Raw genomic sequence first — 118068 nt, 5'->3', positions numbered from 1 at the left:
GAACATTAAAGTAGCGAGCCACATGTTCACGTTGATCATGAGACTGTGGTAATGGAGATATACTAGGGGACGTTCTGGCCCTCTTGTTTTCTCCATTGTGCTGACGGACTGATCAGACACATGGGCACTTGAAACAGTTGGACACACTGGACTTGTGGTCTGCACATTCCACTGGAGGCACACATACCAGAGAGGCGCTTAAAGGCAATTGGACACTAGACATATGGTCTGACCATTCTATTACAAACATACATGTCAGACAGAGAGGCGCTTAAAGGCAATTGGACACTAGACATATGGTCTGACCATTCTATTACAAACATACATGTCAGACAGAGAGGCGCTTAAAGGCAATTGCACACACTAGGGATAGGGGAGACTAGAACAAAGAGTGCATTGATTTGGTGGTGAAGGGAAGGGGCATGGGGTCTGTTGACACACTGGGACAGAGGGTCCGGCCACCATTATAAACTAATTGAAAGCAGATGGTGGTGAATGACTTCATAAGGGATGGACAATACTATGTGGATATAAATATAAAGGACTGGACTTCTGAGGGTGTGTTCCGCGGGGTGTGTTCCGCGGGGACATGCCAGTTGGCTGTACAGTTGTAATAAAGAGCATGTTTGAATTTACAAGTTCTGATAAGCGTTGTATTTGAAATGATTTTCCACGACATATTTGGCGAGCTTGCTAGGAGGGACAGGGACTGAGGAATGGCGTTCAGGGCTGGAGATAGTTTCTTTGGACAATCTGGCAAACAAGGGTGGCCGCCCAACTAGACAGTAAGCAAGTTCTTACAATAGTTGAAATGTTTGTGTAAGATTGCTTCAGAGATACTGTCTCAGCGAGAGGAGCGCCACGTAAGTCTCTCTTTCAAATTTCCTAAAATGAAACCAGTAAATACAAAAGAACTTTTAAATTCAATGAATTTGCATGTATGTGTAATTTGGGGAATTGTATTAAATATAAATGTATGCGCATGTATAGAGACTGAGTGAATAGGTGCTGTGAACTTTGCTTGTGTTAGATGTAGAGTGGGCATGCATGCGCTCGTTCAGATCAGACCGTTCGAATGTGTAGCTTAAATGATGCGGTTGTTTGCGCATCTGGCTGAGATGGCTGGTTATAATAAGGGACAGCTCATACGGTCAAAACAGATAATGTAGGTAGAAAATCCTGTGATACCTCTTCAATAAAATTAGTAGAAGGAATGCTTGGACAGGTTACTTATGAATAACGGCTCTAAAGATAACAGAGAACTGCATAAATAAGTAGTTAGGAAGCCACGATACCGCTCTTTAAAAAAGGAACATTTTTGAAGAGGTCCGCTTGGGTGGGATATTCACGTCACGGCAGAAGGGTCTGTTGGTGAATATTTAGTAGTTAAATAAATATTTCATGGTTACCGCCCCAGAACGGGGGACTGAACGGATGAATATTTAGAAGGCAGGAAGAACGTTAGCCCGATTGTGCGGCGTTCAAATGCAAAAGAAATCCTGCGAATAAAAAACCGCTCTGTCTAGCTAACAGGGTTTTGTAATTCAGTAGGTCACGCCACAATACTACTCTAATAATAGAAGAAAAGATCAGTATTGGGGGGGTGAATAGGATATGAAGACAAGCTGATCCGATTAGACAGTAGTCTCGTCATATTGTAGAAATCTTAGCAGTCTAGGCTTATGTAGGTGGAAGTGAATTAAGTCAATAAAGACAGACTAAGTTGTTTTGAGGTAAAAACAAAGGGATTGAATGAACCGGTGAAAAATAAAAAGGATGAATGAGAATGTTGTAAGAAATGAGTGGATCTGTGTAAAAATAGAACATTAGGAAGGAAAGACAAGTTGTGTGTGTGTAGGCAGAACGTCCAGGAGAGGGAGCGCGCAGCTCTCCTGTGACAGAGTAGAGTTGATGATGGGTGCCGTTAACTGCTATTAGGCAGAGGGAAAGACGTTAAGAAACATCGAAGTAAAATAAGTTATAAGCAAGGATAAAAACACTGATGTGATAAAATGGTAAGAGACCGCGGTAAGAATAACTAAAAGGTGTCAAAACAAATAATAAATAAAAATACTTAAAAAGGCGTTAACCGAATAGTATAATACGAATAGGAAGTGGGTAACAAAAGAGAAAACAGAATCGCCAATAAACTGAAATTGTACTATAACGTTAAAACGAATCTAAGTTGGTTAAGATAAATAGTGGAATCCAGGACACATTAAGAATTCGCGTACGGTGAAACAAAGAAAGAGGACAAAACAGGCCGTCAGACACTCTGTGTCTACAGAAGCTACGGTCTAAAAAATAGTCTGAAGGGCAGAGAGGGGTATAAAAAATACTGAGGCTTGACTCACTAGTAAATTGACCATAGGATCAAACAATAAGAATATAGAGAAGAGATAAGAAAGTATAGACAAAATAAATAAATAAAGGTAAAAGTAAGACGTTAGATAGAGATCTTAACGGAGCGGGCAGTGGACCTGTGTGGCTCAGTTGGTAGAGCATGGTGCTTGCAACGCCTGGGTTGAGTGTTCAATTCCCACGGGGGGACCAGGATGAATATGTATGAACTTTCCAATTTGTAAGTCGCTCTGGATAAGAGAGTCTGCTAAATGACTTAAATGTAATGTAAATGTAATCATAAAATTGATTAGAGCTATAAGAATAGAATAAACCAAACGGATAAAATGAATTAATAATGATATCCGTAAAGGGAAAAACACAGTGATATTTGAAGTACTGTACTAGAATAAGACATTAAGTCTTCTGTAGTATTCAGAAATAATGTCTGTACTATAAAGAGTAGGCTTTGATAAGAGAAATTAAGTGATGTGACAAATGAATTATTAATTGGAAAGGAGATTAGCTCTACCTCGGAAAAATAATAAATAAAAGGTGTATGGGAGTATTTAGGAAAAATAAATGAATAAATAGTGGCATGAAAACAAAAATGATTGTTTCTCCCTAGCATAGAGGGTTTTTAAAAAGCCATGGAGTCACTGAAAGACGCGCACATTAGTTCTACCGACTTCGGATTGAATATGAAAAAACTGGATAATGGGGGACGCCATTACCCGGTAACATTCTATCTTCAGAAAATACATTACTATAAAAGACAAATGTGGTTCCACTCGTCCTCGCAGACGTGCGGGTGATTAGTAGAACTATTGACAATATCTAAAAACAAATAAGAAAATAGCTCCCTGTTTTGAATATGGATATAGCGGGTTATGGGGAAAATTAGTGTAAGGTGACACTAGAACTTAGTGTGGTAGCAGGAAATGCCGATATACGAGAGTTTATTTCCTTGTCAAAATAACAAACAACTAATCGGTTTGAGGTTAGTGTGAATGGAATTTTTACTTGGCGGTGTATTGTCTCTGAGCGAACAATGAGTGGTTCATAGAGATTACAGTTTATATGTGGTCAAGAAGAAGTATTAGATCACGTTTGACTTGACATATAGTAGAGTACAGATGGAATTTTAATTGTTAGACATTCTATACCGTCATTCTCTGAAAAATGTTAAGATGTTTATGGAATAAAAACTATTTGCAGATTAAAAGCTGACGTTGTGAAATTAACGATATGTATACTTTCTTTTCCAGAAAAAAAAGGGTTTAATCTTCTCTGGTCAAAATATCATTGGAGTCTGCATTACTGTGGAAAGCAGTTAATTAAAGTCAGACGCTTTAAAAATAAAAATATCTGGATAAGGCTAATAAATGGAGTTCTGGATAAGTGAGTCCAGTCCCTGTGTGCTATTGGCTATGGTTTACTAGTAAGTGCACCATGTACTGGGAATGAATATACATTAGTAGATTTATTGGAAGGGCTTTTTCCACTTCAGTTTCAATTTGGGTATGCAGAATGATGGAATTATTTTTTGAAAAATGTATTTAAGTTGTTCCTAAAGAAAGGGGAGTGGAAACATTTTAATGGTGTCAAAATGCCCTGATTCCTAAGAATTTCCTGTGAAAGACTGATCACCTTTTACTAGAAATTGTTGGAACAGGTGGGATTTAATTTTTAAATGATTAAAAGACACAAGACTCTATTCAAAATGTATAATTACTTTGAAAATCTATTATGTCCCTGGGAAAATTATGAAGAGTTGTACCCTTAAATTGAATAAGTTATTCGGAATAGGTTTATTTTTGTTTTTTTTTATATAACATGTGTTCATAGGTAAAATTATCAGTTCCTTGGGGTTATGGTCTTTGGGTAAATACACAAGTGTGCTTTGTTCATTCTGCATATAAAAAGTGATGTAAGTTACTCCAAAGGGTTTATTGGAGTGTGGGTTTCTGTGAGGGTTTTGTTGATAAATACATCATCTGTAATTCATCTGAGAGGTCACCAGTAGAATAAGGGAGTTGTCATAAAAGGTGACATCAGAATGCTTTAAGGCATGGGAGAGAATATCACCACAAGTGGGTGTGGAGCTCATACCCACCCTAATCGACTGAATAGTGAGGGACAACTGTGTCTGATGACCTGTGAACTGTATCAAATAATAGACATGTTGAAATGATATGGGCCAGGGTGAATTATGAATTAAAAGAATTGGGGTATTGAACTTTTATTACCAGGCCACTCATGCGAGAAAAACTGAGACAAAAGGGCTATTGGGAAAATAGATGATACTGGTAATAAAAGTGTTTAGTATAAATGTTACTTATTAAAGGGATGATGTGTATTGAATTGATAAGGTCAAATTTGAGTTAAAGTAAACACTAAGGATTGTTATCCTGAATATTGGGTTGGAAAATGTATTAAAAAAAAATATATATAACTGTTTAGTTATTTAGATATAGCACTGTTTAAATTTAATAGGCCTAGGGCCGCTCTGGAATCTAATCCAGGGACAAGGAGGTTGACAAAACTTCCAGAATATTTGATTAAAGGTTTTTTTGTTTCTTTTGTTTTATAATGTCATTGGAATTGTAATGATAAATTGTATTGTTTGATTGAATAAAAAGGTAGTCTGTTGTGCGATGATACCCAAGAATGAAGAAGAAAGAGACCAATAATAACATGGGCATAGAATGACACGGATGGACGTTTTCTCCAGGTTTAATTACATTACAAATAGTGGTAATTTATTGCAAATGTGTAATTATTATAATTTTTATTTTTATTTTTTCTCTTTTTCTCGTTTGGTCAATTTATTTTTGTTTTGAGGAACATAAGGTTGTGTATATGTTCCTGAGGAGGGACTGATACTGATATAAATGATATATAAATTGACTTAAGGATGTTTTAAGTATGTATCAAACAATGGCAGTTATGGGTTAGGGGACTCATAAAAGAAGGTAATGGTAGTGAAGGGGTGTTATTTCTAGAAACTATGTATAAAAATAGAGATAATTCACAGAAAAGGAAAGACAGCTGGCTGTGTAAAATATAGGGACAATTCAAAAGTAAATAGAACAATTCACATATCTAAAGATATGGTAAAAAGAATAAGTGGTGGCATTTTGAACATTAGAGCAAAAGTTTAAGAAACTTATGACTTAGTTTTGTTAGGATTGGATATTAATCCAACTGGAAGATGCTTGAATGATTATATGTTATTTTACAGCAGTTGCTGTAGGGACAATCATTTGACTATCATTATGAATATTTCTGTGGCAGGAGGCCAGGTATTTGAGGCAGAATGGTTACATAGGGCTGTTATTAAAAATTAAGATTTAGTGATCTTGCTATAAGAAGGAAGTCTGTTGTCAGGGAATAACCCATGTGTTAGTGTGTATGTTCTCAGGAAAAAAAACAGCCAGAAATGGAAGGGCTTGGGCTGCATTCTGGAGACTGAGTGTACATCAAGATACACCAGGCTGGTGGTATACTTCTTACAACACTGCAGTGGTAAAGTTCTTCATGTTTCTCTTTGGTGGGTACATAAGTCTCACGAGAAGTGAGGTCCAGCTGAATAAAGGGTGAGCTTGAAAACACCATGACAGAGGACGTGGAATCAGAGAGAGAGAGAGAGAGACTAGATTCCACTATAGACATACTGGGTTGAGTTTGGGGGTTACTTGTTTCATTTTTTAATACATCATGTGAAAAAGAATAGATGATAGGATATTATACTCTAAACAAACATGTTAAAGGGATTGATATGAAAGCATAAACAGTGTTGAATTAATTCAAGAAGAGATAATGTTAATTGTAGGTTATGCACATGATTATCAGTTGAAATGGAGCAGATGGGAAACTAAGTAAAAATTGACATGATTTGGGAACACCTCTCAGAACCTGGGGCCGAAAGGGGAAGACTGGGTGGAAGCATGAGGAAGCTTTTTAGGGCTTTTATTTTTGTGGAGTCCAGCAGAAAAGTATCCTGGAGGCATAGACAGGTAAAGAGAGAGTGGGAATTGTCATGGTCTCAGATTTCAGTTTGCATGAATATATTTATGCATAACACATAACATTGTCAATGCTGTTATGTTTTGTCTGTTGTTTTCCAAGTCTTATGTTTAGGAAAACAGAAGGAGAGGGGTTCGCCAGCTTCAGCTGGAATGTCAGTTTGTTGTGTGATGAGTGATGGAAGTAAGAGGATGTATGGTGCAATCATAGAACAGAGGCCATAAGTCTCTAAGTATGAATGCCTCACAGAAAGAAGGCAGAAACCTGAACCAGGACGAGAGGTTCCGCATCTGATGATCCAAGGGGACCAGAAGGACCTCTTACAGTGATACCAGGAGATCTAGTCTACGTTCGAGTGTTCCGGAGGAAGTGGGATCAACCGAGGAGAGAAGGACCCTATGAGGTGGACAAAGCAACAAGAACGGCCGTCCAAGTGAAAGGAAGCTAGAGGTGGTACCATCTGAACCACTGCACCTGAGTCCCAACAGAAAGAAGGATACAACCACATAGAGATGAGGACACAGAGGATGCTGATTCACCAGGAGGGAGCCAGGGAGGAGCCAAGAAAACAGCAAATCACGTGAAAGCCAAAATACGACAAGTGCACCGACTAATGCACCCAGAAGAGGAGGAGAGGCCTCACAAGGCACAGAATGAGAACATCTTTTCCCTAAAAATTGAAACCTTCCAGATGGAAGTTAAGTCCGGCCTGAGGAGGGAGCCTCAGGTGAAGAAAGAGGAGGAAAAGTCCTGCAAGCTGAAGAAAATGGGGATTTCCCCACAATTGACTTTCAAACTTTTGAATGGTCTCCTTTACAGACAATTGATGTTAGAACAACAAAAGAATAATGACATTGACATAACAGAAGTAACAGTGAATGCTAGTATAGAAACAACAGACTAATGCACAATCAAGATGTATGGTGGAAGCTGGAAGAGTAGAAAGGAATCAGCCGAACAATCCAAAAAGACTGACAAGGTTTGAATCTCTGTTCCACCTCAACTTATAACAGAAGCTGGAGAACTGAAGTCTATCTCAATCATAAGGATCAAACCCTTACCGGAGATGGCACTCTGTGGATGGACACATCACCAAACAAAGGGACAAGTCGTTTGTGATCCGAAAGGATGTGACCTGACATTAATCAAAGAAAAAGACGAGAGGGTGCTCATCATGAATCAGATTGAACCAGTTGAAGGTGAAGAATTAATAGTTGAAATAACAAGAACAAAAGTGACCGAAGGGAGTAGCACCATGGTCATTAAGATTGATCCTACCCCTGCACCTGAACAGGAAGAGCCTGTGACAACAACAAGGGTGGCGGCTGCTGTGACGACCACAGTAGCTACCACTAAGATGACATCGACCTCCCTTACCAAGCAGATCACTGTACCCACAAAGCAACCTGAGACATCAGAGTCAGGAGAGTTTTTTTACTGACATTTGGAACTTTCTGATAAACTCTAATGATCTACCTCAAGATAAGAACATTGAAAAAGCGACAGAATTAGATATATTAGAACCACTCAAGGACAGCACACGAGAAGAAGTAGTGAAGAACGAGTGGTACAAATGGGCTAAGTATATGGCAAACAAACACAGAATGGACAATTGTATTTTGTGTAGAAATTCACATTTGTCTGATCTTTTAATAGTTTCTGAACTGTCATCATTTAAAAACTGTGTAAGTTGGAAAAAGGACCATTGTACCAATAGAAAGTATTCTATTCCCTTGTGTGACATAGAATATAGGATTGCTCTGGGTAAGCACTAGGGGTAAAACTATGTTGAATAAGACCATGTTGGGAGACAATGATTGTGATGCCTATAACATTAGGACTGAATTAACTGTACCTCAATTAGACAGAGGTACCGTGATTGAAGGAAAATATGAATGTTTTTACAGACACCACACCGAAGGAATTGATGTAGGAAACACCACAGTAGAAGTGATACTATTTGGGTGTTAGAGAATGTGGGAGTTCGTAAAAGTAATGATAAAGGGTTGATTATGAATAGAAAAGGGTTGTGTGGTCACATAACTCAGGTTGCACCGTCTCTCACTATGCTAAAGAATCAAGACAGAGGTATTGCGGATAATTTCTGGATGTGTGGAAAAAACAAATTGTTGAATGTATTGCCTAATGAATGGATTGGTCTTTGTGTCTTAGTAAGAGCAATTCAACAGGTTACCATTATTAAATCACCCCACGATGACTATGTTAATTCTAGAGTTAAAAGGAAGTATGAGGAAGACCCTGTGGTATACCTTGATGCAATTGGCCAGCCTAGAGGTGTACCTCGAGAGTTCAAGGCAAGAGATGAAGTTAAATCAGGATTTGAATCTATGTTTTTGTGGATGACACCAAATAAAAAATTTAGAGTGGATTAATTATATATATTATAACCAACAGATGTTCATTAACTATACTGATTCGGCTCCAACGGCGTTGGGGGAACAGGTACAGGCTACCAGTAAAATGACTTGGCGAAATAGACAGGCTCTCCATTGGCTCTTAGCGGAGAAGGGTGGAGTTTGTGTCATGTTTGGGGATGACTGTTGCACCTTTATTCCCAATATTGCTATGGGCAAACTCAAAGGATTATGAGCAGAAGTAAAGGCTAATACTGGTTTAGACTCCCTTGTATGGGATTGGTTAGTCCTAGCGTTAGGAAAGTGGGGAGCCATGTTTGCTAGGATGGCCATCGTGTTGGAAGGAGGGTTATTGACTCTGGGTATTGTAGTTTGTTGTGTTATAACCCTGGTAAAGTTAATTGTGGTTCAGACAACAGTTAAACAGATGTCTGTAATGAGAGATGACTCTCCTGTGGTGATTAATTTTGTACCGGGAAGCCCAGGCAATTATACCAATAAGTATGGAAAGCCTTGCAATGCGGTTGGAGGACCTCTTGACTGCCCCTTTGGTAACCCTAACTGTCTCTATGAAGTGATTGGGGGGTTGGTCATGCGTGTCACGATTTTCGTAAGGATGATTTCCATGTATATGTTCAATTACCCAGTTCAGATATATGTTTACTTGTACATGTCCACAAAAAGTGTCATTTGCGTCACTATTGCAAGTGGTGTACAAAAATTCATGAGGATGGTCATAACCATCACCCAGAACCTTTTTTCTGTGCCAAGTGTTAAAGAGGAGATTGTCTTATTTGTAAGGATGAGGACTGTGCTCCTAGATAATGGGGTTTTAGCATTTTTATTTGGCCTGATGCTTTGTGTTCTTTGTATGTTTCTTTGAATTTTTTGATATATATCGATGAACATATATATATTTTCTTTTCCTTTCAATTAGTTTTGCCTTCTAAAATTAGGATCATTTTACAAACACATGTTAGGTAACAGAGGGTATTCCGGTTACAAGTGTCTATGGACCATGTCTTTAATCATTTCACAAAGGTTGGTAGGTGTCTGCAAGAGAGGATATTGTTGAAATGTTTGGTCTAGTTAGGTTTTCTTTAATGTTTCTGATTGGATCTTTTACTCTTATGAATATTGGAGATGTTTGGTCTAGTTGGTTTATATGCTTCACTTTGTTTTTATTTTTTGTATTTTCTTGTTTATCATAGGTCTTTTCATTTACTATCCCATAGTCTTATTTGTATCATTTATGTGGCTTAATAGCCCCAGAGGGGGGATTGTAGTAGTAACATAAGACAGCTGAACATTAAAGTAGCGAGCCACATGTTCACGTTGATCATGAGACTGTGGTAATGGAGATATACTAGGGGACGTTCTGGCCCTCTTGTTTTCTCCATTGTGCTGACGGACTGATCAGACACATGGGCACTTGAAACAGTTGGACACACTGGACTTGTGGTCTGCACATTCCACTGGAGGCACACATACCAGAGAGGCGCTTAAAGGCAATTGGACACTAGACATATGGTCTGACCATTCTATTACAAACATACATGTCAGACAGAGAGGCGCTTAAAGGCAATTGGACACTAGACATATGGTCTGACCATTCTATTACAAACATACATGTCAGACAGAGAGGCGCTTAAAGGCAATTGCACACACTAGGGATAGGGGAGACTAGAACAAAGAGTGCATTGATTTGGTGGTGAAGGGAAGGGGCATGGGGTCTGTTGACACACTGGGACAGAGGGTCCGGCCACCATTATAAACTAATTGAAAGCAGATGGTGGTGAATGACTTCATAAGGGATGGACAATACTATGTGGATATAAATATAAAGGACTGGACTTCTGAGGGTGTGTTCCGCGGGGTGTGTTCCGCGGGGACATGCCAGTTGGCTGTACAGTTGTAATAAAGAGCATGTTTGAATTTACAAGTTCTGATAAGCGTTGTATTTGAAATGATTTTCCACGACAGTGGACAGTTTGATTTCACAGAAGTGTGATTGACTTGGAGTTACATTGTGTTGTTTAAGTGTTCCCTTTATTTTTTGAGCAGTGTATATTGTTTTTATATTGGTCCAGACAATTTATATACCAAAAATGATTTAGATCTGAAACAGTTTAAGATCTGGGAAAATTGGAAAACGCTGTAAAATTACTCACTCTCCAGTCTCCATTGACTTGCATTGGATTTGCTTATTATATTGAAAAATACAGAAATATCTAATTTACATAAGTATTCGCACCCCTTTGCTATGACACCCAAATTGAGCTCAGGTGCATCCAATTTCCTTTGATCATCCTTGAGATGTCGCTACAACTTTATTAGAATCCACTTGTGGCCAATTTGGACAAGATTTCGAAGGAAAACACCTGTCTACACGGAACAAAAAGATAAACGCAAAGATTTTACTGAGTTACAGTTCATATCAGGAAATCAGTCAATTTAAATAAATTCTTTCGGACATAATCTATGGATTTCACATGACTGGGAATACAGATATTCATCTTTTGGTCACCGATACCTTATGAAATGGTATGGGAGTGGATCAGAAAACCAGTCAGTATCTGGTGTGACCACAATTTGCCTCATACAGCTCCAATGCATAGAGTTGATCATACTGTTTATTGTGGCCTGTGGAATGTTGTCTCACTCCTCTTCAATGGCTGTGCAAAGTTGTTGGATATTGGCAGGAACTGGAACACGCTGTCGTACACGTCGATCCAGAGCATCCCAAACATCCTCAATGTGGGACATGTCTAGTGAATATGCAGGCCATGAAAAACTGGGACATTTTCAGCTTCCAGGAATTGTGTACAGATCCTTGCGACATGGGTCATGCATTATCATGTTGAAACATGAGGTGATGGCGGCGGATGAATGGCATGACAATGGGCTTTTGGATCTTGTCACGGTATCTCTGTGCATTCAAATTTCCATAGATAAAATGTAATTGTGTTTGTTGTCCATAGCTTATGCCTGCCCATACCATAACCTCACTGCAACCATGGGTCACTCTGTTCACAATGTTGACATTAGCAAACCACTCGCCCTTACAACGCCATACATGCTGTCTGCCATCTTCACAGATTCACAGATTAACTTCTCCAGTGTGCCAGTGGCCATCGAAGGTGAGCATTTGCCCACTGAAGTCGGTTATGATGCCAAACTGCAGTCAGGTCAAGACCCGGTTGAAAACGGCGAGCACGCAGATGAGCTTTCCTGAGTCAGTTTCTGACAGTATGTGCAGAAATTCTTCAGTTGCGCAAATCCACAGTTTCATCAGCTGTCCGGGTGGCTGGTCTGTCTATCCCGCAGGTGAAGAAGCCGGATGTGGAGGCCCTGGGCTGGCGTGGTTACACGTTGTCTGCAGTTGTAAGGCCGGTTGGACGTACTGACAAATTCTCTAAAACAACGTTGAAGGTGGCTTTTGGTAGAGAAATGAACATTCAGATCTCTGGCAATAGATCTGGTTGACATTCCTGCAGTCAGCATGCCAATTGCACACTCCGTCAAAACTAGAGACATCCGTGGCATTGTGTTGTGTGATAAACTGCACATTTTAGAGTGGCCATTTATAGTCCCCAGCACAAGGTGCACATGTGTAATGATCATGCCGTTTAATCAGCTTCTTGATATGCCACACCTGTCAGGTGGATGGATTATCTTGGCAAATGAGAAATGCTCACTAACAGGGATGTAAACAAATTTGTGCCAAAAAATGGAGAGAAAAAATCTTTTTGTGCATATGAAAAATGTCAGGGATCTTTTATTTCAGCTCATGAAACATGGGACCAACACTTTACATGTTGAGTTTATATTTTTGTTCAGTGTATATAGTATATACACCTGGGTGGCAGGTAGCCTAGCGGTCAAGAGCATTGGGCCAGTAACCAAAAGGTCGCTGGTTCAAATCCCTGAGCTGGCAATGTGGAAAAATCTGCAATTCCGCCCTTGAGCAAGGCTGTTAACCTCCAACAACAACTGCTCCCTCGGTGCCGATGACGTCGATTAAGGCAGCCCCCCACACGTCTCTGATTCAGAAGGTTGGGTGAAAAGCAGAAGACACATTTCGGGTGAATACATTCAGTTGTGCAACTGACTAGGTATCCGCTTTCCTTTCCCTAAAACAATTTCTAGAGTGTTGAAAGTTTCCAAGAGCACATTGAAAGAAATTGAAAAAATATGTAACTACCCAGACTCTGCCTAGAGCTGAGTAACTGGGCAAGAAGGACCTTGGTCAGGGAGGTGACCAAGAACCCAATGACCACTCTAGCTGAACTACAGAGTTCCTTATCTGAGATGGTAGAACTTCACCAATATGGGCTTTATCGGTGTGGCCAGGCGGAAGCCACTCCTGAGAAAAAGGCACAACAGCACGCCTGGGCTTTGCCAAAAGGAACATGAAAGAGCATAAGGCAAAATAATTTGTGGTTTGATGAGAATTTATTTTCACTATTTGGCCTGAATACAGAGCGCTATGTCTGGAGAAAACCCGGCACAGCTCATCACGCGTCTAACACCAACTCTACCCTTGAGCATAGTGGTGGCAGCATCAGGCGATGGGGATGCTTTTCAGTGGCAGGGACTGGGAGACTGGTAAAGATAGAGGGAACAATACATGGAGTCAAGTACAAGCAAATCCATGATAAGAACCTGCTTCAGAGTGCAAACAACCTTAGACTGGGGGTGAATATTTACGTTCCAACAAGACAATGACCCCAATCATACAGTCAAAACAATGTTGGAATGAATTCAGAACAATAATGTGAAAGTCCTTGAGTGGCCCAGCCAAAGCCCAGACTTGAATCCCATTGAAAATATGTGGAAAGACTTGAAGATTGCTGTTCCCCATGCAACTTAAAAGAGCTTGAGAGGAAGGAAGAATGGGAGAAAATCCCCAAATCCAGATGTGCAAAGCTGATACAGACATACCGAAGACGACTCAAAGCTGTTATCACAGCCAAAGGTGCTTCTACAAAGTATTGACTCGGGTGTGAATAAAATGTCTAAAAACACGTTTTCACTTTCATTATGGGGTAGTGTATAGATGGGTGCAATTTAAAAATGTAATCCATTTTGAATTCAGGCTTTAAAATGTATTCCACAAAATGTGGAATAAATCAAGGAGTATGAATACTTTCTGAAGGCACTATATACTGTATGTCCAGTAAATTTCTGTACCAAAAATTATTAAGAGCTGATCAATTGAACACGTATTTACACAACTAGATTCATGTAATAAACAGTAACCCCATGTGTCCAAAGACTAAATATAGTACAATATCAGAAACTCACATTGTAGACATGCTTTGGTCGATAAAAAATAAAAAAATATTCAGATTTGTCCATCAGTAAGCTCAGAGAACAAGTGTACAGAAGGAAATTATACATCTCAGTTATGGACATGAATGGATGAACAAGTTTCAAGTTTTATTAGTCGTATGAACGGGATACTCATGGTATACATTGTCCAATGAAATGCTTACTTGCAGGTTCCTTCCCGACAATGCAACAACAATAAGAAATAATAAAAGATAAGTATACGAACATAAAGTCAAATGGCTCAGTAGAAGCACATGAATAGAGCGCATCTTCAAAGACATTTTTTATGTCCTATCACGCTGAGAGGAAAAGATAAACATAATGAAACGAGGCAAAATGCATATTACATATCAATACCTGTTAGGATGAGTGCACATACAGTGCATTCAGAAAGTATTCAGGCCATTGACTTTTTCCACATTTTGTTAAGTTACAGCCTCATCCTTAAATGGATTAAATCGTTTCCCCCCCTTATCAATCTACACACAACCCCATACTGACCAGTGGTGGAAAAAGTACACAACTGTCATACTTGAGTAAAAGTAAAAGATACCGTAATAGAAAATGACTCAAGTAAAAGTGAAAGTCAAAAGTCTAAATGTATTTGGTTTTAAATATACTTAAGTATCAAAAGTAAATTAAATTGCTCAAATATACTTAAGTAGTTAAAGTACAAGTATAAATCCTTTCACATTCCTTATATTAAGCAAACCAGATGGCACGATTTTCTGGTTTATTTTAATTTACGGATAGCCAGGGGCACACTCAAACACTCAGAGAATTTACAAACGAAGCATTTCAGAGGCAGTAGGTATGACCAGGGATGTTCTCTTGATAAATGTGTGAATTGGACCATTTTCCTATCCTGCTAAGCATTCAAAATGTAACGAGTACTTTTGGGTGTCAGGGAAAATGTATGGAGTAAAAAGTACAATCTTTTCTTTAGTAAAAGTTGTCAAAAATATAGAAAGTACAGATACCCCAAAAAACATTAGTACTTGAAAGTATTTTAACTTAAGTACTTTATACCACTGATACTGACAAAGCAAAAACAGGTTTAGAATTTATTAAAAATTTAAAATGGAAATATCACATTTACATAAGTATTTAGACGCTTTATTCAGTACTTTGTTGAAGCACCTTTGGCAGCAATTACAGCCTTGAGTCTTCTTGCGTATGACGCTACAAGCTTGGCACACCGGTATTTGGGAGTTTCTCCCATTCTTCTCTGAGGATCCTCTCAAGCTCTGTCTGGTTGGATAGGGAGCGTCGCTGTACAGCTATTTTCAGGTCTCTCCAGAGATGTTCAAGTCCGGGCTGTGGCTGGGCCACAACGACATTCAGAGACATGTCCAGAAGCCACTCCTGCGTTATCTTGGCTGTGTGCTTAGGGTCGTTGTCCTGTTGGAAGGTGAACCTTCGAAAAAGAACAGGAGAGCCGCAAAGTCTAGGAGCTCAGATGCAATACTTTAATAACCAACGTTTCGACAGACAAGCCATCTTCATCAGGGTATAATGACAAACACTGCGGTTCACTAGTTTAGAGAGTTTCAAAGGACACACAGGTGTTTAATCATGGCTGGGTGTGGCTTGATTTCATTGGTTGATTTACAGATATAAATAGAACATATAAAAAGCATGGATGGGTAGCATACAGTCATAGGTACAATTTGGCTACATAGGCCCATAAACATTTACAATGTATAGGAAAATCACAATCACAAGAATGGCTTCAGATCAAAGTCTACATTGACACCGAAGGGAGCAAGAGAGAGGGCGTCTTTAAATTAAAGATCCAGGCGGCCTCTCGTTTTAACAATAAATTGTCGAGGTCACCCCCTCTCCTAGGGAGGGTGACATGTTCGATGGCGATTTCACGAAGGGACGAAATAGTGGTTTGCTTCCAAAAAGTGGGCCACAACTGGGTACGTCTAGTTTTTGCACCTAATGGTGCTACGATGCTCCATGATTCTTACTTTTAATTTGCGCTTTGTTTTACCCACAATTTTTACCACAAGGAAAAGTTATAACACAAATAACTGCCTTAGTGGAGCACATGATAACACCTTTGATTGGGATCCGTTTCCCTGTTTGAGGGTGTTTGAAGGATCTACATTTGTAAGTGCCATTACACTTTTAGTTTCCATCTGGTAGAGGCATAAATAATATTATGGGGTGGTAATTGTCTCAAGGCTTAAAAATCATTCTATAACCAGTATCCTCCCCTTCATCTACACTGATTGAAGTTGGAAGTAACATCAATAAGAGATCATAGTGTTCACCTGGATTCACCTGGTCAGTCTGTCATGGAAAGAGCAGGTGTTCCTAATGGTTTGTACATTGTGTATAAGTCCACCTCCGTAGCTAGCCTACTGGCATCAGTAATAGTATGTATATTGTGAGGGTGAATAATCTTCTCCCCAAAAGCTTACAGTATAGATTTGGGAGGCTGGTCCAGCTGGGCCTGATCTTGCATGAGTGTGGAATCAATGGGACGTTCATCAGTTCATCAATGTAGAATCCTCTTCACGATATCTTCCCTCCAGAATACTCTGGACCACATTGATCACCTTCCTATTTAATACTATTTCCATGTGGGGCATAGACCTGAATTCCTTGACATGGACAGGCTGTGCTTGCTTCCCTCTCCAGCGTTTACAAAGACCAAGGCTAAGACTGTCCACTGTATCATCCCCATCAGCATACACATAGTCTATGGGGTCTGCATTTGGGAACTGGTCGTCATAAATATAGGTAACCGGTGTGAGCAGCCCCACACCATAGAAGCAGTACATCTCAACACCAGGAGGGGGCAGACCAGCTGTCAAGTTTCTGGTGTCTTCCCACATGAACCAGCCATCTTCAAAGTCAATGTCTTTAAAGAAGCGCTGGTAGTCCTGTCGGGTATAGTTGAATGATGGCGTGGAGATGAAGACGTGGTCTGCAGGCCAGGCCTCTTCAAATGGAAGCATCCAGGGGTTTGTGGTGGTCATCCGCTGCTGCTCCCGGATCTTGATGTTGGACACCAGTGGGATGCCAAGATTTTCACCTGCGGAGACAATTGTTATCATTCAATATCAATAATTTTCTCTTGGTAATCTCCAGACAATGTGTGACTCGCCAATGTAATCCAGACAAAACTGACCTACCACCCTCTCAAGAAAATTAAGACATGGGCAAGGCGGTCCAGTATGGCTTCCTGGCAAAATAAATAGTGGGGGCAACAGATTTTTGGTGTAACAGATGTCTCTTTCCATTCACCAATGTTTGGAGGCTGGATATATGTTGCGAGTGGATGAACGTGTGCAGGTAACCTAGTAAAGGAGCCCTTAAGTGATTGTCAAACAATCAGATAAAAACATAACTGGTTGTGTTTATGCCACAATAAAAAGGTCCAGTAATACATTTTAAAAGTTAAATTACAAATCTTTACCACTAGGGCCAAAGAGATTCTATATGTAATTCTATGATTAGGCCCATAAATGTTTTTGGTGCAAGTGTGTGCACATATAGGAAGTCCTGTACCGGGAAATAAATAAATTATTTCACCCTGCAAGTAAAACGATTTTGCAACATGAGGTGATTACGGTCAATGTAATCTACTTCAACCCGGTTATGAGGTTCTCTCAAGTATATTATGTTTCTACTATGGGTGAGGTTGTTCAATCTGTCCACCAAATTGTGACACAGTACCTGATGCTAGTACTCGAAGGGTCTTGACAGCCCCACCCCAGGGTGCTCCAAGTGAAATGAAGCCTTTGATGTATTCCTCTTTCCAAGCCTGGGTCTGCTGATATAAGAAGTAGAGGACATAATTGCTTCCCATGCTATGGCCCAGGATGTAAAGTGGTTGTTGATCTCGCTCGTACATATCCTCAATCAGCTTCTTCAGTCGTGCAAAGTATTCCTCCTGCTCATCTGATAAGGTGAGACAAATAGGAACAGTCACATTATGTGTAAGCATGTGTGTATAAACAATGAATGAGTTGCACTTCCGTACAGAAAAGTGATTGTCAGTTGGATGGTGTGTGTGTGTGTCCATGATGACACTTACTCGGAGCTACTCTGAAGTCATATGGTGCTGCTCGGACAGCCTCATTGCGGACATATCCCATGTTGACCAAATGTGTAACCATATTATTAAAATAACCTGGAAAAGGAGACATTTCATTCAATGAAATCATAATCAAAAAGAAAACATAGGAAAAGATGGCCTCATTATGGTTGTTCTCACCTGACAGCTTGTTGTTGTCCAAGAACTCAACAGTATATGTCTGTCCAAAACCAGGCACTCTCACAGACACCCCTGCAGAATTGGATGACTTGCGAGTTGTCCTATTGTATACAATTCTGTAGCAAGAAATATGCAGTAGGTACATAATGCATAAGGAAATGAACCCAACCACTAAAATGCTGAGGACAGTGAAGAAAGATGGTGCCGGAGAAGGGAGACGTTTTACGTGCCACCAACCGATTGTGTTTTTTTGTTCGTTTATTTGCGTTGTTTGTAACTTATTTTTTTACTTATTTTGTACATAACGCTGCCACTACCGCCTCTTATGACCGAAAATAACTTCTGGACATCAGAACTGCGATTACTCACCAAGGTCTGTCAGAATCCTTTTTTTCCTTTAACGAGTCTGAGGAGGCCGACGCCAACGATATACTGCTTTCTCGGGAACAGGCCCAGATCCCCGTGATTTGCATGAAGAGGAGGCGGAGAAAAAGGGGCTGGAGGGCAGGCTGCCTTCTGAGAATTTGTAGGCGATCGAATAAACTCCCACTTACTTCCATTCTGCTAGCAAATGTGCAACCTTTGGACAATAAAATAGATGACCTACGCGGAAGATTAAACTACGAAAGGGACATTCAAAACTGTAATATCTTATGCTTCACGGAGTCATGGCTGAACGACGCACTATCAACATACAGCTGGTTGGTTATACTCTGCACCGGCAGGATAGAACAGCTGTGTCTGGTAAGACAAGGGGCGGCGGACTATGTATTTTTGTAAATAACAGCTGGTGCACAATATCTAAGGAAGTCTTGAGGTTTTGAGAGTATCTCATGATAAGCTGTAGACCACACTATCTACCTAGAGTGTTTTCATCTGTATTTTCCGCAGCTGTTTACATACCACCACAGTCAGAGGCTGGCACTAAGACAGCATTGAATGAGCTGTATTCCGCCATAAGCAAACAAGAAAACGCTCACCCAGAGGCGGCGCTCCTAGTAGCCGGGGACTTTAATGCAGGGAAACTTAAATCTGTTTTACCAAATTTGTTAATGTTAAATGTGCAACCAGAGGAAAAAAAACTCTGGACCACCTTTACTCCACACACAGAGACACATACAAAGCTCGCCCTCCATTTGGCAAATCTGACCATTATTCCATCCTCCTGATTCCTGCTTACAAGCAAAAATGAAAGCAGGAAGCACCAGTGACTAGATCAATAAAGAAGTGGTCAGATGAAGCAGATGCTAAGCTACAGGACTGTTTTGCTAGCACGGACTGGAACATGTTCAGGGATTCCTCCGATGGCATTGATGAAGCCAATGACTGATGGCACTTCATCAATAAGTGCATTGATGACGTCGTCCCCACAGTGACTGTACGTACATACCCCAACCAGAAGCCATGGATTACAGGCAACATCCACACTGAGCTAAAGGCTAGAGCTGCCGCTTTCAAGGAGCGGGACTCTAACCCGGAAGCTTTAAAGAAATCCCATTATGCCTTCCGACGAACCACCAAACAGGCATAGCGTAAATACAGGACTAAGATAGATTCGTGTGACACAAACCTTCCTCTGCAACTGGATCTTGGACTTACTGACAGGCCGCCCCTAAGTGGTAAGGGTAGGTAACAACACGTCTGCCACGCTGATCCTCAACACAGGGTTCTCTCAGGGGTGCGTGCTTAGTCCCCTCCTGTTTGCCCGGTTCACTCATGACTGCATGGCCAGGCACGACTCCAACACCATCATTAAGTTTGTCGATGAAAACAATGGTAGGCCTGATCACCGACAAAGACGAGACAGCCTATAGGGAGGAGGTTAGAGACCTGGCCGTGTGGTGCCAGGACAACAACCTCAACATGATCAAGACAAAGGAGATGATTGTGGACTACAGGAAAAAGAGGATCGAGCACGCCCCCATTCTCTTCGACGGGGCTGCAGTGGAGCTAGTTGAGAGCTTCAAGTTCCTTGGTGCACTCATCACCAACAAACTAACATGGTCCAAGCACACCAAGACAGTCGAAAAAGGCACGGCAAAACCTATTCCCCCTCAGGAGACTGAAAAGATTTGGCATGGGTCCTCAGATCCTCAAATGGTTCTACAGCTGCACCATCGAGCGCATTCTGACTGGTTGCATCACTGCCTGGTATGGCAACTGCTCGGCCCCTGACCGCAAGGCACAACAGAGGTACTGGGCCGTTCGCATTGCCATATCTGGGGCCAAGCTTCCTGCCATCCAGGACCTCTATACCAGGTGGTGTCAGAGGAAGAACCTAAAAATGGTTGAAGACTCCAGCCACCCTAATCATAGACTGTTCTCTCTGCTACCGCACGGCAAGCGGTACCGGAGCGCCAAGTCTAGGTCCAAGAGGCTTCTAAACAGCTTCTACCCCCAAGCCATAAGACTCATGAACACCTAATCAAACAGCTACCCAGACTATTTGCATTGCCCCCCACCCCTTTTTACACCGCTCCTACTCTCTGTTGTTATCATCTATGTATAGTCACTTTAATAACTCTACCTACATGTACATATTACCTTAACTAACCAGTGCCCCTGCACATTGACTCTGTACCAGTACCCCCTGTATATAGTCTCGCTATTGTTATTTTACTGCTGCTCTTTAAATACTTGTTACTTTTATTTCTTATTTGTATTTTTTTTAAACTGCTTTGTTGGTTATGGGCTCGTAGTTAAGCATTCCACTGTAAGGTCTACTACACCTGTTGTATTCGGCGCATGTGACTAATAAGATTTGATTTGACTCAAAATCAAACTAGTAGCCTCCCGGGTGGCGCAGTGGTCTAAGGCACTGCATCGCAGTGACTCTGGGTTCGAGCCAGGCTCTGTCGCAGCCGGCCGCGACCGGGAGGTCCATGGGAGGTCCATTGGCCTAGCATCCTCCGGGTTAGGCCGGTAGGGATATCCTTGTCTCATCGCGCACTAGCGACTCCTGTGGCGGGCCCGGGCGCAGTGCTCGCTGACCAGGTCGCTAGGTGTACGGTGTTTCCTCCGACACATTGGTGCTGGCTTCCGGGTTGGATGCGCGCTGTGTTAAGAAGCAGTGTGGCTTGGTTGGGTTGTGTTTGAAAAAGTGGATACATTTTTTTATTAAAAAAAAATCTAACTAGTGAAAATAGAGTTGTGGTTGTATATGCTTTGCTCTTCTATTACAGTGCATTATTTATTGATACAACAATGAACCATTAGGAAATGCTCCCTAAGTGTAGAGTTAAAATGATTGAATTAATCATAAGATCTAAACAGAATTATTATGATCATATTCATTCTCCCCCTCACCTTATATTATCAATCCAACAGTTAATTCCAATTGGCATGAACATATTCAAGTCAATCCAAAGTGTGAAAAAGTAATCTGTCTTTTTGTAGCACATCCAATGCACACGGCTTGGCTTGTCAATCTTGGCTTCAAGCTGGTTTCCTGCAGTCCCAGGCACTGATAAAAAAAAAAAAAAGATGTCAAATGTTAGAAGCCAGGGGCCTCATATATAAACATTGCGTAAATTTCATACTAAATATCTGCATGAACCATTTCTGAAATGTCTGCACATGTACAAAAATCAGACCGGTAAATAAAACTGCATGTGTAAACGAGCATTATAACTCCGGCTGAAAAACGTCCTCCTTTTAGGGTGACACAAACTAGGTTTCCATCAAACCTTTTTTAGCGAGTAAAGTACATGTCGGATAAAAAATGTAATGACTGCCTGATGGAAACAAACATTTTAGTTTAACTTTCCAAATGTCGACAAAAGAAAATATGCTAGACAAGGTGGGATCTTTTTGTGTCGGTAAATTAAATTATGTGAGGAAATGTCAGTGTAAACGCTTTAATGTGCAAATATTTATTTAACAACCATCATATCATATTTATATTTTTGTTCAGTGTATTTACTAGGCCCAATTAAATGAGTGATGCGGATGACAATTTGTTGTATGGCTCCTTCGAAAATATGAACCCATCATGCCCAGAAAAGGTGAGGAATGTATTATGCAATGGTTATGAAAATAAAATAAACAGTTATTGTGCTGACATTGCTTCCAGAGGCAGTTTGGAACTCGTTAGTGAGTGTTTCAACCCCGGTCCTATTCTGTGAGCTTGTGTGGCCTACCACTTCGCAGCTGAGACATTGTTGCCTCGCAGCTGAGACTTCACAATAGTAGCACTTACAGTTGACCAGGCAGCTCTAGCAGGGCAGAAATTTTACTTACTGACTTGTTGGAAAAGTGACATCCTATAATGGTGCCACGTTGAAAGTCACTGAGCGCCTCCATAAGGCCATTCTACTGCCAATGTTGGTCTATGGACATTGCATGTCAGGAACGGGTTGTGGCTGAAATAGCCGTATCCACTAATTTGAAGGTGTGTCCACATACTTTTGGATATATTGTGTACTAAACTTTGAACAACTTTAATACACTTCATTGTAATGACTAATCTAGAGGTTCACATACTTTTTCCGACAAAGAGATTGAATGTTGGGATCAATTTACTCAAGAAATAAATGAAAAAAGTACAATTATTGTGTTGTTTAAACCAGGTTCACTATCTATTACTAGAACTTACATGAAGATCTGATCACATTTTTGGTCAAATTTGTGCAGAAATACCAAAAATGCTAAAGGTTTCACAAACTTTCTCACCACTGTATATCTCTGACCCAGCCAGGACCATATGATTTAATTAACATTCACACCAACATCTATTACTGAGTTCAAGGACCTACAATCCTCGTGGAAACCAGAGAAAACTGCCTGGAACTTGCTTCTACTTCTAGATAGAGAATCGACCTGTCTTGTGAAATACATTTTGGACTTTCAGTATACAAGAAAGCAAATGGATAGCCTATTACAATCATATAAAACATACATTGAATTCCATGAGATATAACATGTTGTAATAAATAGGCCTAACACAGCAAACTAATCAAGAAATATAAATCTGCTCACCTATAAGAACCGGCGGAGTGCTATTGTTTGGCACTTTGTTTTGAGTTTTGAAACTTGATGGAAAGACATCGAAGAGCCAAAATCCAGCAGCTTGCTGTAGCGCAAGGAATACTATAAGGAGCACAGTACAGCAGTGCGCGTGTACCATTCTGTCAAAATCTTGCCCAAATCTTAATCGTGTCAAAGTTTACAGAGTTGTCTCTCACTAGGTCAGGAGGACGAGAGCTGGGCTGTATTCATTCTGGCTAACAGTTGCAACTAAAACGAGGGTTTCTATTGGACAAATTCAGGTATGTCCCTCCCTGATTCGCTCCGTTTGCTTCCTTTAAGAAGCGTTTTGCAACAGAATCGGCGGAATGAATACACCCCTGGCCTATTATAAAACGGGTTGTTTGGTTCCTGGATGCTGATTGGTTAATAGTGAGGATTTAGTTATTCACCACCATCCCTATTAACAGTTCCATTTGAATTCACAATGCGCATCCACTGTCTCACAGCCAATTCAGAAACTTACTTCTCCCCTGGAAAAAAGTATCTAAACAATATTTCCCCATGCTACTAGGCTAGCATTTGGTTTAAATAGTTGGGGTTTGTCTAAACCTTGTTTGCCTCTGACCTGTGCAGTTTTTTTGCGAACTCCACAATGTCATGCATAGAGAATAAATGTGACAAGACTGACAGCTTCTGAGCCATGTTAATTAATTTATCAGGATCATTATAATGGATAATTTCAAAGAACTTACAATAGAAAGAAACAAAGGTGAAACAAACGAAAATGCACATAGTTTGCTGTAATTTCCGCTGCTTGATGTGATTGTGTGTTAACTTTAGTGTGCTAGCTAGCAATGTAGAAGGCTCTTAGCTTCTATAGCCACAGTCATAAACTCTGCCCATTTCTACAATTTATCTTCTTAAAATTGGATTTTACACCTAACCTTAACCACACTGCTAACCTTATGCCTAACCCTAAATTAAGACCAAAAAGCTAATTGTGCAGCCAATTCTGACTTAGTGGCTTTAGAAGCTAGTGGAAACAATGGAGTACTAGCTCATGCATAGCTACAAAGCAACCAGCGGCCACGTTCAGGGCAGGTGGGGCAGACATTAAAATTCTATTTTCTGTCTTGCAAGTTATTTTAGCATTAATACGTGTCACATGTCCGTTTGTAAAATGTTTTTATTGAGTTAATAAAGCCGCATACAAACATAGTCAGCTCCAAATTGCAGATGTTTCAGCCTAGCTCAGTGCTGTCAATGGTGGTGGGGCAGCCAGCGGAAAATAGAGTGTAGGGGTTGGTAAACTTCTCTAGTTGAGCTGTGATTGGCTCAGTGTTCTATCACTCATGGGGACACTATTTCACCCCAAAATCTACAGGGAGAACTATAAAGTTCTGCCATAGATTTCCATTATAAGTGCCCATCCAAGAAGGCTCAATGTCATTGGCCAAAGCTAAAATCACGTTATATCTACCGTAGCTTTAATTGGACTGACGTCAACATCATACTTTGAAAATCTTAGCTAGCAAGATAGACAAGCAGTCATCATGAATCGCATTGACAATCTACTGGCAAAAGCTTTTCAATCCTTGTCAAATTATATATAAAACGTATCGGTGATCATTGGTCATTGGACATGAACATTACATAACAAGTAGAAAATTGCAAATTCCACAATGAGTGGTTTGGAAGGAATTAGTGGCTAACTGCAAGTGTTGCAAAGCAATCACTATTTTGCTTCCCCTGCCTGCTATTCGGTGGAGAGGATATGTGGTCCAAGACTGGGTTTAAGGGTCTCTTTTCCAAGCTTTAAAGGATAAACATCCACACGCTACAACATGGCCTGAAAAGGTTGAATACATTGGCCATGCTGTCAATCCAGCATGACTTCTGCCGCATTCAAAACAACTGAAACTCGGCACTGGGAAATGTCATACTTCAGTGAGTTCAAGACTACTGGGAACTCTGAATAAAACTAGCTCCGACTGGGGAAAAAAGTTTTGAACGGTCATCCAACTCGGAATTTCCTCTTTCTAGAGCTCTGACCTGAAGATAACTGACGTCATGATTCAATCAGTTTTTTTTTTCAGAGTTCCTAGTTGTCTTGAAAGCACCTTAGATCCAGAGAATGACAGACTTTGATGATAAAGTTCTTGACAAAATTTGCCCACAAGAAGGATCACTGAACCACCTTCCTGTTCAAGGGAGCAAAGCACAACGGTGAGTCCAAAAATGTGTTATATGCTGCTGCATAAATTATGTAATATGCCAGGGAGATATGTATACTGTAGCTAAGTAATATATGTTGTGTAGTAAGCTGTTAGTAGCCCATGTGCCTCACCCTAATAATTTGGTCCCTTTCCCTCATAATTTAGCATACTGTTCTGACTTGGAGGTGCACATGTAGCCTATAGCCTGTTTTAGCGAAATGTCATCATCGAATATTGTAAGAGCTTTCATTGTCTGCTTATATGCCCCCTTTATTTATCTTACGGTTCTGACTTGGTGTACAGGGAGAATACTGTGTTCTGAATTCTGTCACTGTACATTTCAAAAGAGCTGAACAAATAGTTATATGGACTATGCCTGTCTAAGCTTGCTCATTAATATCTTAATCAAAATGACGTATTGCCTCTTATCTGCACATCGTTCACTTATGCCATAGTTTGTACATCTCAATTGTCAGTAGAAACCACATTTGTTTAAGCAAGTCAGCCATATCAGCTATGTTTTTTAAAAAGTCAGTAAATGAGGTTAAATGAACTGTTTTGCTGCCAGACAAGGCTCTAGCCAGGTGAAGAGGTGGTAAGGATTCACTCCATGGTGCTGAAAAGAAAGCTCTGCTGTGGGGAGAACTTTATGTAGGCCCTAACCGTTTGTGGGCACCGTTTGTCACTGTTATGGTGCAATTAATGTATTGTTTAGTGTTGTGTTGTGGCTTTGCTGGCATGCATCAATCTTCTTTTTTTTTTTTTTTTTTTTTTTTACAGTTTGCCCCACCAAGATTTACATGCTAAAATCGCCACTGATAGCAACCATTGAAAATAGAAAACTCGGTCCTCAGGATACCAAGGGGTGCACATTTAGTTTTTTGCACTAGCACTACACAGCTGATTCAAATAATCAACTAATCATCAAGCTTTGAATCAGCTGTGTATTGTTAGGGCAAATAACAAAATGTGCGCCACTTGGTCCCAAGGACTGAGCTTGGAAAACACTGGGGTAGGACCATTACAAAAAAAGATTGCAGTCAGGTGCAGTATAACTACAGTTAAGAGTGCAGTTTAACTTCAATATGTACTGTATCCAAAATATGTTTTTTTACTGTAGTAATTTTGTAGTGTAACTGCAATTAGATTGAAGTATAACTGCAGTTATTCTGCAATTACAGCGTCCAAAATACCAGTCGACTGCAGTTACTACACTTTTAATGCAGTTTCAAAACTGCAATCTTGTAAGGGGATGTTTGGCTAGCAACTATAGAACCTCCGTCCTAATGACTGGCTTTTGCCCGGACTATATGGTCTGGTGGAAGGATGAAATAAAGATGATTTACAAATTAAAACAATGATATTAATATTTTTTTACATGTTGGCAACCATTTTATAAAAGCAAATCGTAGATAACACCCTCCAAAAGGCTTTTTATTGGCCCTTGGCTTCACCTCGAACAGCCCTTTGGGAGTCAATTCCTGGGTTCTCATGCCTTATTGCTTAATTAATGCTGTGTATGAGAGAGGTGGGTGGCAAAGTCAGGGGAAAAACCTGAGGTCAGTTAGGCTGCGTAAACACAAGCAGCCCAATTATGATTGGTCTTTTGACCAATAACACCAGAACTTTTCACATCAGAAGTTTTTCAGAGTTGATCTGATTGGTCAAAAGACAAACTAGTGAAAAAAATATCAGAATTGGGCTGCCTGTGTAAATGCAGACTAAATCATCGTTGGACTGCAATTTAAAAGCACTCCTCACAGCAGGAAATACAGCATCAACAAATGCGCATAGTGTCCTGCTATAAGCGCAGCTGTGTGCTTCTACCTTGTAGTAAAAGTAATAAGGGTTACAGTAGTTAACTGAATCTATATAAATATTTAAACAACACACATGATTTTAAGAGACCGTAAACTAGAATTCTTCCTATTTATTAGTGTATTTTTGGCACAATGATTACAACCTTACAACCGCATAAACAGTGCAATTTCCTGCCAGCGCGCTCTGATCTCATCCCAAATTCACGATTAACATTGCACCTCCTCCCCTAGCCCTTAGAGTGAACAGAGATGCAAGAGGCCAGGGGTTGTGTCCCAAATTGCACCCTTTCCTATTTAGTGCACTAATTTAGACCAGGGCCCATAGTGCTCTGGTCAAAAGTAATGCACTATATAGAGCATAGGTAGTCATTTGGGCTGCATCCCCAGTACACGCACAACACTACCATAAGTAAATTATCACATCCTGTCTTTCCTGTGTGACCTTCCTGTTCCTTTGGCTAGATTTATCAAAACACTGACCCACCCACTCTTCAGAAATGACAAGCCTGCCATTCATCATAGTGGTTACTTAAGGCCAAGTGCCTGAGTATGTTTTGAATGGCAAAGTACAGTAAGCCATTTAAATAGGAGGGTTACATTCTTAATGTTGTACAAAAACATCTGAAAAGGTTGAACACCTTATTTTAGTATACTGGGACAATGCACTGAGAGAGTAGAAAAGACAAAGGTCAATATACCAACCACAAGTATAAAATTGACAAAAGCACAATAAGTGAATTATGCATGAAAAATAAACGGCAAGCACATTCTTATAGAACTTGTCTAATTGCCTCCTGCCTCCATTGTAAATAATAATTTGTTGTTAATTGACATGCATGGTTAAAGGTTCAATAACAAAAAAATCTAAATAATAGTTGTAATCTTATGTAGGGTTGCAAAATTCTTGGAACTGTCAATAAATTCTCTGGTTTTCCATTAATCCTGGTTTGAGGATTCCGGATTTCCTGCTTGTTCCCTCCTGATTCCTGGAATCCTCCAGCCTGGATTTTGGGAAAACCAAGGAATTCATAGAAAAATTGCAAGCCTAATCTTATGACGTGATTTTGAACATTGTGTAAAAGGCAGCATAGGAAAATTGGATTCAGTCCACATTTCTTGGCTTCTCATAAAAAAAAATAATATAAGTGCTTGGCGAATTACCTTAAATCAGCCTTTCAGCGAAAATACATTTGTATGAGAAAACACATTTGTCAGACAGTCACTGAGAAATAACTACAATTGCAAGTCGATCAAATCAAGGCAGCTAGCAATCGGACATGATAAAGATATAGAAAAATAATAAAAATGTATTTCTTCTTGAGCATACACGATCAAAACACCTCTCAGTATGTTGCCATAAGGATCATAGGGACTGTGTCCAGGAATCTGTCCCAAAAAGCACACTATTCCCTATATAGTGAACAGACCCCACAGGGCTCTGGTCAAAAGTAGCACACTATTTAGGGAATGAAGATCACATCTTGTTGAAACACTCCTTTGCGTTGGTCCACACTTGTATTCCCTGAGAGAGAGAGCGAGAATGTTTCACTTTTGTTTATTATCCATTTCACTTGCTTTGGCAATGTAAACATATGTTTCCCAAGCCAATAAAGCCCTTTGAATTAAAATTGAGCGAGAGAGACAGAGAAAGAAAAAGGGCAAAACAGAGGAAGTTGTATTATGCAGCACAGTAATACAGTATTTTTACGATATATTTGGTATAGATAAAAGAACACAAAATATAAAAATGTACAGGCAGAATACTCAATACATTTTAAGTATCTGTGGGGACGTGTCACCTTTTTACACCTGCTGATCTGCATGATTGCATAGCTAATCAGGGCCTCCTTCAGGTCCCGGTTCTTTTGGTCTTTAAAGCGCTCAATGTCTACCCAGGCAGTCTTCACAAACTCACTGCGGAGAGAGAAAGACTTGCTTTATAACCTTCTCAGATCCTTAAAATTCAAATTAAAAATGGTCAGCTGGTCAACCTCCAAAGCAGCTGATTAAAGCAGCAAATAAAGTTATTAAATTATAACATGTTGGACAATCAAAGGAGCCATAGAGAGAGCGAGAGAGACAGAGGGTGAGAGACAGAACATTTTTTGGTTTCTCACTCGCTCTCGGTGTTCTTCTCTTTCACAGCCTCCTCTCCCTCCTCTATCTGCTGTTCTAACACTTGCAACTTAGCCTCCCTCTGCTCTGCAGTCTCCTGGCCAAACAGCTTACTGGTCATCCCCTTCAGTGAGAACGTCCGCACAGTCTGAACACAGGGAAGGAAAGCTCAACATTCCACCTGGTCATTCTTTAAGGTTTGGATAAGCTTCACAGCAACTTTTGACTAAATTGATTTTATTTATGCGCTTGCAATCTATTGCCTCATATTATTTGCTGAGGAGCTCCATGTGTCTCTTTAGAAACTGAGGCTATGTCCAAAATGGCACCCTATGCCCCTAAATCAAATCAAACTTTATTTGCCACATGCGCCGAATACAAGTGTAGACTTTACCGTGAAATGCTTACTTACAAGCCCTTAATCAACAGTGCAGTTCAGGGCCCTACAGGCCCTCGTTGAAAGTAGTGCACTATATAGGGAGCCATTTGGCATGCAACCTGGTTCTTCCTAGCTGTGGCGATGGATTCAACCTTGTGTGTGATGACTCACCCCTGTGACCAGCTCCTCCTTCTGCTGTTTCTTAGAGGTTAAGTCCTGTGCAGCCATCTCCAGTTCAAACTGTGTCAACTCATGCTTCCTGCACACTGCCCTGCAGAAACAGAGGCCTTTGCTGATCATCATGGTTGCTACTGGATGTACGTACTGATGCCTAGCTGCTCATCGTGGTTGCTACTGTACTATGTAGATGTATGATCATTATGCACCATACACAGTGTCATGAGGGCTGTTCAATAGATTCAATGAGGGGGCTCAGTGAGTTGGAATTCAGTATGCCATTGGCAAAAGTCAACAGTGGTCCACACAGGTCTTTGGCAAGTTGACGTGAGGATGTGAAGCTACCTCCATAACAAGCACAACCCAGAACACAATGACTAGTGATTTGGCATAATGATCTTTCTGTATCTTGGTTGACAATAGGGTTTATAAAGTGATATTTACTTGGCCTACAGCAGCAGTCCTGGTGTTCAGTAGGTGTACTGTACCTTAGTGCCTCCGTATAGAACAGGTACTCCTTCAGCTGATCAGCATAGTGCTCCTCTTCCTCCAGAATATCATCTACAGAAGCAGCATACCTGTAGACAAGAGGGGAGTTCATATGAATACATTTGCTTTACTCGATCACACCTTTACACAGAAGGATGGGGGAAACTACATCAGCTCACTAAAGTAAGACTGAAGCACAGAAGCATCATACCTGCAGGCAAGAGATGGGAGTATGAATAAATTTCCTTTAATCCATCACACCCTGTACAGTTGGACAAGGAATCAAGAATACCACGCAGCAAGGACACACCCAAAATACATCCATTCCAGTCAGTAACTAGGTTTCCATCCAATTGGCAACAGATTTTCATGCAAATAGTAAAAAAAAAAAAATCAGCATACGTTTCCATCAAATTGACTTGTTGCGGATAAAAGGCTGTGCGTGATGATGTAGTGCACATAAAATAACTTTTGCAGTTAAATTCTGTACCGAATAAAAAATATAAGTTAAATGGGTTTCTATCGCATTTTCAATTCTACTGATTGTAACTGGGGGGGTTATCTAGTTTTTAGATTTCATGGTTGGTGGTTTGTGTAGTTCCCAATTAGAGGCAGCTGGTAATCGTTGCCTCTAATTGGGGATCATATTTAGGTAGGTTTTTTCCCCACCTGCATTTGTGGGATATTGTTTGTGTTAGTGTGTGGGCACTACGACTTCACGTTCTTTGTAAGTTTTGTTTCTAGTTTCACTTTGTATTAAAAAGATGTGGAACTCAATTCATGCTGCGCCTTGATCCGTTCATTTCCAAGAACGTGACAGAATACCCCACCAACAAAGGACCAAGCAGCGTGAAAATGAGGTAAGGAAGTTTTGGACTTGGGAGGACGTGAGAGGACACGAGACCCTTCCTTGACGGGAGTTGCCAAGGAGCAGGGAAGGACAGCGATGATGCCGGGGACCACGGCCACAGAAACCCCAAGATTTATTTTGGGGGGGGAGGCACATGGAGCTGGCGTTCGAGCAGCGGAGAGTGCCAGAGCCTGTTTGGGAGTCGGAGGAGGAATTTGATGAAAGATTCCGGACAGAGATGGTAGCGATGAGAATGCTGCCGCACAGGCGCGCTTGAAGAGTGTGACACCAGTCTGGTGCCATCTGCACCAGTTTCACGCATCTGGCCTCCAGTGCGCCTTCCCAGTCCGGTACGTCCTGTGCCAGCTTCCCGCACTAGCCCTGAAGTGCGTGTCACCAGTCCGGTGCCACCTGTGCCGGCTCCACGCACCAGGTCTCTAGTGCGTCTACCCAGTCCGGTACGTCCTGGGCCTCCTCCTCGCACTCGCCCTGAAGTGCGTGTCACCTATCCGGTGCCACCTGTGCCGGTTCCACGCACCAGGCCTCCAGTGCGCCTCCCCAGTCCGGTACGTCCTGTGCCAGCTCCTCGCACTCGCCCTGAAGTGCGTGTCACCAGTCCGGTGCCACCTGTGCCGACTCCACGCACCAGGCCTCCAGTGCGCCTCCCCAGTCCGGTAAGTCCTGTACCAGCTCCTCGCACTCGCCCTGAAGTGCGTGTCACCAGTCTGGTGCCACCTGTACCGGCTCCACGCACTAGGCCTCCAGTACGAATTCACAGTACAGAGCTTCCGGCGACGGTTCCCAGTCCAGAGCTTCCGGCGACGGTTCCCAGTCCAGAGCTTCCGGCGACGGTTCCCAGTCCAGAGCTTCCGGCGACGGTTCCCAGTCCAGAGCTTCCAACGACGGTCCACGGTCCGGAACCTCCCACGACGGTCCACGGTCTGGAGCTTTCAGGCAAGGCGTCCAGTCCTGCTCCAGGGCAGGAGCCTTCCTCTGCGCCAATGCCCAGTCCATGCACGGTGTCCAGTTCCGCTCCAGGGCAGGAGCCTTCCTCTGCGCCGGTGCCTAGTCCAGGCACGGTGTCCAGTCCAGCTGCAGGGCAGGAGCCTTCCTCTGCACCGGTGCCTAGTCCGGGCACGGTATCTAATCCCGCTCCATGGCAGGATCCTTCCTCTGCGCCGGTGCCCAGTCCAGGCACGGCGGCCAACTCAGCTCCATGGCAGGAGCCTTCCTCGGCGCCGGTGCCCAGTCCGGGCACGGCGTTCTACCCGGCTCCATGGCCGGACCCGTGGTCTGGGCGGGGTAAAAGACCCGCACCGGAGCTGCCACCGACACTAGTCACCCCCCCCTACCCTCCCCATTTGGTTTCAGGGTTGCGGCCGGAGTCCGCACCTTTGGGGTGGGGTACTGTCACGCCCTGACCATAGAGAGCCCTCGGTTCTCTATGGTGTTTAAGTCAGAGCGTGACTGGGGGGGTTATCTCGTTTTTAGATTTCTAGGTTGGTGGTTTGTGTGGTTCCCAATTAGAGGCAGCTGGTAATCGTTGCCTCTAATTGGGGATCATATTTAGGTAGGTTTTTTCCCCACCTGCATGTGTGGGATATTGTTTGTGTTCGTGTGTTTGGGCACTACTTCTTTGTATGTTTTGTTTCTAGTTTCACTTTGTATTAAAAAGATGTGGAACTCAATTCACGCTGCGCCTTGGTCCATTCATTTCCAAGAACGTGACACTGATGGTTTTCTCACAACAAATGATGCGTTATAAAGTGCATGTGGAAAGTATTCAGACCCCTTGACTTTTTCCACATTTTGTTACAGCCTTATTCTAAAATGGATCCATTTTTTAAAAATCAATCTACACACAAGACCCCATAATGCCAAGTTAATAACAGGTTTTTAGAAATGTTTGTACATTTTTACAAATAAAAAACCTAAATATCACTTACATAATTATTCAGACCCTTTACTCAGTACTTTGTTGAAGCACCTTTGACAGCGATTACAGCCTCGAGTCTTCTTGGGTATGACGCTACAAGCTTGGCACACCTGTATTTGGGGAGTTTCTCCGATTCTTCTCTGCAGATCCTCTCAAGCTCTGTCAGGTTGGATGGGGACTGTTGCTGCACAGCTATTTTCAGGTCTCTCCAGAGAAGGTCGATTGGGGTTCTGGCTGGGCCACTCAAAGACATTCAGAGACTTGTCCCGAAGCCAATCCTGCGTTGTCTTGACTGTGTGCTTAAGGTCATTGTCCTGTTGGAAGGTGAACCTTCACCCCAGTCTGTGATCCTGAGCGCTCTGGAGCAGGTTTTCATCAAGGATCTCTCTGTACTTTGCCTCGATCCTGACTAGTCTCCCAGTCCCTGCCGCTGAAAACATCCCCACAGCATGATGCTGCACCACCATGCTTCACCAAAGGGATGATGGCAGGTTTCCTCCAGATGTGACGCTTGGCATTCAGGCCAAAGAGTTCAATATTGGTTTCATCAGACCAGATAATCCTTTTTCTCATAGTCTGAGTCCTTTAGGTGCCTTTTGGCAAACTCCAAGCGGGCTGTCATGTGCCTTTTACTGAGGAGTGGCTTCCGTCTGGCCACTCTACCATAAAGGCCTGATTGGTGGAGTGCTGCAATGATGGTTGTCATTCTGGAAGGTTCTCCCATTGCCACAGAAGAACTCTAGTGCTCTGTCAGTGACCATCGGGTACTTGGTCACCTCCCTGACCAAGGCCCTTCTCCCCCGATTGCTCTGTTTGGCCGGGCGGCCAGCTCTAGGAAGAGTCTTGGTGGTTACAAACGTCCTCCATTTAAGAATGGTGGAGGCCACTGTGTTCTTGGGGACCTTCAATGCTGCAGAAATGTTTTGGTACCCTTCACCAGATCTGTGCATTGACACAATCCTGTCTCTGAGCTCTACGGACAATTCCTTCGACCTCATGGCTTGGTTTTTGCTCTGACATGCACTGTCAACTGTGGGACCTTATATATGTAACCGATGTGAAATGGCTAGCTAGTTAGCGGTGGTGCGCGCAAATAGCGTTTCAATTGGTGACGTCACTCTGAGACCTGAAGTAGTTGTTCCCCTTGCCCTGCAAGGGCCGCGGCTTTTGTGGCGCGATGGGTAACGATGCTTTGAGAGTGACTGTTGTTGATGTGTGCAGAGGGTCCCTGGTTCGAGTCCAGGTAGGGGCGAGGAGAGGGACGGAAGCTATACTGTTACATATACACAGGTGTGTGCCTTTCCAAATCATGTCCAATCAATGTAATTTACCACAGGTCGACTTCAATGAAGTTGTAGAAACATCTCAAGGATGATCAACGGAAACAGGATGCACCTGAGCTCAATTTCAAGTTTCGTAGCAAAGGGCCTGAATACTTAAATAAGGTATTTCTGTTTTTTATACATTTGCTAAAATTTCTAAAAACCTGTTTTCACTTTGTCATTATGGGGTATTGTGTGTAGTTTGCTGAGGAATGTATTTAATCTATGCAGGGCTGCATGACATGTGCAAAACATCTACGCCTAGCTACTTGGTTAACTGTTGGAATCACGGAAATAGAATGATTATTGAATAGAATGATTAAATATAGTTGGCAGCACCTTGAATACATTGTTTGACATGACAAAAAATGAATAAGCCAGGGAGGAATTATTGACAGGGGAACCAAAGTGTTGGTCAGTGTTTCCAGATGACCCTAATTAGATGTTACATGACATGTTTTCCTACTTTATGTAGCTAGCTAACATATTCATGCTTTGCCTCTAGACGGATTAACTAATCGTCACAAACTATGCACACGATTCAATGAGGCAGAAGTCTGTGTGTTGTGATTCTGGATGGACAGATGGACAATTATAAGAAACTGCCATGGGGGAATCATAAGTGGCTCGTTTCATCTTATTATTGATACCATGTCTTGTTTTGAGGTGTTTTGACTGTCATGTCTATGCTAATATGGCAAAAAATTCACTAGGTATCTAACCAACCAACAACTGTAATAATGTATTTGACAGACATGTATTTTCCTGGTGCAAAGGTTTTCAATAAACATTAGACACGAAATATAGTTTACATGTTGTCAACAATCTAAGCCAACCCTGTTTATTTTGCCCCTTGATGAACAACCAACCTGTCTATTCCTCTCTGATTTAGAAGATACCGTTGCACAAACATGCTTTTCTAAGCCTACACCAGCACTGGTACCAGACTGTATTAGATAATCAATCAATCAAGTTTATTTTATATAGCCCTTCGTACATCAGCTAATATCTCGAAGTGCTGTACAAAAAACCCAGCCTAAAACCCCAAACAGCAAGCAATGCAGGTGTAGAAGCACTATGTTTGCTCTGACTCTTAGTACATTTATCAAGCTAGCTAGCCGGATTGCCAGAAGATACCGACCCTACCGTTACGCTTGTTTCCACTGAGCTGCACTGGGGTCGGAACAAAATCATGGTTACAGTAAGACACCATGGAATCGGCGCGAGATATGGGTCGGTAAACATACCTCAATGCAGGGATGGGATATGCCACTCTACTCCAAATTTTACCTTTAACCACACAAGAAGATTCAAATACTGCTAGTTCTACCAGAAAACTGCCATTTTCTTCCTCATGCTAGATAGCAGTAGCCATAGCAGCCATTATGGAATGGGACGTCACATTGAACAACAAAGGAGCAGATTGGCTGACACTATCATTCCAAAATGGCTGCGGTGGCTATTGCTAGCTAGCATGATGACGAATAGGGCAGTTTTCCTGGGAAATCTAGCAGTACTTCAATCTTCTCAATATATCAGTGTGGTTAAAAGTTACATTTGAAGTAGAGTGGCATATCCCACCGCTGCATTGAGGTATGTTTTCCGGCCCATTTCTCACCGTAATGGTAGGGTTGGTATTGTCTAGCAAGCTAGCCATATAACTAGCGATTAGCATTAGCGGCTAACAATATTTAATTTAGCCACAACTTACTAAGAAAAGACAAACTAGCAGACAGTAGTTTGCAGACAGTAAGATACAAACTAATAGTGTAATTATAAAACGCTTGTGGAAAGCAGCATGTCACCAACATTTTGTTGCATCCATCTGACCATGTATAGACTGCAAAGTGAACAGCAAGAAAGTACTTGTGACTCCGTAGTCGAGCATCTGCTCTCTCCTTGAGTGACGGGGGCAGGGCTTGGTGTGGGAAGGGGCATGCAGCAGTTCTTATTAAGTGCATGCAGTAAGAGGTGAGGGAGAAAGACGACTCAAGTAGAAAATAGAGTAAACTCTAAAAACACGTGCCAAAATTGTGTATCACATTTAACAAACCAACCATTGAAATATCTTTACAGAAGGTAAAGTAAAAACCCAAACCGGTCTGTGCATCAATACCGGTGAATATAGTAAATTAATAACTGGGTGGTTAAAATCCTGAATGCTGATTGGCTGACAGACGTAATATATCAGACCATATACCACAGGTATGACAAAACATTTATTTTTACTGCTATAATTACGTTGGTGACCAGTTTATAATAGCAATAAGGCACCTCCGGGCTTTGTGGTATATGGCCAATATACCACGGGTAAGGGCTGTATCCAGGCACTACGCTTTGTGTTGTGCATATTGGCCATATACTACAAAGACTCGTGCCTTATTGCTTAAATACGGTATACCGCCCAGCCCTACCTGCAGCAAAGACGAAGAGGAGTCTACAAGAATACATCTGCTATATTTCATTACACCCTCTCAGAAGTGAGACTCAAATATCACAGTGTTATAGCTCTGACAGACACCTGACAATGGATGAGACTGGCTGAGAAATATGATCCGTCTTCACTATGACCATTACCACGGGCTTAAAAGCTAGGTTGTATGTGTCCCAAGTGGCACCCTATTCCTTATTAAGTGCACTACCTTTGACCAGAGCCCTATAGGCCCTGGTCAAAAGTAGTGCACTAAATAGAGAATAGGGTGCCATTTGGGAATCAACCGTTGACAGAAATGCTGCCTTTCCTTGGTACGCCTCAGCTGTCCCAGCTCTGTGACCCCTGACCTCTAGAGTTGAGCCTTGCAATCTGGAACCCATCAGTGACAGGGTAGGGGCTAATCATGTTACCACACCAAGGTGTGTGTGTGTGTGTGTGTGTGTGTGTGTGGTGTGTGTGTGTGTGTCCAAGGACAGGGCCAAGACCACTTGTGATACTCAAAGAGAACTATACACAGCACCCAAGTTGAAATTAAAAGCCGCTGGCTAGGTGCCAGCCAGTTCTCAGCTGGAACCCAGAACCTTCACAACACAAGTCTCCCCATTCCCCATGGTCGACTACCTGCTACACCAGACCTTGTGCTTGAAACCTGAACTGCTTTCAAATCAAACACGGCAAATGTGTTGTATAGCTTAACTAGTGGAAACCATGTACTATGTAGAGCATTGCTGGGGTGAAGGGGGGTTGTGCAACACATCACTATATCAGCTCCTTCAATGAGCCTGTATGTAACGAGAGAGACTGGCTGCGTATGAAATGGCACCCTATTCACTATATAGTGAACTACCTTTGACCAGGGTACATAGAGAGTAGGGTGCCATTTCAGATGCATCTACTGACAGGGAGAGAAACTGATGTTGGGGCGGCAGGTAGCCTACTGGTTAGAGCGTTGGACCAGTAACCGAAACGTTGCTGGATTGAATCCCCGAGCTGACAAGGTAAAAATCTGTCGTTCTGCCCCTGAACAAGGCAGTTAACCCACTGTTCCCCGGTAGGTTGACATTGTAAATAAGAATTTGTTCTTAACTGACTTGTCTAGTTCAATAAAGGTTAAAAAAAAATTATGTCCAGGGGATAGGAGGAGGAAAATACTTGCAATACAATCCTGATGTAATCCAATAAAGTTATTCTGGATTTATTTGGGAGATTATTGTGTGGTTACATGTCATTAAAAAACAAACACTTACGCATCCATGTGATGGCCAGCACTTTGTAGTCCGTCTCCCATCTCTTTCTCTATGGCACTCCACTCACTGTCCAACAAGCACAGAGCAGATATTTCACATGAAACAAATATATATTTGACACTAATTAAGTCATTACATTGTTCATAGTGCAGCAGCAATACACTTCACCCTTTCTTCCAAACACAGCACTTGTCTTACCTGAAGACTCGTCCATAGTTTCCATGCACTTTGTACACCCCATACAGTCGATCTGCTACCCTCTGGAGAAAGATTTTGCACAGTTTCTTTGATTCCGCTGCTTCTATTTTTATGTTCTATTTTCTGTGAATTTCTGTACTGTGTAGGGAATAGGGTGTCATATTGGGAAGCATCCTAAGTTGTTTGCTACAGCTGTCAGTGTGCTAGTGTTGTCAGTCTAGTCTAGTAAGTGTGAATATGCTGAGTGTGACCAGCCTGTGTGTTACAGCCAGCTGTATGTCTAGTCCTAGTCTAGTCAGAAGCTGTGTGTTACAGCTGCAGCAAATCCACTTTTATCAGACAGACCAGCTGTGTGTTTTATCTTTCTAATGTAGGTCAACTTCCAAGCCAGCTCAGGTGTGTTAACACTCACTGTATGTCTAGTCTAGTCAGTAAAATGTATGTTACAGCTGACAGTATGGGAGTATAGTTAACAAACCTGGGTTCAAATACTATTTGAAATAATTTCAAATACTTTATCTTCGCTTGATTTAGCTTGCCTGGCTCAGTGGAACCATATAATAGTTCCAAAACTGGCAGGCTAAACCAAACACTCAAAGTTTTTGAAAGATTTCAAATAGTATTTGACCTAGGTCTGGTAGTCAGTCTAGTCAGTAAGATGTGTGAATATGCTGACAGCTCCCTGTACTCACTGCCCGTACTCTCAGCAGCTGGGAGACTACAGTCTGTAGCTCGTCGCTGTAGTGTTTCAGCTCTGTAAACCGTCTGCAGACACCAGGGCCAGAGAAGAGCAAGAATTCACCCTATCACTACTTAAATCAACACTTTCTTTCAAGCAAGACAGATAAACAAGACAAGAGTCAATGTTCGAACTTACATTGACCTGATCCAACTCTACTTCCCACACAGTCCCAGAACCAAGTATGGAAGTACATCAAATACAGAGCAAAGGGATGAATAGTAGAGACAGACTCATTAAATTAAGTTACAACACATGAAGATGGAAGTGTATGGTTGGCTTCACACAAAAGAAAACAGTGACAAGAAAACAGTGAATCTGCCCCAAATGGCACCACATTCCCTATAAAGTGTACTACTTTCAACCAGAGTCCAGTGCACTATATACAGTAGGGTTAGGGTGCTATTTGGGACATATCTTTTCTATGGCCTACTTGTCTGGATTCTTCACCCTGAATGCTGCATTCATAGCTTTCAACCTGGAATCAGCCTGTAAAAAAACAGACCAATAAATTACTAACACATTCTTTCCCCACACGTTTGTTAGATCAGAGGTTGTTATTGAGGACCTGCATCATTTTAGACAACAGTTTACCTTTGAGACCTAAAACATATCAGAATAAATATTACAATTAAAAGTTGTTTAAAAGAAATCAGAAGTCCTAAATATACACATGCACTATATGCAGTTGTTTACACAGGTTACACACTTTACAAACGTATACTTTATTGCACTGCTGTAGTTTGGAAAGTCACATGAGGATTGAGTAAGGTGCATCTTATCTAAGAGAGTTGACATGACAACGCAACCATGATGAGATCATTAAGTGCTGATGGAGAACCTTTGCTTGAAATCCTGTCTCGTACACCATTTCCTTCCATCCTTTTTCCTGTGGGACAGAGAGAGGATGCCGTGTGACTGACAAAGACCTTCAGAGATAGGAGAGCCTGATGCATGGGGGCGCTGGGGGTACACTGTCACACTATCAACTCAAAAGGGCAAAGGTGATCCTTTCAACTACAGCAACACTCACACAACTCTTGTCAGTAAAGAGTTAAGCTTTAGGCCTACTTCATAAGACATTATTTCCACAACACTTCTCAGTGCTACAAAGAAACTGAGTAAGGAAATGGTCCTTGTCTGTGATATCTCTTTTCTGTCAAAGGGTATATCCTGTCAAAACCTATGAACAGCACATCTGACTAGCTACTGGTACTGTTGTAGTCTTGAGAGGGAGGAATGTAGGTTTTGCTAACGATTGGGGATCACTATGGTCCTTGTCACACATAACAAGGGAGTTGGCAAGACAGCACAAACAGATTGGAATCACGCTCGATTCACACAGTTATGGTGTATAGTAGCTTGGCTACAAAGAGGCTAACTAACCTCAGTGAGGAAGATGTAGAAGATCTTGTCATTGCAGAGAACTGGGTGGGAGGCTATTCGGAGCAGGAAGTTCTCCAGTGCAACCCTCCTTCTCTCCACAAAGTCTGGGTCCATGTTGTCCGCTGACAGCTTGTGCCAGACAATCTCTGCCTGTGAGAAACAGACAAAGAATTACTATTATGTTGATAAGGAGATGGAACACCATTGTCTTTACTAAGTTAAAACTGGATGCTGTAGAGCATTATGGGTACTGTAGTAAGTACATCATGCTACAAATATCACTTCCTAAACTATATTGCACAAATTTATTCCAAGGCATCCTCCTTGTTCTCACGTACCCTTTTCTCGGGTAACGGGGCAACAACGACAAAGGGATAGGTGACCAACAGGTAGTTTCTGAGTAGCTCAAACTCGCTGTATCTCCTCCATAAGGAGTCTGGGGCTGGGATTATACCTTCTGTCACAGCATCAACCGGCCTGTCAGAAGAGAGGAAAGGACTGAAGTCATACAACTGCACTTAAATAAGAGTACCGAGTAAATATTTGATACATCTTTTAAAGGGACCAAGTACAGTACTATCCACTATTCTATGAACTCCAATGCTAAAACTTACAGTACCAGTCAAAAGTTTGAACACGCCTAATCATTCAAGGGTTTTTCTTTATTTTTACTATTTTCTACATTGTAGAATAATAGTGAAGACATCAACATTATGAAATAACACATATGGAATCATATAGTAACCAAAGAAAATGTAAACAAATCCAAATATATTTAATACTTGAGATTCTTCAAAGTAGCCACCCTTTGCCTTGATGATAGCTTTGCACACTCTTGGCATTCTCTCAACCAGCTTCACCTGGAATGCTTTCCAACAGTCTTGAAGGAGTTCCCACATTTGCTGAGCACTTGTTGGCTGCTTTTCCTTCACCCTGCGGTCCAACTCATCCCAAACCATCTCAATTGGGTTGAGGTCGGGTGATTGTGGAGGCCAGGTCATCTGATGCAGCACTCCATCACTCTCCTTCTTGGTCAAATAGCCCTTCCACTGCCTGGAGGTGTGTTGGGTCATTGTCCTGTTGAAAAACAAATGATAGTCTCACTAAGCGCAAACCAGGTGGGATGGCGAGTTGCTGTGGTAGCCATGCTGGTCAAGTGTGCCTTGAATTCCAAATAAGTCACAGACGGTGTCACCAGCAAAGCACCACAACACCATCACACCTCCTCCTCCATGCTTCACGGTGTGAACCACACATGCGGAGATCATCCGTTCACCTACTCTGCATCTCACAAAGATAGGGCGGTTGGAATCATCAGACCAAAGAACAGATTTCCAACGGTCTAATGTCCATTGCTCGTGTTTCTTGGCCCAAGCAAGTCTCTTCTTATTATTGGTGTCCTTTAGTAGTGGTTTCTTTGCAGCAATTTGACCATGAATGCCTGATTCATGCAGTCTCCTCTGAACAGTTGATGTTGAGATGTGTCTGTTACTTGAACTCTGTGAAGCATTTATTTGGGCTTGAATTTCTGAGACTGATAACTCTAATGAACTTATCCTCTGCAGCAAAGGTAACTCTGGGTCTTCCTTTCCTGTGGCGGTCGTCATGAGAGCCAGTTTCGTCATAGCGCTTGATGGTTTTTGCGACTGCACTTGAAGAAACCTTCAAAGTTCTTGAAATGTTCAGATTGACTGACCTTCATGCCTTAAAGTAATGATGGACTGTCATTTCTCTTTGCTTATTTGAGCTGTTCTTGCCATAATATGGACTTGGTCTTTTACCAAATATGGGCTGTCTTCTGTATACCACCCCTACCTTGTCACAACACAACTGCTTGGCTCAAACGCATTAAGAAGGAAAGAAATTCCACAAATGAACTCTTAACAAGGCACACCTATTAATTGAAATCAATTCCAGGGGACTACTACCAGAAAAACCTTGCAATGAGTTGGTGTGTCCAAACTTTTGACTGGTATTGTATATATAAAGCAAGAGGAGAGCGAGAGACTACTGACAGAGAGAACGACAGAGAAAGATAGAGAGAGACTTTATAAATATGACGTGGATCCAGCAGCAAAGATTCTTGGGAGGAAATGAGAACCCATAATGGTCTGTCTCCACTAATAATCCACACTGGGACCACAAAGCAGAGAGGAGGAGAGGATAACAAGAAATAAAGAGATGAGCAGAGAAGCAGGAAGATGAAGGAGAGGACTCCATCAGGAGAGGAAGGAGAGGACTCCATCAGTGGCTGGGGGGCATTCTCCAGTCTAACTACACTGAGGGCCCGGTTACACCACACTCCTCTCAATGGCCAACTGGTGAACAAAGGCCCAGTGTGTGTGCGCGCGGGCATGTGTGCGCATGAGGAATAGCATGCCCTGCTCCAAGCAGAATAAAAACATATGGTTCCTTTTAAAGACTTGGCCAACAAAAAAATACTACTCTCTATGGCTGAAAGAGAGTAACCGGACATGAAACCAGTTAATAGTATAGCTAGCTAAAAGTAAGTAAGAAAGCTGGTGTGATGTGCAGTTTGTGACAAACAAAACCTTTAGATCACATGTTCACAATGAAGTGAGTGTACCCAAGTCACTTTTCTAAAACAGTCAGATGTTAGAATCATTATCGTTAGGGTAAGACCATCTGTAATAACTGAATGTGTATAATTATGCGCAGGTGCAAGGAGGTGTAGGTGTGATTGTGGAAGAAGCTGTTCATGGTGGTGTCACAAAATGTGCAAGATGTAGGCTATAACAATCATCATTCACACAGATGATTCAGAGCTGATGAGACATATTTACCGTGTCTCAATTAGGTAAACAGTGTATATCTCCTGCATGTTGACTGTATTCTTCCCAGTCCTTTTCTCTGCCTCTCCAACGCTGATCTCCATCTTTCTTAGAAGACTAGTCCATTTCTCAATCTCAACCATCTGGAAGAGGATATTTCACAAGTCATAACATGGTAACAATACCATAATGAAGTATAATTTGATGTTGTTTACATGCAATATGAGGCATCAATATTGGTAGCTAAAGCTGGTCCCAGATTAAAATAAGTACTGTAACGTTAGCAAAGTCCTTTAACTTTGTATCAGAACAAAGTTGTGTGCTAGCAAGCTAGCTCCTGGTAAAATGATCAAGCCAACCATAAGAACAATCTAGCTAACTTTCCTCTGCGTCGACATTACAACGATTTAACTTTTAGCTGTCTTTTCCTGCACAGCCTGCTAGCTGTTGTTGACTCAGTGACAGTGGGGCTCTCTCGCGAAACTCCGTGGATCGATAAGGCCTGCAGTACTACTGTCAGTAGCTAGAAAACCCAACTCATTCAACAGGCTCAATAAGTATCAAAATCCAAATTCCTCACTTTTTTACAATAAGAATAGGCTTGAAGCTATACCGTGTTTTTAATGTTGTTCTCTAGTTCTGCCGATGTGAGGTCGGTGTTCCCGATCACCGCTATTTCCTCGGGTCCCGAGTCTGCCATCATCTCTTCCTGAGTTTTGCCTTGTTAGCAATGTAGCAGACAGGCAGAAACTCGCATGCGCACTTTAACCCTTTTCTTTTCCCAACCTCAACTCACCTGAGTGTCATGAGAAAGATCAGCTGCTGTCTGCCCTGCCCTGTGTACATAGTCAAATATACCGTCAGGTAAAATGGTTAGGTAAGGATGTCAATATTCGACAACAACCAAAATATAATCACACAAATATTGTGTAATAACTGTTTATTACATAATTATAAACTATTTATAAACTCAAACCCCTTTAGTGTATGCGTTACCAAAATAACAATATGTTGCATTATAACGCACAGTGAAAGTGTAAAATAGGCTGTTATTGCTAGCTCAAAGTGAATGGAATAAAATAACTTTTTCCTGGAAGAAATTTCGGTTGTGGCATTCGATAAGATAATAAATACACAATAAACCATACACAGCACAACTCACACTTGGCAGATATAAATAGGCCTACTAGGCTATAGCCTACAATTGGAGACAATTAGACCCTCCATTTTCACAAATGCTTAGGCCTATTCTGAGCTATAATAATAATATTAATAATTATAGTGTTATTAGTATTATTTAATATAACCTACTATGATCCTACTACACGTCTCGTGTCACCCTGTCACCCCAAATTCTACTGGGTTTAGGATCCGATTAATGAAGTCCAGTTCCTGGGCGGGTCCCTTAACACAGCTGGATGAAAAACATCTGGATCCGCCTACACGGAACTCCAGCCAAAAGCCCCGAGCCCAACCAGTTGTTTCACTGAATACGACTTCAATAAGCTAAATGAACGTCTATCTTACTACTCACGTTCCCAAATACATAGACAAATACAGTGCGACCACGACGTTTTAATCAGGTTATTTTTTTAATGTCAATATTATGGGGTGCTGGAGATTCTCGGCAGTGAATATTGTTCTTCTGTCTTTCTGTAAGTATTTTTTTATTCGCTTACTCACTCCGTATTCACTTTTAAGTGTTCAGTGTCCATTGTTTCTTCAATCTTGTGAAGGGGGAGGGGGATCAAATGTTTATTCAAGGGAGGTTCTGGTCGTGTAAAACAGATGCTCAAAACTTATTTTTATGAAATGCGACTTTTCGTTTTCTTGCCCTTTCTTCAGTGGAAAAGTGACTTCGGTGTAATTTTCTCAATATTATATATGTGATGGAATAGCCTAATGCAAAAATAAATAAGTAAATAGCTATAATTTATTTTTCTTTTCTTCTGTGGATTTGTTTTAATAAAACAAATGTATTCACTGTAGCTTTATTAAATCAGTAGTTTTACCTCATGTAACATATAATTTGTATGTGCTCTACCTAGGTACTGTCCAACTAAATGATGTCGTGACAGTCACCTAAACTCAGTCAATAGTAGGAAGATACCTAAGAACCTCTGAAGGCACATAATAAAATGGAAATGACTGAACGATCCAAGTCATCCAATCTGGTGAAAAACATATTTCTGACACTTAACAGTTCTTTAGCTATGCCTGTTATTTATTATCAGCAGATGTTGAATGTTTAGAATAGAATTTCACTTGAAAGCACAGATTGTTTACTCTCATGTTCAGTGGTGCCACTATTAAGGGAATCTGAAGTAAACTTAACTAACTCTAACATTTGTCTCAAACAATTTCCCACAATAATTTCTGAAATTATTTGAATATGAAGTCAATAAGCTAAAACAACAACTTACAAACATTAGGGTTATTGTATTTAATTACATAAAAAAACATATGAAACATTTTGCTCGAACAGGGCTTGATCATAACTTTGAATCAAAAGAAAATAACTAGTTAATTAGAACAAGAGTGTCAGTAGTTGTGATGATGAAACGATGTAATAGAACTTTGATGCAATGTGACCACATACATTTTTTTACTGCTGCCATCTGTAATGGAAATTTCCAAACAGGAAATCGATTCTGAGGCTCAATTATCCCTGCTGCATGCAAACAGGGGCACTTCTCCTCAGGGAATACAAGATTGAAGCATAGATTGAGGAGGAGTTCGGAGCTCATGTAGAAACTGTATACCGAGAATTTGGGAAACTTCTCACTTCACCCATTTTATCTTTATTTAACTAGGCAAGTCAGTTAAGAACAAATTCTTATTTTCAATGATGGCCTAGGAACAGTGGGTTAACTGCCTTGTTCATGGGTAGAACGACAGATTTTTAACTTGTTGGGGATTCGATCTTGCAACCTTTCGGTTACTAGTCCAACGCTCTAACCATTAGGCTACCTGCTGCCCCAGTGTGTCCTCTAGAGGACTTACAAAGTTTCACACTTGATACTTACAAGTTATTTTGAGGAAGCAAAGTGACACAATACATAGATAAACTGTAGGTTGAGGAGGAGTACAGAGGTCATGTAAGTACTATAGAGGTAATGGTGAACTTCTCACATGTTATGAAGAAAATTAATCCCGGGCTATAGCACCAATTTATAACTCATTGACATTCCCACTATAGAACTTAGTAAGAGTTGAGCAAGTCTTCTTTTGAATTGTGTATGTATTTAATTTCTCACATTACCTATGTTCAGTGTGTGCGCTCTTGGGGACATAACAAGTTGTGTACTTACTGCTTGCTGGTGATATTCAGTGATATTGAGGGAGCGAAGTAGCACAGAGCACAATGAGTGCTGTGGCATGATGAGCTTTGTGTTGTGTTCTCTAGCCTGACCTTCCATCATCCCACATCAGCCCATAATGACAAGATTGTGATGACCTAAGCAGGCAAAAATAAGATGTAGAAATCCCCTTTATTCTCCGCCCCCCCCTCCTTCTCTCTGTGCCCAGCTTGTGAAGGCCACTGGGGACACATACAGACCCCTGTGTGTTCTTTTAGCCCCTGTTTGCGTCCCAAATGTCACCCTATTCCCTACATAATGAACAACTTTTGACCAGAGCCCTATGCCAAAAGTAGTGCACACTGCACTATATAGGGAATAATGTGCCATTTGGGACAACTTTTCATTGCTGGGTATGAGATAAAGGTCCTTTTAAAAATGACAACAGTGAATACTATGACCCTTATATGACCTCCGGCTTGGGAAAACTCTCTTATAGGTTTAGCTTCTTATTCTCATCCTTTGGCTTAGAGAAAATGGTTCCAAAAGGATTATTCAGCTCTCCCCATAGGATAACCCTTTCTGGTTCCAGGTAGAACTCTTTTTGGTTCTAGGCAGAACCCTTTTGGGTTCCATGTAGAACTGTCTGTAGAAAGCGCTCTACATGGAACACAAAAGAGTTCTATCTGGAATCAAAAGGGTTTGACTTGGAACCAAAAAGTGTTCTTCAAATGGTCCTCCTATGGAGACAGCCGAAGAACCCTTTTAGATTATAGATATAATATTTTTTTCTAAGAGTGTACAATAAGATGGCTACAATAAGATGCTTCACTTGGACTTGTAGGTCAGAGAAATGTATCTAATGCAATTTTCATATCTCTCTCATGTGTTTTTATTTTGATGTTATGGATATTGACAAATGTATTGTGTTGTGCTTATTGAGGTCCAGTTTTAAGACTGGACTAAATCACATAATTGTTAGAACTACAGTACCTGGCTGCGTAAATGTTATTTATTGTTTGAGACTAGGCGGGGTCCCTCAAAAGGACGTACGTTCATTACACCTGGGTAATTTAATTGTGTTCTTGTCTATTTAATCAGGAAATACTTTCCTTTTGAGTCCTGTGGAGAGGAATTGCAGCATGCTGCGTCAATAATGGGGAGATTGGTTGGTGTAGAATGGGCCAACTAGTGGCCTGGTTTGGTTACTACGCTTGGTGGGGGTCAGCTGAGATTCTGTCACTTATAAAACTAAAGGCTGACTGTTTTGATTGATTTTGACTGATTGATTTTTCGCATGGTCAAATGAACATTGCACAAACATGGACTATAGGACGACATCAATATGTTTTCTCTGGAAAAGGGGACAAAATAAATGAGAGTGTAGAGAGTTTTGTTTTTCTTATTTACCCATAACAGGTAAACTGTTGTATGTTTTGGTGTTGTCTGGTCTTCTACAAGAGAGATCAAGACGATATTCAGAAAACATTTGACTCTATAGAGGTCACATTTTTACAGTTACCATATGTATTTGATATTTTTAAAACCATCAAACGTTCAGCTCTCCCGCTGTGTCTGTGGTTATTTGTATATGTAAACTCATAGAAATAGAGTCACAGATCCACCCATTACAGACCGATTGACTTGCATTTGGATGCCAATTCTAGTCATTCTATTTCTATGGGTAAACTGATAGGGAACCAGGGAGAGTTAGTTGAGACCTGAGGCTGAAACTGAAAAGCAAATAAATGCAGCCAACATCCCTGGGCCTCCCGGCTGTAAGCACACAGCAGAGCAGTTGGATTTCCCATAAGACACACACGCAAAAAAAAGACACAAAGGGGCTGAGCTTCAAACTTGGCTCACGCCGAAACTTCTGGCTTCAATTTATTTCTGGAGCAGTCACTGCTGATTTTAATTAGTTGAAAGTTTACGTTGAAAGTTTTTGCTTAGCCAGCCTTTTTAGTTTTTCTTTTCTTTTTTCTTCACCCTTTCTCCTTTGTCTTTTTTCTTTTGTGTGTGTGTGTGTGTGTGTGTGTGTGTGTGTGTGTGTGTGTGTGTGTGTGTGTGTGTGTGTGTGTGTGTGTGTGTATGTGTATATATATTTTGTTGGTTGGCATTGGCCAACATCTGGAAGCCTTCGTGAAATATGTGTACAGCTTCTTTTAATGTTTGCGTAGTTTTGTTAGATCACCATCCCCCTGGGAGTGAAAAAATCCCTCATCATCTGGCTTTAATCAGCCATTAATATTGTTGTGATGTGGCAACACAGCACAAGGAGGGGACGGCAGATACAAGATGCGTGGGAAGGAACGCTCACAATGCTTTCTAGAGCCTGTGTCAAACCAATGCAGCACAGCCCCCCCCACCCCCCCACCCCCATTCAAACCTGGGTCAAATACATATTCGCTGTGTTCAATTTTTCAATCAAACACTAATTTTAAAACGTTTTCAAAATATATTACAAATACAACTTGAGTATTGGCCATACAATACAATATAGAAAATATTGCAATGACTATGTTGAATAACTACTATACTGAGAAAAAATATAAACACAATATGTAAAGTGTTGGTCTCATGTTTCATGAGCTGAAACAGCACAAAAAGCTTGTTTTTCTAAAATGTTGTGCACAAATTTGTTTACATCCCTCTTAGTGAGCATTTCTCCTTTGCCAAGATAATCCATCCACCTGACAGGTGTGACATATCAAGAAACTGATTAAACAGGTGCACATTGTGCTGAGGACAAAAAAAGTTTTGAGGGAGCATGCAAATGGCATGCTGACTGCAGGAATGTCCACCAGAGCAGTTGCCAGAGAACTGAATGTTCATTTCTCTACCATAAGCCGCCTCCAACGTCGTTTTAGAGAATTTGGCAGTACATCCAACCGGCCTCACAACCGCAGACCATGTGTAACCACGCCAGCCCAGGACGTCCACATCTGGCTTCTTCACCCGCGGGATCGTCTGAGACCAGCCACCCGGAAAGTTGATGAAACTGTGGGTTTACACAAACTATCAAAAACCATCTTAGGGAAGCTCATCTGCATTTTCGTCGTCCTCACCGGGTTATTGACCTGACTGCAGTTCGTTGTTGTAACCGACTTCAGTTGGAAAATGCTCAACTTCGGTGGCCACTGGTATGCTGGAGAAGTTTCAACTGTACCGGGCAGATGGCAGATAGCGTGCATGGCATAGTGTGGGTGAGCGGTTTGCCGGTGGGGTTGTTGTATGGGCAGGAATAAGCTACAGACAACAACAAAAAATGGCATTTTATCGATGGAAATTTGAATGCACAGAGATACTGTGACGAAATCCTGTCGTGCCATTCATCCACCGCCATCACCTCATGATTCAGCATGATAATGCACGGCCCCATATTGCAAGGATCTGTACACAATTCCTGGACATTTCCTAAACATTTCCCAGTTCTATGGGCTGCATACTCAGATATGTCACCCATTGAGCATGTTTGGGATGCTCTGGATCGACATGTACGACAGCGTGTTCCAGTTCCTGCCAATATCCAGCAAATTCGCACAGGACACCTCTACGGGATCGGTGTCCCCCCGGCGGGACGGTTGAGCTAACGTAGGCTAATGTGATTAGCATGAGGTTGTAAGTAACAAAAACATTTCCCAGGACATAGACATATCTGATATGGGCAGAAAGCTTAAATTATTATTCATCTAACTGCACTCTCCAATTTACAGTAGCTATTACAGTGAAAGAATACCATGCTATTATTTGAGGAAAGTGCACAATTATGAACTTGAAAAGGTATTAATACACCAATTAGGCCCATTTTGCAGTCTTGATACAACATTTTGAACAGACATGCAATGGTTCATTGGATCAGTCTAAAACTTTGCACAAAAGAGCCATCTAGTGGCCAAAATATAAATTGTGCCTGGGCTGGAATAATAAATTATGGCCTTTTTCTTGCATTTCAAAGATGATGGTACAGTGTATTATCTTTGTATTATCTTCTACCAGATCTAATGTGTTATATTCTCCTACATTAATTTCAAATTTCCACAAACTTCTACGTGTTGCCTTTCAAATGGTATCAAGAATATGCATATCCTTGCTTCAGGTCCTGAGCTACAGGCAGTTAGATTTAGGTATGTCATTTTAGGCGAAAATTGAAAAAAGGGTTGGATTCTTAAGAGGTTTTTAAGGTATCTGTGGCCAACAGATGCATATCTGTATTCCCAGTCATGTGAAATCCGTAGGTTAGGGCCTAATGAATTTATTAAAATTGACTGATTTCCTTATATGAACTGTAACTCAGTAAAATCTTTGAAATTGTTACATGTTGCGTTTAATATTTTTGTTCAGTGTAGTAACCAGTAACTACTGAAGCTTCAGCTTCCAGCTGTTCTTGGTAGGCCTACTGCTGGTGGGGATTGAACAATGCATTGCATGTGGTTTAGAAGCTGCCTCAAAGTACAGGCATTGAGTAAAACAAACCCAATGTATATGTATGTATTATGTATTATGGATCCCCATTAGCTGGTGCCAAGGCAGCAGCTACTTTTCCTGGGGTCCAGCAAAATTAAGGCAGTGTATACAATTTTAAAAACATTACAATACATTCAGACTGTGTGCCTTCAGGCCCCTACTCCACCACTACCACATATATACAGTACAAAATCCATGTGTACGTGTGTGTATAGTGCGTATGCTATCGTGTGTGTGTGTGTGTGTGTGTATGCGCCTATGTTTGTGTTGCTTCACAGTCCCCGCTGTTCCATAAGGTGTTTTTAAATAAATCAAATTTTACTGCTTGCATGAGTTACTTGATGTGGAATAGAGTTCCATGTAGTCATGGCTATATTTAGTTCTGTGCGCCTTCCATAGTCTGTTCGGGCCTGGGAAGAGACCTCTTGTGGCATGTCTTGTGGGGTATGCATGGGTGTTCGAGCTGTAGTTCAAACAGACAGCTCGGTGCATTCAACATGTGCATTCAACACCTCTCATAAATACAAGCCGTGATGAAGTCAATCTCTCCTCCACTTTGAGCAAGGAGAGATTGACATGCATATTATTAATATTAGCTCTATGTGTACATCCAAAGGCCAGCTATGCTGCCCTGTTCTGAACCAATTTATATTTTCCTAAGTCCTTTTTTGTGGCACCTGACCACACGACTAAATAGTAGTAGTAGTTCCTTGTTGACAGTGCTGTCAAGAAGGTAGAGCAGCGCCTTATCATAGACATACTTCTCCCCATCTTAGCTACTGTTGTATCAATACATTTTGACCACAACAGTTTACAATCCAGGGTAACTCCAAGCAGTTTAGTAACCTCAACTTGCTCAATTTCCACATTATTTATTACAAGATTTAGTTGAGGTTTAGGGTTTAGTGAATGATTTGTCTCAAATACAATGCTTTTAGTTTAAGAAATATTTAGGACTAATTTATTCCTTGCCACCCACTCTGAAACTAACTGCAACTCTTTGTTAAGTGTTGCAGTCATTTCAGTCACTGTAGTAGCTGACATGTATAGTGTTGAGTCATCCGCATACATAGACACTCTGGCTTTCCTCAAAGCCAGTGGCAATTCATTAGTAAAGATTGAAAAATGTAATGGGCCTAGACAACTGCCTTGGGGAATTCCTGATTCTAACTGGATTATGTTGGAGAGGCTTCCAAGAACACCCTCTGTGTTCTGTTAGACAGGTAACTCTTTATCAACAATATAGCAGGGGGTGTAAAGCCATAAGACATAAGTTTTGCCAGCATCAGACTATGATTGATAATGTCGAAGGCCGCACTGAAGTCTAACAAAACAGCCCCCACAATCTTTTTATCATCAATTTCTCTCAGCCAATGTCTGCAGACCTTCATACATAATGGATATCCTATCCCTGTCCTTGGCTTCAAGCATTTTGGATGCACACCTCCCCTTCACTAGATGAACCCGAACTGAGTCTGCAATATTATCTAATGTAGCTTGTCACAATAAAGAGGGTGCGCTCTAAACAGCAGCACATTTGGCAGATTGGTGTCCTAAGAGCCATATATAGTACACATGTAAAGTATAGGCCTAGGGCTCGATTCAATCCGTAATGCTGAAGATCTTTGCTCCAGCGTGATAGAAATTTAAAGGCAATATTTCCGTGTCAGCAGAGACTGCATTCACGGTAAATGCTGCATTATGTCGGCTCAATCGGAAATTACCTTTAAATTTCAATCGCGCTATAATCCTGAACTTTGGCAATACGCATTGAATCAAGCCTAGTCTATGGTTCTGTTTTGTGCCAGTCATTTTATTCAAAGCCAGAAGTGATTTGTTCTGATTAGTGTTTGTGTGTGTGTATTCCACAGGTCTTCCTATCCTCTCCTTCACACACATCAAGACCAACCTGTGTAAGTGGTGTGACTACTCCAGCCCTATCTGTGAGGACAGTGTGTGTTATACCAACTGCTCCCTCTCCTCCTTCTGTGCTCTGAGTGAAGAGATCTGCATTGCAATATGGTAAGTGTGAAGTGTTTCATCAAAGGACTATCTCCCAAGTTCAAGTTTATTTGCCATATACAGTATAATAAATGAGTATTTTGCACCAGAGCTCTCACTCTCACATTAAAAACATCAAAAATATTAAAAAAATACAGTACCAGTCAAATGTTTGGACACACCTACTCATTCAAAGGTTTTTCTTTATTTTTACTATTTTCTACATTGTAGAATAATAGTGAAGATATCAAAACTCTGAAATAACACATTTGGAATCATGTAGTAACCAAAAAAGTGTTTAACAAATCCAAATATATTTTGAGATTCTTCAAAGTAGCCACCCTTTGCCTTAACGACAGCTTTGTACACTCTTGGCATTCTCTCAACCAGCTTCATGAGGAATGCTTTTCCCACATATGCTGAGCACTTGTTGGCTGCTTTTCCTTCACTCTGCGGTCCAACTCATCCCAAACCATCTCAATTGGGTTGAGGCCGGGTGATTGTGGAGGCCAGGTCATCTGATGCAGCACTCCATCACTCTCCTTCTTGGTCAAATAGCCCTTACACAGTCTGGAGGTGTGTTTTGGGTCATTGTCCTGTTGAAAAACAAATGTTAGTCTCACTAAGCGCAAACCAGATGGGATGGTGTATCACTGCAGAATGCTGTGGTAGCCAAGCTGGTTAAGTGTGCCTTGATTTCTAAATAAATCACAGACAGTGTCACCAGCAAAGCACCCCCACACCATCACACCTCCTCCTCCATCACGGTGGGAACCACACAGGCGGAAATAATCCGTTCACCTATTCTGCGTCTCACAAAGACACGGCGGTTGGAACCAAAAATCTCAAATTTGCACTCATCAGACCAAAGAACAGATTTCCACCAGTCTAATGTCCATTGCTCGTGTTTCTTGGCCCAAGCAAGTCTCTTGTTGTTATTGGTGTCATTTAGTAGTGGTTTCTTTGCAGCAATTCAACCATGAAGGCCTGATTCCTCTGAACAGTTGATGTTGAGATGTGTCTGTTACTTGAACTCGGTGAAGTATTTATTTGGGCTGCAATCTGAGGTGCAGTTAACTCTAATGAACTTATCCTCTGCAGCAGAGATAACTCTGGGTCTTCCTTTCCTGTGGCGGTCCTCGTGATAGCCAGTTTCATCATAGTGCTTGATGGTTTTTGCAACTGCACTTCAAGAAACGTTAAAAGTTCTTGAAATGTTCCTAATTGACTGACGTTCATGTCTTAAAGTAATGATGGACTGTCATTTCTCTTTGCTTATTTGAGCTGTTCTTGACAAAATACGGACATGGTCTTTTACCAAATAGGGCTATCTTCTGTATACCCCCCCTACCTTGTCACAACACAACGAAGAAATGAAATGATGATGAGTGGTGAGTGTGGTGAGTGGGATATTTGCTATGTTTGTGATGAGGAGGACAAAGTTCATTTTGGCTTTATTTGAATGTTGCTCACCGTCTGGTATGCTGGGCCCCAGTGGTCAAACCTCTACAGCAGGGAGGGCACCCTGTTAAAATATAACTTAGGGCCCCAAAAAGGCTAGGTCCGTCCTGACTGCATGTTTGGGTATGGATGTCAGAATGCAGAACCGTGACTGTGGCCCATCGTGATGAGTTTTGTGGCCCCCACCCCCATAAAAATTTCCGATCCCTGCTCTACAGTAATAAAGAGAGGGTCCTTGATCGCAGTCAAAAGTAGTGCACTTTATAGGGAATAGTGTGCCGTTTGGTACACATTCTTGATCTTAGTTCCTCCCCTCATAGGAAGTCTATCTACTGACCTCTGAATGACAGAGATAGTGTCCCAAATGGCACCCTATTCCCTATATAGTGCACTACTTTTGACCAGAGCACTATGGGCATGTAATTTGGGACATATCCGAATTGGAAGACACTGGTGTTATTAAGACTGGTGTTGTTGTTGGCAGGATACAAAGGTAGATTGGATTGACCATTTGTATAAAACTTCCAATCCACTCTAGCAAATACATACAGTACATAACCAATCCAAACAAAACCTCAAAGTAAAACGTCAACTATAGGCTTTCCCAGAGACATTTTCCTATTGTAAAATGTCTAACTAAATTCAGTTTACTAGTTTGATAAGTAACTTTATAATTGATCTGTGGAAATGTAAGTAATTCACTTTGTGTTTGAATGTGGGTGCGTGCATGTGAGTGTATGACTGCGTGTACAGCTTTAACATCTGTTAGTGTCTTCATCTGTGTCCCAGGCGGAAGGACAATGAGAGTATGAGTGTGAAGACGTTATGCCACCAGCCCCAGCAGCCACTGGAGAATATCATGTTGTCAAACTACTCCTCCAACGAGTGTGTGATGGCTCCTCAGCCCTCTGAGGATGGGGTCCTGTTCGTTTGTGGCTGCCTGGGAGAACACGAGTGCAACGATAAGCTTATATTCGACAAGGGCTACAATGGTAACATCACTTGTTTTACTCTGGAACCAGGTAGTACATGGTGCAACTAGAACATTTTAATTTGAAACAGATTAATTTACAATTGTATATTAATAAAAAATGCAACGTGAGGAAAAATAGGCATTTATAATGTAAATACAAAATGTAGTAGTAATAATGTATACTAACCTATGATCCGATTCCATGTTGTCTTCACATTGTTTTTAAATGTGTCCTCAGATTTTTCCAAGCTCAAGAGTAAAGATGTGATTCCAGTGGTGGTGATCAGCCTGGTCCCTCCCTTTTTAGTGGCTATCATCGCTACCATGGCTTTCTACCTGTACCGTACCAGACAGCCCGGCAAGCAGCCCAAAGACTGGGCTCCCAAACGCACACACTACCAGGTAGGTGGATCTACCAGGTATGGAAAAATATACTTTGAGACCCAAATGGCACCCTATTCCCTACAACATAGTGCACTACTTTTGACCAGAGCCCATAGGTCCCTGGTAAAAAGTAATGCACTATATAGGGAATAGGGTGCCATTTGGGACACCGCCATAACCAACTGGAAGCTTTTCATTTATTGTCATGTAGCTACAGTACATTACAGTTTGTGAAAAGGTGTAAAATAATCCCTTATGGGATGGGTAGCTAAAGGCCACTTGATACATAACTAAAAATATAATTCATGAATTAATTTACCAGGCCTTCGACATCCCAGAGGGACTCAGTGGGGAGGCCATCACCGGCGGTGAGGACTGCCATGGCAAGCTGTCAGCCATCAATAGCGACGCTACATCTGACATGTCTCCCGTCCGGGCCCATAACTTCAACCACAGCACGGAGCAGCTACCCATCCAGCTAGAAGCCTTGGTGGGGAAAGGGAGGTTTGCTGAGGTGTGGCGGGCCAGGCTCCACCACCAGGCAGCTGGTTCTCAGTATGAGACGGTGGCAGTGAAGGTGATGGTTTTCCCTCTGCCCCTTTTTCTCACCCCCCCATTTTTTCTGTAGTTTTTTGTGTCATTTTCATGTGATATAATACTTTGAATAAATGTTTATTTGATTTGAAGATCTTCCCGTCTGTCGAGTATGTGTCCTGGAGCAACGAGAGGGCCATCTTCTCTGACGCCAACCTGGAGCATGAAAATGTGGTTCAATTCCTGACAGCAGAGGAGCGAGGGCCCTCCGGCTCCCCTCAGAGGCAGTACTGGCTGGTCATGGCCTACCACGGCCTGGGAAACCTACAGGTTAGTTTGATTTAGCTTTTTTTTGTTTATTGCTAGGTTGATTAAGTGTATATTGTTGTTATATGGTGCAGTAGAAGACTAGAAGAGATAACTAGTAAATTTTATTGTACATACAATTTCATAAAAATGTTGTCAAATAATCCTGTGAGGGATGGGTCACTAAATGAGTCATTCATTCATTAGGACTTCCTGGCAGGCCATGTGTTGAGCTGGGCTGAGCTGTGTGCTATGGCTGGGTCGGTGGCTCGAGGATTGGCCCACCTCCACAGTGACACCACCCCTTGTGGGATCCCAAAGGTGCCGGTGGCCCACCGTGATCTGAAGAGCAGCAACATCGTGGTGAAGAGCCGGAGAGAGTGTGCCCTCTGTGACTTTGGTCTGGCTCTGAGACTGGACCTCTCCCTCACCGTGGATGACTTTGCCAACAGTGGCCAGGTAAGGTGGAACAGGTGAAATTAAAAGTAGTTAATTTAAAAAAAAGTAGTTGCTAAGGGAACCTGTATCAGTGTTCCACTCTAGCTAAAGCGACTAAGCAGTAGGCCTATGCATGCTGCCTTCTGACATAACTACTGTATCTGAGAGAATTATTATGGAAAATAACAACATATTAAATTGTAGAGTTGTGGTTGAATGCCCACTTGAATAAAAACTATGCTATATGAATGAAATTGTATTACAAAGCCGTGCTAAAACCAGAATGAATCAGAAGGCCCTTCATGTAGTGTTAATTTGTTTAACTTCTCTTGGATATGTAGGACGCTAACGTCCCACTTGGCCAAAAGCCAGTAAAAATGCAGAGCGCCAAATTCAAATAAATTACTATAAAAATCAAACTTTCATGAAATCACACATGAAAGATACCAAATTAAAGCTACACTGGTTGTGAATCCAGCCAACATGTCAGAATTCAAATAGGCCTTTCGGCGAAAGCAAACAATGCTATTATCTGAGGATAGCACCATAGTAAACAGAGAGAGAAGCATATTTCAACCCTGCAGGCGCGACACAAAACGCAGAAATAAAAATATAATTCATGCCTTACCTTTGACGAGCTTCTGTTGTTGGCACTCCAATATGTCCCATAAACATCACAAATGGTCCTTTTGTTCGATTAATTCCGTCGATATATATCCAAAATGTCAATTTATTTGGCGCGTTTGATCCAGAAAAACACCGGTTCCAACTTGTGAAACGTGACTACAAAATATCACAAAAGTTACCTGTAAACTACTTTTGTAATACAACTTTAGGTATTTTTTAACGTAAATAATCGATACAATTGAAGACGGGATGATCTGTGTTCAATACAGGATTAAAACAAACTGTAGCTAGCTTTCTGGTCACGCGCCTCTAACAAACAGTACACAACAAGTGACCCTCGTTCAAAATGGCCGTACTTCTTCATTACACAAAGGAAAAAACCTCGACCAATTTCTAAAGACTGTTGACATCGTCAATTAGAAATCTGGATTCCCAATGAAAATCCATTGAAAAGAGAGTGACCTCAAAAAAATAAAAATCTGAATGGTTTGTCCTCGGGGCTAAATACGTTCTGTTATACTCACAGACATGATTCAAACAGTTTTAGAAACTTCAGAGTGTTTTCTATCCAAATCTACTAACAATATGCATATCTTATCTTCTGGGGATGAGTAGCTGGCAGTTAAATTTGGGTATGCTTTTCATCCAAACGTGAAAATGCTGCCCCCTATCCTAGAGAAGTTAAGCTACTGTCACTGTCCTTGTTGTCCAGGTGGGTACAGCTCGCTACATGGCCCCTGAGGTGTTGGAGTCCAGAGTGAATCTGGAGGATCTGGAGGCCTTTAAACAGATGGATGTCTACTCCATGGCCCTGGTCCTCTGGGAAATGGTGTCCCGCTGTGAAGTCATAGGAGGTACAATAAGCTATTCTATTATGGGCCAAGTCAGCGGTAAATGTTCGTAACTCAGACTTTGATGAAAGTAGCATCGTCTGTAAATGTAGAATAGATGATAAATAACAAAGGATTTACAGTGTGTTTCCTGTATTTTCATAGAGGTTAAGAGTTACGAGCCGCCGTTTGGCTCTAAGGTGTGTGACCAGCCGTGTGTGGACAGCATGAGGGACCTGGTCCTGAGGGACAGAGGCAGACCTGAGATACCCACCAGCTGGACAACACATCAGGTAAACTGTGTGTTTGTGAGCGTGCGCGTGTGTGAGAGCGTGGTGAGGGAACTGGGTAGTCAGCACTTCTCAGTGAATTGAGGCCAGAATTCAACCCGATTGCTCTAGCCGACAATGCAGGTTTTAAAGGAAATGTTACCGTGTTCACTGAGATCGCATTCAAGGACAACCCTGGAGATGTCGGCTCAATTGGAAATTACCTTTAAATGTGAAGCGAGTTATAGCACGGTTTCGGATTGAATCCCAGCTTGAATGATAACCTATGACAACAGTTATCAATCACATCGATCATAAATAAAAGCTCTGGGTGTGAACAGGTTTGGGGTCAATTCCATTCCAGCAAAAAAAGGAAGTAAACCGAAAAACTATAAATACAGTTGAAGTCGGAAGTTTACATACACTTAGGTTGGAGTCATTAAAACTTGTTTTTCAACCACTCCACAAATTTCTTGTTAACAAACTATAGTTTTGGAAAGTCGGTTAGAACATCTACTTTGTGCATGACGCAAGTCATTTTTCCAACAATTGTTTACAAACAGATTATTTCACTTATAACTCACTGTATCACAAGTCCAGTGGGTCAGAAGTTTACGTATACTAAGTTGACTGTGCCTTTAAACAGCTCGGAAAATTCCAGAAAATTATGTCATGGCTTTAGAAGCTTCTCATAGACTGATTGACATCATTTGAGTCAATTGGAGGTGTACCTGTGGATGTGTTTCAAGGCCTACCTTCAAACTCAGTCCCTCTTTGCTTGACATCATGGGAAAATCAAAAGAAATCAGCCAAGACCTCAGAAAAAAAATTGTAGACCTCCACAAGTCTGGTTCATCATTGAGAGCAATTTCCAAACGTCTGAAGGTACCACGTTCATCTGTACAAACAATAGTACGCAAGTATAAACACCATGGGACCACACAGCCGTCATACCGCTCAGGAATGAGACATGTTCTGTCTCCTAGAGATGAACGTACTTTGGTGCGAGAAGTGCAAATCAATCCCAGAACAACAGCAAAGGACCTTGTGAAGATGCTGGAGGAAACAGGTACAAAAGTATCTATATTCACAGTAAAACGAGTCCTATATCGACATAACCTGAAAGGCCGCTCAGCAAGGAAGAAGCCACTGCTCCAAAACCGCCATAAAAAAGCCAGACTACGGTTTGCAACTGCACATGGGGACAAAGATCGTACTTTTTGGAGAAATGTCCTCTGGTCTGATGAAACAAAAATAGAACTGTTTGGCCATAATCACCATCTTTATGTTTGGAGGAAAAATGGGGAGATTTGCAAGCCAAAAAACATCATCCCAACCGTGAAGCACAGGGGTGGCAGCATCATGTTGTGGGGGTGCTTTACTGCAGAAGGGACTGGTGCACTTCACAAAATAGATGGCATCATGAGGCAGGAAAATTATGTGGATATATTGAAGCATCATCTCAAGACATCAGTCAGGAAGTTAAAGCTTGGTTGCAAATGGGTCTTCCAAATGGACAATGACCCCAAGCATACTTTCAAAGTTGTGGCAAAATGGCTTATGGACAACAAAGTCAAGGTATTAGAGTGGCCATCACAAAGCCCTGACCTCAATCCTATAGAAATGTTGTGGGCAGAACTAAAACAAACGTGTGCGAGCATGGAGGCCTACAAACCTGACTCAGTTATCCAGCTCTGTCAGGAGGAATGGGCCAAAATTCACCCAACTTATTGTGGGAAGCTTGTGGAAGGCTACCCGAAACGTTTGACCCAAGTTAAAGGCAATGCTTCCAAATACTAATTGAGTGTATGTAAACTTCTGACCCACTGGGCATGTGATGAAAGAAATAAAAGCTGAAAGAAATAATTCTCTCTACTATTATTCTGACATTTCACATTCTTAAAATAAATTGGTGATCTTAACTGACCCAAGACAGGGAATTTTTACTAGGAATGTCAGGAATTGTGAAAAACTGAGTTAATGTATTTGGCTAAGGTGTATGTAAACTTCTGACTTCAACTGTATACATTTTCTTTTTACTTCCTTGAACCCAACGCTGGTTGTCAATAATCAAACCTTCCTGGTATTGCTCTTCCATACTGCAGGGGATGAATCTGCTGTGTGCCACCATCACTGAGTGTTGGGACCATGACCCAGAGGCCAGGCTCACAGCCCACTGTGTGGTGGAGCGCTTTGGAAGTCTAGAAGAGGAGATGGAGCAGGGGGTGTTAGATGCTGTCAACAACAGCCAGGAGTGTCCTCCCTCTGACACCTTCCCTGACTCCACCGGCTGTGATGTGGACCCTCTGGCCCCTGAAACAGATACAGAGGGGACCCTCATCCCTGGGCAGATAAGTGAGATATTATAAGGAGGACTTAAACTCGATCACCAAAAAGAGACACATCTTTGTATGATAGATTGAAGGCACTCTACCCTATGAACAAAGAGGAAAAAAGACACATTTTTCTATGATAGATTGTATCATTTGAAGGAGCTGGTCTCCGGATTGATTTGTAATATAACCTTTATGAAGTGTCTTATGAATGCACTTATGAACTTTTGCCACTGAAGAGATATTCTTTCTGCCCCTTGGAAAGTTGTGTGTACAGGATTCAGGGAACAGAGCAAACAAGCAGACCACAAATCATTATCCCAACTTCACTATCACACTGTAACATGTCAATTTTACCAAAAACTCAAAAAGCAGAATTAGTTTCCAAATCTAAAGTACATACATCCTGTAATGAATGATCACATGGATCTGTTCTAAATGCAGGTTGACGTTTATTTTCATGAGTCTTGTCCTGGAGGCAGAACTGATCTATTTCCGCTTAGATAGGCCAGCTGCAAAGAAAAAAATGGGCTATTATTGTAAAAATTCATGAAAACAAAAATGTGATTTTGGCATTAATTTTAGGTAAGGGTTAGGCATAAGGGTTAGCAGTGTGGTTAAGGTTAGATTTAAAATCAGGTTTTATGACTTTGTGGCTGTGCCAGCTAGTGACCACTCTGCAGAGCTGCCTCCAGAACAAGATTCATGACCGAAAAATGCAAATTGCATTCAAAATGGAACCCTATTCCCTACAGATTGCACTACTTTTGACCAGATTCCTATGGCTCTGCACTATATAGGGAAATAGGATGCCATTTGGGACGTACAAATGTTTATTATTCACTACAGTATAGAGAGCACTACGTTTTGACAACCTTCATTGGTGTACCAGCTATTTAAATTGGTTCTTACTCCTATAGGAGATCATTTACTTTACAAGAATTATTACTTATAATTAATTATCATTTATTTTTTAAATGAGTTTTCCATTGCCTTCTCACAGTGTGTAGCCTCAAACAGTGGTGTGGTTCTCATCCCCCCCTTAATGTGTCCTAAATGGCTCCCTATGTCTTACATACTGTGGTGCACTACTTGTAACCAGTTAGCGCAGAGCTGAGAGGTTAGCATTTTTCTAAGGGTTTCATTCTGATTAACCACAAGCTGCTCTGACTGCAAATGGTGAATGTTGTTATATAGGCTAGAGACCACAACACACAAGCTAGCGGGGTGAAATGCCTTTTTTAAGATAAATGAGAACCAAGGAGCTTTTAATGATCATTTGAACTGATAGCTGTACACAAGGACTTTCTAAGGATACTTTTATCCGTTTGTAGCTATTGCATACAACTACATTGATTGTCAAGGCTTGTTTTTCCCCACCATGTGAAGTACTTGCTGCCTTCATCTGTTTACTAAGACACATAGTTTATTTGTTTAATTCAAATCTGATGTCTGAGCATTATTAAGAGAAGGGCATGATCTATCTTTATATACTATACATCAGAGAACTCACAGTAAGAGCGACTGCTCTCCCAGACAGCCTGGTATGACACTCAGATCTACACCAATTCAATCATTCACCGACTCTCTTGCTTCAAAGGTAATGTTAAAATATTTTATCACACTAACCGAGCGGACTAAAATAATTAACAGGAGTTGGTGTAGATTTGATTAAGCCATTAAGAAGATCAATAGCTTTTTCTCATAGAACCCAATCAATGTCTGGGAAAGAAGCGCTGTCTAATTGTGAGAGGCATGACAGTGACATCCTCTTTGAATCATGAGCTGGGTCGTGTTAGATTGGCACAAATGGAAGAAAACAAGGTGAAATGTAAAAGTACTCCCTTAGCCTTTCTTATTGGACAAGTCTATTTTTTGATTTCCGTTGCAACGGTGTGCCCTAATGAACACAACCAAGGTTAACACTCTTCCCTTGGGAATGGTCAAGTTTGAGGATGCACAGAGTAAGACCATGGCCTTAACTATATGGAGAAATATCTAAGTATGATATTAATGAACTATGCAGAATACTAAAGAATGATGTTATTGAACTTCTGATGAATGACCACAGATAAAAACCAAATTATTGTGAACTGGTTCCACAACATGTTACCTATTTTTCTTGTAAAATAGGTTTTGTATCAGGTCTCTTATTTTGTTACTATTTGTGAGTGGGGGAAAAAACCACCACAAAACTGTCATAAAAAGACACATGAAAAAGATCATCAAACATTCCAATGTCAAGCAGCTTTATTGGTTTGTTGTTTCGGAACCCTTATTTTGAGAGGTTGACATTATACGCGTCACAATATTTCAGTAAGGAGCACAGATTTAGGCCCGGATTCAATCTGATTACGCTTTGTCAGTATGTGCCATTTAAAGGTAATTTCCGATTGAGCCAACATATGCAGCATTTACTGTGAATGTGGTCTTCACAAAGGCGGGAACAATGTCGACAAAGTGTGATCGGATTGAATCCCGGCCCCAGAGCAGCAATATTATACAGTATTGTGTATCAAGAACTAATAATGACATGAACAGATGTATTGAAAGAAAAAACATTCAAGTTTGTCATAAATTATTCTGATTGTTTTAATAGTTTTGTTGATTCAAGTGACAAAACAGCCCTTTTACTGAGAAAAAAGAAACTACACCTAAAACTACAAGTAAAATACACTGAGTGTACAAACACATCCTCTTTCCATGACAGACTGACCAGGTGAATCCAGGTGAAAGGTGTGATCCCTTATTGTAGGGATGCAAACTGCTGAGGGCCCAAAAAGGTGACACTTTTTTTTTTGCACTGAAACATGCAACAAAATCCCTGCTAAGGGGAAATGCAGGTTAACTAATTAAACAACAAAGAATATGATCTACATGATCAGTCTCTGTGTGTAAAATAAAAAGTGGTTAATGTGAACCTAACTCACAGCTAAAAAATGTAAAGAAAGCAATCCAATGTGATTTGTTGCCTAGACTTCACTGCAAATGACACTCAAGTCTTGAGAAAAAACAATACACTAATATTGCTGTTAGCCATGACAGCCTTTATAACAGAACGCTTGTGACCACACACAAATATTGCACTTGGGGAAAAAACATCTTAAAGTAGAAATAGAATGAAACAAACAGGCATTCCATTTTTGCTCTATTGTAGTGGCCACTATAGACATCGACCAAGTGCACAAGGCTACATGTGTGCAAAAATAACGTTCACCGAGTCAAAAATATATATAATCCGCCTCATTCACACACATACACGTTTTACAGTTCAACACAACAAAAACAATATATTTAGGCTGCTACACTACACATTATTACATTGTACACGTTCTGCCTTTGGACGTCTATTCTACAATGTGCCAGCAAACGTGAGAAAGAGAAAGTATGTGGTGTTCCTTTCACCTCTATAGTGGCATCCAGCTTAAACCAGACCCAGCTCCAGCTACACTTGATCCCTGAATCCACTTGTTTAACAAGCAACGCCTCATTTTCACCTAATTCTCTTATAATGAAAATGTACAACATACTGTAAAAGGTAAACATTAGTTAATAAACAGATGGTTAGTTCGTCACACATATTGCCAGGGTCCAGTAAGCAACTAACGCGTTATAACTTGAGGAACGGCAAGGAGTCGTATACCAGTTAACGTTCATAGCGAATTGGTTAGGTTACTCATGTTAGGTCATCTGATGTTGTAACGTTAGTTCGCGGTCTGACTTTATTAGGAAGCCAATATTCACACCATAAACTCAATATTTTGATCAGATAAGTTGGCTAATGTTGCTCCACATTTATCTGGCTAGCTGAGAAGTAATTCCAGCTAGCAAGATACTTAACAATGCTAATACTTGTTCCATCACACTTTCTCCCTCACCCCAAAAACGTTCAAAATTACAGTAGTTGTTCGGTTACAGCTCATGAAGTACGCTTCATCACCTTCTCACCCCCGTGGTCAGGCTTCTCACCTAACGTTACCTCTTCGTTCTCGTTCAGGGGACGCGCAGTTGTAACTGGCAAGCTGCTTTCCCAGAGCGCGCACTGATGCTGTAACTAGTAAGTTGGTTGTCTCTTTCTTCAGTCGTGTGCTGCGCTGCATTCTGTTATGTGAACGATTGGCTGAGCGTTGGATACAGACAGTATTGCGTCAAACGCGCAATACTCGTTCGTATAGAGCCAGTAGTCATCCAAACCTCCCTCCCAACCTTTTCTCATCGGATCTACACGATTCACGTAGGTCACCTATTTTGGATTCAAAACGTGACTAGTTTGGTGACTAGTTTGCATCCCTGTTAATGATGTCACCTGTTAAATCCACTGCAACCAGTGTAGATGAAGGGGAGACAGGTTAAAGGATTTTTAAGCCTGGAGACAATTGAGACATGGATGTTGTCTGTGTGCCATTCAAAGGGTGACTGGGCAAGACAAAATATTTAAGTGCTTTTGAACGGGGTATGGTAGTAGGTGCCAGGCGCACCAGTTTGAGTGTGTCAAGAACTGCAACACTGCTGTTTTTTCACACCCAAGAATGGTACCAAGAATGGTCCACCACCCAATGGAAATTCCAGAAAACTTGACAACTGTGGGAAGCCTCGCAGTCAACATAGGAAGCTTTCGACACCGTGTAGTCCATACAACGAACTGAGGCTGTTGAGGGCAAAAAAGGGTGCAACTCAATATTAGGAAGGTGTTCCTAATGTTTTGTACACTCATTGTTAACAGGATTTTTTTTAATAGCAATTTTTTATTTATGTACAATAGAAAACCCTAGATTTCTGCATAAAAATATCTTTGGGCTCTGTACTTTAAGCAAATATTTTAGGTACAGTTGAAGTCAGAAGTTTACACACACTTAGGTTAGAGTCATTAAAACTTGTTTTTCAATCACTCCACAAATTTCTTGTAAACAAACTATAGTTTTGGCAAGTTGGTTAGGACATCTACTTTGTGCATGACACAAGTAATTTTTCCAACAATTGTTTACAGACAGATTATGTCACTGTATCACAATTCCAGTGGGTAAGAAGTTTACATACACTAAGTTGACTGTGCCTTTAAACAGCTTGGAAAATTCCAGAAAATTGTCATGGCTTTAGAAGCTGAAAGGCTAATTGACATCATTTGAGTCAATTGGAGGTGTACCTGTGGATGTATTTCAAGGCCTACCTTCAAACTCAGTGCCGCTTTGCTTGACATCATGGGAAAATCAAAAGAAATCAGCCAAGACCTCAGAAAATAAATTGTAGACCTCCACAAGTCTGGTTCATCCTTGTGAGCAATTTCCAAAAGCCTGAAGGTACCACGTTCATCTGTACAAACAATAGTATGCAAGTATAAACACCATGGGACCACGGGACCACCATGGGCCGTCATACCGCTCAGGAAGAAGACGCGTTCTGTCTCCTAGAGATGAACATACTTTGGTGCGAAAAGTGCAAATCAATCCCAGAACAAGAGCAAAGGACCTTGTGAAGATGCTGGAGGAAACAGGTACAAAAGTATCTATATCCACAGTAAAACGAGTCCTATATCGACATAACCTGAAAGGCCGCCCAGCAAGGAAGAAGCCACTGCTGAAAAAAACCGCCCAAAAAAGGCAGACGGTTTGCAACTGCACATGGTGACAAATATCGTACTTTTTGGAGAAATGTCCTCTGTTCTGATGAAATAAAAATAACTGTTTGGCCATAATGACCATCGTTATGTTTGGAGGAAAAAGGGGGAGGCTTGCAAGCAGAAGAAAAACATCCCAACCATGAAGCGCGGGGGTGGCAGCATCATGTTGTGGGGATACTTTGCTGCAGGAGGGACTGGTGCATTTCACAAAATAGATGGCATCATGAGGCAGGAAAATTGTGGATATTGAAGCAACATCTCAAGACATCAGTCAGGTAGTTAAAGCTTAGTCGCAAATGGGTCTTCCAAATGGACAATGACCCCAAGCATACTTCCAAAGTTGTGGCAAAATAAGGACAACAAAGTCCTATAGAAAATTTGTGGGCAGAACTGAAAAAGCGTGTGCGAGCAAGGAGGCCTACAACCCTGACTCAGTTACACCAGCTCTGTCAGAACTTATTGCAGGAAGCTTGTGGAAGGCTACCCGAAACGTTTGACTCAAGTTAAACAATTTAAAGGCAATGCTACCAAATACTAATTGAGTGTATGTAAACTTCTGACCCACTGGGAATGTGATGAAAGAAACAAAAGCTGAAATAAATTATTCTCTTATTCTGACAATTTCACATTCTTAAAATAAAGTGGTGATCCTAACTGATCCAAGACAGGGAATTTTTACAGGGATAAAATGTCAGGAATTGTGAAAAACTGAGTTTAAATGTATTTGGCTAAGGTGTATGTAAACTTCTGACTTCAACTGTATATGCATGTTCTTTATTTGTACTGTTTCAAACAAACGTCACATGTTTCTTCATGTTGAGAAAATTAACATTTGTAAATGTCATATTCTTTTCATATTCACTCACAATGACTCAGAAGATTGCCACCAGTAAGCTGTAAGAAAAAAAAACATAACATAAAACATAAAAAAAGATCACAAATGAAAGCACTGCCATCCTTCACTTGTAGCCCTGGAATGGAACTAAAAAACAAACAAGTCATTCTAACACAGACAATTGCATGGGTACAAATTACAAAAAGGTGAATAATCTAACTTGTCTTTTCCATAAAAAATATTAAACTATCCCCTTAAGCAGCATTCTGGTACAGTAATCTCAACAGATACACCAACAATCACACTCAGCCATTTTATGGTCTCAATCCACCTCATCAACACATTACAGTTTTGTTCCTTCTCATGATGAAATACAAATGTTCCCATAATTGATGTAGACCCTGTGGGCAACCATACAGAAAAGTAAACATCTAGAAGCAGCTGCAAAATGACCCACAATACAAATACAACTGGATCCATAATTAAACTTAAAAACAACAAGTTTCTTAAGATCTAGGCCTACTATATAGGAAAATAATTCATATATATTTAAACTAATGGGCAAAAATCGGTAGCTGCTCATTTGTTTATCACAGTTATTGCAATCACTTTTTCATATCTTCAGAAACAGCAGTAGCATAAAAACCATAATGCTATTATTAACCTAACAATAAAATGTAAGGTTGCCAAATTGTTTCATACCAAGTGTATATGCTCAATTAATTACTCAATATTCAGTGGAGTGCTTAGAGAAGAGGGGCAATTTGAATGCCATATTTATAAAAACCATACCATACACCATGAAACTTACAAGATTCAAGTTAAATAGCTAAATTAACTGATGTTACTTCACTAATAGAGGAACATTAAAATTTGGTAAAAGCATACCATATCAACTGAAATTAGACAACCTTACAAAATAACAAGTCACTCGAGTCAAATATGTCAACACTACATTACAGTGGGCTTATACCAGATTCACTGGAATACTAGAGGCATATAACCATCATATAGTACTTGATGCTTTTTAACCCTTTAACTTTAAATTGAATATATAGCTGTAAGTCCTACTGTATAACTGTGTGTAAGTACTATATAATTGCATTACTAAATATATGCCATTATAGGTACTATGGAATAAAGCTGAAAGAGTATCTGAAACTGGGAAGTCCCTATTCACTTCAGAAGGTGTACAATAGGGCTGTTCACAATTCATTTTCCCACATGACAGACACATAATACGTACAGGGTGAATTCCACATAATCTCTGGCTCGTCATAGGGGATTTGAAGGCATCAAACAAACAATTATTAATATAAAAAGCCTTGTTCCCTCCCTCACCAGTAAAATGTTATTTAAAAAATATATATTAGTCCATTATTTATGAAAATCATAAAAAATAAGTTTCAACTACAATCTCCATCAAGTATCATGACTACTAGCCTGCCTAACTTTACTGCACTGTGAAATAGTCTTAGTGCCATTTTACTTTCAGATATACCTTTATTTTCACGCATGCATCTACAAAATCATCAAAAGCATCTAATATCCCACCAAAATTGATATTTTAAGGGCTTAGTTAGGCCCTTAAAATATCAATTTTGGTGGGATACTAGATGCTTTTAGAGCACCTTCCGAGTTCGCCAGATATGGACCTTTCACCAGGATACAAATACACGCTAATAACAATCTGCTGTCAGAATGTTAAATACCGCATTGTTACATTGATTGGCGTTGAATCATCTGACAACTTGCTATAAAAATGCTAACTGAAAATGTATATGTTTCATGTGCGTTCTAAGAATGTAACAAACCTTACATGACAACACTAGGAAACTGAATATGCTACAGTCCCCTGAGGGGAATATAGTATGTCTTAGTGTTAGGATAGGGGGTCATACATAAAGTAGCACCGGCACCTCACCGTGATCATCTAGCTACCCTTGGGGTATGGCTTCTTCGGATTTTGCTTACAGCTTACTGGTGCCTCGTTTGTTAGTTTAACAAAAAGAAAAGTGCAATCAATGGCTTTTTTTCCCCTTTTCTGAAAGTATCTAGCAATTTCATGAACGTCATTCACAATGGGCCACGGTCTTTCTTGTCTGTTCCAAAACTGCAACATTAAAAGAAGTTCTAGGTTGTACAAATGTGTCTAAACTGGACAGATAAGGTATTGTGGTAAGATATCCTTCTTTCAGGCATTTAAACTTACAATACATATGTAAAATACATGTTTTACGAAACAACATTTGTTCAAAAGTATCACAAATTTCCCTGACTTCGATGGGGTTAATGTGATTGATTCCTAAACAACTTTCCTGACTTTTCCTTGATGATTTTCCAAGGATCAAATCCTTTCCAACTGGACTGTGGAAGCCTGGAATGGGATGCCTGAGGTTGTGGGATGGCCAAGTATGGTTGACTACAAAACGGGCTGCCAGATTGCGTCCCAGATGGCACCCTATTCCCTACATAGAGCACTTCTTTTGGCCAGGACCTATGGCCATAGGCCCATTTAAGGAATAGGGTTCCATTTGGGCCACAGTCCCAGAGAGAGAAGCTTACAGTTAGTTAGTCAGCCAGCCAATCAACCAGTCAGCCAGCCAGTCAGTTAGTTAGTTCCACACACACAGGGATGAAGTTGAACAGTAGAAGCCACAGAGTTACCACTAAGCTGGAGGAACTGGAGCAAGGGTCTGGAAGAGAGGCAAAACGCTTCCTTAGTACCAAGAGGTCTATATAATGTACATAGGTGCACACTCACATTATATAACTATGTGTGTGCATGTATGTGGAAAGGACAAGGTAGGAAAGACAGGCAGGGGAACTCACCAATAGGAATTCTCTTGGTGGTATTGAGGGACGGGAGCTGTTGTGGTATAGGGCAGGCGCTACAGAAGTCTGAGCAGGCAGGACAGACGAGAACTCCATTGTATACCCAGTCATTAACACGCACACTGACGCTCAGCAGCTGACCCGTACGCACACACTGGTACGCAGTGTCCTCCACCCACACCGTCAGACCCTGGGTAGAGCAAGAGATCTGGAAACATCAGCAATATAACATTTAAGTATTAGTTTTTGGTTGTATGGGTCACTTCAAAATGTATATATCTGCCTGTCACACATCTATAATAGGGTTACATTAACCCAAAACACAAAAATGTAATTGAACTGAATTTGTGATTTTGTAAGCTCATATGATAAAAGCATGAGACTTAACGGTGGTAAACGTTATTAAGAAGACTTGTATTAAATGGATGAAGCGACAAAACATAGATTACAGAGATATCTAAAGATTGTTACTTATTCTGCATTACCTTATAGCAGCCACTTCCCCAGTCAGGGTAGGTCATGCGTCTGGTACACTGCTCCATGACGAAGGCAGTCTTCTGGTACAAACACACTGAGTCTGGACCATACTGCTCAGCTCCGTAGTTCCTCCACCAATCTGGAAACAGTGTGTCAGGTAGCATACTAGTAAGTAGGGTTGCAACATTTTTGAAACTTTCCTGAAACAAAATTCTCAGATTTTCCAGAAATCCCAGTTGGAAGATTCCCAGGATTGGGATGGAATAAGCAGAAAGGGAACAGGGAATTCTCCAAATGGGATTTCTGGAAAACCTGGGAAAGTATCTGGGAATTTTGCAAACCTTCAAGTGAGTTAACAGCCTGAGTACATGAACCAAGGCCTGAGGAACCAAGAGGCAACAACAATGCAAGAAGGGAAGGGATATTACCGGGCTGGTTCTCCTGGACCCTGCAGTAGGAGTTGCGTTGGTACTCTCCACTCAGGTGCCAGCTAAACTCCTGGCTGAAGGGACAGTAGTCAGCTATCTCCACAGCTCCACCGTAGGAGGCCAGATCCATCACAGAGACTTCAGGGATATGGTCAAAGTACTGCCGGAGAGGAGGTGGAAGAGATTTACTGTATGGGGTGTACTTAACACTATACTGGTCACAATTGGTCAACAACATCTTAAATAAAGACCATTTCAAAAATGTTTTTGTTGCCTTTTTTGTCTAATAGGTACAAACTTTGCTTGGGTGCATGTGCTTAGTAAATCCTTGACATACACTTGTAATATTTATGTTTATCTTATCCTCTGTAGTGGTCCAATAGGTTTCTGACACAGACTCTTGCTCACGTCATGTTATCATCACTGGGTGTATTGTCATAGCCTCGATTTCTAGGCTTTGTGACTATGAAGGATGGCATTGCGGGACTTGCATTTTACCTGGTAGTCCAGGGGTAGGTCCTGAGGGTACTTCTGCAGGTTGCAGACGGCCACAGCCAGCTGGTCCTGCCTGCAGGTGAGCTGGAGGGGTGTGGCTCGCACTGTGTCACAGTAAAGGGTCACCACTTTACGACTGAAAATCAATAACTCATGAGGGTTAGGTCAGGTTGAGCCACAGTTTCTCATTTAAAATGTTTTTATTGTTGTTGCTGTTGGTTACAGTGAATTTCTAATCGAGTTTAAGTGTCAAATGGCTTGCTGTTTGTGTTCACAGAAATGTTGACATATGGGTTGTTCCATTTGATTTCAGTCACTTTTAGACTGCATGCCTTTTGATGGAACAAAACTTTCCATACACATTTGCCCATGGTAGAAATGGTCAGAAAGGGACTTTGGGGGACCCGAATGCAAAAAAAATTTAGGAGACAGAGGTGCTCAAAGTTGATCCATTTTGAATTCCCCACTCCACATCCACATCTTTATCAATGGAAAAGATAAACGGTTGAGTTTGATATCATTTAAAAGCTTATAAAAACAGGGTTGTCAAACTATTTTACATTTCTTGATAAAAAAAATTATTAAAGTAATTTATCCTTTAACGTCAATTGTCACAAAATGCGTAAACTACGCTCGGCCGTGGCTTGCTACATAAAGCAGGCAGACATGCATCCAGTTACTGTTTGATTGAATGTTAGAATTGGCCAAACGAGTGACCTAAGCAACTTTGAGCATGGTATGAACGTCGGTGCTATTTGGCAGAATTCAGTATCTAAGAAACGGCCGCCCTCCTGGACTTTTCAAGCATGACGGTGTCTAGGGTTTACCGAGAATGGTGAGACAAACAAACAAGCATCCAGTCAGCGGCAGTGCTGTGGCCAAAAACAGCTTGTTGATGAAAGATGTCGAAGGAGAATGGCAAGAATAATGCAAGGTAACAGGCGGGCCACAAACAAATAACAGCGCAGTACAACAGTGGTGTGCAGAACGGCATCTCGGAACGCAAAACTCGTTGATCTTTGTCATGAATGGGCTATTGCAGCAGATGACCACACCGGGTTATCAGCTAAAATTAAGAAGGAGCAGCTCCAGTGGGCACGCGATCACCAACACTGGACAATTGAGGAGTGGAAAAACATTCGCCTTAGCAATCTCACTGGAATAAAGACCTCCTCCATTCCTGCCATTATTGAAAGAGATTGTGATACCTCACATCTCAAAATAGGGCTACTTAATGTTAGATCCCTCACTTCCAAGGCAGTTATAGTCAATGAACTAATCACTGATCATAATCTTGATGTGATTGGCCTGACTGAAAGATGGCTTAAGCCTGATGAATTTACTGTGTTAAATGAGGCCTCACCTCCAGGTTACACTAGTGACCATATCCCCCGCGCATCTCGCAGAGGTGTTGCTAACATTTATGATAGCAAATTAAAATGGACAAAAAAAAAATGACAACTACATTTTCGTCTTTTGAGCTTCTAGTCATGAAATCTATGCAGCCTACTCAATCACTTTTTATAGCTACTGTTTACAGGCCTCCTGGGCCATATACAGCGTTCTTCACAGAGTTCCCTGAATTCCTATCGGACCTTGTAGTCATGGCAGATAATATTCACATTTTTGGTGACTTTAATATTCACATGGAAAAGTCCACAGACCCACTCCAAAATGCTTTCGGAGCCATCGTCGACTCAGTGGGTTTTGTCCAACATGTCTCCGGACCTACTCACTGCCACAGTCATACTCTGGACCTAGTTTTGTCCAGTGGAATTAATATGTTGTGGATCTTAATGTTTTTCCTCCTAATCCTGGACTATTGGACCACCATTTTATTACGTTTGCAATCGCAACAAATAATCTGCTCAGACCCCAACCAAGGATCATCAAAAGCCGTGCTATAAATTCTCGGACAACCCAAAGATTCCTAGATGCCCTTCCAGACTCCCTCTGCCTACCCAAGGACGTCAGAGTACAAAAATCAGTTAACCACCTAACTGAGGAACTCAATTTAACCTTGCGCAATACCCTAGATGCAGTCACACCCCTAAAAATGGCGCCACACCAAACTGGAAGTCTTCCGACTAGCTTGGAAAGGCAGTACCGTGCAGTATCGAAGAGCCTGCTGCTCGATCATCCTATTTTTCCAACTTAATTGAAGAAATTAAGAACAATCCAAAATGTATTTTTTATACTGTCGCAAAGCTAGCTAAAAAGCAGCATTCCCCAAGAAAGTATGGCTTTCACTTCAGCAGTGATAAATTCATGAACTTTTTTGAGGAAAAGATACTTGACCCTATTCCAACTAAACTACTGAAAGCTGCTTCCTGTGCTTGGCCCTCCTATGTTGAACATAATAAACGGCTCTCTATCCACTGGATGTGTACCAAACTCAATAAAAGTGGCAGTAATAAAGCCTCTCTTGAAAAAGCCAAACATTGACCCACAAAATATTTTAAAAAAATAAAATAAAAATCGGCCTATATCGAATCTTCCATTCCTCTCAAACATTTTAGAAAAAGCTGTTGCGCAGCAACTCACTGCCTTCCTGAAGACAAACAATGTATACGAAACGCTTCAGTCTGGTTTTAGACCCCATCATAGCACTGAGACTGCACTTGTGAAGGTGGTAAATGACCGTTTAATGGCGTCAGACCGAGGCTCTGCATCTGTCCTCGTGCTCCTAGACCTTAGTGCTGTTTTTGATACCATCGATCACCACATTCTTTTGGAGAGATTAGAAACTCAAATTGGTCTACACGGACAAGTTCTGGCCTGGTTTAGATCTTATCTGTCGGAAAGATATCAGTTTGTCTCTTTGGATGGTTTGTCCTCTGACAAATCAACTGTACATTTCGGTGTTCCTCAAGGTTCCGTTTTAGGACCACTATCGTTTTCACTATATATTTTATATCTTGGTGATGTCATTCGGAAACATAATGTTAACTTTCATTGCTATGCGGATTAGAGGTTGACCGATTATGATTTTTCAACGCCGATACCGATTATTGGAAGACCCAAAAAAGCCGATACCGATTAAATCGGACGATTTTTTAAATGTATTTGTAATAATGACAATTACAACAATACTGAATGAACACTTATTTTAACTTAATATAATACATCAATAAAATCAATTTAGCCTCAAATAAATAATAAAACATGTTCAATTTGGTTTAAATAATGCAAAAACAAAGTGTTGGAGAAGAAAGTAAAAGTGCAATATGTGCCATGTAAGAAAGCTAACGTTTAAGTTCCTTGCTCAGAACATGAGAACATATGAAAGCTGGTGGTTCCTTTTAACATGAGTCTTCAATATTCCCAGGTAAGAAGTTTTAGGTTGTAGTTATTATAGGAATTATAGGACTATTTCTCTCTATATGATTTGTATTTCATATACCTTTGACTATTGGATGTTCTTATAGGCACTTTAGTATTGCCAGTGTAACAGTATAGCTTCCATCCCTCTCCTCGCCGCTACCTGGGCTCGAACCAGGAACACATCGACAACTGCCACCCTCGAAGCAGCGTTACCCATGCAGAGCAAGGGGAACAACTACTCCAAATCTCAGAGCGAGTGACGTTTGAAACGCTATTAGCGCGCACCCCGCTAACTAGCTAGCCATTTCACATCGGTTACACCAGCCTAATCTAGGGAGTTGATAGGCTTGAATTCATAAACAGCAGAGTTGCTGGCAAAACGCACGAAAGTGCTGTTTGAATGAATGCTTACGAGCCTGCTGGTGCTCACCATCGCTCAGTCAGACTGCTCTATCAAATCATAGACTTAATTATAACATAATAAACACACAGAAATACGAGCCTTAGGTCATTAATATGGTCGAATCCGGAAACTATCATCTCGAAAACAAAACATTTCTTTCAGTGAAATAAGGAACCGTTCCGTATTTTATCTAACGGGTGGCATCCATCAGTCTAAATATTCCTGTTACATTGCACAACCTTCAATGTCATAATTACGTAAAATTCTAGCAAATTAGTTCGCAATGAGCCAGGCGGCCCAAACTGTTGCATATACCCTGACTCTGTGTGCAATGAACGCAAGAGAAGTGACACAATTTCACCTGGTTAATATTGCCTGCTAAACTGGATTTCTTTTAGCTAAATATGCAGGTTTAAAATATATACTTCGGTGTATTGATTTTAAGAAAGGCATTGATGTTTATGGTTAGGTGCACGTTGGAGGAACGACAGTCCTTTTTCACGAATGCGCACTGCATCGATTATATGCAACGCAGGACACGCTAGATAAACTAGTAATATCATCAACCATGTGTAGTTATAACTAGTGATTATGATTGATTGATTGTTTTTTTTATAAGATAAGTTTAATGCTAGCTAGCAACTTACCTTGGCTTCTTACTGCATTCGCGTAACAGGCGTGCTCCTCGTGAGGCAGGTGGTTAGTGTGTTGGACTAGTTAACCGTAAGGTTGCAAGATTGAATCCCTGAGCTGACAAGGTAAAAATCTGTCGTTCTGCCCCTGAACAAGGCAGTTAACCCACCGTTTCTAGGCCGTCATTGAAAATAAGAATGTGTTCTTACCTGACTTGCCTAGTTAAATAAAGGTTTAAAAAAATAAAAATCAGCATCCAAAATTACCGATTTCCGATTGTTATGAAAACTTGAAATCGGCCCTAATTAAATCGGCCATTCCGACATGCCACACCTCTAATGCGGATGACACACAGCTGTACATTTCGATGAAACATAGTGACGCCCCAAAATTGCCCTCCCTGGAAGCCTGTGTTTCAGACATAAGGAAGTGGATGGCTGCAAATGTTCTACTTTTAAACTCGGACAAAACAGAGATGCTTATTCTAGTTCCCAAGAAACAAAGAGATCTTCTGTTAAATCTGACAATTAATCTTGATGGTTGTACAGTCGTCTCAAATAAAACTGAAGGACCTCGGCATTACTCTGGACCCTGATCTCTCTTTTGACGAACATATCAAGACTGTTTCAAGGACAGGTTTTTCCATCTACGCAACATTGCAAAAATCAGAAACTTTCTGTCCAAAAATGATGCAGAAAAATTAATCCATGCTTTTGTCACTTCTAGGTTAGACTACTGCAATGCTCTACTTTCCGGCTACCCGGATAAAGCACTAAATAAACTTCAGTTAGTGCTAAACACGGCTGCAAGAACCTTGACTAGATCCCCAAAATTTGATCACATTACTCCAGTGCTAGCCTCTCTACACTGGCTTCCTGTTAAGGCAAGGGCTGATTTCAAGGTTTTACTGCTAACCTACAAAGCATTACATGGGCTTGCTCCTACCTATCTTTCTGAGTTGGTCCTGCCGTACATACCTACATGTACTCTACGGTCACAAGACGCAGGTCTCCTTACTGTGCCTAGAATTTCTAAGCAAACAGCCGGAGGCAGGGCTTTCTCCTATAGAGCCCCATTTTTATGGAACGGTCTGCCTACCCATGTGAGAGACGCAGACTCGGTCTCAACATTTAAATCTTTATTGAAGACTCATCTCTTCAGTAGGTCCTATGATTGAGTGTAGTCTGGCCCAGGAGTGTGAAGGTGAACGGAAAGGCACTGGAGCAGCAAACTGCCCATGCTGTCTCTGCCTGGCCGGTTCCCATTTCTCCACTTGGATTCTCTGCCTCTAACCCTATTACAGGGGTCACTGGCTTACTGGTGCTCTTCCATGCCGTCCCTAGGAGGTGTGCATCGCTTGAGTAGGTTGAGTCACTGACGTGATCTTCCTGTCCGGGTTGACGCCCCCCTTGGGTTGTGCTGTGGCAGAGATCTTTGTGGGCTATATTCGGCCTTGTCGCAGGATGTAAAGTGGGTGGGGTTATATCCTGCCTGTTTGGCCCTGTCCGGGGGTATCGTCAGATGTGTCTCCCGACCCCTCCTGTCTCAGCCTCCAGTATTTATGCTGCAGTAGTTTATGTGTCGGGGGGCTAGGGTCAGTCTGTTATATCTGGAGTATTTCTCCTGTCTTAACCGGTGTCCTGTGTGAATTTAAGTATGCTCTCTAATTCGCTCTCTCCCTTTTTCTTTCTTTCTTTCTCTGTCTCTGAGGACCTGAGCCTTAGGACCATGCCTCAGGACTACCAGGCCTGATGACTCCTTGCTGTCCCCAGTCCACCTGGCCGTGCTGCTGCTCCAATTTCAACTGTTCTGCCTGCGGCTATGGAACCCTGACCTGTTCACCGGACGTGCTACCTGTCCCAGACCTGCTGTTTTCAACTCTGTAGAGACAGCAGGAGCGGTAGAGATACTCTGAATGATCGGCTATGAAAAGCCAACTGACATTTACGCCTGAGGTGCTGACCTGTTGCACCCTCGACAACCACTGTGATTATTATTATTTGACCCTGCTGGTCATCTATGAACATCTTGGCCATGTTCTGTTATAATCTCCACCCGGCCCAGCCAGCAGAGGACTGGCCACCCATCATAGCCTGGTTCCTCTCTAGGGAGTTTTTCCTAGCCACCGTGCTTCTACACCTGCATTGCTTGCTGTTTGGGGTTTTAGGCTGGGTTTCTGTACAGCACTTTGTGACATCAGCTGATGTAAGAAGGGCTTTATAAATAAATTTGATTGATACATTTGATTGATTGCCCAGTTCCTGTTGCGTCATGCTGATGGCAAAGTCAGGATTTGGCATAGCAGCATGAGGCCATGGCCCCATCATGCCTGATGTCAATGGTACAGGCTGGTGGCGGTGGTGTAATGGTGTGGGGAATGTTTTCCTGGCACACGTTAGGTCTCTTGATACCAATTGAGCTCAGCATGAATGTACCGCCGTCCAATCTGCAGCAACTGCATTATGCCATCGCGTCAGCATGGACCAACATCCCTGTGGAATGTTTCCGACACGGTGTAAAATCCAATCCCCCTTGGTCTCCTGAGTGGCGAAGCGGTCTAAGGCACTGCATCTCAGTGCTTGAGGCGTCACTACAGACCCAGGTTCGATCCCAGGCTGTGTCACAACTGGCAATGACAGGGAGTCCCATAGGGAGGCACACAATTGGCCCAGCGTCGTCCGGGTTAGGGGAGGGTTTGGCCAGGAGGGGCTTTACTTGGCTCATTGTGATCTAGCGACTCCTTGTGGTGGGCCGGGCGCCTGCAGGCTGAATTCAGTCGTCAGTTAAACGGTCTTTCCTCTGACACATTGGTGCGGCTTGTTTCTAAGTTAAGCGGGTGGGTGTTAAACTGGGGAGAAAAAGGGGGGTACATATATAAATATATATATATATATATAAATATGATTTTAAAACAATTCCAATCCCCAAAGAATTTACGCTGTTCCGTACTAGATGGGCGTACCTAATAAACTGGTCGGTGACTGTATATTTCTATGATTTCAATAGGTTTCCTGTGGAAGATTGACAGTATAATTTAAAACTGATATTTCCATTCGAGTCAACATTCTCTGATGTGTGGGCCTCCAACCATCTTTGTGCTACCATTTGAAAGTTGAAATGTAAAGTTGTTTTCCCATTTTAGTACATTTATCAGCCAAAACATCACACCCACCCTGTACTCAAAAGCATACTGTGTCTCATCCGAACAACAAACACCTCAGATTATGTAAAATAAGGTCTAAACTACAAGATATGCTAAAATGTAAAAAGTTCATGCCTTTTTAGATAATGTTTATTAAAGGAAAATAGAGGAAAATAGAAAATGTTTATTAAAAATTATATTTTTCAAGAAATTAGCAAATAGTTTCACAACCCTGTTTATAAGCTTTTAAATAATATCAACCGTTTATCTTCTCAAGTGATGAAGAAATTGATGTCTGGTGGTAGGGTGGGGTATGCAAAAATGGGTCAACTTTGAGCACCTCTATCTCCTAAATGTTTTAGCATTCAGGTCCCACTTCTACCATGAGCAAATATGTATAGAATGTTTCGTTCAAATCAAATGGGTGCGGTCAAAAGGTGATTGAAATCAAGTGGAATGACCCATATGAGATACGGGTGTGTCGGCTAGTAATACTTTAAATTCGTTTAGGGGCATGCTATGTTCCGAGAAGTTTAGATGTTTCAGTCAGTTGTGTATAGTAAGAAACCTAAACTCAGATTAGATAGCCCCTTACCTCTGACGTTGCCTTTCAATCCAGAATTTACAGCTCTTCATCACAAAGTCACAGCCCAGGCCCTTGCCCCAGTCCAGCCTCTCTGCCATGCTGTAGTTGGCTCTGTACCAACTAGAGAAAACATAGATGATGGGTAACATTGCACATCAAGTCAGGTAAACTCTTGAACTTCAATACAAATCATATGTCAAAGTCAAGTACCTTCAATCACACCAATTCCCAATAAAAAAGAGCCTTCATGTTGTTTAATAGTCAAAGCTCTTGAAATTACATAAAAGGTCAAAGTCATTATTTTCTTGTATTCCATATAACAGTCTGCAACCCTACCCTGTGTCTTCCATGATGGCCAAGGTGAGCCTAGAAAACACTCTGTTCTGGGTGTGAGATCCAGTCATTGCTTCATTCTGTTATCAATACAAACAGGATAAGTATTTATTATTATGAATAGATTAATAATGAACCTATATGAGCGCATACACTGATTGTACAAAACATTAATAATACCTTCATAATATTGTGTTGCATCTCCTTTTGCCCTCAGAGCAGCCTCAATTCATGGACTCTACAAGGTGTCAAGCATTCCAAAGGGATGCTGGCCCATGTTTACTCTAATGCTTCCCAAAGTTGTGCCAAGTTAACTGGATGTCCTTTAGTGGTGGACTATTCCTGATACACACAGGAAACTGTTGAGCATGAAAAACCCAGCAGCGTTGCAATTCTTGACACACTCAAACTGGTGCGCCTGGCACCTACTACCATAGCCCGTTCAAAAGGTAGTTAAATATTTTGTCTTGCTCATCCACCCTCTGCATGGCACACATACACAATTCATGTATCAATTGTCTAAAGGCTTACAAATCCTTCCTTAAACTGTCTCCTCCCCTTCATCTACACTGATTTAAGTGGATTTAACAGGTAACATTGGGGTTGCAAAGGGTCGGAAACTTTCCGGTAAATTTCTGGAAATTTTCCGTGGGAATTTAAGCTCGGGAATTTGGGGAATTTTGCAAAAAATTAAGTTAGCTTACTGAACCTTTTTTGTGGGATACTCTTTTTGTACATAATGTTGCCGCTACCGTCTCTTATGACCGAAAATAACTTCTAGACATCAGGACTGCGATTACTCACCACAGACTAGCAGAACCCTTTTTCTTCTTTCACGACTATGACGAGCTCGAGGATATACGGCTCCCTCGGGAACAGGCCCCGAGCCCTGTGATTTGCGTGAAGAGAAGGTGCAGAAAGAGAGGCCGGAGAGTGGGATGCCTGCTGAGAAGTCGGAGGCGATCGAATAAACCCCCACTTCCTAAATTCTGCTAGCAAACATGCAATCTTTGGACAATAAAATGGACGAGTTATTGGGAAGATTAAACTACCAACGGGACATTAAAAACTGTAACATCTTATGCTTCACGACAACAATATCAACATACAGCTGGCTGGTTATATGATGTACTGGCAGGATAGAACAGCGGCGTCTGGTAAGACAAGGTGGTCTATGTATTTTTGTAAACAACAGCTGGTGCACGTTATATAAGGAAGTCTCGAGCTATTGCTCGCCTGAGGTAGAATTTCTCATGATAAGCTGCAGACCACATTACCTACCGAGAGAGTTTTCATCTATATTCTTTGTAGCTGTTTACATACCACCACAGTCAGAGGCTAGCACTAAGATAGCATTGAATGAGCTGTATTCCGCCATAAGCAAACAAAAATACGCTCACCCAGAGGCAGCGCTTCTAGTAGCCGGGGACATTAATGCAGGGAATCCTAAATCAGTTTTACCAAATTTCTATAAGCATGTTAAATGTGCAACCAGAGGTAAAATAACTCTGGTCCACCTATACTCCAAACACAGAGACACATACAAAGCTCTCCCTCGCCGTCCATTTGGCAAATCTGACCATAATTCCATCCTCCTGATTCCTGCTTACACACAAAAATTAAAGCAGGAAGCACCAGTAACTAGATCAATAAAAAGTGGTCAGATGAAGCAGATGCTGGAATATGTTGCGGGATTCCTCCGATGGCATTGAAGAGTACACCACATCAGTCACTGGCTTCATCAATAAGTGCACCAATGATGTCATCCCCACAGTGACCGTACGTACATACCCCAACCAGAAGTCATGGATTACAGGCAGCATCTGCACTGAGCTAAAGGCTAGACCTGCCGCTTTCAAGGAGTGGGACTCTAACCCGGAAGCTTATAAGAAATCCCGCTATGCCCTTCCGACGAACCATCAAACAGGCAATGCGTCAATACAGGACTAAGATCGAGTCGTACTACACCAGCTCTGACGCTCGTCGGATGTGGCAGGGCCTGCAAACCATTATAGACTACAAAAGGAAGCACAGCCGAGAGCTGCCCAGTGACACAATCCTACCGGACAAGCTAAACTACTTCTATGCTCGCTTCGAGGCAAATAACACTGAAACATGCATGAGAGCAACAGCTGTACCGGAAGACCGTGTGAACACGCTCTCCGCAGCCGATGTGAGTAAGATCTTAAGACAGGTCAACATTCACAAGGCCGCAGGGCCAGATGGATTACCAGGACGTGTACTGCGAGCAAGCGCTGACTAACTAGCAATTGTCTTCACTGACATTTTCAACCTCTCCCTGTCCGAGTCTGTAACACCAACATGTTTTAAGCAGACCACAATAGTGCCTGTGCCCAAGAACACTAAGGTAACCTGCCTAAATGACTACCGACCTGTAGCACTCACGTCTGTAGCCATGAAGTGCTTTGAAAGGCAAGTCATGACTCACATCAACACCATCATCCCAGAAACCCTAGACCCACTAAATTTGCATACTGCCCCAACAGATCCACAGATGATACAGACTCTAATTGCACTCCATTCATTGACTATTCATTGACTACAGCTCAGTGTTCAACACCATAGCGCCCTCAAAGCTCATCACTAAGCTAAGGACCCTGGGACTAAACACCTTCCCCTGCAACTGGATCCTGGACTTCCTGACGGGCCGCCCCCCCAGGTGATAAGGGTAGGTAACAACACATCCGCCACGCAGATCCTCAACACAGGGGCCCCTTAGGGGTGCGAGCTCAGCCTCCTCCTGTACTCCCTGTTCATTCAGGACTGCACGGCCAGGCACGACTCCAACACCGTCATTAAATTTGCCGATGACACAACAGTGGTAGGCCTGATCACCGACAACAACGAGACAGCCTATAGGGAGGAGGTCGGAGTGCCCGGAAAACAACCTCTCCCTCAACGTGATCAAGACAAAGGAGATGATTGTGGACTACAGGAAAAAGAGGACCAAGTACGCCCCCATTCTCATCGACGGGGCTGCAGTGGAGCAGGTTGAAAGCTTCAAGTTCCTTGGTGGCCACATCAACAAACTAACATGGTCCAAGCACACCATGACAATCGTGAAGCGGGCACGACAAAACCTATTCCCCCTCAGGAGACTGAAAAGATTTAGCATGGGTCCTCAGATCCTCAAAAGGTTCTACAGCTGCACCATCGAGAGCATCCTGACTGGTTGCATCACTGCCTGGTATGGCAACTGCTCGGCCTCCGACCCCAAGGCACTACAGAGGGTAGTGCAAACGGCACAGAACAACACTGGGGCCAAGCTTCCTGCCATCCAGGACCAGGCGATGTCAGAGGAAGGCCCTAACAATTGTCAAAGACTCCAGCCACCCTAGTCATAGACTGTTCTCTCTACTACCACACGGCAAGCGGTACCAGAGCACCAAGTCTAGGTCCAAAAGGCTTCTAAACAGCTTTAACTCCCAAGCCATAAGACTCCTGAACATCTAGTCAAATGGTTACCCAGACTATTTGCATTGCCCCCCCTCCACACCACTGCCACTCTCTGTTGTTATCTATGCATAGTCACTTTAATTAACTCTACCTACCACCTCAACTAACCGGTGACCCGCACAATGACTATGTACTGGCACCATCTTGTATATATTGTTATTGTTTTACTGCTGCTCTTTCTTTACTTTTATCTCTTATTCTTATCCATATTTTTTGAAACTGCACTGTTGGTTAGGGGCTCGTAAATAACTGTAAGGTCTACCTACACCTGTTGTATTCGGCGCATGTGACTAATAAAATTTGATTCAATTTGACATACGGCAATTCTAGATCTTGTGGCATATTTTGGTTAAACTATCCCCAATTCAATGGAATTGCAACACTCTGCATGCACAGTGCATTCTTCAATCACATGTACAGCTGATTCTCAAGATCTTGCATACTAATGAGATGCTATTGAACCCACACTACTACACTGTCTGAGCCAAGGACTACATGCTTTCTGGTAAGTTTTGATTACAATACTGTGTGGGTGAATATATTTTATACGACATACATCATTTTGTTAACTAGTAAATAGTAGCCTAGAGCAAAGTGTGGTTAAATAATTTCTAACTTGTTAACAATTTCTGCTAGTTTGTTTTTGCTACAATGTGGGTTTTAGCTTGCTTGTTGAGCCTGCTAACTGAGGAGTGTTAATTCACCTGTTTCCATACATGTTTCATTTAAAAACATTTAGCTTACAAAAGGAGATGTTTAATCTAACTGCTTAACTATTTATCTGTACATGGAATTGTTTTTACTCATTTTTTTCTAATCTTTACAGGAAAATGCCACGGGCACTATCTGATGTTTGGAGACATTCCACTGCAGCTAATGTAGAAGGAAAAGCTGTGTACATTTACAAATACTGTGCCAAATCATATGTGAAGAATGCAACAAAGATGCAGAATCATCTGGCCAAGTGCATAAAGTTCCCTCAGAGCTCACAACAAGCAACCTCTGACAAAAGTCCCTCTACTTCTATTCAAGGTGAAAATGATGAATCAGACACCTTATCAATAGCAACAGCTCATGGTCCTCCTGGAATCAGAAGTTTTTTTGACTCAATGAAGGAACGTAGTCAAAGAAATGCTGATGAATGTCTTGCTCGAGCTGTTTATGCAACTGGTTCCTCTCTGATGCTCACAGGCAATGTGTATTGGAAGATATTTCTGAATGTTCTTTGCCCAGCATACACCCCTCCAACCAGACATGCTTTATCTACTCATTTGCTGGAGGCAGAGTTCAACAGAGTTCAAGTGAAGGTCAAGCAAATCATAGAGAAAGCAGACTGTATTGCAATCATCTCTGATGGGTGGTTGAATGTTCGTGGGCAAGGAATAATTAACTACATCATCTCCACTCCTCAACCAGAATTCTACAAGAGCACAGACACAAGGGACAACAGACACACCGGTCTCTACATTGCAGATGAGCTGAAGGCAGTCATCAATGACCTTGGACCACAGAAGGTATTTGCACTAGTGACAGACAATGCTGCGAACATGAAGGCTGCTTGGTCTAAAGTGGAGGAGTCCTACCCTCACATCACACCCATTGGCTGTGCTGCTCATGCATTGAATCTGCTCCTCAAGGACATCATGGCTCTGAAAACAATGGATACACTCTACAAAAGAGCCAAGGAAATGGTTAGGTATGTGAAGGGTCATCAAGTTCTAGCAGCAATCTACCTCACCAAGCAAGTGAGAAGAATACGAGCACCACATTGAAGCTGCCCAGCAACAACCGTTGGGGTGGTGTTGTCATCATGTTTGACAGTCTCCTGGAGGGGAAGGTCTGTCTCCAAGAAATGGCAATATAACAGTCTGCCAATATGGACAGCCCCATCAAGAGGATCCTCCTAGATTATGTATTTTGGGAGAGAGTGGTAAGCAGCCTGAAACTCCTGAAACATATAGCAGTAGCCATTGCACTGATTGAGGGAGACAATGCCATCCTGTCTGATGTTCAGACTCTGCTTGCAGATGTACAAGAAGAAATCCGTACTGCCCTGCCCACTTCACTGTTGCTCCAAGCAGAGGAAACTGCAGTTCTGAAATACATCAAAAAGCGTGAAGACTTCTGCCTGAAACCCATACACGCAGCAGCGTACATGTTGGACCCCAAGTATGCTGGCAAGAGCATCCTGTCTGGTGCAGAGATCAACAAGGCCTATGGTGTCATCACTACCGTGTCTCGCCACCTTGGCCTGGATTAGGGCAAGGTTCTTGGCAGTCTGGCAAAGTACACTTCCAAGCAAGGAGTTTGGGATGGAGATGCAATATGGCAGTCGTGCCAACATATCTCAACAGCCACCTGGTGGAAGGGACTTTGTGGATCTGAGGCTCTTTCCCCTGCTGCCTCCATCATCCTCCAAATCCCACCAACATCAGCCACCTCAGAGTGCAACTGGTCCTTGTTTGGGAACACCCACATCAAAGCACGCAACAGGCTGACCAATACAAGGGTTAAAAAATTGGTGGTCTACGGGCAAATTTGAGGCTTTTTGAGCCTGACAACGAGCCATCCTCAACAAGGTTGGAAAGTGACAGTGAAGATGAGGCCTCAGAGTCTGATGTTCAAGAGGTGGACATTGAGGAGGGAGGCAGGGAGAAGACATGGAAGCCTGAGAGGAAGACAACCAAAGCTTTAGTCTCCAGACTATCATTTTACAGATGTATATTGAAAACAATTTTGGGAGATGCGATGGATCATTGGGGATCATTCAATATTCCCTTTATTTTGTTGTTCAGTGAAATCATCCCATGTGAAGAGTCAACTAATTTAATGAAAGTTCAATTCGTAACAAATGTTTGTTTTTTTTCAATTGGAAGATTTAATCATTTGCAATTGTCTACTTATGATCAGGTAACAGGTTTATGTTTCTGTCTCTATATGATATTGTAAATATATCCAATGCAAAAAACATCTACATTTAAATGATATTAATATTAATTTGCATATATTTCCGTTAACTCCCGTGGGAATTAACAGGAATATATGTAAAGTTTCCACCTTTAAATATTCCCCAAAATGTGCAACCCTAGGTGACATCAATAAGGGATCATAGCGTTCACGGTGATTCACCTGGTCAGTCTATGTCTTGGAAAGATCAGGTGTTCCTAATGCTTTGTACACTCAGTGTAAATGCTGATGATGAGTAATGAACTATTGCTAAGAAATACATGAAGAATTCACAATAGCTATACAGACTATGAAACTGAGTGAAAGGGTAATTACATTTACGTGCTTCTACACCTGCATTGCTTGCTGTTTGGGGTTTTAGGCTGGGTTTCTGTACAGCACTTTGAGATATCAGCTGATGTAAGAAGGGCTATATAAATAAATACATTTGATTTACATTTTAGTCATTTAGCAGATGCTCTTATCCAGAGACATACAGTAGTGAGTGCATACATTTTAATACATTTTTCATACTGGCCACCGTGGGAATTGAACCCACGACCCTGGCGCTTGCGCCATGCTCTACCAACTGAGCTATAAGGATATGGCGTGGTTAAGTCTATATCAGGAATTCCAGTTCAGACACCAGTTCTAGTAGGCTAAGTAAAGCTATAACACAAATGTAGGCTGCACATACTGTACAGAACAGTAAAAACTAAGCACAGTACAATGCAAATTGAAGCCCTTCTGTTACCTCTAGTAGCCTCTTCTCCCAGTGGTTTAGCTCAGTACCCATCCCTCCCTGGTTCTCCAGCTCCATACCCTCCAGGATGGGACAGCCAAAGTGTCTCCTCGCCTCTTCCTGCAAACACATGCAGGGGTACAGGACGCGAACATTAACCACATTACAGGACAGGGCAGGACAACACAGGGCAGTGCAGCACAACAATAATAAATTAGCATAAAACCGCACAGAACAACAGAGCACAGCCTCTACAATGGCACATATCTACCAATGACAAATACATGTAAATACATGATTCAACAGGGAGGAGCTTAAAAGCAGGATTTCTTACCACAACACGCGGTGTCACTAGAAGATGAACTTCATGTCGGACCATCACGCCACCACGGATGTCCCATAATCGAGTCACTTTACGTATCACTGCATCACTCCACTGATACAGGCCTAAACTATAATAGAAAGCAAAAGTTCTCTCAAACATCAACATGATTTTAGAAACATATAATAATTTTTCTGTTGTGCATCGTATTTTCGTCTAGGCTTGGTGCTTATAACAAAAAGCGCAATTCTAAAAACACAGCCTGACAGTGGAGGATAATGATTAAGTATACATACCTCTCGTTGAATGCTGGCAGTCCACTTGCAAACCGAGGTGTCAGAGGCTTGCCATCATCATCGTGATAAAATGCGAACAGCCCTGCAGAAAAACCCTGTTGGACACACGTTAAAGAAATTAATTAAATAACATTACTCAATCAATAATGAAATCTGCGTTGGACATGTTTAATTCATTATGGTATTTACTTAAGTCATTCATGACTAGCTTCACCCCAATAGGAATAAAAAGTAGATTGTTTCCAATGCACTCACCAGGGCGTGTATGACTTCGTGTTTGACGGTTGACAGCATACCCTCAAACTCCTGAGGTTGGGTGGATATCATATTGGGGCACAGGTTGGCATATCCAGCAATGGGTCTAAAAAGGTAAAGAAAGTGAAACTGACATAAAATATCATTGGGTTAAAAGACCTATTCATGGGCTACCATGTCACCTACCAGACCCAATCAGTAGCTACGGCAATCTGGAATAGACTAAGATCCCGTTATAATCCTGTAAAATATATTCAAAGGGTTAACCGGGTGTGTTTAAAGAGTGTTGGAGGCTTACCTGTCCAGCTCAGACTCCAGTTGACAGTATGCAGCATAGGCCACAATGTTCTCCTGTCCACAGCGTTCTGTAGTCACCCCACTGACGTAGAGGACAAAGTCAGCCCCCTCCACCCCCTTCCCGTCCGGAGTCCCTGCTGAGCCACAAGACCTCCCTGTCTCGCTGCACACCTTGCATTGCTGGAATTCATATATACATAATTGCATTTTAATTTATTTATTTAAAACAGGAAAATCGCATTGAAGCCCAGTTCTCGTTTACAGGTAAGTCCTGAAATACTTTACCTTGCATTGCTGGAAATCACACAATGGACGTAATACAGTAAAATCATCAAACTACAGTACTCAAGAACACCATCAGCCAACATTTCTATATGCCTACCAGTTGAGCTATATATATATATATATATACACACACAGTTGAAGTCAGAAGTTTACATACACTTAGGTTGGAGTCAGTAAAACTTGTTTTTCAATCACTCCACAAATTTCTTGATAACAAACTATAGTTTTGGCTAGTCGGTTAGGACATCTACTTTGTGCACGACACAAGTAATTTTTCCAACAATTGGTTACAGACAGATTATTTCACTTATAATTCAGTGTCACAATTCCAGTGAGTCAGAAGCTTACATACACTAAGTTGACTATGCCTTTAAACAGCTTGGAAAATTCCAGAAAATGATGTCATAGCTTTAGAAGCTTCTGATAGGCTAATTGACATCATTTGAGTCAATTGGAGGTGTACCTGTGGATGTATTTCAAGGCCTACCTTCAAACTCAGTGCCTCTTTGCTTGACATCAAGGGAAAATCAAAAGAAATCAGCCAAGACCTCAGAAAAAAAATTGTAGACCTCCACAAGTCTGGTTCATCCTTGGGAGCAATTTCCAAATGCCTGAAGGTACCACATTCTTCTGTACAAACAATTGCACGCAAGTATAAACACCATGGGACCACATACCCATCATACCGCTCAGGAAGGAGACGCGTTCTGTCTCCTAGAGATTAACGTACTTTGGTGCGAAAAGTGCAAATCAATCCCAGAACAACAGCAAAGAACCTTGTGAAGATGCTGGAGGAAACGGGTACAAAAGTATCTATATCCACAGTAAAACGAGTCCTATATCAACATAACCTGAAAGGCCGCTCAGCAAGGAAGAAGCCACTGCTCCAAAACCGCCATAAAAAAGCCAGACTACGGTTTGCAACTGCACATGGGGACAAAGATCGTACTTTTTGGAGAAATGTCCTCTGGTCTGATGAAACAAAAATAGAACGATTTGGCCAAAATGACCATCGTTATGTTTGGAGGAAAAGGGGAGGCTTGCAAGCAGAAGAAAACCATCCCAACCGTGAAGCACGGGGGTAGCAGCATCATGTTGTGGGGGTGCTTTGCTGCAGTTGAGACTGGTGCACTTCACAAAATAGATGGCATCATGAGGGAGGAAAATTATGTGGATATTGAAGCAACATCTCAAGACATCAGTCAGGTAGTTAAAGCTTGGTCGCAAATGGGTCTTCCAAATGGACAATAACCCCAAGCATACTTCCAAAGTTGTGGCAAAATGGCTGAAGGACAACAAAGTCAAGGTATTGGAGTGGCCATCACAAAGCCCTGACCTCAATCCTATTGAAAGTGTGTGATTTGTGGGCAGAACTGAAAAAGCGTGTGCGAGCAAGGAGGCCTACAAACCTGACTCCGTTACACCAGCTCTGTCAGGAGGAATGGGCCAAAATTCACCCAACTTATTGTGGGAAGCTTGTGGAAGGCTACCCAAAACGTTTGACCCAAGTTAAACCATTTAAAGGCAATGCTGCCAAATACTAATTGAGTGTATGTACACTTCTGACCCACTGGGAATGTGATGAAAGAAATAAAAGCTGAAATAAATCACTCTACTATTATTCTGACATTTCACATTCTTAAAATAAAGTGATGATCCTAACTGACCTAAGACAGGGAATTTTTACTAGGATAAAATGTCAGGAATTGTGAAAAACTGAGTTTAAATGTATTTGGCTAAGGTGTATGTAAACTTCTGACTTCAACTGTATATGAGGTTTTTTATGTTTTATTGCTAGGACTAAACGGAATGAGCAGGGGGACACAGAGGAAGAGTGTGAAGACCGATGTGGCTGGAATTCAAATTCCACGCAGACAGTTGGATCATGTGCGTGTTGAGGACGGTTTCAGTTTAACCTTGTTTAGTCTCATTGAGATAATCTCTTTTACAAGAGAGCCCTGTTGAAGATAGCAGCAGGAGGCAATGGTAGCAAGCCAGGTGAGTAGGTAACATATAGAGGAAACAGAGTGGAGCATGGAGGCTAACTATTATGTCTTCAGGCTAAGTCAAATAATATTGTATTTAAAGTGATTAAATAGATGTCTAAAGGAACAATAACATCGCTGGTTAAAAAGGCCAAGCTTAAAAAGGTGAGTAACAAGCAATAGAGGTAGTTTAGAAGACAAAAGCTTCTGGACTGTCTTAAACGACCCATGAACCAGAAGTGCTAATCTTGTTTGAGGCTGTCAGGTCAGTGAGGCCACCCTCAGTTCTGCACACAACAGGCACTCCAACCTAAGCCCTATCATAATTCTAATTTCACTGAGCTGCATTAGCTAATCCCATAACTACAGAATGGTCCACGGGTGCCTGGTGGTACATTGTCCCTATGCGTAGAGGAACAGTGGAAGGACTGGCACCTATAATGATGATGTACTTTCCATGTTTTATTAATAACAAATCATTACCAGAAATCACATGTTCATAACAGCGACCAATAACAGTGACCAACACTGACTAAGTAAGTTACTTGAGACCTGGTATTACTAATAACTAGTCTATCAACCAACCTACTTTGTCACTACACCTCATGTTCCAATTTCTGTGGCGTAGACTGACCTGCAGATGATGGTCAGGAACAATGACGGGTCCACACTTAGTGATGTCTGCACATGCTCCCTGGCAGTAGCGGTGAGGGTCATCTTTCTTCCTCAGATACTGATTGGTCACACATTGTCTGAACAGAAACACATTTTATAATGCAAGAGAAAGATGCATGAACTGAACCGCTTGACTGATCGAGCCTTGCATTAATGACTTGACATAGCTTAGCGTGCCCTTTAGATATTCAATATATGAGAAGCATTCAGTGTTTTTGGCCTATTCAACAATATAGATGATCTTGACACATCTTAAAATGCTACACTCACTACCTCAACTGAATTACAAACATTAAACTATTTTATTGTCTTCTTGAAATGAGAACATGTTCTTGAACCACGTTGGAGGGTGATCATGTTCCAGGACCGTGTTGGAGGGTGATCATGTTCCAGGACCGTGTTGGAGGGTGACCATGTTCCAGGACCGCGTTGGAGGGTGATCATGTTCCAGGACCGTGTTGGAGGGTGACCATGTTCCAGGACCGTGTTGGAGGGTGACCATGTTCCAGGACCGTGTTGGAGGGTGATCATGTTCCAGGACCGTGTTGGAGGGTGATCATGTTCCAGGACCGTGTTGGAGGGTGACCATGTTCCAGGACCGCGTTGGAGGGTGACCATGTTCCAGGACCGCGTTGGAGGGTGATCATGTTCCAGGACCGCGTTGGAGGGTGATCATGTTCCAGGACCGCGTTGGAGGGTGATCATGTTCCAGGACCGCGTTGGAGGGTGATCATGTTCCAGGACCGCGTTGGAGGGTGATCATGTTCCAGGACCGCGTTGTAGGGTGATCATGTTCCAGGACCGCGTTGGAGGGTGATCATGTTCCAGGACCGCGTTGGAGGGTGATCATGTTCCAGGACCGCGTTGGAGGGTGATCATGTTCCAGGACCGCGTTGGAGGGTGATCATGTTCCAGAACCGCGTTGGAGGGTGATCATGTTCCAGGACCGTGTTGGAGGGTGATCATGTTCCAGGACCGTGTTGGAGGGTGATCATGTTCCAGGACCGTGTTGGAGGGTGATCATGTTCCAGGACCGCGTTGGAGGGTGATCATGTTCCAGAACGGGGTTGGAGGGTGATCATGTTCCAGGACCGTGTTGGAGGGTGATCATGTTCCAGGACCGTGTTGGAGGGTGATCATGTTCCAGGACCGTGTTGGAGGGTGATCATGTTCCAGGATCGTGTTGGAGGGTGATCATGTTCCAGGACCGCGTTGGAGGGTGATCATGTTCCAGGACCGCGTTGGAGGGTGATCATGTTCCAGGACCGTGTTGGAGGGTGATCATGTTCCAGGACCGCGTTGGAGGGTGATCATGTCAGTGGACCGCGTTGGAGGGTGATCATGTTCCAGGACCGTGTTGGAGGGTGATCATGTTCCAGGACCGTGTTGGAGGGTGATCATGTTTCCGGACCGCGTTGGAGGGTGATCATGTCAGTGGACCGCGTTGGAGGGTGATCATGTTTCAGGACCGTGTTGGAGGGTGATCATGTTCCAGGACCGTGTTGGAGGGTGACCATGTCAGTGGACCGCGTTGGAGGGTGACCATGTCAGTGGACCGCGTTGGAGGGTGACCATGTCAGTGGACCGCGTTGGAGGGTGACCATGTCAGTGGACCGCGTTTTTGGGTGACCATGTCAGTGGACCGCGTTGGAGGGTGACCATGTCAGTGGACCGCGTTGGAGGGTGACCATGTCAGTGGACCGCGTTGGAGGGTGACCATGTCAGTGGACCGCGTTGGAGGGTGACCATGTCAGTGGACCGCGTTGGAGGGTGACCATGTCAGTGGACCGCGTTGGAGGGTGACCATGTCAGTGGACCGCGTTGGAGGCTGACCATGTCAGTGGACCGCGTTGGAGGCTGACCATGTCAGTGGACCGCGTTGGAGGGTGATCATGATCTTGGACCGTGTTGGAGGGTGATCATGATCTTGGACCGTGTTGGAGGGTGATCATGATCTTGGACCGTGTTGGAGGGTGATCATGATCTTGGACCGTGCTGGAGGGTGATCATGTTAATGGCCTGTGCTGGAGGGTGATCATGTTAATGAACTGTGCTGGATGGTGATCATGTTAATGAACTGTGCTGGAGGGTGATCATGTTAATGAACTTTGCTGGAGGGTGATCATGTTAATGAACTTTGCTGGAGGGTGATCATGTTAATGAACTGTGCTGGAGGGTGATCATGTTAATGAACTGTGCTGGAGGGTGATCATGTTAATGAACTGTGCTGGAGGGTGATCATGTTAATGAACTGTGGTGGAGGGTGATCATGTTAATGGCCTGTGCTGGAGGGTGATCATGTTAATGGCCTGTGCTGGAGGGTGATCATGTTAATGTCCTGTGCTGGAGGGTGATCATGTTAATGGACTATGCTGGAGGGTGATCATGTTAATGAACTGTGCTGGAGGGTGATGGGAGGTGAGAACATTACCTGCTGAGTAATACAGGTCCTGCTTGCCGGCGAACCTGAAATGCCTTCTGTAGATAATCAATTGCTTGTGGAAAAAGTGTATCCTGTAGAAAACAAAAAGGCAGTGTTTATTAACCAGCCTCCAGCTAAAAAGGACACACAACATAATATTAGCCAGCAGCAACAAAACTTCAAAGGTAACATTGTCATAGCCATGATAGACATGACAATATACCTATTGTCCTGTATGTCAATGGAAAATATATCTGACCTCATTCACACAAACATACCTTCACAAGTCTTCTTTTATTTGAAGTTAACCTTTGGAAGAAGACATGTATTTATAATAACCAGGTTACAGTAAAGCCTGGCACACACTTACATTACAAACTGACAACTCTGTAGTAAGAAAAAATGTACTTACTTGTCCACACTTGAATCATAAATTATCGTTATCTTCAATTGTTGATCAGAGCTTCTTTTGGTTAATCTTTCAGACTTCAGGTACACTTTATGGACAACCTACAAGAAACATTGTTGAAAGAAAAGTAGCGGTAGTAATGTATTATCATGTAGAAAGAATGAGGTCGGTGTTATACTAGCTTTAATTTGATACAGCGCTCTTCGTGTAAATAATAAATGTAATTGCATGCAATAAATTAACATTTGTATTTAAAAAAGTTAACCTTTCTGTAATGTAACATTTTCAACAGGGCCCAGCCCCCAAAATACCCATCACCCCTACTCGGTACTTTTTAACAATCTACCTAATACGCCCCTATTGCCATGGCTCAAGCGCCCCACGCAAAGTACCTCAGCTATGTATCAATTCCTTACGAGAAAATAACTGGTAAGCAAGCGATAACGACACTCACCTCCGACGGAGATGGAACTTGATGTTTACACGTATGACAATGCACAAACAGAAATAGAAGGGAGAAGGTGCAGATACGGCTCAATGACCCAAGCTTCCAAAAGCGTATCAACTCTGTCGCCATCTTATGTCCAGCGAAGCTGACACCAGTAGTGATTGAACTCCTGTTTCATAATCACAGCGCACAGAGAGAACGATGCCCCTCCACCACTATGTTATTGATAGGTATATATCTTATTAGGCCGGCGAAACCAATGCAATTTGCCCGTGTGTTGCTAGCTTTAGCCTTTAGTTTAGCTGCTAGTGCTTAGTCTTACATCATCACTTCCGGGTCGTCAGATTTCCCTGAAAAAAGCTTCACAACAAAAGTTTGCCATCTTAACAATACATGGGGAGCTGCATGCTCGACATTTACTGGGGGGCTGGACCAACTCAAGGTATTATTATAAAACCCACCTTCCCAATGTTAAAAATATTTTCACATGACCCCGCCCTTTGTACTGTAAACCAATAAACAAACCATACCGACTTCGAGCGCTTCCATATCATGGTTTGCGTTTTCAACACCACAATAAATAGACTAGGTCACTCTTGACAAACAGAAAATACATCCCTCCCTACATTATAAACCTACCCAGTATTGAAGGCTTGGCTTGACAATCTCCAAATGTCATTAAACCTTTTGATGTTTTGTTTCAGATGTCTCTTTCCAGTCATGAAATGGCTGCTACACAGTTTGGATTGATATATTTTGTTTGTCAGTAAATACATACATACACACATATATATATATATTATATATATATACACACACACACAGTACCAGTAAAAAGTTTGGACACACCTTCTCATTCAAAAGTTTTTCTTTATTTTTACTATTTTCTACATTGTAGAATAATAGTGAAGACATCAAAACTATGAAATAACACATATGGAATCATGTTAAACAAATCAAAATATATTTTATATTTCAGATTCTTCCAAGTAGCCACCCTTTGCCTTGATGACAGCTTTGCACGCTCTTGGCATTCTCTCAACCAGCTTCACCTGGAATGCTTTTCCAACCATCTTGAAGGAGTTCCCACAAACACTCAGAACTTGTTGGCTGCTTTTCCTTCACTCTGCGGTCCAACTCATCCCAAACCATCTCAATTGGATTGAGGTTGGGTGATTGTGGAGGCCAGGTCATCTGATGCAGCATTCGATCACTCTCCTTCTTGGTCAAATAGCTCTTATACGGCCTGGAGGTGTGTTGGGTCATTGTCCTGTTGAAAAACAAATGATAGTCCCACTAAGCGCAAACCAGGTGGGATGGCGTGTTGCTGCAGAATGCTGTGGTAGCCATGCTGGTTAAGTGTGCCTTGAATTCCAAATAAATCAGACAGTCACCAGCAAAGCACCCCCACACCATCACACCTCCTTCTCCATGCTTCACGGTGTAAACCACACATGCGGAGATCATCCGTTCACCTACTCTGTGTCTCACAAAGACACAGAGGTTGGAAACAAAAATCTCAAATTTGGACTAAAGAACAGATTTCCACCGGTCTAATGTCCATTGCTCATGTTTCTTGCCCAAGCAAGTCTCTTCTCATTGGTGTCCTTTAGTAGTGGTTTCTTTGCAGCTTTTCGACCATGAAGTCCTGATTCCACACAGTCTCATCTGAACAGTTGATGTTGAGATGTGTCTGTTACTTGAACTCTGTGAAGCATTTATTTGGGCTGCAATTTCTGAGGCTGGTAACTCTAATGAACTTATCCTCTGCAGCAGAGGTAACTCTGGGTCTTCCTTTCCTGTGGCAGTACTCATGAGAGCCAGTTTCATCATAGCGCTTGATGGTTTTTGCGACTGCACTTGAAGAAACGTTCAAAGTTCTTGACATTTTCCGATTGACTGCACTGCATATCTTAAAGTAATGATGGACTGTCATTTCTCTTTGCTTATTTGAGCTGTTCTTGCAATAATATGGACTTGGTCTTTTACCAAATATGGGCTATCTTCTGTATACCACCCCTACCTTGTCACAACACAAATGATTGGCTCGAACGCATTAAGAAGGAAAGAAATTCCACAAATTAACTTTTGACAAGGCACACCTGTTAATTGAAATGCATTCCAGGTAACAACTACCTCATGAAGCATATTGAGAGAATGCCAAGAGTGTGCAAAGCTGTCATCAATGTGAAGGGTGGCTACTTTGAAGAATATCAAATATATTTAGATTTGTTTAACAGTTTTTTAGTTACTACAAGATTCCATATGTGTTATTTCATAGTTTTGATGTCTTCGCTATTATTCTACAATGTAGAAAATAGTAAAAATAAAGAAAGGCCCTTGAATGAATAGTTGTGTCTAAACTTTTGACTCGTACTGTACATCTGTTGTATGCTATTCCTGCAGCTGCATCATCCGCATCTGCAATCTTCAGTTGCTGCTACATCCATTTATTGACAGTTAAATTAATGATATATAGCTATTGATTCTTTAAGAATATAACTTATTGTCTTGTGAGCTTAGTTCAACTGTCGCACCCCATCAGAACTCAAAATATAAGCTTGTTTTACTCCAATGTTTGTAAACAATGTCAATGTTAAAACTATAATTTTGATGACCTCATGGATGGTCAGTCCTTGCATCCATAGCTCTTGTCTATGAATTTGAGAATAGTAACATTTCTCCAGCTCCATCCCTCAGCTGTTTACCAAAACAAGTGGCGGGTTGTTGCTTTGTTATTGTTTGAACTGCACTTTGCCTTTTTAACCTGGGTATTTGGTCAGTCTTTGTTCAGAGGGCAGCTGATATTTGGCTCAACGCTGTAAAGTTACTTCATTTGTGTGGATGAAACAATCAATCACAGTTGTATATTGTCACAATTCCAAAAGTGGTGATGAAGGAGTCAGGCGCAGAGAGCAGGGTAGTGAGAAGCAAGTGGATTTAATATTCCAAAAGAATATAACGAGACGGCTACGCCACACCTACAAGGGCGCGTCAAGTACAGTCCAAAACAAACAGGACAAAATCCACATGGAACAGACACCACAAGAAAATACGACACCACAAACAGAAAAACAAGCCCGCACAAAAGTCGGCGGGCCAACTGGGTTTAAATAGCCCACAATAAACCTAAACACAAAACAGGTGCAACAAATCAGACAAAACTAAATGAAACAGAAAAGGGGATCGGTGGCAGCTAGTAGGCCGGAGACGACGACAGCCGAGCGCCGCCCGAACGGGAAGAGGCACCATCTTCTGCGGGATTCGTAACATATATGACATTGACCCTTATAGATTGTTACATACTTTAGTTATTATTTTCCCGTTTACCTTAGTGATTATTTGTTATATTTGAAAATGTAAAAGTGGTGGAATCATTGATAAGGAAAAGAAACTGAACAACAACACACGTAATTGAGGCAAATAAAGAAACAGTAATTCACTAGTGCTGAAATACTGCTTTATTAAATCGGTGACATAAAACTCAAGGATGAATATAGTAGTGATTCTACATCAATAGACTCAATTAAATCAAAGTGCAGGGCATAATTAGTCATGTGTTTTGCTTTCTTTGTTTCACGGTAGATGGTATCACCGTGGTACATTCACTTGATGGTTACCCTGACTACTGACAAGGTGAAATTCCAAAACTAAAACACACACAAAATATTACCTAGCAATCCTCCTAGAGGTGGCACTGCTTCTGCAGTGAAGTACTTTAATTTACTTTTGTTTTTTAATGGCCAGGTTATGTTACGTTTTAAAAAGCAAATTCAACTGTCCATTGCCAGAAACAGTGCACTTAAAAATAGCACACAAAGTGCAGGCTGCTCACATGTTGAGCATGTCATTAAAATGGTGGTTATGAGTCAGTCAGAACACAATACCTAGTTGTGCTGCTTACATGAGGGTTTATGCAAACAGCACTCAGGGTCTTATGATCCTGTTACAATTCATAGGAGTATGATAATAACACTGCAGGTAATAACATACAGTGTCTAACATCTCATCTCTCTGATTTAGTCAACTTCAACAGGGAGCCTCTCTACCTGTTGAGGCAATCTTAAGACATCAACTTTTTGTTGAGGCACAGAGTTTAGTTTCAGGTTTAACAGGGTATTCGTTTAATGTGAAACTTTCTCATGTTAAAACATTATTATTTTTTCAGTTAATGTTGTCATAAATAGCAATGCATACATTTTCCAAAACCGTTAAATTCAGCTATATACTGTACATTATGTACATGTCACAGAAAAGTGGTAAAAACAATCTGAGTCATAATTATCCAATATGGCACATTTTATAACAACTTTAGACTTAGTCAAGTTTGGTATATATAAAAATGTTTTTTACAAGAACATAAATCCAGGTCTTTATCAAGTAAAGATTACTTTTGCTAATTCAATAAATAAAAAGGTACTGGAGGGGGGAAAATGGAGGATAGAAATTATTAAAGTATTTTTTTTACATGGATCGAATATGAATGTTGACAGTTGCCATAGCAGATCCAAGCCCGTTGGACAGTTTGAGGGCGTACGCTCCGGCATCATTTTCCTTCACACAGGGGATGACAAGGGTAGTGAGGTCCACGGTGGCCTCAATGTGACACCTGCCACGCTCTTCATCACACTGTTTCCCTGAGCGGACCCACTCAATCTCAGGTGTTGGGTGTTCAGAGAAAGCACAGGACACGCTCAAAGTCTTTCTTGGCTCAATGCTGATATCCTCTGGGAGAGATTGGATTTTGGGAGCTAGAAGCAATGATAAAAAAATAAAGGAATTAATTAACATGTCATCTTCTCTACTTGTCATTTAAAGCAGAACAACAAACTCAAGACTATACTAATTCTAGATACAGTATACTATATGGGCAAGGGAAATGCATCTCACCTTTGCCGCCACCATGAATAAGGGCGCTCATTGAGGAGCCATGAGTTGAAATAGCATGACTTGATATCATTTCACTTGACATTTCCGTGATACTGCTGTAGCTCATGGATACCATTGATTCAGATGTTATGGCGGACACGCTAGCAGCAGACATGCTTTCAAATTGGCTATGGAAAGAGCCCTCTTGCGCCATTGATGCTCCAGCCATATGGACTGATGTGGCTGAGAAACTGTCACTGTGCAAGCTGGCAGCAGCAGCACTTTGCTCCTTTATAACCATTTTGGCAGGTTCTTGAACAAGAGCTGTGCGAATAACGCAAATGATGAAGTACATGGCTAAATGGTCAATTCTCAATGGAGATACTCAAGACCATCTGTATGAATATAAACAAATAACACATGGACAATACTGGTTAGGAAAATTACATCTTAGTCTTTAATTTAAGCTATTAGTAAAATTTAGCGACTCAAGTTAAAGTTTTCATAAAACTTGGGAAAGCTTTGCATTATCACAATGTACTGTAAGCTTTTAATTAAACAATGGATTGATAAAGGATTGATAACTTACTGGTGATGTTGAGAGATGATGTTCCAGAGTACTGTCCATATTTGTTTTTGGCTTTGATGGTCTATTTGCCACTGTCTGCAACTGTGGCCTCAATAATCTCCAGAGTGTATACATTTTTTGAACAGCTCAGTTTCCTGTTTAAGGTCGTAGATACCTGTAAGTAGAGAGACCGAATTAAAGTATTAGTTTGTGTTTTTTATTATTCAAGTATCTAGTGATATTTGTAACCGGACTTGCTTTTTCTGATTGCCCCTGATGGGATGAATACAGTTCTGTTGTATTGAATTGAAGAAATCAAATCAAACATTATTTACAAAACTCTTTTTAGCTTACTCACCATGATGTTGTCTTTAAGACACTCAATTTCAGGGGCAAGTTCTCCTGCAATCTCACATGTGAACTTGATGTTCTGTCCTTCGTTGACATTCTGAGAGCGTGGCTGCACAAGGAATGATGGTGCATCAGATTGTGCTTCAGTGACAGTGGTGTCAGACTGGCACTTGACCAGCACATGCTCGGTTTTGGCTTCACATGTGATGACCTCCTGCTCGTATTGGCTGACCTTCTTGATGAACATTGTATGGTTGTTTCCAGACACACCATATCTGTAGTCCTCTGAGTTGGCCAGTTCCATTCCGTTCACGATCCATCTGAAGCTCCATGGATGTTGGCTCTCAGGGTGAGAGACTGGCTTTCAGGCATGACCATTTGAGTATGGGGCGCCTTGATTTCTGTGTCAGACTCAACCTCTCCGTAGACAATTTCCTTTTTCATAACTTGCTCTGAGAATTCTGTTTTTGTTGCAAGTGCTTTAGTTTTGTTTGAAGCTAAGACAGATAAAGAGATACATTGATTACATATTATGTCATATGCAGAATTATAAGGTTTATAGATACAGGACAAGAGATACATTGATTGAATACATAATACAAAGATAATACTATCACCAGAATGGGACTTCAATTATGATAAATCAATATAAATACCTTGAATAGAGACAATGCGGCTTGTGAATGATGACCCAGACCTATCAGTAAATGTGCATTTGTAAACTCCACTATCAGAGGCCCCAGATTCATAGATTTCAAGGTGTGCCAAATCATGTTCTTCATAAATGTTATATTTTCCACCATGAATGAGTCTGCAAATGAAAAAAGAAAGAAAGTGAAAAGGTTATATTTCAACCTATATTTATTTCCTTTCAAATGTAAATTCAAAATGTAGTAAGTGTGACTAATAAATCAAATGTGACAAAATGAAATGACCTTTCCATCCTTCATCCATGAGATCTCAGGTTTAGGATCTCCAGTCATTTTCACTGTCAGCTTGATGATGGACTCTGCAGATGCAGTCATGTCCTGAAGACCAGATGAGATGGAGGGCTTTGTTTTTAGGGTGACTTTCTCAGTGGGTGATTTAGGTGTAGGGCTGGTAGGAGACATGATTCTCTATGGAGAGCTGATTGATTCAGGAGACTTCACTCTTGGTGGAGACATGACTGGACTACGAGATTTCATTGTGGGCTCTTTGTCTGAGTATGTCACTGTAGAAGAGGCCTCCTCTTTGGCTTCCAGTCAGCAGATGGTTAGACTGAAGTGCACCTCTTGGCTGTCCTCAGAGTTCTCCACCACGATTGAGTAGCTGCCTTCGTCTGACACCTCACCAGAAGTGATTTCAAAAGTAGACTTGTACTGTTCTGTAGTGACGAACAGATGATCCAATAATTTGTCCCTCGTGCATCCAGGTCACAGTTGGCACCGGTTCACCATCAACATCACAGGCAAATCTGTCAGTCTCTCCCTCGTTAAAGGTAAGGGACTGTGTTTTTTTCAGGATTGTTGAGGGTAGAGTAGTCTTCTTACTTACAAAGGTGCTGGACTCCTCCATGTGTGTTTCATGTGTTTCAACTGTCTTGTAGGAGGATATTTGGCACAGGAAGAGCTGGTGGTTCCTCATCTTCCCAAGGTGGCATATAGCTAGAATACTCTCCCATGCCTGCGACATCGAAAGTGGCGTAGTCTGAGCATTCTCCCACTGCGTTAGTGCAGACGACACGGTAAGTGCCACTGTCCTCTGTGGTGCAGTCAAGAATTTGAAGATACAGAACTCCACTCAGGTTGGACATACACTACCTCCTGCTCTCTGTTATCAATTTTCCATTATGGTACCACTTCACCTCAGCGGTTGGCTTTGATTGGACGTTCAGTGTAACTTTGGCATGCTGACCGCATGGCACACAGTGGGAACACAACCTCACAGTGACCCATGGGGTATGGTCAAGGCTGAAGGGATATTTACACCCTCCTTCCTTTCTACTGATCTCCTCTCGGATCTCACAATGGCTTTTCTTGACTCATACTTTGCCAGGTAGTCAACTTTGGCCACCTGCACAGTCTCCACCTGGAGGCTGATCTGGCCGTAGCAACAGGTCTAGGGGAACGTGGACAGGTTTTTTCAGGGGTGGGTGACCTTCTCCCCTTAGTTGCCACATTTTCTTATTTTTTATTTAACCTTTATTTAACTAGGCAAGTCAGTTAAGAACAAATTCTTATTTACAATGATGGCCTAGGAACAGTGGGTTAACTGCCTTGTTCAGTGGCAGAACGACAGATTTTTACCTTGTCAGCTCAGGGATTCGATCTAGCAACCTTTCGATTACTGGCCCAACACTCTAACCTCTAGGCTACCTGCCACATGAGAAGTTGTAGTTCTCTCTTTCCTCACGGTTCTAGTTTTTTCTTCAAACTCAATGCGTTTCAGTTCACTCTTGATAAAGTCTAATGCTTCAACAGTAGGCACCTTGAAGGTTTCGTCGTCGTAACTGTACTCAGCATTTGAGATGTTGTCAATCATCTGCTGAGGAGTCTCAGCACTAAATGGATTGAGTCCACTGAGTAGGACATAGACTAGAACACCAACTGGCCACATCTGTAACACTGCTGACCATGTCATTCTGGTGGATCTCAGGAGCAGCGTACTCAGCTGTAGTATACTGAACCTTGATCTGGTCCCCAGGAGTCAGGTGTCTGGCCTGTCCTAGCTCAATGATCTTGACTTTACTGCCCTTTCTTGTGGTGTACACAATATTCTCAGGCCTGATGTCAGTGACAATGACTCTTGTTGTGGAAAAACTCAAGAGCTTCACATACTTGTCTGATGTAGTTGCCGATTTCACGCTCATTCAGCTCGAAGTCTCCTGTGCCAAACCATTCAAAGATGTCTTGACCTGAGACGAAGTCGTAGATCATGACTAATTCCTCAGTTCTGTCGAAGGACTCATGAAGACACAAGAAGTTGTTGTGTCTTGCCAGGTTCAGTGTTGCAATTTCTTTCTTGATGAATGCTTGATCTGCACCCCTCACCTTGACGAATTTAGCCATGTATGTCCTCTCAGAGCTGGTCTCAACACAACGGTGAACAATACCAAACTGGCCACGTCCCAGTTTCTCAGCAATCATGTACTTGTTATGCACATTCTTGGCACTTGAATGGGGAGCCTTTTGCTTGGGAACATCTCTGTCACTAACCTCGCTGCCATAGCCAAGGACTCCTTTGTTGTAACGGGACCGCTTGGTTCACATGGTTGACTTTGACCAAATTTGTTTTAGGCTATGACTCTGAACTGGTACCTGGTTCCTCTGAACAGGTGACAGTGTAGCGAGTATCACGAGCCTGGGCAACACGTTTCCATCGGTCAGCTGTTGTGGGACACTTCTCCACAACGTAGCTGGTTCCTCTGCTTCCACCATCATTAGCAGGTACTTTCCAACTCAGAGATACTGAGTCTCTTGAAACATCACTTACTTTGATAACATGTGGTGGGTCAGGCACGTCTGCAACATCCAGTTCAACTGTCTGTTGGTCAATGCCAAATCTGTTCTTGGCACAAACGATGTAGAAACCAGCATCCTTCCTATCAACTCCGTTGGGGAACACGAGCAATGTGAATGACCTTGTGACGATGACTTGGTAGTATCCGTTGTTATCGATGAGATCTTGTCCCTTCTGCCAGGTGATGACAGGATCGGGTTTGCCACTGAATGGAATCTTGATATTCAAAATCTCTCCACTGAGGGCAGGGATTGCCTCTTATGATTTCACATCATAAATACCAAACAAATAAGTATTATAAATGTACTGATAATATTCTTTGTAGGTGGAACAAATACATGGAATTGTATTCATGTAAATGTACAACTCTACATGTACTGTATACTATGTAAGTATTATTGCATACACATTAGTGATCTTACCTTCAACATCCAGAGAGACAGTGGTGCAGAAGGATCCTCCCAGGTTGGTTGCTCTGATATGGTAGACAGTAGAGTCTTCCTCATCAGCAGCAGAGATAACCAGTTGGTGATAGACTCCCTTGAGTTCTTGAATCTTCAGTTTCTTTCCATCAGACTGGATCTCCTTGCCACGTCTGAACCATTTAATAACAGGCTTGGGTTGTCCTGTGATCTTGCAAATGAAGGTGGCGTTGCATTTTTATTTGACACTCAGTTCCTCTTTGAAGGCGGGAGCACGGACATCAACAGGCATTTTTGGAATGACTGGTTCAGATTCCACACTCCATTCACTCACTCCAGCAAGGTTTTCACAGTTCACGTGGAAGATGTATTCGCTTCCCTCAGTGAGGCGTTTGACAGAGAAGATGGTGGATTTGATTTCATCAGTAGTGCCAGGTGTCCATTCACCCTTCTTCTCCTTCTTGTCAAGGCAGTAGCTCTTGATCTTGGAGCCACCATCAGTGAGAGGAGGTGTCCAGGACACGGCACAGGAAAGGTTAGTCACACCAGAGACGACTGCCAGCAGTGGTGGTGAAGGTTTATCTGTAAATATAACATCATAACCTTAGTAGGGATCCAAAACTTTGTTAATCTCATATTTGTGCAAATATATGATCTTGTACTGTAACTATATTGTGAGACTCAACTTACCCATTGAACTCTTGATAAAGATGCGAGTGGGGATCTCCAGTGGCTCACTGTTTCCATAACGATTTTGAGCATACACACGGAAGAAGTACCCAGCATTTACAACAAGGTTGGCAATACGGCAATTTGTGCCTGTGATGGATGAGAAAACGAGTGTCCAGTAATCGCACTCCTTGTCTTCACGCTTCTCCACAATGTAGTTTGTGATCATTGATCCACCATCATCTTTTGGTGGTTTCCAGCTAATAATCACAGAGTTCTTCAAAAGGGCATCAAGTATGATGGGACCTTCAGGCATTGCAGGTTTACTTGAAAACAATAAGTACATTAGCCACACTTAGTTTGTAGTCAAATTGTAAAACAAATTGTAGATCATAAACAATTTGTAGATTTGTTCTAATTCAGTGTAAAAGTACCTTGGATTTCAACATTGATGAGTATGTCAACTTTGTCAAAGTGATTGTGCAGTCTTACTCTGTATTTTCCTCCATGTACCCTGTGTTGCACATTCTTGATCACCAGGTGTGTGTAATGCTCTGTGTTTTCAATGCTGATATTCTCAGAAGCCACCACCGTTGTAGCTCCATAAAGACACAGGATCTTAGGCTCAGGGCGTCCGATGTAGGCAACATGCAGACACAGAGTGGTGCCGCTTTCGGCATAGTAGATATTCTTCAATGGGAAGTCAGGATTGAACTGGGGAGCAGCTAACAAAAAAACGGAATGACACTGGTCTCTGCTTCCCCTGCATCGTTGATAGCCTTGCATGTGTATTCTCCTTCATCCTCTTGCTGGTCTGTCATAATGATCAGTGAATGGTTACGGCCATCAGAGCTCATCTCATATTTACGAGATGATCTCCTTGCCAGATTTATACGATTTGTTATCGGGAAGAGGTCTACCAATAATCTGGCATTTTATCACTCCTGGTTGGTATAATTTAGTGGTAACTTCATCCATTTCTTTCCTCAGGCTTGGTTAAGTTCCAGCTGTTGGAAAAAACAACAGTTGGAATTGTATCACCTTGCTTTCTCAAGGTATTATAAACAAGTAATAAATAAAGGCATTGTAGTGTTCATCCATACAATTGTGAAATAATTAATTGTTTCAGTTACTTACCACCCAGTTTGGTCTTGATGCATGTGGCTGTTCTGCGTAGTCTGCTGATTCCGGTCTCATTCTCAGCCATCACTCTGAACTCATACTCAGTCGCCTCGTCCAGACCTGTAATGGTGAACTGTTTCTCCTTGGTGCGCCTCTTGTTTCATTTCTTCGAGGTAGCTTCTGCAGACTTCCTGTATTCAATCCAGTAACCAAGGACCCTCTTTCCACCATCACATTCTGGCACCGCACACTTAATGGCGACAGCGTCCTTTGTGACAGTTACTGTGTCGATCTCACCTGGTTTACTTGGTTTGTCTGGAAGAATAGAGTAGGGCAAATGTAAAAACTTAGCAGTTAAATGTATATCTAAGTCATCAATAATGACACGGTTATCTAAGGCATCAATCATGACATGACATCAGACATGGTTATCTGTTTCAAACTCACCAAATGGATCTTTGTATGTGACTGGTTCAGATACAGATCCAGGTTCACTGTCTGGAATATCATTTTGATTAATAACACGGAACTAATATTCCGTGTCAGCAGTCGGTCTAGGGAGGGCAAACTGGATTGAAACTACCTTCTTCTCATGACGGACCCATGTGTCAGAGGACACTTCTTTGTACTCAATAAAATATCCAGTAATGGCAGAGCCATCGTCATCCTTAGGGGCAAGTTCTCCTGCAATCTCGACCAAGACAGAGAGGACGAGCTCTTAGTGACATCCATAACCTCTGGCGGGATGCTTGATGTCTCTGGGGGACCTGTTTTAATCAGGGAAAAAGCATGACTTAGAGTATATATTCATAATATAGGTATACACTCACCGGACAGTTTATTAGGGTTTCCTAAGAACGGTGCAACAAACAAAAAACATCCAGTCAGCGGCAGTTGTGTGGGCGAAAACAGCTTGTTGATGCGAGAGGTCGAAGGACAATGGCAAGAATCGTACTTGCTAACAGGCGGGTGACAAACAGATAAATAATGGTGCTGAACGGCATTTCGGAACGCACAACTCGTCAATCCTTGTCACAGATGGGCTATTGCTGCAGCCGACCACACCAGGTTCCACTCCTATCAGCTAAAAACAACAAGAAGCGGCACCAGTGGGCATGCGATCACCAACACTGGACATTGCCTGGTCCGACCAATCCCAGTTCCTGTTGCGTCATGGTGATGGTAGAGTCAGGGTTTGGCGGTACAGGCTGGTGGTGGTGTACCGTCATACAATCTACAGCAACTGCGTGATGCCATTACGTCAGCATGGACCAACATCCCTGTGGAATGTTTCCAACTTGTAGAATCCATGCCCACAAATAATTCAGGCTGTTTTGGAGGTAAAGGGTCTGACCCGGTACTAGATGGGTGTACCTAATAAACTGTCCAGTGAGTGTATATGTTTGCAAACTTATGTAATCACTAAGTTCAATGAGGAATCAATAAAGTAATACTTACAAAGAGGAGTCTTTGGGATGAGGGGCTCTGTTGACTTCAGAGATCCGCTGATAACGAATGTGTTTTCAGCTGTCACCTTGAAGTGATACTCTTGTCCCTCCTCCAGTCCCTTCACAACCAGAGATGTGTCCACCACCCTGGTGTCTACAGTGCACCAGGCTGTCTTGGGAAGCTGGTGTCTCTCAACAATGTATCCAAGGATTTCAGAGCCACCGTCATCTGAAGGACCCTTCCAGGTCAACGTAACAGATTGTGCCTGGACGTCTTTGAATCCAAATCAAATTGTATTGGTCACATACACGTGATTAGCAGATGTTATTGCAAGTGTAGTGAAATGCTTGTGCTTCTATCTCCGACAGTGCAGTAATATCTAACAAGTAATTTCTAAGAAATTACACAACATATACCCAATACACACAAATCTGAGTAGGAATGAATTAAGACTATATACATATGGATGAGCGATGTCAGAGCAGAACGGACTAAGATACAGCAGAATAGTATAGAAAAACAGTATATACATATGAGAGGAGTAATGCAAGATATGTAAGCATTATTAAGTGAATGAGATACCGTAGAATAGTAAAGAAAACAGTATATACACATGAGATGAGTAATGCCAGATATGTAAACATCCAAGTGGTCCCTCTGGAGCAGTTGGACGGCCGATAAACTTCACCTTGATGTGAACGTTCTTCTTGCCACACTTGTTCTCAAGCAGCAGGTCATAAGTGCCAGAGTCGGCTCTTTCTGCACCCTTGATCACCAGCTTAGTGCAATCGTCATTGGAACCGATCATTGCTTTCTCAGGCACGTCGGCACCTTCCTTTGTCCACTTGCATTCCTTTGTCCACTTGCACTCGGTACTAGTACCGAGTGTATATAGCCAAGTTAGTTTGTGTCTCAGTGCCTGCTTTTTCCAGTCTCTCTTTTCTCGCCCTCCTGGTTTTGACCCCTTGCGTGTCCTGACTCTGAGCCCGCCTGCCTGACCACTCTGCCTGCCCCTGACCTCGAGCATGCCTATCGTCTTGTACCGTTTTGACTCTGACCTGGTTTATGAACTCTCGCCTGTACCCGACCTGCCTTTTTCCTACTTCTTTTGCTATAATAAATATCAACCATCAGCCTCCTGTGTCTGCATTTGGGTCTCGCCTTGTGCCCTTATATTGTGTATTTATTCCTTGTATTATTATTTCAATATTTTTCAATTATTTCTATTTTTTTCTCTCTGCATTGTTGGGAATGGCCCATAAGTAAGCATTTCACTGTTAGTCTACACCTGTTGTTCACAAAACATGTGACAAATACAATTTGATTTGACTTTTAAAAAATGTGATAATGCCCTTTTAGTGTAAGAGCTGTTTGAAAAGACTGCTTGAAATTTCAGCCTGTTTTTGTGGGATAGAGTTTTCACCAGGTGGAATTAAATCCATTAAATGGTACTTACCAACGGGATCGGTTTCCACTGCCATTGCAGAGACAACACTTGGTTTTCCAACACCTCTGTTGATTGCTCTATGTCCACTCTCAATGCCTTCTATCAGACCTGTTGATCTGTATCTGGTCATGGTGACTGGGTTCTTATTAGCACACACCCATCTGCCAGATCTGACCTGCTTGCGCTCAATGATGTATCCAGTCACCTCGGATCCACCATCATCCTCTGGTTCCAGCCATGCGATGGTCATGCCATTACGACACACGTCGGTCTGTCTGGACGTCCAGGGATGTCTTTAAACAAAGAACAATATACATATGATATTCATTCCTGTTTCTTTATGTTTTTCAAATAAAGAACAACGACTCAATTATGATACATGATATAGTTTAAAACATGTCTTACTCGTTGCGCTCTTGCACATCACAACTTCAGTCTGCAGCCAGTTACCAACACCGTAGCGATTGACTGCTGCGGCACGGAACACGTATTCATCTCCTGTCAGTTTGACGAAGGCGAATGTTGATCTGCTGACAGAGTCAGACACTGCCAGCCATCCAGCGTGGTAGGCATCAAGCTGCTCAACAATGTAGCCGCTGACAGGGGTACCGCCATTTCTCTCTGGGGGATCCCAGCTGATGGTCACTGAGGTGGCATCAACCCCATCGAGCCTGACTGGTCCTTTAGGCCCATCATGTTTGTCTGGGAAAAAAAGAGAGGAACGTTATTGTCATTGTCTTATATTCATAACTGTACGTGACAACCTCAGTTTGTGTTATGTTAGAAGGTCCGTACCAAGTACGATCACTTTAATGATCTCGGAGTTCTCTCCTGTGATGTTCTTCACTTCGAGAGTGTAGTTACAGCTGTCATCGATGGTTGTATCAAGCACAGTTAGCTGAGAGAACTTTCCAGTGGTCTGAATCTTTGTACGCTCAGTGATCTTCAGCTTCTTACAATTGAAGTACCATGAGCAAACTGGTGGAGGTCTACCAACTATTGGCAAATACAGCTCAAGTGGTTTACCAGCCAACACATTGACAAACTTCTGTGGAACGCTAGACAGATGCTAGAACTGTAAAACAGAAAGATATGTTATGTAGACATGTGCTTGTATAACTGATGCGTTAGTTTAACTATACTGAACAAAAAAATTAACGCAACATGCAACAATTTCAACAATTTTACTGAGTTACAGTTCATATAAGGAAATCAGTCAATTGAAATAAATTCATTAGGCCTTAATCTATGAATTTCACATGATTGGGCAGGGGCACAGCCATAGGTGGGCCTGGGAGTGCATAGGCCCACCCACTTATTACAGACTGAAATACTCCTCAGTTTCATCAGCTGTCCGGGTGGCTGGTCTCAGATGATCCCACAGGTGTAGAAGCCGGATGTGGAGGTCCTGGTCAGGCGTGGTTACACGTGGTCTGCGGTTGTGAGGCTGGTTGGACGTACTATAGATAGATGTATATGAAGCACGTATAAAGTAAAAAAATGTGATACCTCTTTGTTCTTGGACTGTTACGGCTGCGACAATCTCCTTTGGTGCACCGGCTCCCCTGCTGTTAATAGCTCTGACTCTGAACATAAACTGGTCGTTCTCAGTCAGAGAAGTCATAGTGAACTCAAATCCAGTTGTCTTCACTGTTGTCAACTTCATCCATGTGTCTGTGCCAAATTTGCAAGCTTCAATGATGTAGCCTGTGAGTCTGCTTACACCGTCATGCTCTGGTTTCTCCCATCCAAGTATTACTGTGGTCTTGGTGATATCCACAACCTCCAGTGTCGCTGACGGCATAGGTACCTCGCGCACCAAAATGACATCACGAGTTTGGAATAGTGGAATATTTTACAGCATCATAGCAGTGCACTTTGTCAACAATGATTTGTGTGGAAGTTTAAGTGACTTCAATGAAGCCACGGTTGTTGAGGTTGACGCCAGGTTTGCTCCAGGTAATTGCAGGAATTGGTCGTCCAGTGACCGTGCCTAAGAGACGAAGAGAACCTCCAGCTCTCAGGCAAATGGTCTTGGTCATATCATCATGAAGCTCAATATCAGGAGTTTCTGTGGTAAAAGACAGGCAATTATTCATCTTTCAAACTAAATAAAAAACTAATGAAGGAAAAATGTGAATGTGTAGGCTACGATTTTGTTAGTTTGTGGGAGGAGTTCTAGTGGTAATGCAGAATAATTCCTATTCCATAGGCTAGGCTACTGCTCCTAACTCACCAATTTTCTCGATAACCTCAACTGCTGCGCAGGCTCTACTGAATTCACTGACTCCATTGAAGTTAACTGCAGCCACTCTAAAGCGGTACAGTGCCTTGCAAAAGTATTCAGCTTCCTTGGCGTTTTTCCTATTTTGTTGCATTACAACCTGTAATTGAAATGGATTTCTATTTGGATTTCATGTAATGGACATACACAAAATAGTCCAAATTGGTGATGTGAAATGAAAAAAATTACTTGTTTCAAAAAATTATAAAAAATTTAGAACGGAAAAGTGGTGCGTGCTTATGTATTCACCCCCTTTGCTATGAAGCCCCTAAATAAGATCTGATGCAACGAATTACCTTCAGAAGTCACATAATTAGTTATATAAAGTCCACCTGTGTGCAATCTAAGTGTCACTTGATTTGTCACATGATTTCAGTATATACAGTTGAAGTCGGAAGTTTACAAACACTTAGGTTGGTGTCATTAGAACTTGTTTTTCAACCACTCCACAAATTTCTTGTTAACAAACTACAGTTTTGGCTAGTCGGTTAGGACATCTACTTTGTGCATGACATAAGTAATTTTTCCAACAATTGTTTACAGACAGATTATTTCACTTATAATTCACTGTATCACAATTCCAGTGGGTCAGACGTTTACATACACTAAGTTGACTGTGGCTTTAAACAGCTTGGAAAATTCAAGAAAATTATGTCATGGCTTTAGAAGCTTCTGATAGGCTAATTGACATCGGTTGAGTCAATTGGAGGTGTACCTGTGGATGTATTTCAAGGCCTACCTTCAAACTCAGTGCCTCTTTGCTTGACATCATGGGAAAATCAAAAGAAATCAGTCAAGACCTCAGAAAAATATTTGTAGACCTCCACAAGTCTGGTTCATCCTTGGGAGTAATTTCCAAACGCCTGAAGGTACCACGTTCATCTGTACAAACAATAGTACGCGAGTATTAACACCATGGGACCACGCAGCCGTCATACTGCTCAGGAAGGAGACGCGTTCTGTCTTCTAGAGGTGAACGTACTTTGGTGCGAAAAGTGCAAGTCTTTCCCAGAACAACAGCAAAGGACCTTGTGAAGATGCTGGAGGAAACAGGTACAAACGTATCTATATCCACAGTAAAACAAGTCCTATATCGACATAACCTGAAAGGCCGCTCAGCAAGGAAGAAGCCACTGCTTTAGAGTATGGTTTGCAACTGCACATGGGGACAAAGATCGTACTTTTTGAAGAAATGTCCTCTGGTCTGATGAAACAAAAATAGAACTGTTTGGAAATAATGACCATCATTATGTTTGGAGGAAAAAGGGGGAGGCTTGCAAGCTGAGGAACACCATCCCAACCGTGAAGCACGGGGGTGGCAGCATCATGTTGTGGGGGTGCTTTGCTGCAGGAGGGCCTGGTGCTCTTCACAAAATAGACGGCATCACGAGGAAGGATAATTATGTGGATATATTGAAGCAACATCTCGAGACATCAGTCAGGAAGTTAAAGCTTGGTTGCAAATTGGTCTTCCAAATGGACAAACACCCCAAGCATACTTCCAAATTTATGGCAAAATGGCTTAAGGACAACAAAGTCAAGGTATTAGAGTGGCCATCACAAAGCCCTGACCTCAATCCTATTGAAAATTTGTGGGCAGAACTGAAAAAGTGTGTGTGAGCAAGGAGGCCTACAAACCTGACACAGTTACACCAGCTCTGTCAGGAGGAATGGGCCAAAATTCACCCAACTTATTGTGGGAAGCTTGTGGAAGGCTACCCGCAATGTTTGACCCAAGTTAAACAATTTAAAGGCAATGCTACCAAATACGAATTGACTGTCTGTAAACTTTTGACCGACTGGGAATGTGATGAAAGAAATAAAAGCAAAAATAAATAATTATCTCTGCTATTATTCTGACATTTCACATTTTTAAAATAAAGTGGTGATCCTAACTGACCTAAGACAGGGAATTTTTACGAGGATTAATTGTCAGGAATTGTGAAAAACCGAGTTGAAATGTATTTGGCTAAGATGTTTTTAAACTTCCGACTTCAACTATAAGGTTCCACAGCTGACAGTGCATGTCAGAGCAAACACCAAGCCATGATGTTGAAGGAATTGCCCGTAGATGTTCGACACAGTATTGTGTCGAGGCACGGATCTGGGGAAGGGTCCCCGAGAACACAGTGGCCTCCATCATTCTTAAATGGTGTCACGCCCTGACCTTAGTATTCTTTGTTTTCTTTATTATTTTGGTTAGGTCAGGGTGTGACATGGGTGATTATATGTTTTTGGCCTGTCTAGGGTTTTTGTATGTTTATGGGGTTGGGACCAGTCTAGGGGTTTTGTATGTCTATGGTTGCCTAGATTGATTCTCAATTAGAGGCAGCTGTTTATCGTTGTCTCTGATTGGGAACCATATTTAGGCAGCCATATTCCTTGAGTATTTCGTGGGTGATTATCTATGTCCTATGTTTAGTTGCTTGTGTCAGCACTATGATTATATAGCTTCACGTTCGTTTTGTTGTTTTTGTATAGTTCGTCCTGTGTTCTTTCTTGATTAAAGAAGATGCATTCTAATCACGCTGCGCTTTGGTCTCATCGCTATAACGAACGTGACAAATGGAAGAAGTTTGGAACCACTAAGGCTCTTCCTAGAGCTGAGCAATCTGGCGAGAAGGGCCTTGGTCAGAGAGGTGACCAAGAACCTAATGGTCACTCTGACAGATCTCCAGAGTTCCTCTGTGGAGATGGGAAAAACTTTCAGAAGGACAACCATCTCTGCAGCACTCCACCAATCAGCCCTTAATGGTAGAGTGGTCAGACGGAAGCCACTCCTCAGTAAAAGGCACATGAGACCCGCTTGGAGTTTGCCAAAAGGCACCTAAAGACTCTCAGACCATGAGAAACAAGATGATCTGGTCTGATGAAACCAAGATTAAACGCTTTGGCCTGAATGCCAAGTGTCACATCTGGAGGAAACCTGGCACCATCCCTACGGTGAGGCATGGTGGTGGCAGCATCATGCTGTGTGGATGTTTTTCGGCGGCAGGGACTGGGATCAGGTCAGGATCAAGGGAGTCAGGATCAAGGGAAAGATGAATGGAGCAAATTACATAGAGATCCTTGATGAAAACCTGCACCAGAGCGCTCAGGACCTCAGACTGGGGCGAAGGTTCACCTTCCAACAGGACAACAACCCAAAGTACACAGCCATGACAACACAGGAGTGGCTTCGGGACAAGTCTCTGAATGTCTTTGAGTGGCCCAACCAGAGCCCGCACTTGAACCCGATCGAACATCTCTGGAGAGACCTGAAAATAGCTGTGCAGCAACACTCCCCATCCAACCTGACAGAGCTTGAGAGGATCTGCAGAGAAGAATGGGAGAAACCTTCCAAATACAGATGTGCCAAGCTTGTAGCGGCATACCCAAGAAGACTCGATGCTGTAATCGCTGCCAAAAGTGCTTCAACAATTTTTATTTTTTATTTTTATTTCACCAGGTAGGCTAGTTGAGAACAAGTTCTCATTTGCAACCGCGACCTGGCCAAGATAAAGCACAGCAATTCGACACATACAACAACACAGAGTTACACATGGAATAAATAAAACATACAGTCAATAATACAGTAGAAAAATAAGTCTATATACAATGTGAGCAAATGAGGTGAGATAAGGGAGGTAAAGGCAAAAAAGGCCATGGTGGCGAGGTAAATACAATATAGCAAGTAAAACACTAGAATGGTAGATTTGCAGTGGAAGAATGTGCAAAGTAGAAATATAAATAATGGGGTGCAAAGGAGCAAAATAAATAAATAAATACAGTAGGGGAAGCGGTAGTTGTTTGGGCAAAATTATAGATGGGCTATGTACAGGTGCAGTAATCTGTGAGCTGCTCTGACAGCTGGTGCTTAAAGCTAGTGAGGGAGATAAGTGTTTCCAACTTCAGAGATTTTTGCAGTTCGTTCCAGTCATTGGCAGCAGAGAACTGGAAGGAGAGACGACCAAAGGAGGAATTGGCTTTGGGGGTGACCAGTGAGATATATCTGCTGGAGCACGTGCTACGAGTGGGTGCTGCTATGGTGACCAGTGAGCTGAGATAAGGCGGGGCTTTACCTAGCAGAGACTTGTAGATAACCTGTAGCCAGTGGGTTTGCACCCAGTTTGTTGAGTAGAGTGTTGGAGGCTATTTTATAGATGACATCACCGAAGTCGAGGATGGTCAGTTTTACGAGGGTATGTTTGGCAGCATGAGTGAAGGATGCTTTGTTGCGATATAGGAAGCCGATTCTAGATTTAATTTTGGATTGGAGATGCTTAATGTGAGTCTGGAAGGAGAGTTTACAGTCTAACCAGACCCCTAGGTATTTGTAGTTGTCCACGTATTCTAAGTCAGAGCCGTCCAGAGTGGTGATGCTGGACGGGCGAGCAGGTGCGGGCAGTGATCGGTTGAATATCATGCATTTAGTTTTACTTGCGTTTAAGAGCAGTTGGAGGCCACGGAAGGAGAGTTGTATGGCATTGAAGCTCGTCTGGAGGTTAGTTAACACAGTGTCCAAAGAGGGGCCAGAAGTACACAGAATGGTGTCGTCTGCGTAGAGGTGTATCAGAGAATCACCAGCAGCAAGAGCAACATCATTGATGTGTACAGAGAAGAGAGTCGGCCCGAGGATTGAACCCTGTGGCACCCCCATAGAGACTGCCAGAGGTCCGGACAACAGGCCCTCGATTTGACACACTGAACTCTGTCTGAGAAGTAGTTGGTGAACCAGGCGAGGCAGTCATTTGAGAAACCAAGGCTGTTGTGTCTGCCGATAAGAATGCTGTGATTGACAGAGTCGAAAGTCTTGGCCAGGTCGATGAATACGGCTGCACAGTATTGTCTTTTATCAATGGCGGTTATGATGTCGTTTAGGACCTTGAGCGTGGCTGAGGTGCACCCATGACCAGCTCTGAAACCAGATTGCATAGCGGAGAAGGTACGGTGGGATTCGAAATGGTCGGTAATCTGTTTGTTAACTTGGCTTTCGAAGACCTTAGAAAGACAGGGTAGGATAGATATACAGTAGGTCTGTAGCAGTTTGGGTCTAGAGTGTCACCCCCTTTGAAGAGGGGGATGACCGCGGCAGCTTTCCAATCTTTGGGAATCTCAGACGATACGACTGAGAGGTTGAACAGGCTAGTAATAGGGGTTGCAACAATTTCGGCAGATCATTTTGGAAAGAGAGGGTCAAGATTGTCTAGCCCGGCTGATTTGTAGGGGTCCATATTTTGCAGCTCTTTCAGAACATCAGCTATCTGGATTTGGGTGAAGGAGAAATGGTGGGGGCTTTGGCGGGTTGCTGTGGAGGGTGCCAGGCAGTTGACCGGGGTAGGGGTAGCCAGGTGGAAAGCATGGCCAGCCGTAGAAAAATGCTTGAAATTCTCAATTATAGTGGATTTATCGGTGGTGACAGTGTTTCCTAGCCTCAGAGCAGTGGGCAGCTGGGAGGAGGTGCTCTTATTCTCCATGGACTTTACAATGTCCCAGAACTTTTTTGAGTTAGTACTACAGGATGCAAATTTCTGTTTGAAAAAGCTAGCCTTAGCATTCCTAACTGCCTGTGTATATTTGTTCCTAACTTCCCTGAAAAGTTGCATATCACGTGCGCTATTTGATGCTAATGCAGAACGCCACAGGATGTTTTTGTGCTGGTCAAGGGCAGACAGGTCTGGAGTGAACCAAGGACTATATCTATTCCTAGTTCTACATTTTTTGAATGGGGCATGCTTATTTAAGATGGTGAGGAAGGTACTTTTAAAGAATAGCCAGGCATCATCTACTGACGGGATGAGGTCAATGTCATTCCAGGACACCCCGGCCAGGTCGATTAAAAAGGCCTGCTCGCAGAAGTGTTTTAGGGAGTGTTTGACAGTGATGAGGGGTGGTTGTTTGGTCGCAGACCCATTACGGATGCAGGCAATGAGGCAGTGATCGCTGAGATCTTGATTGAAAACAGCAGAGGTGTATTTGGAGGGCGAGTTAGGATGACATCTATGAGGGTGCCCGTGTTTACGGATTTGGAGTTGTACCTGGTAGGTTCATGGATAATTTGTGTGAGATTGAGGGCATCAAGCTTAGATTGTAGGATGGCCGGGTGTTAAGCATGTCCCAGTTTAGGTCACCTAGTAGCACGAGCTCAAAGTACTGAGTAAAGGGTCTGAATACTTATGTAAATGTGATATTTCAGTTCTTATTTTTTTTAAATAAATTAGTAAATATTTATAAAAAGCTGTTCTTGCTTTGTCATTATAGGGTATTGTGATTGATTGATGAGGGGGAAAAAACTATGTAATCAATTTTAGAATAAGGCTGTAACGTAACAAAATGTGAAAAAAGTCAAGGGGTCTGAATACTTTCTGAAGGCACTGTATATATTTTATCAGATTCTTCATAACTGTCCTTGTTTCAGAATTATGCAACAATGCCTCT

At 41.9% G+C, this 118068-nt stretch overlaps 4 protein-coding genes and 2 pseudogenes across 7 annotated transcripts; 1 reads left to right on the top strand and 5 right to left on the bottom strand.

Annotated features, from left to right (window-relative positions):
• Positions 1-15128: 15128 nt before the first annotated feature.
• On the bottom strand, positions 15129-26852 carry LOC139546634 (phosphatidylcholine-sterol acyltransferase-like). Its single transcript, XM_071355248.1, has 6 exons — positions 23290-26852; positions 21619-21775; positions 18313-18428; positions 18133-18228; positions 17772-17996; positions 15129-17127 (listed from the first exon to the last, which is right to left on the bottom strand). The coding sequence occupies exons 1-6, from the start codon at positions 23435-23437 to the stop codon at positions 16580-16582; spliced, it is 1290 nt and encodes a 429-aa protein (XP_071211349.1). The 5' UTR covers positions 23438-26852; the 3' UTR covers positions 15129-16579.
• A 559-nt stretch (positions 26853-27411) lies between these two features.
• On the bottom strand, positions 27412-44136 carry snx4 (sorting nexin 4). Of its 3 annotated transcripts, none has more exons than XM_071355245.1 (14): positions 43994-44136; positions 43393-43523; positions 40927-41065; positions 40589-40738; positions 40044-40091; positions 39636-39691; positions 39156-39228; positions 38464-38525; positions 38266-38331; positions 30476-30565; positions 29982-30081; positions 29434-29579; positions 29116-29230; positions 27412-28838 (listed from the first exon to the last, which is right to left on the bottom strand). In XM_071355245.1, the coding sequence occupies exons 1-14, from the start codon at positions 44081-44083 to the stop codon at positions 28791-28793; spliced, it is 1314 nt and encodes a 437-aa protein (XP_071211346.1). In that variant the 5' UTR covers positions 44084-44136; the 3' UTR covers positions 27412-28790. The 3 variants fall into 3 exon arrangements, with proteins under 3 accessions (XP_071211346.1, XP_071211348.1, XP_071211347.1); XM_071355246.1 differs by having other exon boundaries at positions 28825-28931; XM_071355247.1 differs by lacking the exons at positions 29434-29579; positions 29982-30081.
• A 690-nt stretch (positions 44137-44826) lies between these two features.
• On the top strand, positions 44827-64178 carry tgfbr2l (transforming growth factor beta receptor-like). The gene is made up of 10 exons (XM_071355244.1): positions 44827-45035; positions 53018-53168; positions 55398-55600; positions 55820-55983; positions 56288-56542; positions 56653-56829; positions 57013-57264; positions 58583-58724; positions 58866-58993; positions 61075-64178. The coding sequence occupies exons 1-10, from the start codon at positions 44987-44989 to the stop codon at positions 61336-61338; spliced, it is 1785 nt and encodes a 594-aa protein (XP_071211345.1). The 5' UTR covers positions 44827-44986; the 3' UTR covers positions 61339-64178.
• A 1847-nt stretch (positions 64179-66025) lies between these two features.
• Positions 66026-95300, bottom strand: LOC139546630 (leishmanolysin-like peptidase). 2 transcript variants are annotated; one of them, XM_071355242.1, is made up of 17 exons: positions 94976-95300; positions 94525-94622; positions 94391-94421; positions 94122-94204; positions 91650-91767; positions 88747-88925; positions 88449-88554; positions 88194-88288; positions 87910-88027; positions 87588-87695; positions 80414-80490; positions 80087-80197; positions 71993-72125; positions 71495-71654; positions 71075-71205; positions 70587-70797; positions 66026-70450 (listed from the first exon to the last, which is right to left on the bottom strand). In XM_071355242.1, exons 1-17 carry the CDS (start codon positions 95096-95098, stop codon positions 70362-70364), a joined length of 1971 nt encoding a protein of 656 aa, XP_071211343.1. In that variant the 5' UTR covers positions 95099-95300; the 3' UTR covers positions 66026-70361. The 2 variants fall into 2 exon arrangements, with proteins under 2 accessions (XP_071211343.1, XP_071211344.1); XM_071355243.1 differs by having other exon boundaries at positions 70587-70779.
• A 3999-nt stretch (positions 95301-99299) lies between these two features.
• Positions 99300-101944, bottom strand: LOC139547099 (myosin light chain kinase, smooth muscle-like; annotated as a pseudogene).
• Positions 101945-102680: 736 nt separating this feature from the next.
• Positions 102681-111171, bottom strand: LOC139547098 (titin-like; annotated as a pseudogene).
• Positions 111172-118068: the final 6897 nt, after the last annotated feature.

The sequence above is a fragment of the Salvelinus alpinus genome, chromosome 20 (genome assembly GCF_045679555.1).
Source record: "Salvelinus alpinus chromosome 20, SLU_Salpinus.1, whole genome shotgun sequence".
In the NCBI taxonomy this organism is placed as follows: domain Eukaryota; kingdom Metazoa; phylum Chordata; class Actinopteri; order Salmoniformes; family Salmonidae; genus Salvelinus; species Salvelinus alpinus.
This window is presented reverse-complemented; position numbering and strand designations above follow the sequence as displayed.

Coding starts and splice junctions, on each gene's coding strand:
- LOC139546634 (XM_071355248.1), bottom strand. CDS start 23,437: ATGGTACACGCGCACTGCTGTACTGTGCTCCTTATAGTATTCCTTGCG. Junction 18,429..21,618: donor TGTTGGATTGATAATATAAG/GTGAGGGGGAGA, acceptor TTCTTGCTACAG/AATTGTATACAATAGGACAA. Junction 17,128..17,771: donor CCTTCGAGTACTAGCATCAG/GTACTGTGTCAC, acceptor TTGTCTCCGCAG/GTGAAAATCTTGGCATCCCA.
- snx4 (XM_071355245.1), bottom strand. CDS start 44,083: ATGATGGCAGACTCGGGACCCGAGGAAATAGCGGTGATCGGGAACACC. Junction 43,524..43,993: donor AGAACAACATTAAAAACACG/GTATAGCTTCAA, acceptor ATCCTCTTCCAG/ATGGTTGAGATTGAGAAATG. Junction 30,566..38,265: donor GCTGGCCATCACATGGATGC/GTAAGTGTTTGT, acceptor TCTTGTCTACAG/GTATGCTGCTTCTGTAGATG.
- tgfbr2l (XM_071355244.1), top strand. CDS start 44,987: ATGGGGTGCTGGAGATTCTCGGCAGTGAATATTGTTCTTCTGTCTTTC. Junction 45,036..53,017: donor TATTGTTCTTCTGTCTTTCT/GTAAGTATTTTT, acceptor TGTATTCCACAG/GTCTTCCTATCCTCTCCTTC. Junction 53,169..55,397: donor GAGATCTGCATTGCAATATG/GTAAGTGTGAAG, acceptor TCTGTGTCCCAG/GCGGAAGGACAATGAGAGTA.
- LOC139546630 (XM_071355242.1), bottom strand. CDS start 95,098: ATGGCGACAGAGTTGATACGCTTTTGGAAGCTTGGGTCATTGAGCCGT. Junction 94,422..94,524: donor TATGATTCAAGTGTGGACAA/GTAAGTACATTT, acceptor CTTCTTCCAAAG/GTTAACTTCAAATAAAAGAA. Junction 94,205..94,390: donor ATAAAAGAAGACTTGTGAAG/GTATGTTTGTGT, acceptor TGTTTTCTACAG/GATACACTTTTTCCACAAGC.